Raw genomic sequence first — 136,783 nt, 5'->3', positions numbered from 1 at the left:
CGTGCTCAAGCTGGCAACCTCGGGGTCTTGAACCTGGGTCCTCTGCATCCTAGTCCAACGCACTATCCACTGCGCCACCTCCTGGTCAGGCAGCTTAGCTCAACTCTTTAGTGGCCTCCTCGTTGAAGTGGGTGTCCAAGCTGAGGTTGGGGACCTGGGTCTCTTATTTTTTTATGACTAACATTTTTGAGTCCCTACTTATTTAATTATTTAATTATTTATTTTGTATTTTTCTGAAGCTGGAAACGGGAGGCAGTCAGACAGACTCCCGCATGTGCCCGACCGGGATCCACCCGGCATGCCCACCAGGGGGCAATGCTCTGCCCATCTGGGGCATTGCTCTGCTGCAACCAGAGCCATTTTAGTGCCTGAGGCAGAGGCCATAGAGCCACCCCCAGCGCCTGGGCCATCTTTGCTCCAATGGAGCCTTGGCTGCGGGAGGGGAAGAGAGAGAGAGAGAGGAAGGAGAGGGGGAGGGGTAGAGAAGCAGATGGGCGCCTCTCCTGTGTGCCCTGGCCGGGAATCGAACCCGGGACTCCTGCACGCCAGGCTGACGCTCTACCACTGAGCCAACCGGCCAGGGCCCAGAGGTCTCTTATCTGCCTGTGGGCTCTGCCTCCCACACATAATCAGGAAGCCAGAAGTATCAGATCAAGGTGTTGGCAGGGTCAGTTCCTTCTGAGACTGAGAGGAGACTCCCATGCCTCTCCCCTAGCTTTTTTGGTGGTTGCTGGCAGTCTTTGGAATTTCTTGGCTTGCAGATGCATCACCCCAACTTCTGCCTTCATCTTCAGTGGTCTTCCTGAAAGATTTAGCTGAGATTTTTCCTTTAGCAGGCATCCCCAAACTACAGCCCGCGGGCTGCATGCAGCCCCCTGAGGCCATTTATCTGGCCCCCCGCCACACTTCTGGAAGGGGCACCTCTTTCATTGGTGGTCAGTGAGAGGAGCACTGTATGTGGCGGCCCTCCAATGGTCTGAGGGACAGTGAACTGGCCCCTTGTATAAAAAGTTTGGGGACCCCTGCTTTAGAGTCTGCATTGTCTTCTGTGGGCATGTTCTTTTTCAAATGCAAATTATCCTGCGAGGGGAAAAACTATTAAGGACTCTAGTGTGAATTAGTCACATATTAGTCAAAACTATAACAGCCTGACCAGGCGGTGGCGCAGTGGATAGAGCATCGGACTGGGACACAGAGGACCCAGGTTCGAAACCCCAAGGTCACTGGCTTGAGCGCAGGCTCATCTGGTTTAAACAAGGTTCACCAGCTTGAGCCCCAGGTCGCTGGCTTGAGCAAGGGGTCGCTCGGTCTGCTGTAGCCCCCCGATCAAGGCACATATGAGAAATAAATCAATGAACAACTAAGGAACTGCAACAAAGAATTGATGCTTCTCATCTCTCTCCCTTCCTTTGTCTGTCCCTCTCTCTGTCTCTGTCTCTATCACACACAAGAAAACTATTACAATATTAGTTGTCTTGAAAAAGGGAAATAGTGTGTGTTTTGTGTTCCCCATGGGTGTCAGAGGAAAGGGGGTCTGGAAGCTGGACCACCTCCCAGCGCTGTCTGTGCTGGCCCAGGCTGGCCCAGACTTGCCTTTTGCTCTGCTCCCTGAGCTTTCAGACCTTACCTCATACCATGGCTTATGGCAAATTTGGCTTCTGAGCTGGTAGGTTTGTCCCCAGTCCCTGGAAGAACAAACCTAAGTTTTGTGTTGGTGTATTAGGTTCTTATTATTGCAGAAACTTATTCTCTTACAGTTTTGAAGCTCAAGTTTAAAATGGATGGCCATCAGTGGTAGAGTGTCGGCCTGGCGTGTGAAAGTCTTGGGTTCAATTCCTGGCCAGGGCACACAGGAGAAGCGCCCATCTGCTTCTCCACCTTTCCCCCTCTCCTTCTCTCTCTGTCTCTCTCTTCCCCTCCCACAGCTGGGGCTCCATTGGAGCAAAGTTGGCCCAGGTGCTGGGGATAGCTCCATGGCCTCCACCTCAGGTGCTAGAATGGCTCCAGTTGCAACGGAGCAACAGCCCAGATGGGCAAAGCATCGCCCCCTGGTGGGCTTTCTGGGTGGATCCCAGTTGGGTGCATGTTGGAGTTTGTCTGTCTCCCTGCTTCTCATCTCAGAAAAAAAAAGAAAAGATGAATCACCAGGGCTGTGTTCCATCACCTAGTCTAGATTCTGGAGGCCATCTGCCTTCCTTGGCTCAGGACCCTTTCCTTCACCTCCAAAGCTAACAGCATAGCGTCTTCAAATCTCTGTCTGACTTTTGCTTCTGTTCTCATATCTTCTCTAACTCCTGCCTCCATCTACAGGGCCCTTGTGATTACACTGGGCCCACTCAAATAGCCCAGGATAATCTCCCCATCTCAAGAGGCTTAACTCAAATCACAGCTGCACAGTTTCTTCTGCTATATGAGGTAATATATTGGTAGGTTTGAAGATTATGACATGGACATCTATGAGGGGATGGATGCGTTATTCTGCCAACCACCAAAGGGTAGGGACATAGTCTGGGAACTGTGTCCTTATTTGGCGATAGAACCTTCTAACATTCCCCACCTCCCCAGCACTACTAAGGTGAACACAACCAGGAATTTGCTTTCCCCTAAATAAGCATTTGTCCTGTGGGGCTGAAAACACTTGCTTGGATCAGCACATGATTCTGTAGACTTCACAGTCTTTGGCTCATCTGGCAGAAGTCCCTACAAAAGAAACTGGTTTCCATTTTTACAAATTACCCGAGAGAGAGAAACTGACATCCTTGCTAAAGCAATTACAATGCCTGACCTGTGGTGGCGCAGTGGATAAAGCATCGACCTGGAATGCTGAGGTTGCCGGTTCAATACCCTGCACTTGCCTGGTCTAAGGCACATATGGGAGTTGAAGCTTCCTGCTCCTCCCCCCTTTCTCTCTCTCTCTCACTCTCTCTCTCCTCTCTAAAATGAATAAATTAAAAAAAATTTTTTTTTAAATAAATAAAGCAATTACAGGATTGCAAAACACTGACTTTTAACCAGAGGAAGGGGTGGGAAGCAGGCCAGCCCATCATTTTCAGCTCAGTAAAATTTCCCACTTGGCTTTGCAGGAAGGGCTTTCCACAGGACACAGCACCCCTGGGGACCAAACTGAAGTGTGTGGCCCTTTCAGATCCTGTCATGTGACTTCATCCAGCCTGCCATGGATGAAGTCTGTGGTGAGGCTGGACCAGACCTGCCAATTGGAGCCCTCAGGCTAGTGACATTCCAAAGGGTCCTACTTACATCAGCCTTGGCCTGGTCCCCAAACCCAACCCCACATCTTCAGAGGTGGATTAAGGTTGATTGAGACCCTGGGCACAGAAGAAAATATTGGGACCCTTAAAAAATAAAGAGAGAGAGGGAAAATAAAAATACATGCTAACCATAATATAAAGAAATATTATGTACTATTAATGTTAAAATGCACATATGAAACCAAACTTAGTGTCATTAGAAGAAAGTGTGAAGTTGGGGTTTTGTGGGGCTTTTCAGAAGTCGGGGCCCAGGGCAAGTGCCTGGAGCGCCCGCTGTTAAATCTGCCTCTGCGCAACGTAGATGCTTGTGAGGGGAGAGATAGTCCCCTTCTGAAGCTGCAGCCAGCCCCTTACCCCACCCAACCGTGCTCTGTACTCACTTGCACATTTATACTGGTTCTGAACCTTAGGCAACTAGTAAAAATCCTCATTCAAGGAAAGAGAGTCCCCAGCCATGTGTCTAATCTCGTTGGGCAATCCCAAAAGGAAGACTGGGAATCATGTAGAGCAGGGGTAGTCAACCTTTTTATACCTACCACCCGCTTTTGTATCTCTGTTAGTAGTAAAATTTTCTAACCACTCACTGGTTCCACAGTAATGGTGATTTATAAAGTAGGGAATTAACTTTACTTTATAAAATTTATAAAGCAGAGTTACAGCAAGTTAAAGCATATAATAATAATTATCAAGTACTTTGTCGGATTTTCGCTAAGTGTGGCAGAATAAATCTTTATAAAACAACTTACTGTAGTTAAATCTATCTTTTTATTTATACTTTGGTTGCTCCGCTACCGCCCACCATGAAAGCTGGAACGCCCCCTAGTGGGCGGTAGGGCCCAGGTTGACCAGCACTGATGTAGAGGAAACTGGCTCTTTGGCCATTAGGGAGCAGCAGGCCCAGCTGCTTTCATCTTTCAGCAGCCCACATCCCATGATGGGCGAGAGCCTAGGGGATGGGTTTGTACATAGTTTCCGGGAGTTTTTGTTTTGCAATGTTTTTCACTTTCACATTTCTCTAAAACTGTGTCCTTGGCTTGTACCCAAAGCAAACGGATAGTGAGCTGGACACTACTGCCAGCTGGGCTGGGCCCTGCTTTTGAGCGAATGATCTGGAGCTGTTTGCTCCCACCAGAGTGAACACCCCTCTGTGCCCAAGGGGAGGTGAAGTCCTTTCTCACCCACCCGGGAAGCGCACGCTGCCTCTGGGAACACCACGCGAGGTGCCCTACTGGCCCCTGGTGTCCACTCAGGGATGTGTCACTCTTGTCTTTTACCCAATCTGTGCAGCTACTCGGGATTCCAACACAGAAGCCAATTTGGAGGTGGGTGGAAGAGAGCCACGGCACCCTACTCCACCAAGCGCGGAAGCAACACGGAACTTAAAATGGGACTTGCCTTGCCGGGTGGATCCCGGTCCGGGAGCATGTAGGAGTCTGTCTCTCTGCCTCTCCATTCTCTCACCCTCTTACTTAGTAAAAAAAAAAAAAAAGAAAGAAAGGAAGAAAGGAAGGAAGGAAAGAAAGAAAGAAGGAAGGAAGAAAGGGAGGGAGGGAGGGAGGAAAGAGGGAGAGAGAGAAAGGAAGAAAGAAATGGGGCTTTCCTACTCCTGATGGCTGTTACCCACATCCTGAAAATAGAAATGACCTTTCCTGGAGACTCACCTGTTGAAGGGCAAACCTTTTAGTTCTTTTCCAGACACAAACAACCCTGGTAATTTAAGTAGTTATTATACAGGATGGCTGAACAGCTGGAGCAGAGGAAAGGAGCTAGGGGCAAGGTAGGGACAAGGGACGCCATAACCTAATGCCATACCATGTGCCCCGAAGCCTTAGTGAAGGGAAGGAATGACGCGTGTTGATCCGACAGGAGGGCCATTTCCCAAAGCAGAATCCCTAGTCCTCTCTGGCTCACTGCCCTGGAGTACTGGCCAAGGCAACACGGCTAACTTCTTGAGACTGAGATGAGATGTCATTTCTCCTTCAAGGCATCATCACATCATCCCAACAGCCTTCCTGAAACTCACTGTTTTAAAACAGATTGGGGTAGGGGACCTGTCAAAGCTTACAAACTAATTTGCTAGTGAAATTATTATTATTATTATTATTGCTTTTTAGCGAGAGAGACAGAGAGAGGGACAGATAAGGACAGACAGACAGGAAGGGAGAGAGATGAGAAAAATCAATTCTTCATGCTGCACCTTAGTTCATTGATTGTTTTATCACGTGTGCCTTAACTGGGGAGCTCCAGCAGAGCGAGTGACCCCTTGATCATGCCAGTGACCTTGGGCTCAAGCCAGTGACCATGAGGTCATGTCTATGATTCCACATTCAAGCCAGCAACCCCACGCTCAGGCTGGTGAGCCCGTGCTCAAACCAGATGAGTCTGTGCTCAAACTGGCGACCTCGGGTTTTGAACCTGGGTCCTCTGCATCCCAGTTTGATGCTCTATCCACTGCCACAGCCTGGTCAAGCAAATTTTTTTTAAACAAAAATGGATTGGGACTGGAAAGTGATCCTAAGAAGTGAGGAACTTATAAGTATTGGCTGGAGAACATTTCTCTTTTTGTCTCTTTCCTAGGACCAAAGTCAGCATGTTTCTGTACACAGAAGTCCTCAAGAAATACTATGGGCTGACCTCTCCCAATTGCATCCCTCTGGCAGATGTAGTAGAGCTGAGTGCCCAGGGTAGGGAGCTGCATCTGAGTGCCAGGTGGCCACTGCAGAGAGCCCAAGAAGGGCATCGTCCCACACCCCACCTCCTGGCTCTGAATAACAGACTGATGGGTCCCCAGAGAGAGGAACAGAGGACTTTCTGTTCCTGACTTGGTATGTCCTGGAAAAATCAATAGCATCAGAATTTGGCATTTGCAAACAATCACAAAGATCCTACCATTTTAGGCTGAGTTCCAGTTGCCATGTGACTACTTCATTCTCAGATAGAAATCTCTGAGCAGGGAAGGAGGAAGACACTCAGTAACTGCAAAATTTGATCAGACCTGCTGCCTTCATCTCCTGGCACCAGGTGCAATTCCTAAGGGGAGAAGCATGTTGAGTTCTCAGGGGTAGATCTGTTACCCCAATTTGCAGCCTTTAGCGGTGGCTTATGGTGCCTTACGGGAGCCATGTAGGCAGGGAAAAGGCTGAGTGGCAGCCTGGGAACCATAGCAAACCCCCAGACACCAAGGGCCATGTGAGGTCTCAGGTACTTGTGAAGTGCTGGGGAACTTGAGTGGAACAGTAGGAGCCTAATTCTTTTTTTTTTTTTTTTTTACAGAGACAGAGTCAGAGAGAGGGATAGATAGGGACAGACAGACAGGAACGCAGAGAGATGAGAAGCATCAATCATCAGTTTTTCATTGCAACACCTTAGTTGTTCATTAATTGCTTTCTCATATGTGCCTTGACCATGGGCCTTCAGCAGACCAAGTAACCCCCTGTTCGAGCCAGTGACCTTGGGTCCAAGCTGGTGAGCTTTGCTCAAACCAGATGAACCCATGATCAAATTGGCGACCTCAGGGTCTCGAACCTGTGTCCTCCGCATTCCAGTCTGACGCTCTATCTACTGCGCCACTGCCTGGTCAGGCAGTAGGAGCCTAATTCTAATTCTAAACCAAGACCTGCATGTTGTGAGTACTCAACAAAGACTAGCCTGTCAACCATGAAAAACTGGTCCTAATAGATGTGAAAAAAAAAACTAGGATTACCACCAGCCCTTGAGAAAAGAAAAACTGTCTTAAAAACAGCAACACCTCACAAAATTAAAATGGAGTTACTACGTGGCCCAGGAATTCCACTCCTAGAAATATACCCCAGAGAAATGAAAACATATGTCCACACAAAAACTCATGTGTTTATAGCAGCTCTAGTCACAAAAACCAAAAGGTGGAAACAACTCAGTGTTCATCAATAGATGAATGCCTAAACAAACTCATATTATGGAATAGTTTGGGGGCAGAAATAGGAATGGAATACTACAGTGTGGATGGACCTCCAGTATATTATATGAAAGAAGCCAGATGCAAAAGGCCACATACTGTATTTTAGCATTTATCTGAAATGTCTAGTATAGGTACATCTAGAGAAGCGGTTCTCAACCTGTGGGTCGTGACCCTGGCAGGGGTTGAACGACCAAAACACAGGGGTCGCCTAAAGCCATTGGAAATACATATTTTAAAAATGTATTGTATAGGCCCTGGCCGGTTGGCTCAGCGGTAGAGCGTCGGCCTGGCGTGCGGGGGACCCGGGTTTGATTCCTGGCCAGGGCACATAGGAGAAGCGCCCATTTGCTTCTCCACCCCCCCCTTCCTCTTTGTCTCTCTCTTCCCCTCCTGCAGCCAAGGCTCCATTGGAGCAAAGATGGCCCAGGCGCTGGGGATGGCTCCTTGGCCTCTGCCCCAGGCGCTAGAGTGGCTCTGGTTGCGGCAGAGCGACGCCCAGGATGGGCAGAACATCGCCCCCTGGTGGGCAGAGCGTCGCCCCTGGTGGGCGTGCCGGGTGGATTCCGGTCGGGCGGATGCGGGAGTCTGTCTGACTGTCTCTCCCCGTTTCCAGCTTCAGAAAGAAAAAAAAAACAATGTATAATAATTGAGAACCGCTGATCTATAGAGACAGAAGGCAGATTGGTGGTTGCCAGGGGCTGGGGAAAAGGGCATGAAGAATAACTGCAGAATGGATGTGGGTTTTATTCTGGGATGACAACAGTGTTTTAGAAGGAGATACAGGTGGTTGCACAGAGTTGTGAATGCAGTAAATAGCACTGAGTTGTTCCTTTTATGTTTGGTGCATTTTTCCTCAAAAAAAAATTTTTTTTTAAATAAGGAACTTAAAGGAACAAGCAATGTCCCTTTCAGGATAGTTGTTTTGTGATATACAACATGTCCATGTCCATTTCTAGCCTGACCAGGCAGTGGCGCAGTGGATAGAGCATCGAACTAGGATGCAGAGGACCTAGGTTCAAAACCTTGAGGTCACCAGCTTGAGTGCAGGCTCATCTGGTTTGAGCAAGGCTCACCACCTGGAGCCCAAGGTCGCTAGCTTGAGCAAAAGGTCACACAGTCTGCTGTAGCCCCCTGGCACATATGATAATCAATCAATTAACTAAGGTGCTGCAACAAAGAATTGATGCTTCTCGGCCCTGGCCAGTTGGCTCAGTGGTAGAGCATCGACCCGGCGTGTGGAAGTCTCAGGTTCAATTCCTGGCCAGGGCACACAGGAGAGGTGCCCATCTGCTTCTCTACCCTTCCCCCTTTCCTTTCTCACTCTATCTTCCCCTCCCACAGTGAAGGCTCACTGGAGCAAAGTTAGCCTGGGAGCTAAGGATGGCTCCATGGCCTCTGCCTCAGGTGCTAGAATGACTCCGTTTGCAATGGAGCATTGCCCCAGATGGGCAGAGCATCGCCCCCTAGTGGGCTTTCCAGGTGGATACTGGTTGGGTGCTTTCGGGAGTCTGTCTCTCTGCCTCCTCACTTCTCACTTCAGAAAAATAAATAAATAGCCTGACCTGTGGTGGCGCAGTGGATAAGGGTGTCGACCTGCAATGCTGAGGTCGCCAGTTTGAAACCCTGTGCTTGCCTGGTCAAGGCGCATATGGGGGTTGATGCTCTCTGTTCCTCCCCTTCTCTCTCCTCTCTCTCTGAAAATGAATAAATAAAATATTAAAAAATAAATAAATAAAAAGAATTGATGCTTCTCATCTCTCTCCTTTCCTGTCTGTATGTCCCTATCTGTCCTTCTCTCTGCCTCTGTCACAAAATAAAACAACAAATAAACAAAAACATGTCCATTTCTTTTCTCTTTTTTATTATTATTTACAGAGACAGAGAGAGGAATAGATAGGGACAGACAGACAGGAACGGAGAGAGATGAGAAGCATCAATCATTAGTTTTTCGTTGCGACACCTTAGTTGTTCATTGATTGCTTTCTCATATGTGCCTTGACCGTGGAGCTACAGCAGCGACCTTACTCAAGCCCACGACCTTGGGTCCAAGCTGGTGAGCTCTGCTCAAACCAGATGAGCCTGTGCTCAAGCTGGTGACCTTCGGCGTCTCGAACCTGGGTCCTCCTCATCCCAGTCCAACGCTCTATCCACTGCGCCACTGCCTGGTCAGGCAAAAAATATGTCCATTTCTAAGGTTGAAGTTGAAATTCTGATTTGACTGGTGCTAAAGAAAAAATTATTTAAGACACTTGTTAAAGGAGGCAGGTTTTATTTTATTTTTTATTTTTTTAGATTTTATTCATTTTTATTGGAGAGAGAGAGAGAAGAGAGAGAGAGAACAGGGGGAGGAGCAGGAAGCATCAATTTCCATATGTGCCTTGACCAGGCAAGCCCGGGATCCCAAATCGTCAACTTCAGCATTCCGGGTCAACGCTTCATCCACTGCATCACCACAGGTCAGGCCAGGAGGCAGTTTTTATTCAGAATCATCTTGATAAGTGCAGGGACCACTGCAGTGTTCAGAGAAGTGATTGGTCTAAACTCTGAATGCAAGAAAAAGTAGGAATTTATAGTCAGGGAGCAGGGTGTGGGTCAATGAATTGAAAATTACTAAGAAATATCAGGGGTCAGGGATGGGGGGCCCTGGCTACATTGAGCTAGCAGAACTTGCTAAAGGCTGGCCAGGGTGATCAGCCAATGGCTGGGGGAAGGTAGAGGATGAGAAACCGGAGCAGATCAGACATGGAAGTGATCAGACAAGGGGGATGGGGAAGTCTAGCTAAACTCACTTCAATCCTTACTAGAACTAGACTCTATAAGGAAGGACACAGAAGCCCAGGGTTTGTCGAAAAGAGAGCTCAGATGCATCTGATTAGATCAAGGAGATGGTCCTTGTCACTGGGAAACTATGGCGGTCCCACCTGCTTCTCCAAGCAGTTTCTCCACAACCCTAAAATGTTTGGAGTCCAGTGTTTTAGGCTCAGGTGACTTTCTTCCCTTATAAGGCAGAGAAATGCAGTGGCATTATTAGGAGGGTCTATACTTGGTTTAAAAAATGGTGTCACTGTGGAGGCCTTAGATGCCAACTTGGTTGTCACTGTTTTCTTTTTACTTTTCTGTGACTTCCTCCATAGCTATGTATGCCATATGGTTTTTTTCCCACTGACTTGAGAGAGAGAGGAAGGAGAGAGAGAGAGAGGAATGGGGGAATGGGGTGGGGAAAGAGAGAGAAGCATCAACTCATCAACTCATTGTTCCACTTTATTATTTTTTTTTTTTTTTTTTTTTTTTTTTTTTTTTGTATTTTTCCGAAGTTGGAAACAGGGAGGCAGTCAGACAGACTCCCGCATGTGCCCGACCGGGATCCACCCGGCACGCCCACCAGGGGGCGATGCTCTGCCCATCTGGGCCATCGCTCTGTTGCAACCAGAGCCATTCTAGCGCCTGGGGCAGAGGCCACAGAGCCATCCTCAGCCTCCAGGCCAATTTTGCTCCAATGGAGCCTTGGCTACGGGAGGGGAAGAGAGAGACAGAGAGGAAGGAGAGGGGGAGGGGTGGAGAAGCAGATGGGCGCTTCTCCTGTGTGCCCTGGCCGGGAATCGAACCTGGGACTCCTGCATGCCAGGCTGACGCTCTACCACTGAGCCAACCGGCCAGGGCTCATTGTTCCACTTTAGTTGTTCCTCTTTGTTGTACACTCATTGATTGCTTCTCATATGTGCCCTGACCAGGGATCAAATCCACGACCTTGGTGAGCTGGAACGACACTTTATCCACCGAAGCACCAAGGCAAGACCTGCAATGTGGGTTTTTAATTGAAGTATAAATACATACAGAAAAGCATACCAGTCATCAACTATGAATTTATGAAAAAAAATGACATCCCCACAGACAATTCTATGAGGATTACAAGAGAAAAAGAGTGGTTGGGTGAGGTAAAAAATAAAAAAATTGTGGTAAAATAAACATAACATATTAGCGCAGTGGATAAAGTGTTGACCTGGAATACTGAGGTCGCCTGTTTGAAACCCTGGGCTTGCCTGGTCAAGGCACATGTGGGAGTTGATGCTTCCTGCTCCTCTCCTCTTTTCTTATTCTCTCTCTCTCTCTTTTTCTCTCTCTCTTTCTCTATTCTCTAAAATAAATAAAATATATATGTATACATAACATAATTTACCATTTTTAAGGAAAAAACCCCAGGACATCCTAGAAACCCTTGAGGTCCCCTTACAACCTGTGCCTTCTACATCCCACCCAAGGATAACCACTCATGGAGTATATTTTTATATTTGGGAAAAAATACTTAACATTTAATCAAAGTAAAAATACATTACAGGTGGAAACATTTTTAATCCAGTCTTCTTATTTGTGAAGGACCTACCCAATGGCTCAGACACAGTAAGTGCTAAAAGGGCACTAAGTGGTTTGGCCCTGGGATGTTCCTCAAGGAAAGCAGCTCTCTCAATGGAGGTGACAGGACACAGCCACAGGCTGGCCCGATCTACTGATCTATTCACCAGGTCATTTAAGCACCGTGACTCCCAGACCAGGAAGCACACTGCAACCCTTTGAGGATCTTCAACACTCCAGATGTCTGGGTCCCACCCTCCGAGATGGTGATTGAACTGGGCTAGCGTGTGGCCTGGCTTCAGAATTTTCCAAAGATCCTCAGTGATTCTAAAATGTAGACAAATTTGGGAACCAGTGACTTAGCATAAAAACAGAGGCTGCTCCTGGCCGGTTGGCTCAGCGGTAGAGCGTCGGCCTAGCGTGCGGAGGACCCTGGTTCGATTCCCAGCCAGGGCACACAGGAGAAGCGCCCATTTGCCTCTCCACCCCTCCGCTGCGCTTTCCTCTCTGTCTCTCTCTTCCCCTCCCGCAGCCAAGGCTCCATTGGAGCAAAGATGGCCCGGGCGCTGGGCATGGCTCTGTGGCCTCTGCCTCAGGCGCTAGAGTGGCTCTGGTCACAATATGGCGACGCCCAGGATGGGCAGAGCACCCCCCCGCTGGGGGACAGAGCACCGCCCCTGGTGGGCGTGCCGGGTGGATCCCGGTCGGGCGCATGCGGGAGTCTGTCTGACTGTCTCTCCCTGTTTCCAGCTTCAGAAAAAAGAAAAAAAAGAAGAAAAAAACCCCCCCACAAAAACAGAGGCTGAAGCCCGTTTTCCAAGCTGGCACACAAACTCAAAGGACTTCCAGAGATTTCTATACATGCCACAGAAAATTCCTTCTTGAAGGGCATCATGAATTGTCATGATACTGATGACCATTTTATGTCTGGAAATGAATCAGCCATAGTGCAAAAATGACACATACGATTAGAGGCTCTCTCCACATCCTCCCAGACACCAGCATAGGAATGTGGGAAGGGTGACAGAGCTGGCTGCCACCCAGGTCTAGGAAAAGGGGGAGGTCTCTCCAGTTATTACAGTCTCTCCTGCTAGGTGATGTCAAAGCAGGTGCCTTCATGGCTTCAAAAGCTCAATGAGGCCCTGGCCAGTTGGCTCAGTGGTAGAGCGTCGGCCTGGCGTGCAGAAGTCCCGGGTTCGATTCCCGGCCAGGGCACACAGGAGAAGCGCCCATCTGCTTCTCCACCCCTCTCCCTCTCCTTCCTCTCTGTCTCTCTCTTCCCCTCCTGCAGCGAGACTCCATTGGATGGCGGGCGCTGGGGATGGCTCCTTGGCCTCTGCCCCAGGCGCTAGAGTGGCTCTGGTCGCAACATGGCGACACCCAGGAGGGTCGCAACATGGCGACGCCCAGGATGGGCAGAGCATCGCCCCCTGGTGGGCAGAGCGTCGCCCCTGGTGGGCGTGCCGGGTGGATCCCGGTCGGGCGCATGCGGGAGTCTGTCTGACTGTCTCTCCCTGTTTCCAGCTTCAGGAAAAAATGCAAAAAAAAAAAAAAAAGCTCAATGAACTCCTATTTCCCTGTTGAGTGGTAATAAAATTTTGGAAATGCTTTTTCTTAATTTCTCATTGGTATTCATTAACAGGGGTTCTATTTTCCCTTGTGTGTAAAAGGAAGATAAAGTGACCTTCCCACCATGATGATGAGGACTTGGAGACCTCATCCTGCTGTCTCACCTCTGGTTAGCCTTGAAATTTTCTCTTCCTCCCCCTGGCCACACTGTATTATCCGATGTCAGCCGGATTTCTAAGAACCTGACCGCATTTCTATGGTGGTTGTTTGGAAAGGGCGGTGTGATATTTGTGGAGACATGGGAGTGGAGTGACAGGCAGAAGAGAATGGAAGGAGGGAGAAATGGGTGGCGAGGAAGGGGAGCACAGTGCTGGAATGCTCTTCCATCAGGGCCTTGTGAGTTAGTCCTGTGTGTAAGCTGGACCTTGGGCTTGTTGCATGTGGTGTGCTTCTTTTCTACCAGCCCTGGGAGCCACTTGTGCAAACCCTTCCTGGATAGTCACTAGGAAGACAATTAATTAGAACGTATGTTATTGAAAGTGCTCAACTCCCCAGAGAAGTGCTCCAGTTATGTTTCTGAATAATAAATTATCCTAAAATTTAGTGGCTTGAAGCAATCATTTCTTAGGTCCTTTGCCGGTTGACCAGACTCAGCTGTGTGGTTCTCACTTGGGGGTCCTATGTGTTTGCAGTGTCAATGGGTTGAACACCTGAGGTGGGTCCCTCATGTGGTGACAGTGCAGGCAGCCTGTCAGCTAGGAGTTTAGCTGGGGCTGCCACCTACCTGTGGCCTCTCCATGTGACATGGCAGTATGGGTTCCAAGAAGGAATGTCCTGGAGCACTCATTCTGAGAGATGCAGGCAGAGGCCACTAGGCTGCTCATGTGCTTGCCTCAGATGTCCCTGCATGTCACGTCTACCACATTCTGCTGCTCTGTGATAGGGCCCAGTGGAGGGAATGGTGAGGAGCAGCGGAAAGAGGGGGGACTGAGGAGGGCCATCTGTGGACACGCAGTTGCCGGGGTCCAGCCCCGGGGGGGGGATCCAGGGGTCCCACAGGAAGAGACAGCATCGGCACGAATCAAGTGAGAGAGCCGAATTCTTTTCTTTCTCTTTATTCTCTCATTAGCATTTACTGCCAGGCATCTCCGCCAATGGCTGGTCTAGCTCTCTTTTTATACACACACTAAGTTACAATCACATGGTATTTTGAATACATCATTGTTTTAGTTTCACTATGGTTACATATTTCTAGATAACAGTTAATTCATATCTATAAGCTACAAATCAGGTGGTAAGTCATTCAAAGTACAGTTATACAATAACTTGAATAGTAATAACAATATCGGTACAAACTTCTAAAAGATTAGTACTAATTAATAACTCTATTTTACCGTTGTTGTGAGTCAAGGGCGCAGAGGCCCGCAGTCAAGGCACGTATGAGAAAGCAATCAATGAACAACTAAGGTGTTGCAATGCACAATGGAAAACTAATGATTGATGCTTCTCATCTCTCTCTGTTCCTGTCTGTCTGTCCCTGTCTATCCCTCTCTGACTCACTTCCTGTCTCTTTAAAAAAAAATAAAATTAAATTAAAAAAAAATGTCTCCAGACGTTGTCAATGTCCCCTGGGGGCAAACTTGGTCTGATTGAAAACCAGTACTCTAGAGCAGTGATTTTCAACTCGTGTGTTGCAAGAATTTTTACAACATGCAATACCTGACTGTTTAGTCAAGGGTACTGACCTCTTTTCACTTAGATTGTCAAATTTAAAAATGATAACAGCCAATACAATAGCCTTCCAGTGTGAATGAATCAAAATTACACCTTTTTTTTTTGACAGATCAGCAAAAATTATATTTTTTGTGTGCTGCAGGATTTTAGTCATTAGTTTATGTGTGTCATGAGATGAGAAGGATTGAAAATAGCTGCTCTGGAGACTTGGTGTGGATGAGTGGGGGGCCACAAAGGCTTGCTGCTAAGACTCTGTCAAGGGGCTCCACTGGGTCACATATTCTGGCTGACCCTTAGAGGGGGCCTCATGCCATATTGCTCTGAGAAGGGCCCCCAAACCAGAATCCTAATCCTAGAATCTTTTTTTTTTGGTATTTTTCTGAAGTTGGAAACGGGGAGGCAGTCAGACAGACTCCCGCATGCGCCCGACTGGGATCCACCTGGCACGCCCACCAGGGGGCGATGCTCTGCCCATCTGGGGCTTTGCTCTGCTGCAACCAGAGCCATTCTAGCGCCTGAGGCAGAGGCCACAGAGCCATCCTCAGCACCCGGGCCAACTTTGCTCCAATGGAGCCTTGGCTGTGGGAGGGGAAGAGAGAGACAGAGAAGAAGGAGAGGGGGAGGGGTGGAGAAGCAGATGGGCGCTTCTCCTGTGTGCCCTGGCCAGGAATAGAACCCGGGACTCCTGCACGCCAGGCCAATGCTCTATCACTGAGCCAACCGGCCAGAGCCCCGAATCCTAGAATCTTTAATTCCATGCACACTTTGGACCCAACTCTGGGCCTATGGGGATGGCATCCTTATTTATTTATTTATTTATTTATTTATTTATTTATTTATTTATTTATTTATGATGAGAGGAGGGGAGATAGTGAGGCAGACACCAGTATGTGCTCCAACTGGGATCCACCTGGCAACCCCATCTGGGGGTGATGCTCAAGTACCAAGCTATTTTTAGCACCCAAGGCTAATGCACTCCAATGGAGCTATCCTCAACACCTGAGGCCACACTCAAACCAATGAAGCCACTGGCTGGAAGGGACAACGGAGAGAAGGGGGAGAGGGAGGAGAGGAAAAGCAGATGGTTGCTTTTTCTATGTTCCCTGACCAGGAATTGAACCTGGGACATAAACATTCCAGGCCAATGCTTTATCCCAGGGCCTTTATTTATTTATTTATTTTTAAAAGATTTTATTTATTGATTTTAGAGAGAGGATTGAGAGAAAGAGAAAGGCCAAGGGGAAGGAGTGGGAAGCATCAACTCATACTTGTTTCTCTTATGTGCCTTGACTGGGCAAGCCCAGGTTTTTGAATCAGAAACCACAGCATTCCAGGTCAATGCTTTATCCACTGCACCACCTCAGGTCAGGCTGGCTATTACAGTTTAATGATGGCGAAAGGATAAAAATCTGAACCTGGCACAGGGAGAGACACGAGATCTAGGAGAATCTCAAACTTAAAGCTTCTGGTGTCCTCGGGGACATATTATCCTCCTGGCACATCAGTGTGCGACAATTAGCAGAGTATTGCCAACCAGGGAGGCTTTGGTGTCTAGACTTTTTATTGGGGTTTCACTACGTAGATATAATTGATTAAAATCATTGACCATTAACTGAACTCAACCTCCAGCCTCCCTACCTTCCCCAGAGCCTGAGCTGATATCACGTGGTTTATCATAAACTATCAAGTAGGGTTGGAGAGGCCCACGATGAATAACAGACACTCCTATCAGGAAATTCCAAGGATTTAGAGGTGACTTTTCAGGAACTAGGGACAAGGGCCAGATAATTCTTGATTAAAATCAGGATTTATAAAGTCAATATAATGGCATCTTCCAGGCAGCCTCCCAGCTAATAGTTCTCTAAACTTAGAAAGTGGGATGCATTTTATTCTTTTGTTTATTTGTTTGTTTGTTTGTTTTAGAGAGAGAGTCAGAGAGAGGGATAGACAGGAACAGACAGAGAGGAACGGAGAGATGAGAAGCATCAATCATTAGTTTTTCATTGTGCGTTGCAACACCTTAGTTGTTCATTGATTGCTTTCTCATATGTGCCTTAACCATGGGCCTTCAGCAGACTGAGTAACCACTTGCTTGAGCCAGCAATCTTGGGTCCAAGCTGGTGAGCTTTTGCTCAAACCGGATGAGCCCGCGCTCAAGCTGGAGACCTCGGGGTCTCGAACCTGGGTCCTCTGCATCCCAGTTCGATGCTCTATCCACTGTGCCACCGCCTGGTCAAGCGGGATGCATTTTATTCTTCATTTAGTTCTCACAACCTCTGAGGCACAAATTATTGTGATCATCCTTTCACAAATGAAAAAGGTTCAGGATGAGGGACTTTACCAGGTGACCCACAGAACTAGGACTGAGTCCAGGTCTGTCTGACTCCAGAGCTGTCCCCTCATGGGCCAGGGATCACTGCTCCTGCCCCCCACTCATGTCATCCCACCAGATCCCCATGTGGCCTCCAAACCACCTCTCTTCCTGCTACAAAGCCTTGCCTGCTCTGTCCCTCTGCTACTGGGCTCACCACTTTCAACCCTCCCTCTGCTTCATCTACTCCTTGTCTGGGGCATCTCTGGTCCCTGCTCACAATCTTCTTGGCTCCAAGATGCTCTTCTGAGAACGTGCTGAACCTTGGGATCTGGGAGTTGTACCCCTGCCACAACCACTCTCCAACCTAGAATGATCTGCATCCTGGAGTGACCTCAGATCCCACTTTCTTGGCCCCATCAGTATCCCATGCCACTTCTTTTTTTTTTTTTTAATATTTTATTTATTGATTTTTAGAGAGAGGGGGGAGAGAGAGAGAGAGAGAAAGGGGAGGAGCAGGAAGCATCAACTCCCATATGTGCCTTGACCAGGCAAGCCCAGGGTTTCGAACCGGCAACCTCAGTGTTCCAGGTCGATGCTTTATCCCACTGCGCCACCACAGGTCAGGCCCACGCCACTTCTTGAATGCTGAAGTCTATTATGCCTGTCTGTCCTGTTTTCTCCCTCCTACGTCCACACTCCCATTCAGACCTGTCTTTAAACCTCTGGCGTTGCACACGCATCCTCCTCCTCCTCTAATCCACTGTCAGGAGGCAGTGGGGAGGCAGTGTCTAGCGTCTGGGCCATACCCAGCTTGGTGATGCTGTTGGGACTCAGGCCACCATGTTTCTCCTCTGCTGCCATCAGGGGGCACTAGAGGATCCCTCATGCTGGTCTCTTCAGCATCACTTTGGCAATGGGGACGTGTGGTTCCAAATTCTAGTGTCCTCCACTCCCACAACCAGCCTCCTTGTGGTTCTCAGGGATGCCAGCCCCAGCTGGGCGCTGCATCTTCGGCAGAGATCTGAGTTCCAGCTCCGTGGGACTCCTCCAGGCTTCTAGGGTTCCAAAACCCTACCGCTCTCTCCTCTCGCTCCCCCACGGGGAAGGGTAGCTGCTCCCTGCAGTTATTCTCTCCACATCCCTCACCCCCACCCAGTGCCTGCTTTCTGTTATTTATGTTCTGCAATACCCATTTAACCAATTCTCAATATTAAGTTGTTAAAACAACGAATATGGTTTGTTTTCCTGATTGTCCAGACTAATAAATATGCATGAACATTTCCCATCTCCCCTCATCTAGTAACTCATACATGCCAGACCCTGTTTAACTACATGGCATGTGTTAACTCACTTAAGCCTCACAAAACTCTTCTAGCTAGTAATTATTATCCCCACTGCACAAGAGAGAAAACTGAGGCAAAGGAAGACACAGTGTCTGCCGAAGGTCACATAGCTAAGAGTTGGCTCCTGAGATGACACATATCCATACACCCTGCCGCCCCTAGGAATGTGCCTGAAGCATTAAGTAACTACATAGCATTTTAGTTTTTAGTTTGTGGATGGACCATAGCTATTGTTGGACATTAAATTGTTTGAGGGTTTTGGCTATTATAAAGCCTGAATCCCCTTGAATGTGGCAAATTTGCCACACTTGAGCCAGGAATCTCGTGACTTTCTGAATTATTTGGTCCATGGTTCTGTTATAACCTGTTTCTTTTTTCTTTTTTTTTTTTTTTTTTTTTTTTTTTACAGAGACAGACAGTCAGAGAGGGATGGAAAAGGACAGACAGACAGGAACGGAGAGATGAGAAGAATCAATCATTAGTTTTTCATTGCGCGTTGCAACACCTTGTTGTTCATTGATTGCTTTCTCATATGTGCCTTGACCGCGGGCCTTCAGCAGACCGAGTAACCCCTTGCTCAAGTCAGCGACCTTGGGTTCAAGCTGGTGAGTTTTTTTGCTCAAACCAGATGAGCCCGCGCTCAAGCTGGTGACCTCAGGGTCTCGAATCTGGGTCTTCCGCATCCCAGTTTGACGCTCTATCCACTGTGCCACTGCCTGGTCAGGCATAATCTGTTTCTTTAATGTTCCTCCCGTCCCCTTCTCAGCCTCTCCTGCACCTGGCACTTTCCTGCCTTGCATGTCTTTCTCTTGATCCTTTCTTGCAAGTGCTGCTATAAATCTGGTCATATGAGCAAGGAAATACCTCTCAGTTGTTAGCTGCTTCTGCAGAAGGTCTAGAAGGCACTAGACGGCACTAGATGGCTTCTATTTGAACCAAAGTCTTCAACAATGTATAAGTATTTGTGATACCTTGAGATACCTCTTCCAAGAGTTACCAAAAAACCCATGATAGGTAAGATTCTGTCCTGCGGAAGACTGTACAATGTGATTCCATTTCAGATTTTTCAGCAGCCACAACAGCAGCTGCTCTCTACCACTGTCCTTGCTGAAGTTGGGAAAGGTCACTCCCAGCACGCTTGGCTCTGCCTCTCCAGTATTTCACTCTCTCTTCAGGATAGTTTCTGGTGTCCTATAGAGAGAATCAGCCTAGAGATCCAAGTTGGTATTATTTTTAGAAATAAAGACATTCCATCTCAGCTTGCCGAGGCCTGTTCAGAGAAGGAACACAGAAAAATGACTTGATATTTTTCCAAAGCTCATGTTGTAGTTGTGCAAAGTGGATGCAAAACTCCTGACTCATTGCTTAAAATGTTCTTCTTTGTTGAAAGACTGACCTTGTCTTCCAAAGAACTCAGCTCTCAAGGATAGGGCTGTGCCATTCTGTACACAGCCCTCTGTCTGGTTCTGACTTCTCTCCGACAGCTCTCCACACCCGACTGGAATCTGTGCCACCTCTTGTCTTCTTTAAAACAGTACAGACCATATTTCCACAATTCATGCTGGACCTGCAGCCCAGTGAACAACAGGATTTTCTTATTTTTTACTTGAAAATTGAAATTGGGTTGAATATGGAAAAGTCAGGCAAAGCTGTTTTTGTCCTTGTAGGAAATGGCCCGCAGTCTGGAGTCCCAAGGGTCAGCCTGGTCTATAGAGAAACATTAAAAAAAACATTGGACCTGGTCAAATGAAGTCTCCCTTCAAACTTCAACAGGACATTCTTTACAAAATGAGCAAAGGCCTCTCTCTCTTTTTTAGATTTTATTTCTTGATCTTTGGAAATAGGGGAGAGAGAAAGAGAGAGAGAGAAAGAGAGGGAGAGTGAGAAAGAGAGGGGAGAAGTGGGAAGCATCTACTGATAGTAGTTGTTTCTTGTACGTGCCTCGACCAGGCAAGCCCAGGGCTTCAAACCGGCGACCTCAGCGCTCCAGGCTGACACTTTACCCACTGCGCCACCACAGGCCAGTCAGGCCTCTTTCTCTATACTTCAGACCCTATACTAGCTAACACTTTGGGGAGGAGATAAATAATTACCCAATAAAAGGGGCCAGTTGGGGACAGGCAAACTGTTCAAAAAGAAAGCCTCCAGCACACAGTGCTTTAAATAAGGCAGAAGCTCATCTCCTACCATGTGGATCAGAGCAGAAGAGGGCAGCCCAGGGCTGCAAGGGCATGTCTGCTTCCTGAGGTCAGCTAGTGATCTAGGTGGTAAGTTGACTGCCATCCTCAACATACGGCCTCCATATCTGGGTCCATAGGGATGCTCCAGCAGTTGTCAGTTCCCAGCAATGCTAAAGACCAAGGGAAAAGAGGCCTGGGTGTTGTACACTTCACTTCTATTCTCATTCTATTGGCCAAATGTGGTCACATGGCTATATACTAGCTGCAAGGGAGGCTTAGACATGAAGACATGACACTATCTGGGCTGGTTCTAACACTGAAAGGAAGAAGTCAGAATGGGCACAGGGTCAGAATTGGCAGTTTGTATAAAATATAAATTTGCCTGGCCTATGGTGGTGCAGTGAAAAAACATCAACTTGGAACACTAAGGTTGCTGGTTCAAAGCCCTGGGCTTGCCTGGTCAGGGCACATATGGGAGTTGATGCTTCCTGCTCCTCCCCCCTTCTCTCTCTCCTTCTCTCTCTCTCTCTCTCTCTCTCATTCTCTCTAAAATTAATAAATAAAAAATAAAATAATAAGAAATAATAAAAAATATCTACATATAAATTTTCAAGTGTAACCAGCATATAAAGACAGGATATTGCCAGGAGAGCCAATAACAAGGACCTTTGATATAGTCAGTCAGAGAAGGCTCTCGCCTGACCAGGTGGTGGTGCAATGGATAGAGCATTGGACTGGGACCTGGAAGACCCAGATTCGAGACTCCGAGGTCGCCAGCTTGAGCACGGGTTCATCTGGTTTGAGCAAAGCTCACCAACTTGAGCCCAAGGTCGCTGGTTTGAGGAAGGGGTTATTCAGTCTGCTGTAGCCCCACAGTCAAGGCACATATGAGAAAGCAATCAACGAACAACTGAAGTGCCACAACAAAAAATTATTGATTCTCATCTCTCTCCCTTCCTTTCTGTCTGTCCCTATCTATCCTTCTCTCTGACTCTCTCTCTGTCTCTGTCAAAAAAAAAAAAGAAAAAAAAAAGAAGGCTCTCTATGGATGAAGATAAATAGAATCTGAGTGAAGAGGAGGGGAAGAGCTTCCTGGCAGAAGGGACAGCACATGCAAAATCTCTGTGGTAGCAGGGGTCAAGGCTGGTAGGGCTGCAAGAAAGCCAGTCGGGATGGTGCCAAAGGGAAGAACAAGGAATGAAAGTGAAGACATAGGTAGGAGCCAGACCACAACACTGGTGTTAGGGGGATCTGTCTTTATTCTAAAAGTGATGGGGAGACATTGATGGATTTTTAGGGGAGTCACTGTCAGATCTGTTTATGTAAAGCCTACTTTGGCTTATGTGGAGAATGGATTATTAAGTATTTCCTGAAGATGTTGAACCATAATAATTGAAAGCATGGACTCAGATCCTCCTGGGGATTCGCATGTCAGGTAAGTAAAGGTGATAACTTCACTTATGATGATGATAAAAAGGAGGTCACTGTGGATGGAACCCGGTAGGGAGGACCTGGTGACCCTACTAAAACAACTGCAGGGTGTAGGGACTTGGAGAGGTTCCAGAGGTGTAGGGACTTGGAGAGGTTCCAGAGGTGTAAGGACTTGGAGAGGTTCCAGAGGTGTTTAGAAAGTAGAATAGACGAAACTTGTCTGTTGCCCCACTCTGGTCGCCTTCCTCTTTTTTTTTTAAATTTTCTGTGGTAGCCAGAATAATAGCCCTCCCAAAGATGTTGACATCCTAATCTCCAAAACCTGTGAATATGTCACCTTATACGGTGAACAGTACTTCATCAGTGTGATAAAGTAAAGGTCATTAAGACAGGAGCTGATGCTGGTTTATCCAGGTGTGTCCAATATAATCACAAAGGTTCTTATAAGAGGGAGGCAGGGCCCTGGCTGGTTGGCTCAGTGGTGGAGCGTCGGCCTGGCGTGCAGGAGTTCCGGGTTCGATTCCAGGCCAGGGCACACAGGAGAAGCGCCCATCTGCTTCTCCACCCCTCCCCCTCTCCTTCCTCTCTGTCTCTCTCTTCCCCTCCTTCAGCCGAGGCTCCATTGGAGCAAAGATGGCCGGGGCTCTGGGGATGGCTCCTTGGCCTCTGCCCCAGGCGCTAGAGTGGCTCTGGTCGCAACAGAGCGACGTCCCGGAGGGGCAGAGCATCGCCCCCTCGTGGGCAGAGTGTCGCCCCGGTGGGCGTGCCGGGTGGATCCCAGTTGGGCGCATGCGGAAGTCTGTCTGACTGTCTCTCCCCGTTTCCAGCTTCAGAAAAATACAAGAAAAAAAAAAAAAGAGGGAGGCAGGAGTGTCAGAGTGGGTAAAGATGTGACAATGGAAGTAAAGATTAGAGAAAAAGGAGAGATTTGAAGATGCTAAGTGGCTGGTTTTGAAGATGAACGAGTGGGACTATGAGCCAAGGAATGCAAGTGGCCTCTAGAAATTGGAAAAGGAAAGGAAATAGGTTCTTCCCCAGAGCCTCCCTAGTGAGTCTTGTATCTTGATTTTAGGACTTCTGACCTTCAGAATGGTAAGACTATAAATTTGTGTTAAGTTACTATATTTGTAGGCCCTGGCCGGTTTGCTCAGTGGTAGAGCATCGGCCTGGTGTGCTGGAGTCCCGTGTTCGATTCCCGGCCAGGGCACACAGGAGAAGTGCCCATCTGCTTCTCCACCCCTTCCCCTCTCCTTCCTCTCTGTCTCTCTCTTCCCCTCCCGCAGCCAAGGCTCCATTGGAGCAAAGTTTGCCCAGGTGCTGAGGATTGCTTTATGGCCTCTACCTCAGGCTCTAGAATGGCTGATTGTGGCAGAGCAATGCCCCAAGATGGGCAGAGCATCGCCCCCTGGTGGGCATGCCGGGTGGATCCCAGGCAGGTGCATGCGGGAGTCTGTCTGACTGCCTCCCCGTTTCCAACTTCGGAAAAATATATATATATATATATATAAAAAAAAAAGTTATGGCCCTGGCCGGTTGGCTCAGTGGTAGAGCGACGGCCTGGCGTGCGGGGCACCCGGGTTCGATTCCCGGCCAGGGCACACAGGAGAAGCACCCATTTGCTTCTCCACCCCCACCCCCTCCTTCCTCTCTGTCTCTCTCTTCCCCTCCCGCAGCCAAGGCTCCATTGGAGCAAAGATGGCCCGGGCGCTGGGGATGGCTCCTTGGCCTCTGCCCCAGGCGCTAGAGTGGCTCTGGTCTCGGCAGAGTGACGCCCCGGAGGGACAGAGCATCGCCCCCTGGTGGGCAGAGCGTTGCCCCTGGTGGGCGTGCCGGGTGGATCCCGGTCGGGCGCATGCAGGAGTCTGTCTGACTGTCTCTCCCCATTTCCAGCTTCAGAAAAAAAAAAAAAGTTACTATATTTGTGGTAAGTGTTTTTTGTTTTTATTTTTATTTATTTTTTATTTTTTTAAAAGATCTTATTTATTTGTTATAGAGAGGAGAGAGAGAGAGAGAGAGAGAGAAGGGGGGAGGAGCAGGAAGCATCAACTTCCATATGTGCCTTGACCAGGCAAGCCCAGGGTTTTGAACCGGCAACCTCAGTGTTTCCAGGTTGATGCTTTATCAACTGCGCGACCATAGGTCAGGCTGTTTTTTGTTTTTAAAAAATTTTTTAAAAAGGCCTGACCAGGCGGTGATACAGTGGATAGAGCATCGGACTGGGATGTGGCGGACCCAGGTTCCAGACCCCGAGGTCGCCAGCTTGAGCACAGGCTCCCCTGGTTTGAGCAAAGCTCACCAGCTTGGACCCAAGGTTGCTGGCTCCAGCAAGGGGTTACTCGGTCTGCTGAAGACCCGTGATCAAGGCACATATGAGAAAGCAATCAATGAACAACTAAGGTGTCGCAACGAAAAACTGATGATTGATGTTTCTCGTCTCTCTCCGTTCCTGTCTGTTTATCCCTATATATCCCTCTTTCTGACTCTCTCTCTCTCTGTCCATGTAAAAAAAAAAAAAATCTAAAAACAAATGTTTAAAAAAGATTTTATTTATTCATTTTAGAGAGAGGAAAGAGAGAGAGAGAGAGAGAAGGGGGAGGAACAGGAAGCATCAACTCCCATATGTGCCTTGACCAGGCAAGCCCAGGGTTTCAAACCAGCGACCTCAGCACTGCAGGTTGACACTTTATCCACTGCGCCACCACAGGCCAAGCCCATTTGTTACAGCAGCAATAGGAAACTAATATACCTTCTAATATATTGTGAACTTGTTTGTTTTTTAAGATTTTTATTGCCTGACCTGTGGTGGCGCAGTGGATGGTCAACAGACCTGGAACACTGAGGTTACTGGTTCAAAACCCCAGCTTGCCTGGTCAAAGCACATATGGGAGCTGAGGCTTCCTGGTCCTCCCCCTTCGCTCTCTCACTCTCTCTCTCTCTCTTTTTCCTCTCTCTAAAATGAATAAATAAAAAGTCTAAAAAAGCCCTGGTCAGTTGGGTCAATGACAGAATGTCAGCCCAGCGTGTGGATGTTCCGGGTTCAATTTTGGGCCAGGGCACACAGAAGAAGCAACCAACTGCTTCTCCAACCCTCCCCTTCTTGCTTCTCTCTCTCTCTCTCTCTCTCTCTCTCTCTCTCTCTCTCTCTGTCTTCTCCTCCCCTCCTGAGGAGAGAGCCAGCCTCCCTTCTTCCTTGAGAGGGGATTAACAAGAAGAATACAAGGGAAAGGAGCCAGCAGGGATAACTGAGTCAGCCATTTATAAATTAACTACATCCCATAGTTCTCTAAATGGTTGCTTAGAGCTGCTTGCAACACAAAGCAAGAAAAGCAGGATCTGTATGTAGCCATGGCCAGTGATCCCCCTTGCTGACCCCACCGAAACTCCCCCTCCTCTCTCCTTGAGTCCTGGGAAACCTTAAACAAAGGAATCACGTGCCCATTGCTTGGATACTGTAAAGGTCTATAACCTGTAAGAAAATCTAATTTGGGGAGCTTGTGCTTTGGTGCTACTAGCCCCACGTGATCTGCTGGCTACTAATAAAGTCTCCTTCCTTTATTAATTAAGTTTCTGGGTGTCTTACCCTTTGTTGGGGTCACTCCTGCCTCAGATTTCTGGTACATCGACTGAGAAGCGAGGAGGAACCGCATTTGGCAGACTTTGGGTACCCCACTAGGGAGCCCCCAAACCACCCTGTAGACGTGCCTGCTTAGCGTGCACCAGGGATTTCCCTGTTTGGACACCTCACAGGATGGAAGGGAAAACCCCATCTGCAAGTCCCAGCAAGAATCAGACAATGGAGGAACCAGAAAACAAGAGCATATCAGAGCCATGGTAAGGCATACTGGGCACAGGGTAGTTATGTAGGGTCCTGCCCCACTGGGCAGAAGGGAGGTCTGATCACCCTCCGGAGTAGTGACTGAGCACCCTCCACAGATTAGGAGTGGTGACTAGTCACCCTCTACAGGTGTGGGAAATGGGCCCCACAGGTTAGGAGTGGTGACTTGTCAGTCTCTGCAGGTTGTGGGAGGTTGTATGAAAGAGAGTGGGTGTGGAGTGAATGAGATGGACACCGGGAGAGGGTTCTGACTCTCCCACAGGGTCAAAACAAGTGTTGAGTCCTGAACTGCAGTTCTGTAGGGCACCTCATATGACTAAGAGGCAGAATTGCATGCTGATGGTTTATACCAGCCTGCCATAAACCAAGAGGGTCTGCTATCTCAACAAGGGGAGCAGCTGGTGATGGATGAAGCAAGTGGCATCCCTCCAAGTTTCTCCTACTTTATTCCCAACCCCTTCTTGTGGCATGACGGGTGTTTGTCTGGGAGGCATAGGAGGTTCATAGGGAAAACCTACTCCCCTGGCCAGGATGATCAAGAACTTTAAGAAAGAGTTCTCAGCCTGACCTGTGGTGGCACAGTAAATAAAGCGTCAACCTGGAAACGCTGAGGTTGCCGGTTCGAAACCCTGGGCTTGCCTGGTCAAGACACATATGGGAGTTGATGCTTCCTGCTCCTCCCCCCCCTTCTCTCTCTCTCTCTCCTCTCTATAATAAATAAATAAATAAATAAATAAATAAATAAGAAAGAGTTCTCAGAGTATTTCGAAGTTACTATGTCCCCAGGGAAATTGAGGAACTTGTGTAAACTAGAATGACCCACTTTTAGGGTGGGGTAGAAGGAAGCCTGGACAAATCCCTCATGCAGAAAGTGTGGCAGGTAGTTACTAGAGATCCAGGCCAACCTGACCAGTTTCCCTACATAGACACCTGGCTCATGCTGGTATTGCAACCTCTCCCCTGGCTTAGAGGTCAGGCTTCCACTGTGTTGGTAGCAAAGGCAAGGAAGCATTCCACCGAACCTGGAGAGCTACTGCCACCACCAATGCCAGAAACTTTAACCCCTAGTGAACCAGAAGAAGCAAAAATTTTGGATTCCCCACCTTATATACCTGCAAGGCTTTACCCTTCCATACCTGGCTCCCTGTCCACCCCAGAGACTGTGACTGATTCAGGCCCGTAATCACCAGATCTATCAAGTCCCAGCATAAGCTCGCCTGAGCCAGAGGTGCCTCCCACTGCCCTGCCAGACCAGGTCCAGGCTCTCCTTGCCTAGCTGGGAGGCTGCGCTCTAAGACAGTGCCCGGAGTGCAGATGCCTCTGAGAGAAGTGAGGAACACGGTGATGAATGAACGGGGGCTCATGGTAGAACAGTAGGTGCTGGTGTACCAACCTCCCACCACCACCGACCTCCTCAGTTAGAAGCACCACACTCCCTCTTATACAAAAAAGCCTCAGGCCTTAATAGATCTCATGTAATCCATATTCCAAACCCATAATCCTATGTGGGTGGATTGCCATCAATTGCTCCTCTCTCTGTTCAACATGGAGGAAAGACGCCGAATAATACAGACAGCAACTAAATGGCTAGAGGAAAATACCCCTGAGGAACACCCGAGTCCCCAGGAATATGTGAGGGTCCAGATGCCAGGAGAGGATCCTAAGTGGGACCTGAATGTAGAAGAAGGTCTGAGATGGCTCAGGAGATACACCCTGGATTCACCACAGCCAACTGAAGCCCCTGCAGAGATGCCCTTGTGGACAGCAGAAACACACCCCACCCCACCATGCCGGTGTCCAGCCCCGGGGGGGATCCAGGGGTCCCACAGGAAGAGACGGCGTCGGCGAAATCGAGTGAGAGAGCCGAATTCTTTTCTTTCTCTTTATTCTCTAGTTAGCATTTACTGCCAGGCATCTCTGCCAAATGCTAGAATAGCTTCTTTTTTATACACACACACTAAGTTACAATCACATGGTATTTTGTTTCACTATGGTTACATATTTCCAGATAACAGTTAATTCATATCTATAAGCTACAAATCAGGTGGTAAGTCATTCAAAGTACAGATATACAATAACTTGAATAGCAATAACAATATCAGTACAAACTTCTAAAAGATTAGTACTAATTAATAACTCAACTTTACTGTTGTTGTGAGTCAAGGGCACAGAGAGAGATTAGCAGACAAAATCATTAAGGACTAGCAAAGGACCACTGCTTGCTCAGGCAAATGGCCTTGAGTTCATGCAGTGTCCTAATTTTTCTCACAAGACTTCAAAGTCTTGCTTATTAAGAAATTGGCATAACATCAAGAGTAATTTTTGCTTAAAGATATATAGAGTGCACCTGCAAGATAGCTTAGTAGCAATATAATATCAGAAGGCATTAACTGCTATTGCTGCTGTGGATCCCACCACATTCCTCTCCTTATTCTTGGAAAATACAAAAATCTCATGAGAATGTTTTACTGAGAAAAACCCAGCAACTGCCTTCAGTCACAAAACAAGTCTCTTAACAAAACATTCTTTTTCTTAATTTTTTATTTTTTTTATTCATTTTAGAGAGGAGAGGGAGAGAGAGAGAGAGAGAGAGAGACGAGAGGAGGAGCTGGAAGCATCAACTCCCATATGTGCCTTGACCAGGCAAGCCCAGGGTTTCGAACCGGCAACCTCAGCATTTCCAGGTTGACGCTTTATCCACTGCGCCACCACAGGTCAGGCCAACAAAACATTCTTTACTTTCCGACTGCATTCCCATCCAAGGCCACGCAACGGGCCATTCCATAACACCTTACCTAAGATTCTATTGTCTAGTCAAATTTTATTTATTTACTATATTCACACACTAGTTAAGTTCTAACTATATTCTTCTTAGAGTGTTCCACCATCTGCAGGTCAGGTAAGCAAGAAGAAAGGAAAGTTTCTCTACTCTATCACATGAAAAGGCTAGGGAGGAAAGATGATGAATTAAGTGAAGGGTGAAAGGTGCTCTGTGCACAGCCACTGCCTCCTATCCATTTACAAGTCACAATCTATTCTTTCTAACATGATTAATAAGAAAAAATTCTCCTACAAACTTAACCCTTTATAAGGGATATCATAGCCAGCCTCTTATGTTTATGAGCCCAGTTCAAGGGGCTTACAGGCTTTTCTGTGGAACTCACACCCTCTGTCTCATTTCCAAAGAAATCACTACGAATCTACAGGGAAAGCACGGTCCTATTATCCCTGTGCCACAAATAATAGCACACACCCAGAAAAGGGGGGATATAAGGCCAGATTAATTCAAAAAGTCAAAGGGGGAAGTATCGTTATGCCTTTCCTTTGCGGTGACTTTGTCAACCCGCAGCCATTGGTCTTCACTGCGGTGACTTTGTCAACCAGCAGCCGTTGGTCTTCTCTGCTGTGACTTTGTCAATCAGCAGTTTTTGGTCTTCTTCTGCTGTGACCTTGTCAGCCAGCAGTTGTGGGTCTTCTCCTGCTGTGACCTTGTCAGCCAGCAGTTGTGGGTCTTCTCCTGCTGTGACCTTGTCAGCCAGCAGTTGTGGGTCTTCTCCTGCTGTGACCTTGTCAGCCAGCAGTTGTGGGTCTTCTCCTGCTGTGACCTTGTCAGCCAGCAGTCGTTGATCGGCTCCCGACACCACCAACCCTTGTAAGTTGACCCTAAGAAAGACAACATGCTCTGCTCCAGCCACAAAAATAAATAAATAAAAAAATAGAACTGTGGAGCCAGAAAATGGTGGGCCATTCTGTTTATTCAAGTCTCCTAACAGCAGACCAGCAGACGCTTCCCTTTCTCTCAGGGTTCCCAAACCTGGACTTACCTCTCCGGACTCCCAGGCCCCCACAAGCAAAACAGACTAGCCAGAAATACCCCTTCTTAGGTAAACAATAGCAAACAATCGCCTCTCCCCATGGAGGCAGGCAATCCATTGCCCTGAGGGCAAGCACCAGCAGCCTTTCACAGACCACACACAGTTGGAGCTGCACTGACCAATGCAAAATACAAGTGAACAAACCTAAATACACTTTGTGAACTTGTTTGCCCAACAGTAGGTGTTCAGTAGTAGATGGGTAAATGTAGCAAGGAAGAGGAAGGAAAATAAAGGATGATTCCTGGGATTGACTGGCTGGGAACCTCATGGTTATGTTCACTCACCGAGGGCATAGGCACAGACTAGGAAGTACAGTTTGGGGACAATTGAGAAAATGAAGAATCCCTCCCCAGTCCTAGGACAGTTGATAACTAGTGACTCAAATGGCTCCCTGCTTGTCCCAGTAGAGGCCAAGCTCTACGTCAATCAGGTGTCCCTGATTCGACTTCCCAGTCCAGTGGGACACTCCTGCTTATCAGCAGGGCTGGCAGCCTCTTCGAGACTACTCTTTTTTTTTTTTTTTTTTTGTATTTTTCTGAAGCTGGAAACGGGGAGAGACAGTCAGACAGACTCCCGCATGCGCCCGACCAGGATCCACCCGGCATGCCCACCAGGGGCGACGCTCTGCCCACCAGGGGGCGATGCTCTGCCCCTCCAGGGCATCGCTCTGCCGCGACCAGAGCCACTCTAGCACCTGGGGCAGAGGCCAAGGAGCCATCCCCAGCGCCTGGGCCATCTTTGCTCCAATGGAGCCTCGGCTGCGGGAGGGGAAGAGAGAGACAGAGAGGAAGGAGGGGGGGGTGGAGAAGCAAATGGGCGCTTCTCCTATGTGCTCTGGCCGGGAATCAAACCCGGGTCCCCCACATGCCAGGCCGACGCTCTACCGCTGAGCCAACCGACCAGGGCCTCGAGACTACTCTTGAGGCAGCTATGAGGATGCTACTAATCAGTGCTGACACTAACTGCCACCGGAGGAAAAGCACGAGATCGACACACAGAGTTAGTTGCAAGAATCACAAAGGCAATTTATTACTCACAAATCCTTTTGGTATGCCTGGGTACAGCTTAAGGGGCCCCTAAGCATGCTATCTCGGCTATCTTTGGTCAGAGCTCAGAGCAGCATGGAGACAGTCCATATCAACATTGGAGTCTGGGCAACTACCTCAGTAGGGGGCCCGGCTTTAGTACCTTTTCTGGCCAATGCCTTCTAACAGGTGTCAATCTACAGGATTATCACCTCAAACCTCCTTTTTGGGAGTTCCTGGCAGGGAACTCCTTTTATGTTAATCTACTGAAATGTTACATCAAACCACTTTTTAAGATGATCCGATTGGCTCAGTGGTAGAGCGTCGGCCTGGCGTGAGAAGTCCCAGGTTCGATTCCCAGCCAGGGCACACAGGAGAAGTGCCCATCTGCTTCTACACCCCTCCCCCTTCTTCCTTTCTGTCTCTCTCTTCCCCTCCCGCAGCCGCAGCCGAGGCTCCACTGGAGCAAAAATGGCCCGGGCGCTGGGGATGGCTCCTTGGCCTCTGCCCCAGGCGCTAGAGTGGCTCTGGTCACAACAGAGCGACGCCCTGGAGGGGCAGAGCATCACCCCCTGGTGGGCAGAGCGTCGCCCCCTGGTGGGCATGCTGGGTGGATCCCGGTCGGGCGCATGCGGGAGTCTGTCTGACTGTCTCTCCCCGTTTCCAGCTTCAGAAAAATACAGAAAAAAAAAAAAAAAAAAAGATCCTAGGGAAGCTTCTTATTTATGTTAACTTACAAAGTTATGACATCAAGCCACTTCTTATCACACACACACTAACTGGGCCCTGCTCGAAAGTCAGAGTCTGTTGATCATGTCTGCACACACTATATTAATCTATCTAGACGGCATAACTTTATTTAATTTCCTTAATTAATTTTAATATTATATCTTTTTTAAATTTATATTTTATTTATTTATTTTATTTATTCATTTTTTTAGAGAGGAGAGAGAGAGAGACAGAGAAGGAGAGAGAGGAGAGAGAGACAGAGAGAGAGAGAAGGGGGAAGGAGCTGGAAGCATCAACTCCCATATGTGCCTTGACCAGGCAAGCCCAGGGTTTCGAACCGGCGACTTCAGCATTTCCAGGTTGACGTTTTATCCACTGCGCCACCACAGGTCAGGCCTAATATTATATCTTAATTACTTTTATATATCTTCCCTTTTTTTTTTTTTTTTTTTTTTTACAGAGACAGAGTGAGAGAGAGAGGGATAGATAGGGACGGACAGACAGGAACGGAGAGAGATGAGAAGCATCAATCATCAGTTTTTTGTTGCAACACCTTAGTTGTTCATTGATTGCTTTCTCATACGTGCCTTGACTGCAGGCCTTAAGCAGACCGAGTAACCCCATGCTCGAGCCAGCAACCCTGGATCCAGGCTGGCGAGCTTTGCTCAAACCAGATGAGCTGGCACTCAAGCTGGCAACCTCGGGGTCTCGAATCTGGGTCCTCCACATCCCAGTCTGACGCTCAATCCACTAGTTTTTCGTCGCAACACCTTAGTTGTTCATTGATAGCTTTCTCATATGTGCCTTGACCCTGGGGCTACAGCACCTTGTCCAAGCTGGTGAGTCTTACTCAAGCCAGATGAGCCAACGCTCAAGCTGGCGACCTCGGGGTCTCGGGGCCTCGAACTTGGGTCCTCGGCATTCCAGTCCTGCGCTCTATCCACTGAGCCACCGCCTGGTCAGACCTAATAAACAGTCTTGTCCCTAAGAGGCTTAGATCCTAGTTGGAAAGACATGTTTACAAAAGTAAATAAAAATACAAGCAACTACAAATGGTGCGGTCTAGAGGGCGCGGTGGGGATGGGACGGAGAAGGGCTTACCGGGATGGAGGTAATCTAGAAAAACTTGGAAGAGCAAATGCTTTGTGAGTAGGTCTTTGAGGAACAGAGCATGTGGAAGTGGAAGGGGAGGAAGATAAAAGCAAAGCAAAGCCTGTCAGGAGCGCCTTTCACGCATTCAGAAAACCTTGCCTTACATTGCAGCTACATACAGATTCTGGGGAATAACGATCAGGTTTAGCAGGACCCCAACTATGGGGAATTTCATTATCTTATGTAATTAGTATGAGATAACCCCACCTGGCGCTTTTAAACTCACTCCCAGCAGAACGCATGCGCCTCGCAGGGGTAGCGCTGTGTTATCATAGAGGCTCAGAGCTAGCTCGTCAGCTTCCTCGGAGGCAGGCATTTTGGCTCCTGGCAGAAAAGTTTGAAAGGGCTGAGACGACTACCAAGTCAGGATGTACAGCCCTAGAACGTGAGAGCAAAAGAACTCTTGTGGGACAAAATCAAACGGCGGAGCCAATTCTTGATGTTTCCCTAGGAAGAACAGACTTTTAGATTGTCCACCGCCTTGCCCTCATCTGAGATGGCGGCTGTGCAGCCGCTCTAGCTGGCGCCTCTCGGATCTCCCGGATCCCCAGAGAGGGCGGCGGCCTCGCCACTGGCTTTCAGGAGGGTGCGGTGCGTGTCTCGGCGAAGGCTCGCTCCGCGGAAGCTCGCTGTGGCTTTTGGTACGAGGAAGGTGAGGTTCTCGGACCACTTCGCTCCTGTGCCGGATCCCCCGGGCCTCGCGGCTGCCTCAGTCAAAACCACTCCCAGATGCAACCCCTAGCGGTCCGGCTGTAACCGCGCCTCGGGCCGGACGATGCCCAAGAAACTGTTGCTGCTGCCTCCGCTCTCCGTGTCCTCGGCTTTCCGCGTCCCACGAGTCACCCCCGCTGCACGCCAGGCCATGAACGCCGCCCGCACCGGCTACCGAGTTTTCTCGGCCAACTCCACGGCCGCCTGCACAGAGCTGGCCAAACGCATCACCGAGTAAGGGTGGGGGCGGGGGCTGGTGATGACCCCGGGTACCCCTGCGCGGAGGCTGTCCTTGCTCCTCTTCCTCAGCACGCCCTCCACCAGGCCGAGGGATGATTTGTCCCCATCACCCTGCGCCCATGAGCGGGGGTTGCAGAATCCTGCCGTCTGGGGGCTGGACAAACCCTTGGAGGTGACCGAAGGCGTCCTGCCCTCCCCCCGAATTCTGCTGACTTTTCCTGGTTTAACACTCCCCTTTATCCTCACCCTAGTTGGTTGGACCGCTCACCCTCCTTTCGTCACCTCTCTTTACCTCATTCCCGCTTCCCTAGGCGGTGAGAAGGATTCCAGAACCTCCGGAGGGAGCACCTTGCAGAGAGGAGTTCTGAGTTGGTTCCCTTTCCCACAGTTGAAGTTGACCTAGAAATCTGGTCATCGCCATTCCCAGGCCTCCTCAACGAGACAGGGGCCAGGATGTAGTTATAACACGCGGGACCTGCCGGGGCAGGTGCAGGAGTGGGGTGGCAGGTGGACGTTTCCCTGGGCACAGGTCCAGCAGGAGAGCCAAGGTGGAGGGAAGGGCGGCGAGAACAAGGCGACACAGCCAGCAGAATTGTCTGAGCTGGTGATGGAAATGATGCGGTTCACCGTATTTTGCAAGTCAACTTTAGGTTGGATCAGTCATTTGAAGTAAAGGCCTTTGCCTTTCCGTGTTTTTTGTTTTTTGTGGGGTTTTTTTGAGAGAGGATGGGGTAGAAATGAAAAGCATCAACTTGTAGTTGCGTGACTTCAGTTGTTTATTGATTGCTTTCTCATGTGTCTTGGCGTGTGTGTGTGTGTGTGTCTGCGCGCGCGCGCGCGCGCGCGCGTGCGCGCTCCAGTTCAGCCAATGACCTCTGGCCCAAGCCAATGACTTTGGGCTTCAAGCCAGTGACCTTTGGGCTCAAGCCAGCCACCATGGGGTCATGTCTATGATCCTATGCTCAAGCTGGTAACCTGGAGCTCAAGCTGGTGTGCCTGCTCTCAAACCTGCGACCTTGGGATTTGGAACCTGGGTCCTCAGCATCGTAGGTCCATGCTTTATCCAATGTGCCACCCCTAGATGAAAATGTAGAAGGGGAAACTTTAGTCCTATTTCCTCAGCAATGTTTATTTTCTTTTCAGTTAGAATTTTAAGTGAGAACGAGTATAAAAAACAATCTACTATCTGGTTTCTATTTCTAATCCTCGATTATTTATCTTTGTTTATTGAGGCCAGCTAAAATACTAACTTGAAATATAAAGCTCGTGCTTGTTTGTTTGGGCCAGGTATACCACATTGACCTTGCTGAGACAGAGCAGGAAGGGGGAGGGCACATTTAAAATGGGATTGGTTTTGCTTTTTGTTTTGACACTAGGTTCTTCCCTGCCCTGGTCCAGAAAGGTTTTAAGTTACTGGGACTAATAAGTATTTGTGATTAATTCTCTTATTTGTTTCATATGTTGAATACCTCAGTAAGATTTTATTTGAAAAAAGGGTTTTATCACTAAGCAAAGTTTGAGGATCAAGTTAGATTGACCCCTGAGGGTATGATATATATATATATTATATATATATATATAAAATATATATATATATAATATATATATATATTTTTTTTTTTTTACAGAGGCAGAGATAGACAGGGACAGAGAGAGATGAGAAGCATCAATCATCAGTTTCTCGTTGCGCCTTGCGACTTCTTAGTTGTTCATTGATTGCTTTCTCACACGTGCCCTGACCGCGGGCCTTCAGCAGACCGAGTAACCCCCTGCTGGAGCCAGCGACCTTGGGTCCAAGCTGGCGAGCTCTTTGCTCAAGCCAGATGAGCCCGCGCGCGACCTCTGGGGTCTCGAACCTGGGTACTTCCGCATCCCAGTCCGACGCTGTATCCACTGCGCCACCGCCTGGTCAGGCTAAAATATATATATTTTTTATTTATTCATTTTAGAGAGGAGAGAGAGAGGGAGAGAGAGAGACAGAGAGAGAAGAGAGAGACAGGGGGGAGGAGCTGGAAGTACCAACTCCCATATGTGCCTTGACCAGGGAAGCCCAGAGTTTCGAACCGGCGACCTCAGCATTTCCAGGTCGATGCTTTATCCACTGCTCCACCACAGGTCAGGCTGATATATATTTTTTAATGTTTATTTTATTGACTTTAGAGAGATAGTCTGTTCCTGCATGTGCCATGCCTAGGGATGGAACCGGGAACCTCTGCACTTTGGGACAATGCTTTAACCCAGTGGTCCCCAACCTCCGGGCCGCGGACCGGTACCAGTCTGTGGGCCATTTGGTACCGGACACAGAGAAAGAATGAATAACTTACATTATTTCCGTTTTATTTATATTTAAGTCTGAACGATGTTTTGTTTTTAAAAAATGACCAGATTCCCTCTGTTACATCCGTCTAAGACTCACTCTTGATGCTTGTCTCGGTCATGTCATAGATTTATCCATCCCACCTTAACGGCTGGTCCGTGAAAATATTTTCTGACATTAAACCAGTCCGTGGCCCAAAAAAGGTTGGGGACCACTGCTTTAACCAACTGAGCTATCCAGCCAGGGCTAGGATTATGATAATTTATTTGCATGATTCCTTTCAGATCTAAATGTCAAGCAGGGATTTTCAAGCTTTTATTGATGATGCACTTTAATTAATAAAAAGGTAAGGTGCATTACATTCCCAGGATATATGTAAATTATGTATGTGTTATAATGACCCCCTGTAAAGCCAGTAGCCACGGCCACCATCACAGCCGCCTGGCCCATGCAGGTTCACATTTGATTCGGATAGACGGTAATGAAACAATAGAGCCAAGAACTGGTGGACCATTAGCTTTAATCCTAGCTTGTACCCGGTAGGCAAGTAAAAACATACACTGGGCTCCAAAACCCACTCATTCAGTGCTCACAAAGCGACTGACTTAATTCGAGTTTCCTAGAATCAAAGGTTTCTAGCTCACCAGACTTATTCACCTCTGTTCCCCATCTCCTTCTCTCTGCACAAACTCTGCACAAACTGGCTTCTCCTTCAGCACTCTACCATCTTGGCTACTTCTCCTCTCCTCCACATGGCCTTTCTCTGCTCTCCTCTCTAATGCTAATCTCAGGAACCAAGAGAGAGAGAGCAAGCTCCCGACCTGCCCCACTTTATAGTATAGAAATCAAACCTTTAATCCAACATACAAACAGGGAAGTCTCTGATACAAAGGCACTTATCTGAGGCATAATGGGATTCCTCATGAGAGTGCACCACCCACATCATGCAATCAGTCAAGGATGTGGGGAAAAGCTTAGTCTTAAAACTAAGCCTTAGGCCATAAGGACCCTTCTGCTTACAGCCTGCCCCCCACACTCAATGCAAACTATAAGCGAGCAAACATATATCATATTTATGTAAGAATGAGATGGCACTCGAACACCAGGTGTGCAGGCTTTATTAGAGGAGAAAGACCTGCTGGGGCACTCACTCCAGGAAAAGTGCACCCAAACAGATTCTGAGGCAAAGTTTTTATAGGGTAAAGGGAGAGCTTTGAGCAAGTGTGTGTTGCGTCAGCAGTTCTGGTATGCTCCCTTCTGTAGTTTTACAATACCGGCTTCTTGGAACGCTTCTCCTCAGGGTGGCTGACCAGCTTCCTAGAACTTTTCTGTTTCAGGGATGATAGTCCAGTAAGGGTGGGGTCAGATAGCCAAGCAGAATAGCAAAAGGGCAGTTTGGAAGTTTTGGTAAATTCATGTATCCATCATTTCTCAACTCTGTGGTATGATAAAAGAAAAAGAGGTGAGGGGAAGAAATGAAAAAAAGAAAAATAAGGAGATATGAGGTCCAGGAAGGAGGTTTGTCTCAGATCAGCCATCTTCTGGAGCTACTTCCTGCTGTTATCCCTAGTGGGCCTCCTTCGTGGACCTCTCCCCGGGGCAGTTGGAGTAGGGGTTGCAAAAGCATTTGATTGTAGGCAGTCCTGGAGATTACTCTCTTCCGGGCCTGTAGGAATTTGATAAAGAAAGGGGCAAGTATTTGGAGATCAGGAATGCAGAGAAAAGGAGGGCTGTATAGCGGGGGTGAAAGTTCTTCCATGGTAAAGTTAGAGATATTTTTTCCTGGCAGCCCTGGAGAGAGCAGTTAGCTTGAGCTAAAAGAAATGTTTCATGTCCGTTTGTAGGCTCTTCTTGGGCCAAGAAGACCCAGCGGTCTTGTCCCCTTACTATGTGAAGGATAAAAAGATTAAGAAGCATTAAGAGGTGAATGCTATTCGTTCTCCTAGTTCTTCAGGGATACGGGAGAGCTTTAGGGTTAGGGGACCTGTAGGGGTTGAAAGATAGGATTTAGGAGGTTTGCTGATATAGGGTTTCAGATTTTTCTGTTTCACAGGTTTCAGGGTTGGTGTATAGGTTAGGTCGATTTTTCCAATTTTCTGATTGGCGAAGGTCTGCATGCGGTTCTGTAAGAAACTAGTGAACAAATGTAAAAGGCACGGTTTTAAAGTTAGAAAAATAAATAGGAGAGTGAGTGGATTAATGAAAGGCAATAGTGAAGACACCCAGTTTGTGTGAAACCACTGATTCCATGTTTACAAATTCGCTGGGCTTCAGAGAGAGAGAGAGAGTAGGAATAAGACAGGGAAGTGGCCAGTCCCCCTGCCCCTAGACCTACTTCTTTAGAGATTCCTAAAGCAATAAGAAGAAAGATTACCTGTACAGCTCGTTTGGTCCTTAGATTGACGGGTAGTGTACTAGGAACTGGAAGAGGCTCATGGGTTGGGATTAGGTTGATATTTGGGGTGAGATAGATTAGGGTACAGGTTTCTGTCCAATTAGTAGGGAGATACACATACTTGTGGTCCCACACGAGTAGAAAGCTCCTGATTGGTTGAGGCAGGTTGAGAAGTGAATAGAGAATGGAAGGACAAGGGGTCGGTTTTGTTTCTCTGTTTCTGAGCTCCAAATGGTCAGGGTAGAGGAAAGAGGCCGTCCCAATAAGTGGGGAGAGTAGAGGATTGTTAGCTAGGGTGACTGATTAAACATTCTTTTTTTTTTTTTTTTTTTTGTATTTTTCTGAAGCTGGAAACAGGGAGAGACAGTCAGACAGACTCCCGCACACGCCCAACCGGGATCCACCCGGCACGCCCACCAGGGGCGAAGTTCTGTCCACCAGGGGGCGATGCTCTGCCCCTCCAGGGCATCGCTCTGCCACAACCAGAGCCACTCCAGCGCCTGGGGCAGAGGCCAAGGAGCCATCCCCAGCGCCTGGGCCATCCTTGCTCCAATGGAGCCTTGGCTGCGGGAGGGGAAGAGAGAGACAGAGAGGAAGGGGGGGGGGTGGAGAAGCAAATGGGCGCTTCTCCTATGTGCCCTGGCCGGGAATCGAACCCGGGTCCCCCGCACGCCAGGCCGACGCTCTACCGCTGAGCCAACCGGCCAGGGCTGATTAAACATTCTTTGAAAACCAGTTTTCTGACTGTACAAATTCTTTTTTCTTGGTACAAATCTCCTACCACCTGCACAAACTTTCTACAACTTACTTAAACCTTCAGCTTTCTTATCCAGAAATAACTGGCCTTCATAACAACTTGCTTTTCCTTTTTCTTTCAAAAGTATTTCCATTCCTTGTACCTTCTATTATCAAAACCATACAATTCCTTTCTAGTCAGAACTCTTGATTTAAAAATCTTTAACCTTTAGTGACAATTAAGTTGACTTTCTTTTTATCCTAGTTTTCCTTTTCCCAAAGCCTGATTAAAAGAGTCCTTAATTTTATCATATATTCACCATACATAGACCAATCAGCTTCAGGTTTGTGGTTGGAGTAAGGCATGCCGTTTTTCTATTTTAGCAGCAGTGGAAGTTGTCAGGATCACGGTGTGTGGACCTGTCCATGTGAAAGTCAGTCCTTCGGTGATGTAATGCTGGAAGTGCCTCTTGGACAGTCTTTGATTAGTTTGTTGAGTAACCTGTAAATCCTGCAAGTACTCAGGGAAAGGATGGTTACATTTCTACACTTTGCAGTTAAAGTCCTAGTGACCACTGCTTCTAGCTGGAATTAGCAGCAGGTCCCAGCCTATAATAGGCATGGGGCGTCGAGATAAGAGGAACAAAGGAGATACTATACATTAAATAAAGCAACAAAATCAAACTGTCAATACCCACAGTAGAGATTTCTGAGGGATAAATAAAACTTAAATATTTAAGTGAGGCATAGTAGATGGCCCTTGTGTTTACAAGAAATGAGATTAGTGTATCTGCTATTTGGAAGAAATACCTTAGGCTCGTGAACAATGTCCTTGGGCCTTCAGTGGCAATTCCCAGCATGCTGGGCAAGGTCAGGTCACAGGTAGCTGGAGCAGGGCTAGAAGAGACTGAACCTTCCCTCCATGGAGCAAGGGGGCAGCTTACCTTCTCATGTCCCTCTTTCCACAGCAGAGGTGTGTCACTTGATGGGGCCAGGAAGCTTGGCAGGCTTCAGTTCAATGACCTTTTTTCCCACTCTTGAAGTAGGGCCCTGATGGAATTCTATGAAGCCCTTTAAGGTGCTGGAGCCAAAAGCTGGTGTTTCCTCACTTCTTTTGGGCCTTATTTGCCTTTTCTGTTACTTCCTTGGTCATTATAGACCTTAAAAGCCATGCTCAGAAGATCTCACAGGGGCTTGACTAAGAGAGCAAAATTGGGAATCCAGTGTTTAAAGAAGCCCATTAGACTGAAGAAAGAAAAGATTTGATTTGCAGTGGTAGGTGGTTGGAGACTGTGGAGGGTCTGAGTTAGATCTAGGGTGAGACTTCAGGTGGTGGGGGTTAAGGTGATGCCCAGATAGACTACGGACTAAGAGTGAAATTGAGCCTTGGCGGAGAAGACAGCGATATCCTCCATAGTGAGGAAGTTAAGAAGGATGGTGGTGTGTCTCCTTGAGGCAGGCAGGGAGGTGCTGCAGAGGAGTAGGTTATTTACATATTGTAAGAAAGTACTAGTTTTGAGATTGCATGCTGCTAAATCCTGAGCTAGTGCCTGCCCAAACAGGTGTGGGCTGTTTCTGATCCCCTGGGGTAAGATAGTCCACGTAAGTTGCTGGGCTGCATTAGTGTCAGGTCAGTTTAAATAAAGGTAAACAGAAAGTAAGAGTCAGGAATGGTAAAGAAGGCATTCTTGAGGTCTAGGATTGTGAATGAGTGGTGTTTGAGAAAATGTGTGACAGTAACTTGTAGAGATTAGGGATTACTGGGTGGAGGGGAATTACTGCCTCATTGATTAGGTGTAAGGTTTGTACAAAGCGATAAGCCCCTGAAGGTTTTCGGACAGGAAGCGTGGGGGTATTGCAGGGAGAGTCCGTGGGGATGTGTAAGCCTGGTTTAAGTGGTGGGTAATTTTATTGGTTTAAGGCCTTAGAAATAGACACAGTTACACATTAAACAAAGACTTTACATAAAAGTTATGAATTAAGGAATTTAAATGAGCGTGCTTTACTTGTTCCAATTCAAATTATACTAGAGATATTTTCTAACAGAGACAAAACGGATTACTTAGAAAGCTTAATAGACAATTCTGTTTTTTAAATTTTTCGAGGCCTTGGCCGGTTGGCTCAGTGGTAGAGCGTCGGCCTGGCGTGCAGAAGTCCCGGGTTCGATTCCCGGCCAGGGCACACAGGAAAAGCGCCCATCTGCTTCTCCACCCCTCCCCCTCTCCTTCCTCTCTGTCTCTCTTCCCCTCCCACAGCCAAGGCTCCACTGGAGCAAAGGTGGCCCGGGCGCTGGGGATGGCTCCTTGGCCTCTGCCCCAGGCACTAGAGTGGCTCTGGTCTCAACAGAGTGACGCCCCATATGGGCAGAGCATTGCCCCCTGGTGGGCATGTCTGGTGGATCCCGGTCGGGTACATGTGGGAATCTGTCTGACTGCCTCCCCGTTTCCAGCTTCGGAAAAATACAAAAAAAAAAAAAGTTTTTTGAGATGGCAGGGAGTTGCCAGCAAAGGGGAGGAAGAGAGAAAGCAGATGAATGGACAGTGTGAGCAGCTGGGTGGAAAAGAAGGAGGGTCAGAATCTGCAGGAGGAGGAGGAGGAAGTTAAAGTATTGGTGTGGCACCACATGGTCAGGAGTAAAAAGATTTAGGGCTTTGAGAAGAGGAGAGGGCGAGAAGGAAAGAGGCACAGTCACAGTTTGTAAGGAAGGAGGAGGGGTTGGAGAGGAGACAGACAGAACTGCAGTTTGTAAGGAGGGAAGAGAGGTCAGAGATGAGACAGGCACCACAGCCAGAGCCACAGCTTCTAAGGAGTGGGGAGGGGACGAAGAACACAGTGGAGAAGGGAGAGGGCCCCCGGCCAGCAGGGGAGGAGAAAGAGACTGGTGAATGAGAAACCAGGATTTAGTGAAGGGAGGGGGCTTTCTGGAGGGAAGAGACTCCAGTGAAAAGATTTGGTGAGGGACCAGAGAGGGGTCCCGAGAGAGGGGTGTCCTCAGGGGTCAGGCAGGAGGGAGAGAGTTGGGAATCCGCGGAGAAGGAAAGATTAGGAGCGGAGATTTTTTTTTCTGTTTTTTTTCTTTTGTATTTTTCTGAAGCTGGAAACGGGGAGAGACAGTCAGACTCCCGCATGCGCCCAACCTGCGCCCAACCGGGATCCACCTGGCACGCCCACCAGGGGGCATCGCTCTGTTGCGACCAGAGCCACTCTAGCGCCTGGGGCAGAGACCAAGGAGCTATCCCCAGCGCCCAGGCCATCTTTGCTCCAATGGAGCCGCCGGCTGCGAGAGGGGAAGAGAGAGACAGAGAGGAAGAAGAGGGGGAGGGGTGGAGAAGCAGATGGGCGCTTCTCCTGTGTGCCCTGGCCGGGAATCGAGCCCGGGACTTCTGCACGCCAGGCCGACGCTCTACCACCGAGCCAACTGGCCAGGGCCAGGAGCGGAGGTTTTAGGTAAGGTTTCTTTGGCCAAAAACGGCCTATGTGGAGAACAGAAGGCACAGAAATTAAGGACAGGAGAGAAGGGAGAAGAAAGCCTGCATGTAAGGAATTTCTGATGCCCTCCCCGTCCGGTGGCAGAAATTGTCAAGATCTCTTAGGATGTTGTAATCGAATGTCCCGTTTTCAGGCCAATGGGAGTCATTGTCTAATTTGTACTGAGGCCACGCTGTTACAGAAGAAAATGAGTTGTTTGTTTTTTCTTTTTTTTTTTTATTTTTTTTTTATTTTATTTATTCATTTTTAGAGAGGAGAGACAGAGAGAGACAGAGAGGGAGAGAGAGGAGAGACAGAGAGAAAGAGAGAGAGAGAGAAGGGGGGAGGAGCTGGAGGCATCAACTCCCATATGTGCCTTGACCAGGCAAGCCCAGGGTTTCGAACTGGCGACCTCAGCATTTCCAGGTCGACGCTTTATCCACTGCGCCACCACAGGTCAGGCTGTTTGTTTTTTCAATGACTGCATTATTTTTTTTATTTTGGTAGTATTGTTTTTGTTTGTTTTGTGGCAGAGACAGAGTCAGAGAGAGGGACAGATAGGGACAGACAGGAAGGGAGAGAGATGAGAAGCATCAATTCTTCATTGCGGTTCCTTAGTTGTCCATTGATTGATTTCTCATATGTGCCTTGACCGGGGGACTACAGCAGACAGAGTGATCCCTTGCTCGAACCAAGCGACCTTGGGCTCAAGCTGGTGGGCTTTTGCTCAAACCCGATGAGCCCGCGCTCAAGCTGGCGGCCTCGGGGTCTTGAACCTGGGTCCTCCACGTCCCAGTCCGACGCTCTATCCACTGTGCCACTGCCTGGTCAGGCGAAAATGATTTTTTTTTTTGGCTTAAGGATAGAGAGCCCTAACTTAGTGAGGTTTTTTATGAGACATCCTAGAAAGGTCTGGTCGGAAGGCTTAGACTCTGAAGAGCCCATAGTGGAGACAGGTGAGCAAGAGGGGGCGTCCCCGCCTTTGTCACTGTCCCAAAAGGAGAGAATCTCCGTGTGGGGGAGTCGTCCCTGATAGAGGTTGTCACCACCTGTCAGGGAGCTCCGAGGATGAGAAGTCCTAGAGAGTGGAGAGGTTTGGCTAGGCGCCTAGTCTTCCGTGCAGTCCACTGAGACTGAAAGTCAAACCCCTGAAAACGTGAGGCGTGTCAGAGAAAACCGTCCGACCAGAAAGGGGTGTTTTTAGAGAGAAATTTAGACGCCAACTGGGGAAGGGGAAGGGAGAAACTCCTTACCTTTCTGGTCCAGCAGGGGTTCAGGACAGGGTTAGACTGCCGGCCAATCAACCTACAATTACACGTCCAAACAGAATCAGGGAGTAAGCCCAGGACGAGCTGCTGCTGCCCATTGCTTCCCTGGTTGTAAGTTTGGACGGCAAAGAGGGATCGTCCAGGCAGTTAGTACCCTGTCCCAGGTTTCGGCACCAGATGTAAGAATGAGACGGCACTCGAACACCAGGTGTGCAGGCTTTATTAGAGGAGAAAGACCTGCTGGGGCACTCACTCTTCCAGGAGAAGTGCACCCAAACAGATTCTGAGGCAAAGTTTTTATAGGGTTAAGGGAGAGCTTTGAGCAAGTGTGTGTTGCGTCAGCAGTTCTGGTATGCTCCCTTCTGTAGTTTTACGATACCGGCTTCTTGGAACGCTTCTCCTCAGGGTGGCTGACCAGCTTCCTAGAACTTTTCTGTTTCAGGGGTGATAGTCCAGTAAGGGTGGGGTCAGATAGCCAAGCAGAACAGCAAAAGAGCAGTTTGGAAGTTTTGGTTAATTCATGTATCCATCAATTTACAAACTTATTTGACCAACACCCCCCATCTTTCATCCACCTTCCACACTTTTTTTGTGTGTGTTATAGACCGACAAAGAGAGGGACAGAGAGGAACAGACAGACAAGAAGGGAGAAAGATGAGAAGCATCACTTCTTCATTGGGACACCTTATTTGTTCACTGATTGCTTTCTCACATGTGCCTTGACTGGGGGAGGCACAGCAGAATGAATGTCCCCTTGCTCAAGCCAGCAACCTTGGGCTCATGTGGGGTCATGTCTATGATCCCACACTCAAGCCAGTGACCACGTACTCAAGCCAACAACCTGTGCTCAAGCTGGTGAGCCCACACATAACCCGGTGACCTTGGGGTTTCGAACTTGGGTCTTCTGTGTCTCAGTCCGCCACTCTATCCACTGCATCACTGCCTGGTCAGGCCACACTTCATTAATCTTGTTTTATCTACTTACTCCTCACCTTTTTTTGCTAGAGTATTTAATGGTAAATAATACATACCAAATTTACCATTTTAAAGTTTACAATTTAGTGGCAGTAGGTACATTCACAGTGTTGTGCAACCATTACCACCATCCATCTCTACCATCTCCAGGGCTCATCTTTCCAAACTGAAACTATGTCCTCATGAAATACTTCACTTCCCATTTTCCCCTCTCCCAGCCCCTGGTAACCTCCATTCTACTTTCTGTGTCTTTGAATTTGCCTACTCTAGGTACTGCCTATAAACAGAATCCTGCAGAATTTGTCTCTTTGTGTCTGATTTGTTTTACTTAGAATAGTTTCTTCAAGGTTCATTCATGTTGGTACATGTAATATTTCATACCTTTTTAATGCTAAATAATAATCCATTGTATACCTGGCTGGAGTATTTTTTTTGTTTGTTTTTGTGTTTTTCCGAAGTTAGAAGCAGTCTTGCATGTGCCAGGTGGGATCCACCTGGCATGCCCACCAGGGGGCAATGCCCCGCTGCAGCTTGAGCCATTCTAGCACCCGAGGCAGAGGCCATGGAGCCATCCTCAGCGCCCGGGCCAACTTTGTTCCAATGGAGCCTTGGCTGCAGGAGGGGAAGAGAGAGATAAAGGAGAGGGAAGGGGAAGGGTAGAGAAGCAGATGGGCACTTCTGTGTGCCCTGGCCAGGAATCGAACCTGGGACTTCCACACACCAGGCCAACGCTATACCGCTGAACCAACTGGCCAGGGCAGGAAGAATACTCTTCTTTTAATTTTTTTAAAATTTTATTTACTTATTTATTTTTTACAGAGACAGAGAGTGAGTTAGAGAGAGGGGTAGACAGGGACAGACAGACAGGAACAGAGAGCGATGAGAAGCATCAATCATTAGTTTTTCATTGCTTGCTTTCTCATATGTGCCTTGACCGCGGGCCTTCAGCAGACCGAGTAACTCCTTGCTGGAGCCAGCAACCTTGGGTTCAAACTGTTGGGCTTTTGCTCAAACCAGATGAGCCCACACTCAAGCTGGTGACCTCAGGGTCTCGAACCTGGGTCCTCTGCATCCCAGTTCAACGCTCCTTCCACTGCGCCACCGCCTGGTCAGGCAGGAAGAATACTCTTAATTGCTTTTTATTTTCCCCCTATAGGCGTCTTGGTGCTGAATTGGGGAAGTCTGTGGTATATCAAGAGACCAATGGAGGTAAAATTAAAATTATTTCTCTAAACTATTTTTAATGGACTGGTGTGTATTTAAAAGGCAAATATTATTCATGTTTAACCCAGAAGCATTTTTTCTCTTTAACACTGAGCTATTCCCTTTTAAATCCTGACTTCTTTGTTCTCCTCTTTTAAGTCTCCTTTTTCCAAGATATTGCAAATATCCTGTCATTTCAGAGTGCAAAAAAGGAAGTTTTTTCTTCTATATTGGGTTGTGTTGGTAAATACTCCTTGCCTTTATCTGTCTCGTTTGGTCATCAGATGGCATCAAGAGCAGTCTGGTATAGGTAATGGTGACTTATTTGAAAACTCTGTACTTTCACCTATAAATATTCCCTCAAGTCTCTTGTAGACTCTCACCTGGGCTGGTGACCTGATTTTGCTGCACTGTGGGTTTCCAGGGTGAACTCTAACATTAAATGATGGTGCTTAAAGGCACTTTGCTGATGGCCAGTGTCCTAGGAATGCTGCATTACATATCTTCTGGTGGGACCATCTACTTCTGGTTGTAGTGCCCTTAGTTGTCACAAAGATAAGATAGTATCAAATGACTTAGAATTCTTTTTTCAAAGTTGAAAGCCTGGATCCATGATTCTATGCTTCTTTTTGTCTTCCTGATGTATAGTTATCTATGATATAAGTAGCTTGAGGCAATAAGTTACTAAGACACAATGATGCTTGGGGATCTAAAAAAGCAAAGTATTCAAAAGGAAATGATAGTTTAATGGAAACTCCCAGGATCTATAGAAGCTAGATGTGTGCTATAATTAACCTCCAGGAAGCCTCACCCAACTCCTACCCTTAGTAACTTTTTACTTGGTGACTTTAGGGCAAGTCAGGAGGTGCTAGTATTTAAAAACCTGAAGAGGAAGGCAGATTGGTGGTAACTATTTTAATTGACAGGGATGGCATTTGGGGATCTCATGAAATGAAACACTTGAGGAACAGGTGATTTACTGAAGACCATTTTCTCCGCTTTTCCATCACTGTTCCAGCCCTCCTTATCTCTTCGCTGTTGAAGTAGCTCCCTAACAGGTCTTCCTCCTTCAGTCCTCAGCCTCTCTAGTCCATTCTACTTACTTCCATTAGGATATTTCCAAAATGTAAATAGTTTTGTTTTGTTTTTTAAATTTTATTTATTGATTTTTAGAGAGAGAGAAAGGGGGGGGGGAGAAGCAGGAAGCATCAACTCATAGTAGTTGCTTCCTGTATGTGCCTTGACTAGGCAAGCCCAGGGCCCTGAACCAGCGACCTCAGCATCCCAGGTCGACACTCTATCCACTGCGCCACCACAGATCAGGCCCAAAATGTAAATAGTTTTGATTTATTGCTAAATATTTAAAATCTTTTTTTTTTTTTTTTTTTTTTACAGGGACAGCGAGTCAGAGAGAGGGATAGATAGATAGGGACAGACAGGTACGGAGAGAGATGAGAAGCATCAATCATCAGTTTTTCATTGTGACACCTTAGTTGTTCATTGATTGCTTTCTCATATGTGCCTTGACCACGGGCCTTCAGCAGACCGAGTAACCCCTTGCTCAAGCCAGCAACCTTGGGTCCAAGCTGGTGAGCTTTGCTTAAACCAGATGAGCCTGTGCTCAAGCTGGTGACCTCAGGTTCTTGAACCTGGGTCCTCTGCATCTCAGTCCGACACTCTATCCACTGCGCCACCGCCTGGTCAGGCAATATTTAAAATCTTTTTTTTTTCTTTACAGAGAGAGAGAGAGAGTCAGAGAGAGGGATACACAGGGACAGACAGACAGGAACGGAGAGATGAGAAGCATCAATCATTAGTTTTTCGTTGCACGTTGCAACACCTTAGTTGTTCATTGATTGCTTTCTCATATGTGCCTTGACCGCAGGCCTTCAACAGACCGAGTAACCCCTTGCTTGAGCCAGCGACCTTGGGCTCAAGCTGGTGAGCTTTTGCTCAAACCAGATGAGCCTGTACTCAAGCAGGCGACCTCGGGGTCTCGATCCTGGGTCTTCCGCATCCCAGTTCGACGCTCTATTCACTGCGCCACCACCTGGTCAAGCAATATTTAAAATCTTTTTTTTTTTTTTTTTGCATTTTTCTGAAGCTGGAAACGGGGAGAGACAAACAGACTCCTACATGCACCCGACCGGGATCCACCTGGCACGCCCACCAGGGGGCGACGCTCTGCCCTCTTGGGGCGTCGCTCTGTTGCAATCAGAGCCATTCTAGCGCCTGAGGTAGAGGCCACAAAGCCATCCCCAGCACCCGGGCCATCTTTGTTCCAATGGAGCTTTGGCTGCGGGAGGGGAAGAGAGAGACGGAGAGGAAGGGGGGGGGGGTAGAGAAGCAGATGGGCACTTCTCCTGTGTGCTCTGGCCGGGAATCAAACCCGGGACCTCCGCACACCAGGCCGACACTCTACCACTGAGCCAAACAGCCAGGGCCACAATATTTAAAATCTTATAGGCCAGAGTCCAGTCTCCTCAGCAGTCACTGGGCCCTTGGGATCTGGGTTCCACCCACTTCACCAGCCTTGTCCTCCACTGGTCCACCAGCACATTCGTATGTGCTCTGACTCCAGAATACATATTAAGTCCCATCATCTCTCACTACCTTCACTGCCACTGCTTTGGGCCAGCCTACTGTTCATTGCTTGTCTGAATTCCTTCAGAAACAGCTGGAATGGACTCCCTGCTGCCATTCTTTATCCTGCCAGTTTTCTTCACACCATAGATAGTAATCACGCCCCTGTCGTCCTCATGTTGCAGTGGCTTTCCTGTCACACTTAGAATAAAATCCAACTCGTGCGTGACCAGGCCCTGCTAGCTACCTGACTTCCTCTTTCTCCTTGTCCACTTTGCTTTTGACGTGGACATCTGACTAGCCCTCTGCTTGCCACGCTCTGTCCCCACATCTTTGCATGTTCCCATATTCCCTTCCTCACTAGACATTCCCATCGCCTTTGTTCTCATACCCTTCGTTCTCTCTCCTTTGTCCTGGCTGGTCTTCCTCTGGCACGTAGGCCTGGAGGGTTGGAGTTGGCCAGTGCTTGGCATGGCTTGTCTTTCTGGTCAGTCTTCATCCTCTTGGTTCAGGTCCTCCCCTTTGTAACTCCAGCTCAGGGCCTAACACAGAGGAGGCCTCAACATTTGTTGAAAGAATAGTAAGGATGTTAACCTTTGGCCTTTTTATTTGCTGTAGACTCTCCCCCCTGAGTAGCTTGTCTTTTGGTCATGGACCCAGAGATTTTATGTAGACCTGCTTGTTACTTTTGCCCTCTCATCTATTTTCAGCTGATGTTCCCCTTTGCTTGATTTTTTTTGGTATACTAGTGAAGTGCTGGTTTAGATTCACTTTACTCCCTCCAGATGCTGACTGATTATTGCATCATGGAGTGCTTTTCTTTCTTTTTTTAAAAATTTTTTTATGACAGACAGAGATAGGGACAGACAGACAGGAAGGGACAGAAATGAAAATCATCAATTCTTCGTTGCGGCTCCTTAGTCTTCTTAGTTGTTCATTGATTGCTTTCTCATGTGTGCCTTGACCCTGAGTAGGGGGTTCCAGCAGAGCAAGTGATCTCTTGCTCCAGCCAGCATCTATGATTCCATGCTTAAGCCAATGATCCTGTGCTCAAGCCAGTGAGCCTGCACTCAAGCCGGCAACCTCGGGGTTTTGGACCTGGGTCCTCTGTGTCCCAGTCTGATGCTCTGTCCACTGCACCACTGCCTGGTCAGGCATGAAGTGCTTTTCTTTATACATTTAAATAAAATGTATTGATTGATTTTAGAGAGAGAGGGGGAGAGCGAGAGACAGAGAGAGAAACCTCGACTTGTTGTGCCACCTATCTGTGCACTCATTGGTTGATTCTTGTATGTGCCCTGACTGGGGATTGAGCCCACAATCTTGTCATGTTGGGATGATGCTCTAACCAACTGAACTACCCAGCCAGGGCCATGAAGTGCTTTTCTTTTTTTTTCTTTTCTTTTTTTTTTTATTTTAAAATTTCTGAAGCTGGAAACGGGGAGAGACAGTCAGACAGACTCCCGCATGTGCCCCACCAGGATCCACCCGGCACGCCCACCAGGGGTGACGCTCTGCCCACCAGGGTGTGCTCTGCCATGACCAGAGCCACTCCAGCGCCTGGGGCAGAGGCCAAGGAGCCATCCCCAGCGCCCGGGCCATCCTTGCTCCAATGGAGCCCTGGCTGCGGGAGGGGAAGAGAGAGACAGAGAGGAAGGAGGGGGAGTGGAGAAGCAAATGGGCGCCCCTCCCACGTGCCCTGGCCGGGAATTGAACCCGGGTCCCCCGCACGCCAGGCCGACGCTCTACCGCTGAGCCAACCAGCCAGGGCCATGAAGTGCTTTTCTTAAAGCTACATTTTTATTTTTCAGAAACAAGAGTTGAAATAAAAGAGTCTGTTCGTGGCCAAGATGTTTTCATAATACAGACAATACCCAGGTAAGAATTAGCACTACCTTTATTATCATTTCATATGAATAACAATTCTGGTTTTTTATGTTATAAATGTGTTAGCATGTTAAACAATTTTCTTGAGTTCTGTGAGCCACTCTGACAAATTCATAACCTGAAGAAGGGGTTGTAGGAACCTCTGATTTATAGCAGGTGGGCCACAACCACAGGGGAGCGGAAGGGGCTGAGCCCTTACCTTGTGGAAGCTGATACTATTCTCCAAGTAGAGACTGTCAGAATTGAGTTGAATTTTAGGACACCTAGCTGGTATCCAGAGAGTCCCAGAATTACTTGACATAGGAAAACCCCACACACGTATTTGGGGTAATTGTGATAACATAATTCCCCTACAGTGACAACTGGTAGATACTAAGTACTTATTTGTTTATTTATTTATTGAGAGAGGAAAGAGAAGGGAGAGAGAGAGAGAGAGAGAGAGAGAGAGAGAGAGAAGGGCATCAACTCATTGTTCCACTTAGTTGTGCAGCTGTTGATGGCTTTTCATATGTACCCTGACCCAGGCTTGAACTGGTGACCTTGGGATTGAACTGGTGCCCTCTGGATCAAACTGGCAACCTTGACGCTTTGTCCACTGTGCCATTGTCCAGGGCACCTAAGTATTTTTAATACATTCTTTTCTGATTATAAAAGCAAAGCTCATTAGTAAAAATTCAGGCATTGTAGAAGTATGTATCAGAAAATAAAAATTCCCAGCCCTCATTTACTCCCCAGTGTTCTGAGATAACAACTTTAAATAGTTGTTTATTCCTCTGTATTTTATGTGCACAACGAGTTTAGGCTCTAAACTTCAAGTGATTCTCAAAACCAAAATGCAAGCAACTGGAATTTATCTGTATGGTTCAAAATTCAAAAAAGTATATAAAGACATGTCCCTGTGCCCTTTACCCCCAGCCACCCCCTTTCCCACCCTGAGCAGCAATTATTATTCGTTTCTTAGGTGTTCTTTCTGAGACTATGGATATTCAAGCAATTGCTTATATATTTTTCTCAATTTTTATATAAAAGGGGTCTAGTGTATTTTGTGCTGAACTTTAAAAAAGAAAGCAATATACTATATTCGCACATAAAGAGCTATCTTATCTTTTAAAAGTTATTTTTTATTTTTATTATTATTTTTATTTATAAAGAGAGGAATAGACAGGGACAGACAGATGGGAACGGAGAGAGATGAGAAGCATCAATCATCAGTTATTCGTTGTGACACCTTAGTTGTTCATTGACTGCTTTCTCACATGTGCCCTGACCGCGGGCCTTCAGCAGACCGAGTAACCCCTTGCTCGAGCCAGCGACCGTGGGTCCAAGCTGGTGAGCTCTTTGCTCAAACCAGATGAGCCCACGCTCAAGCTGGCGACCTCGGAGTCTCAAACCTGGGTCCTTCTGCATTATAGTCCGACGCTCTATCCACTGCGCCACCGCCTGCTCAGGTTAAAAGTTCTTATTTTGAGCCTCACCTATGGTGACACAGTGGGTAAAGTGATGACCTGGAGCACTGAGGTTGCAGGTTTGAAACCCGGGGCTTGCTTGGTCAAGGCACATAGGAGAAGCAACTACTAGAAGTTGATGCTTTCTGTTCCCCTTTTCTTTCTTTCTCTTTCTCTCTTTTAATTTTTATTTTGAGGAGGGTGAACATACAGTACAGTGCACAGAGATGTGCTGTAGAATTAGGTACCTGAAACCTGTATAATTGTTAACTAGTGTCACTCCAATAAAATCAATTAAATTTCTTCAAAGAATTCTCTTCAAATTTATTTTACAACATCCCCTAATATGTAAGTAACTATTTTTTTAAAGATTTTATTTATTGATTTTTAGAGAGGAGAGAGAAAAAGAGAAAGAGAAGGAGGAGGAACAGGAACCATCAACTCCCATATGTACCTTGACCAGGCAAGTCCAGGGTTTTAAACGGGTGACCTCAGCATTGCGAGTTGATGCTTTATATATATACTGTGCCACCACAGATTAGGCAAAAAATTTAAAAAAAAATTTTTTTTTGTATTTTTCTGAAGTTGGAAATGGGGAGGCAGTCAGACAGACTCCCGCATGCACCCGACCGGGATCCACCCGGCATACCCACCAGGGGGTGATGCTCTGCCGCAACCAGAGCCATTCTAGCGCCTGGGCAAACCTTGCTCCAATGGAGCCTTGGCTGTGGGAGGGGAGGAGAGAGACAGAGAAAGGGGAGGGGAGAGGGGTGGAGAAGCAGATGGGCGCTTCTCCTGTGTGCCCTGGCCGGGAATCGAACCCGGAACTCCTGCACGCCAGGCCGATGCTCCACCACTGAGCCAACCGGCCAGGGCTAAAAATTTTTTATTTTTTTTTTTCCTTTTATTTTTATTTTTTTTTCATTTTTCTGAAGCTGGAAACAGGGAGAGACAGTCAGACAGACTCCCGCATGCACCCAACTGGGATCCACCCGGCACGCCCACTAGGGGGCGAGGCTCTGCCCACCAGGGGGCGATGCTCTGCCCATCCTGGGCGTCGCCATATTGCGACCAGAGCCACTCTAGCGCCTGAGGCAGAGGCCACAGAGCCATCCCCAGCGCCCGGGCCATCTTTGCTCCAATGGAGCCTTGGCTGTGGGAGGGGAAGAGAGAGACAGAGAGGAAGGAGAGAGGAAGGGGTGGAGAAGCAGATGGGCGCCTCTCCTGTGTGCCCTGGCCAGAATCGAACCCGGGTCCTCCGCACGCTAGGCCGACGCCCTACCACTGAGCCAACCGGCCAGGGCTCCAAAAATTTTTTATTTTTAAACAATCACAAACTTCCAAAAAACTTGCAGGTATGGTGCAACCATTTGAAAATAAATTGACATCCTGAGGCCTACCACCCCCAAATACTTTAATGAATAATTCCTACAGACAGGATTTTCTCTTCAACAAGCACAACATAGCAGTCAAGTGGGAATCCTAACACTTACTTGTGACTGCCATTTAACCTTCAGTCCCCACTCACGTCTAGTCTGTTATCCTGGTAAGCTCTTCAGAGTACAAGGGGCCAGTAGCATGCAGTTGTCATGCTGCTGTCATCTTCTTCCACCTGGAACAGTGACACTGTTGAAGACTTTGACACTTTAGCCAGTTTATTTTGTTGAATATTCCTCAATTTAGGTTTGTCAGATATTTGTTACATTAACCTAAATGTGAGAAAGCCAGGGTGAGAGGCACTAAGCATTTATTTGATATCAGAATGGATAGCTATTTGGGAAGCCCGACATAGGCAGAAACTCAGTGTTTGAATTAGGCAATGAAGGCAAGGAGTATTTATAAAAAAGGGAAAGGGAATAATCACATGAATGGAAGGAATGTTCTATTGGTGTTAACAAGTCAAGGAAGGAATGTCTACAGGTATAAATAAGCTGAGTCGGCAACTTTCAACCTGTGCACCACAATAGGCACACTGGTATACCACAAGAAGCTTTATTTTATTTTTTAATTAATTTTTTTATTTAGTGAGAGGAGGGGAGGCAGAGACACATTCCCACATGTGCCCTGACTAGGATCCACCCTGGATCTACCCAGCAAGCCCACTAGGGGGTGATGTTCTGTACTGGATCCATTTTTTTTTTTTTGGTACCTGAGGCAAGTTAAAGCATATAATAATAATTACTTACCAAGTACTTTATGTCGGATTTTCGCTAAGTGTAGCAGTAAAAACAACTTACTATAGTTAAATTTATCTTTTTATTTATACTTTGGTTGCTCTGCTACTGCCCACCATGAAAGCTGGAATGCCCACTAGTGGGCAGTAGGGACCAGGTTGACTACCACTGCTCTATCCACTGCACTACCACCTGGTCAGGCCCCTGTTACTTTTACAATGAGTTTAGGAAGGAAGGGAGAGACTTAATAATAGTAACAGCCAACTTTTCAGTGGCTCTTATGTGCCAGGCACTGCTCTGCAGGCTTCAGGTGGGTCATCTGCAGTCATCACCACTACCTTCTGAGGCAGGTATCATTTCTATCCCCTTTTGTGTTCTCCAACCATAGATTTTCACATTTGGGTGTGCATGTGTATGCATGTGTTTATACATGAAGGGTGGAGGGAAAACTTGACCCTCAATTTCCTTCTGGTTATAACCCGTCTCTTTCTATATCTTTGTTAGAATATAGGCTCCATGAGGGTAGAGATTTTTTCGTTTACTCCTGTGTCTCCAGCACCAGAACACTTTTGTTAGTGAATAGATTTTGGCCTTCTGTGTCACTCCAAATCCTTGTGGGCTAAATTAATGAATACTAAAGTTTTTGTACATTTCCATCTTCATAAAATAATTATGATCCCCTCTTCTGTTCTTAGACCTCAGTGAGTCCCTAATACTGGATGTAACTTCTTTTCCCACTACATCTCATCTTAAATTAAAAAGTCCTTGTGCCTGACTAGGCAGTGGCACAGTGGATAGAGCATCGGACTGGGATGCGGAGGACCCAGGTTTGAGACCCCGAGGTCACCAGCTTGAGCGCGGGCTCATCTGGTTTGAGCAAAGCTCACCAGCTTGGACCCAAGGTCGCTGGCTTGAGCAAGGGGTTACTTGGTCTGCTGAAGGCCCACGGTCAAGGCACATATGAGAAAGCAATCAATGAACAACTAAGGTGTTACAATGAAAAACTGATGATTGATGCTTCTCATCTTTCTCTGTTCCTGTCTGTCTGTCCCTTTCTATCCCTCTTTCTGTCTCTGTAAAAAAAAAAAAAAAAAGTCAGTTGGGCTTTCTATAGTATATACTTTGAAATTCCTTTCACATGTCGCCTGACCAGGCGGTGGTGCAGTGGATAGAGTGTCAGAATGGGATGCAGAGGACCCAGGTTTGAGACCCCAAGGTAGCCAGCTTGAGCGTGGGCTCATCTGGTTTGAGCAAAAGCTCACCAGCTTCAACCCAAGGTCACTGGCTCCAGCAAGGGGTTACTCGATCTGCTGAAGACCTGCGGTCAAGGCACAAATAAGATAGCAATCAATGAACAACTAAGGTGTTGCAACGTACAATGAAAAACTAATGATTGATGCTTCTCATCTTTCCATTCCTGTCTGTCTGTCCCTGTCTATCTCTCTGTCTCTAAAAAAATTAAAAAATGAATAAAAACATTAAAAAAAAAATTCCTTTCACATGTCCTAAACACTAGTTTGTAATTTGCTAGCATGGCAAAATAACATTCACTGTTAACAGTGCTGTCCTCTTGTGATCTGAAAACACTGTGTTAGTTTCCTTTGCAGTAAGAAGTTGTTCTATATGTATATAATTCTTGGTTTCAATATCCTGGTAACCAAGAATGCTTGATATAAATATTTAATACACAGTCTCAAGTGATACTGGGAGCAGTGTTTCTAGGGAAGGGACAAACCAAGCATGGAAGGATGAGTTGATTAATGACTAACTGGGAAAGGTGCATTTTTGGTTCACTTGTACTTGTAGTATTAGAAAATTTGCTTGAGGCCCTGGCCGGTTGGCTCAGCGGTAGAGCGTTGGCCTGTCGTGTGGGGGACCCGGGTTCGATTCCCGGCCAGGGCACATAGGAGAAGCGCCCATTTGCTTCTCCACTCCCCCCTTCCTCTCTGTCTCTCTCTTCCCCTCCCGCAGCCGAGGCTCCATTGGAGCAAAGATGGCCCGGGCGCTGGGGATGGCTCCTTGGCCTCTGCCCCAGGCGCTAGAGTGGCTCTGGTCGCGGCAGAACGACGCCCCTGAGGGGCAGAGCATCGCCCCCTGGTGGGCAGAGCATCACCCCTGGTGGGCGTGCCGGGTGGATCCCTGTCGGGCACATGAGGGAGTCTGTCTGACTGTCTCTCCCCGTTTCCAGCTTCAGAAAAATACAAAAAAAAAAAAGAAAGAAAATTTGCCTGACTGGTGGTAGTGCAGTGTATAGAGAGTGTTGACCTGGACGATAAGGTCCTAGGTTCAAAACCCTGAGGTCACTGGCTTGAGCACAGGCTCACCAGCTTGAGTATGGAATCATTGACATGATCCCATGGTTGGTGGTTTGAGCCCAAAGGTTTCTGGCTTGAAGCCCAAGGTCACTGGCTTGGCTGGAGATCCCTGGTTAAGACACGTATGAGAAACCATCAATAAATAACTAAAATGCCGCAACTACAAGTTGTTGCTTCTCATCTCTCTCCCTTCTTGTCATTCTCTCTCTGAAAGAAAGAAAGAAGAAAGAAAGAAAGAAAGAAAGAAAGAAAGAAAGAAAGAAAGAAAGAAAGAAAGAAAGAAAGAAAGAAAAAGAAAGAAAGAAAGAAAATTTGACCAAAGGAAGTGGTAAGGAGTAGTCTATGAAGTTGTATCAGAGAGAGTGAATCTTGTGGAATAACTACGACAATTTTTTTTAAGACTTTTTATTTAGAGAGAAAAGAGAGAAAGAGGGAGAAAGAAGGGGGGGGAGGAGCAGGAAGCCTCAACTCCCATAATGTGCCTTGACCGGGCAAGCCCAGGGTTTTGAACCAGCGACCTCAGCATTCCAGGTTGATGCTTTATCCACTGTGCCACCATAGATCAGACAACCACAACAATTTTACTGAAGATGGTATAGTCCCCTTAGGTGTACTAGTTTTGAGATTATTTAAAAGAAGCCATAATTGTCTTTCCAGTGGTTCAGTTTGATAATAGTATGTATGTGTTACATGCAGTTGAGTTAGCTCTGACTCCTGGTGCCCCTGTGAATGAGTGATGTCCTCAATGCCCTGTCCTTAGCAGCCCTGCCTAGCTCCTACGGCTTTATTCATAGAGTCAGTCCATCTCGTATTTTGTCTTTCTCTTTTCCTGCTGCTTCTATTTTCCCCAGCATATTGTCTTTTCCAGAGAACCCTGCCTTCTCATAATGTGCCCAAAATAGGACAATTTCATTTTTGCCTCCAATGGTGTCTTAGGCTTAATTTGTGCTAGGATCTACTTGCTTATCTTTCTGGTGGTACAGGATATCCATAGACCTCTCCTTCAGCTCCATATATTTTTTTCAACTCCCTATCATATTTCCCATGTATAATAAGATGCACCCTTTTTTGAAAAATTTGGGGTCTAAAAACTGGGTGCATCTTATACAGTGGTTGTAGATTTATTTTTTTACTTACATTTCTCGCTTTTTCCGCGCTTGTCTTTGCGCTCATTGTTTCGCACTTGTTACTAGCATATTACAGTAGGTTATGTTTTGCCACATTCTGCCCAAAAATGGCTCAGAAAAGATTTTCATACAGTGCTGAATTCAAATTAAAAGCAATCCAGTTTGCAAAATTGAATGGAGGCCCTGGCCAGCTAGCTCAGCAATATAGAGCATCAGCCTGGCTTGTGAAAGTCCTGGGTTTGATTCCTGGCCAGGGCACACAGGAGAAGTGACCATCTACTTTCCCCCTCTTTCCCCTCTCATTTTCCCCCTTTTCCCTCTTCTTCTCCCCCTTTTCCCCCTCTCCTTTCTCTCTATTTATCTCTTCCCCTCTTGCAGCCAAGACTTCATTGGAGCAAGGTTGGCCCAGGCGCAGAGGACAGCTCCATGGCTTCTGCCTCAGGTGCTACAATGGTTCTCCTTGCAATGGAGCAACGGCCCAGATGGGCAGAGCATCGCTTCCTGGTGGGCATGCGGGTGAATCCTGGTCAGGCTTACATGGGAATCTGTCTCTCTGCCTCCCTGTTTCTCACTTCAGAAATATACAAAAAAAAAGTGAATGGAAATTGTGCTGCTTAATGTAAGTTTGGTCCTCTTCCAAGGTCCTTAGATTGAGGAATCAATCTGAGACTGGCTATGGGAAGAAGAGACCCTACTGAAAACGCCACAGCAGAGGAAGGCCATGAGCGGCAAGTCAGCAAAATGGCCTGATCTAGAGAGGGAATTGAAGATACGGATTGAAGAGCAAAGGGCAATTGGAATTCCTGTGTCCACAAAGATGGTTCAGCATGAGGCAGGAAGGATTGCTGATGAAAACGAAGTTACTAATTTCAAAGGAGGACACAGTTGTTGCTTCAGGTTCGTGAAACAGAATGGACTAAGCATGTGTACAAGCACCAGACTTGCCCAAAAGATGCCTGAAAGCTATGAGCAGAAGGTCCTTGAATTTTATCACTTTGTCTCCAGAGTCGTCTACAACGGCAAGAGGAACAGTAGCCCCCGCTCTCCCCCCAACAGCAGCGAGATCTTCACCCCAGCCCATGAGGAGAATGTGCGCTTCATTTATGAAGCCTTCAAGCCTATTGACCTGAGCGACCTGAAGCGCCGGAACATGCAGGATGCCAAGAAGTCCTAAAGCACCGGCAGGGGCCCTCTCTGGCCTCTGGGAGATCTGGGTGCAGCTGATGTTGGCCTGCTCTCCTGTGGGCCCAGCTCCTGGGAGGGGGAGGGGCTGTGCTCCCATTGGGCCTCACACCCCAGGACCAAGACAGCATGATTGATGCCCATGGCCTGCCCCTCCTCTCCCAGCCCCCTTGGTGGTCTCAGCTGCCAGTCACTGGGAGGTCTGGGCCCTACCATCTGCGGCTCTCTCCTGAGCCTAGCTGCCTAGGTGTCTCTGGAGTCCCCTGGCCCTGCCTGCCCCTAGGGCCTTGACCCTGACTCCCTATCCTTCCATCTTCTCCACTGCCCAGTCCTGACCCCTGGCCACTTCCAGGATCAGGACAGAGATGAGAGGGCCTCTGTTGTCTCCTAGGTCTGGGTCTTAGGCCAGGTTAGTCCCTGAGCTGGCCAGCAGGCAGGACGAGGCCTGGTGTGGATCTCCCACATTGCTGCCTGTCTGGCCTGGACACATGGGGAGTGAATAACCCCCTCGTCCCCCACTGTCCAGCCTGGTCCCTTCCTTCCTGCATTAGTTTAGAATGGCACCAGCTTTCAACCTGGGTACCACTGGCTCCCCTCATAGGGTCCTGGGCAACCAGGCCTGGCTCTTGGTGTCTGTAGCCCTGTGGCCATTTTTTTAAAATAAGGAGAGGTGGGGGCTCACAACTAGACAGTGACTGGCCTGGTGGCACACAACTGTAAGTGTCAGATGCCCGATTGAATGACAGTTGCTATTATATTATGATAAAATGTCAGGATCATGTACTTTATTTATTTATTTTCATTTTTCCGAAGCTGGAAACGGGGAGGCAGTCAGACAGACTCCCACATGTGCCTGACCGGGATCCACCCGGCATGCCCACCAGGGGGCGATGCTCTGCCCATCTGGGCCATTGCTCTGTTGCATCCAGAGCCATCCTAGCGCCTGAGGCAGAGGCCACAGAGCCATCCCCAGTGCCCGGGCCATCTTTGCTCCAATGGAGCCTCGGCTGCGGGAGGGGAAGAGAGAGACAGAGAGGAAGGAGAGAGGAAGGGGTGGAGAAGCAGATGGGCGCCTCTCCTGTGTGCCCTGGCCGGGAATCAAACCCGGGACTCCTGCACGCCAGACCGACGCTCTACCACTGAGCCAACCGGCCAGGGCAGGATCATGTAATTTAGATGCAGACGGACTAGGGTGAGCAACCGCAGGGTAGTTGGCTTGATAGCTGGTCATTAGCAGGGTAGGAGTATGAGGTTGGAGTGTGAGGTTGCCTGGTGGGTCCTGTCTGTGTGGTGGGCTAGAAGGGTCATCGGAGCCCTTTTTTTCCCTTGTAACTGGAGCCTGGGGCCAGAAAATAAAGGCGGGCAGCACTGGAAAAAAAAAAGGAGTGAAAACTGCAACTATGAAAACAAGTGGACATGAAAAGAGCCATTATACAGTTGTTCTAGCTTGTTGTGCTGACAGAACCAAGCTGCCTCCTATGCTGATTTTCAAATGCAAAACAATGCCAAAAGAAGACATTCCTCGAGGAGTGATTGTCCATGTTCATGACAAGGGTTGGATGGATCAGGATGGGGTGAAGATCTGGTTTCAGAAAGTTTGGAGATGAGATCAGGCGGGCTCTTATGCAAACCTGCCCTATTGGTGCTTGATCAGTTCAGGGCACATGTAACAAAAAACAAAGAAAATTGCTGCAGAGCAAAAAATAATACTTGCCGTCATACCTGGAGGCTTAACATCCCAGCTCCAACACTTGATATTAGAATTAATAAACCCTTCAAAGCTGCCATGAGAGATGAATGAAACAAATGGATGAAGTCTTCTGGGAACAATTTGACACCTGCAGGAAGAGTGAAGAAACCAATTATAGGAGAAATTTGTACCTGGGTGAAAAGATCCTGGGATAATATCAAGATTGAGATTGTTGTCAAGTTATTTAAGAAGTGTGGCATTTCAAATGCCATAGATGGAACTGAGGACAAGGCAATATATTAAGACAGTGATTCGTCATCAGACACAGATGAGGACAAGCTAATGGATGGGAGTTTTGACAGTGATGAGTTGTATGAATTTTATGATGAATAAAACTTGAGTTCAATATCTTTATGTAATACATTTATTTTTTCAAATTTTGGGCCCCAAAATTAAGGTGTGTCTTATATATAGGAGTATCTTATACATAGGGAACTATGGTATTTTAAATGAATTTATTTCCCCCCTTCCCCATCAGCCTGTTTACAGGTTTCTCATCTGTACATAGTGTTTGGGAATACAGGGGTATGGATGCTCTTAGCCTGGATCTCTAAAAACACATCTTGGTCTTGATGATCTTTCCTAATTTTCCATTGCTGCCCTTTGGAATCTCAGCCTTCTTTTGATTTCTTGGCTGCAGTCTTCATTTGAATTGATAACTGAGCCAAGGTAAGCAGAATCTTTAACAATTACAATATTCATTTGATAGTTCAGTGTATAGGTATCAGAGCAAAAAATGTCCGCACATGGTAGTTCCTGTATCTTTTAGGACAGAGGGGATGGGAGAGGAAGAGTTTAGAGAAAGGACAAGTGTGTGTGTTGTATGGATGTATATGTATCCCATATAGAAGATCACTGGGTTTGCCACATGTGCTAGTACGTTGATTGTTTGACTGTAGAATACTTTAGTACCAGCTAAAGAATATAGAGAATTTAGTTTTGTGGTAATACCTGCTATAAATTCTGTGGTGAAGGAGGAGGGGATGCTACCTAAAACAGTAAGGCTGATTTTAGACAAACAGACCAAAGCCGAGACATTCAGATGAACTCAGATGCCTTCAGAGCTGACATCTTAAGACACAGCATACAGTCGAGTGCTGCCTAATGACCTGGTACATTCTGAGAAATGCCTCATTAGGCGATTTTGTTGTGTAAACATCACAGAGTGCATGTACACAAACCTGGATGGTGCAGCCTACTGCTGTAATTGTATGTGCTGTCCTTGCACACACCTGGCAACGCACTGGGTTTGTTTACACCAGCAGCACTACACACAGGTGAGTTGTGTGTTGTGCTAGAGCAGGCGTCCCCAAACTACAGCCCGCGGGCCACATGCAGCCCTCTGAGGCCATTTATCTGGCCCTCCGCCACACTCCCAGAAGGGGCACCTCTTTCATTGGTGGTCAGTGAGAGGAGCACTGTATGTGGCGGCCCTCCAACAGTCTGAGGGACAGTGAACTGGTCCCCTGTGGAAAAAGTTTGGGGACCTCTGTTAGGGTGTTAGGATGGCTGGGTAATAGGAATGTTTGGCTCCATTATAATCTTGTGGTGCCACAGTCGTATTTGCGGTCCCTCATTGACAGAAACATCACTATATAAAGCACATGACTGCATGCCTTTCTTTGCTGCTGTTGTTGCTCAGAATAGCTTTGGAACACATCTTCTGGAACCTCTTTCAGAGGTTGCATATTTCTTCTGACTACTCCAACAATAGTAAAATTTTGGTTGTTGAGGATGGATTTAATTTTTGGAAATAGCAAAGAGCCATGCTGAATGAGGTGATTATGTTGAGTAATTGAAATGTGTATCTGTTTCTACACCCACTCCTATGTGTGGGTTGTTTCCCCCACATCTCTGATACAATTCAGCACAGATCTGACACTGTCCACCTGTAGCTAGCCTCAGACTCCACAGGGTAAGGCTCAGTCCTACAAGACTGCCCCCCGCCCCCGCCACTTCAGATGCTATGGGAAGTCCAGGTTGTCACCTTGCTTCTGATCTACCCACCCAGTGACTGACTGATTTGTGCTTAATTAATTTGCTAGAGCGGCTCACAGATCTAACTCAGGAGCAGCCAGTTAGAAGAAATGCACAGGGCAAGGTGTGTAGAAAAGGGTGTGCCGCTTCCATGTCCTCTGAGAGCACCACTCAGTCCACATCTCCATGTGTTCACCAGCCCCGAAGCTCTCCAGACTCCCTCCTTTTGGATTTTATGGAGGCTTCTTTATATAGGCACAGCTGATTAAATCAGTATTTTTCAACCACTAGTCCACGGACCAGTCCACCAGAAATTTTGTGCCAATCTGCAAGAGTTCACCACTGTAATGTTGTATGAAGGTTGCAGACCCAGTGATCTTATCAAATTCACTTATGCTCAGTGTTATTCTGCATTGGCGGTCCCCAAGTATAAAAAGGTTGAGAACCACTGGATGAAATTATTGGCTGTTGGCGATTATTTAGTCAACCTCCAGCCCCTTCCCTCTCCCAGAGGCCAGGTAGGGGGAGGGGGAGAGAGGCTAAAGGTTTCACCGCCAAGCACATGTTCTGTCTTTCCAGCACCCAGGCCTCATGCTTAGGTGCAGTCCAGAAGTCACCTCCTTAACATCAAAACATCTGTCTTTCTCTCATCACTTAGGAAATTTCAGTGGTTTTAGGAGCTCTGTGCCAGAAATAGGGAGGAAGACCAAATATATATTTCTTGTCCTAAATCACAAAATCTCAATGTGGTACTCAAGGAGCTTCTAAGTAAAGTAGATATGAAGCATACAAAGTATTTTCTGAAGGACAATTTTCATGTTTGTGTTACAGGTTCTGGTATGTTGATGGGAGAAGACTTGCTAAAAGAACATTTACCACTTATTTGCTGCAGATTAATTGTTGGAGGTGTGGGGGTGGGATGAATTCTATCCCATTGCCATATCTCCTTACTATCTGTGGTGTTGGTCAGGTTGCAGCCCTGGGACATTTAATTGATGTACATATAGAAACTACATCTCTTTCTTCATTACTTTTTGCCCATGGAAATGAGAGAGCAGTAAGGGCCAAATTTAGTATAGGATGCAATTCTCTTAGGGAAAAGAAAAATGATTAGTTGGTAAACAATTAAGTGTCCTACTTAGATACAAAAGCTATAAGAATTGGCCAGGATATACTTGGAACAGTCTTAGGGAACAGATAAAGCAGAGGCTGACAGCAAATTTTTCTTCACCTTGTTAGCCCACAGAGTGACTGCCTGGTGTCCAGTTTGCTCAATGACCCCCAATGATGGGGAAAGCCAATGTGACAAAGGCCCTTTTGTGGCCTTCCTGACCAAGGAGAAGTGGGGTTTGGAAGGCATCCTTAACCTTGGGCTGGAGGATGTTGCATCCCTTGCCATCCGTCTTTAGGAAGAGGAAAAACAGGAAAATAAAAACCTCATAGGAGAAATTAGTAATTAATAGAACCAAAGCTCCTCCAAAACTGTTCTTTTTATTGCATTAATATCTTGCTAGCTGGGCCTCCCTTGTGGTGTGCCAGTCCAAACATCACTGTGTCATAGGATTGTGTATTATAAATGCAGTCACCAAGCCAGCTAAAAGACCCACTGTCTGGCAGGGAGTCTTTCAGAGTCGATCACATTAACTTCAGTTTTTTGTGGTTTTTTTTGTTTTTTTTTTTGTTTTTTTTTTTGCATTTTTCTGAAGCTGGAAACGGAGAGACAGTCAGACAGACTCCCACATGCGCCCGACCGGGATCCACCCGGCACGCCCACCAGGGGCGACGCTCTGCCCACCAGGGGGCGATGCTCTGCCCATCCTGGGCGTCGCCATGTTGCAACCAGAGCCACTCTAGCGCCTGAGACAGAGGCCACAGAGCCATCCCCAGCGCCCGGGCCATCTTTGCTCCAATGGAGCCTTGGCTGCGGGAGGGGAAGAGAGAGACAGAGAGGAAGGCATGGCGGAGGGGTGGAGAAGCAAATGGGCGCTTCTCCTGTGTGCCCTGGCCGGGAATCGAACCCGGGTCCTCCGCACGCTAGGCCGACGCTCTACCGCTGAGCCAACCGGCCAGGGCAACTTCAGCTCTTAATGTATTGTTGGCTTGGGGATCTGGTAAGAAACCAGGGCCAGTGGAGCTTTTCCAGTGTCGTGTAGTCTCACACAGGTGGAGATTAAGAAAGCTCTAATTTTTTTTTTATAAATAAATTTTTATTTTAATGGGGTGACATCGATAAATCAGGATACATATATTCAAAGAAAACATGTCCAGGTTATCTTGTCATTCAGTTCTGTTGCATACCCATCACCCAAAGAGAGATTGTCCTCCGTCACCTTCTATCTAGTTTTCTTTGTACCTCTCTCCCTCTTTTCCTCCCCCCGCCCCCCGTAACCGCCACACTCTTGTCCATGTCTCTTAGTCTCGTTTTTATGTCCCACCAATGTATGGAATCCTGCAGTTCTTGTTTTTTTCTGATTTACTTATTTCACTCCGTATAATGTTCTCAAGATCCCACCATTCTGCTGTAAGTGATCCGATGTCATCATTTCTTATGGCTGAATAGTATACCATGGTGTATATGTGCCACATCTTCTTTATCTAGTCTTCTATTTTTTTTTACAGTGATTAAAGCCTTTAAGCAAACTCTTGGCCAATACAGCAAGAATCCATCAAAGAGTAGTGTCCTTAACATGTTCACCAAGTCCAAGTTGGCCCCAACACCATGTCAGATCCCTGAAAAATGCAACCCAACCACAGTTCAGTCTGTTAGGAGCTGGCACAAGGAGCAGGAGTCCAGGAAAAGTCCACATCCAGGAAAAGTCCGCATGGCACTGGAATTGTCACAATTCTATACTTTGCAGCTCACGTTCAAGTCCCAATGACCGCTGCTTCTAGCTGGTAATGATTCAGGTAGGCTGGAAAAGCCATCTGCAGCATATGTGGAGATGGAGCTTCTGTTCTCCTCTGCCTGGAGAGATGAGACCAGGTAGCTTTTCCCTGGAGCTCTGTGACTGTGACATGGTAAAGAGAACCTTGTGACACACTAAGCTGGGTGGCAAAGGTAGATTCATAATAGAAGTTGGCAAAAGGGGGAAAGAGAGCTCTAAATTAGGAGTAGGTCCCAGCCTGAAATATGAGTGGGGCATTGAGGTAGGAGGAAAAAAGGAAACACTATATTAAACCAAGCAGCAGAAAATAGGACTATCAACACCCACAACAGAGATCTTTGAGGGAAGAATAAAAAATCTGACTATTCAGGCAAGACATAGTTAAGTGGCCCTTGTGCAAATGAGATCAGTTTACCTGCTTCTTGGAAGAAATACCCTAGGCTCATCCACAGTGTTGTAGATGGGGCTGACGGCCCTGGACCCCTTCAGCCTTCAGTGGCAAACCCCAGCATTCTGGGCAAGGTTAGGTCATAGGTGGCTGGAGCAGGGCTGGAAGAGACTGAACCCTCCCTTAGAGGAGCGAGGGGGAAGCCTACCTTCCAGTGTCCCTGTTTCCTCACAGCAGAGGCATGTAAGTCTGGCAGGCTTTAGCTCAATGACCATCCTTTCCATTATTGAAGCAGGACCTAGATGGCATCCTACGAGACCCCTTTGGGGCGTTGGAGCCTTTAAGGGCGTATTCATCTCTATTGGGCTTTTTCTGCCTCTAGGTATCTTAAAAGCCATGCTCAGAAGATCTCGCTGAGGGGTTTGAGGATCCCCATCCGCCTATATAAATCTTTTCCATATATCTGGAGCTATTTGGAAAAAGACAAAACTGTTATTAGCTGAATCAAATAAAGAAGGTAGTAGTTTGCAGGCGAAAAAGATTTGGCGTCTCCTGTTCATCAGCATTCAAAAGAAATTTAATTATTTTTAAGTAAAAAGCATGATATGGTAGACCCGTAGGAGTTCCAGGATATGACTACCCCCTTTTTTTTTTTTTTAATTTTATTTTATTTATTCATTTTTTAGAGAGGAGAGAGAGGGAGAGAGAGAGACAGAGAGGGAGAGAGAGGAGAGAGAGAGAAGGGGGGAGGAGCTGGAAGCATCAACTCCCATATGTGCCTTGACCAGGCAAACCCAGGGTTTCAAACCGGGGACATCAGCATTTCCAGGTCGATGCTTTATCCACTGCGCTACCACAGGTCAGGCGACTACCCCCTTTTAAAAAAAAATTTTTTGTATTTTTCTGAAGCTGGAAACGGGGAGAGACAGACAGACTCCCTCCCGCATGCGCCCAACCGGGATCCACCCGGCATGCCCACCAGGGGCGAAGCTCTGCCCATCAGTGGGCGATGCTCTGCCCCTCCGGGGTGTCGCTCTGTTGCGACCAGAGCCACTCTAGCGCCTGGGCAGAGGCCAAGGAGCTATCCCCAGCGCCCGGGCCATCTTTGCTCCAATGGAGCCTTGGCTGCGGGAGGGGAAGAGAGAGACAGAGAGGAAGGAGGGGGGGAGGGGTGGAGAAGCAGATGGGCGCTTCTCCTGTGTGCCCTGGCCGGGAATCGAACCCGGGACTTCTGCACGCCAGGCCGATGCTCTACCACTGAGCCAACCGGCCAGGGCCTAAAATTTTTTTAAAAAATTGACCTTAAAATATTTGCTGGGTACACTTTAATAATACCTTAACTTTAAAGATTGTAAGCATGACAAAATACAGTAAATGCTGGAGGACTCACGCACGATTGATACGATACCTCTGGTGAAACCATGACCAGGTGGGCACGAGTTACCACCACATCTAACAAAAGACCCTTGCCTGCAACATCATGGGAGGATATAAAGAAAGGGTCCTTTGAAGAAAAAAGCCAAAACCGATCAAAGACTAAACAACTTGAAGCCACTAGGCTGTCCTTTAAAAATGCACCCAAAGCAAAACACAAAAAAAAAAAAAAGAAAAAGGAGTACTTAAATGAAGATGTGAATGGATTCATGGAATACCTAAGACAGAACTCACAGATGGTTCACAATGGGGAGATAATAGCAGCAGACAATCAGAAAATAAGGGAAGAAATTGCAGTTGCTTTAAAGAAAGATAGTCGCAAGGAAGGAAGATGAGTAAAAAGACAAGCAGCAAAGAAAAATGCAATGGTATGTTTTCACTGTAGAAAACCTGGTCATGGGATTGCAGATTGCCCCGCTGCCCTTGAGAATCAAGATATGTGCACTGGAATATGTTACTGGTGTGGATCTACAGAGCACGAAATAACCAAGTGCAAGGCCAAAGTAGACCCAGCTTTTGGTGAATTTCCTTTTGCAAAATGTTTTGTTTGTGGGGAAATGGGACACTTGTCCAGATCTGGTCCTGATAATCCCAAAGTAGTGTATGCTGATGGTGGTGGTTGTAGACTTTGTGGCTTTGCAGAACATTTTAAGAAAGATTGCCCTCAAAGTCAGAATTCAGATCGAATGATTACAGTTGGTCGCTGGGCAAAAGGAATGAGTGCAGACCATGAAGAAAGTTTGGATGTGCCTGAACCACAGAAACCCAAAACAAAGGTAGCTAAAGTTGTTCATTTTTAATAATGATTAGAACTACTGTAAGTTACCATGTCATCGGTCCATTCTGAACAGGGTCTTCTTCACAAGTCGGAGCTGGGCTCCCTTGGAGAGGCCTATATTGTAGAACCGGTGTGATATTTGTGTGCTCAAATAGTTTCTGAGTTCTGTCGATCAAGAGGTACTTCTGCTTGGAGAAATCACTGAAGAAAAATATAAGATGTTTAAATTGGATTCTTTAAAATAGACCTTTTCTAACAGATAGAACCTAAATATAACTAAATGGTTATATATCTAATTGTAACAATCATTTTTCTTAAAATTATGCCTTCATCTGAACCACCTCTAAACTAAGGGGTAAGTGCTTTGCATTTGGAAATGAATTTTTGATTATAGTTTTCTAGCTCCAGAGTATCAGATTATAAATTGTCACAAAATCTGTATTTTTAAAACTACTTAATAAAAACTTACTATTTTTCTGAATACCTAAAAAAAAAGAAATACAGTAAATGCTTTTGCTCCATATGCAGTAGCCTTTTTAGTTTAGCCAGTTTAGGAAATCTAATAATAGGACAATGCATACAGACAATGATCTATAACATGCTTAGCAGCCTCTCCTGTTCTGACAGAGGTTACTATAAATCCAGAATATGTATCCACTGTAATGCGGACCTAGGACTGTTTGCCAAATGAAGATATATGGATAACATCCATTTGCCAAAGTTGTCCTGGTAGGGGTCCTTGAGGGTTAATTCCAAATGAAGGGGCAGATTGTAGTATAGGACCTCTTGGACAGGATTTCCCAATCTGCCATGCTGCTTCCCAAGAAAGTTGCAACTGTTTACACTGGGCTGCAGCGTTCTGGTGATGAATAGTATGAGACTGAATTGCTTAATCTGTCATGGTTGCTCCAAATAATTTTTTTTTGGGTAGCTTAATCAACAAGGGCACTCCTAGGCCCTGGCCGGTGGCTCAGTGGTAGAGCATCGGCCTGGTGTGCAGGATTCCTGGGTTCGATTCCCGGCCAGAGCACACAGAAGAAGCGCCCATCTGCCTCTCCCCTCCTCCCCCCTTCCTCCTCTCTGTCTCTCTCCTCCCCTCCCACAGCCAAGGCTCCACCGGAGCAAAGCTACCCCGGGCGCTAAGGATAGCCCCGTGGCCTCCCCCACAGGCGCCAGAATGGCTCCGGTTGCAACAGAGCAACACCCCAGATGGGCAGAGCATTCCCCCTGGTAGGCATGCCGGGTGGATCCCGGTCCGGCGCATGCGGGAGCCTGTCTGACTGCCTCCCCATCTTCAACCTCGGAAAAATACAAAGAAAAAAAAAAAAAAGAAAAGAAAAAAAGGGGGGGGGCATTCCCTTGTGCTAAAAAGCTCCAGGGAGCATGGAGTGAGCTCGAGTATGTCCTATGAAACATGGAGCTCTATGTTGACATACAAATCTTTGAAGAAGGAGGAACTGCTGAAATAGTTCATCAGCATTTGTCCCTAAGACAGCAGTCTTTATAGTGGAAACACCATAATTAAATATTTGCTTTCTGTATATAGATTAAAGGAGGAATATGGCAAATGCTGAAAAGCCATGATAATGGCATATAATTCTAGACTTTGAGCTGATATTAAGTTGACAGTTTCAGTATAAAGTTGTCCATTGATTTGCAAGAGCGATTTGCCATTTAGTAGAAGTTTCCCAGAGCCATTGTTGTTGATCCTTTGAAAAAAGCAACAATAATTTTGAGGCTCAAAACCTATAAACTGTAAGGGTCACCTATGCCCCTTGATAATCCAGGAGGCAACAAGATCAAAATATGGAAGTGTATTCCATGGGCTATTAGATGGTTCAATGTGCCCAAGCTGTAGCTGCTCTTGTACCAATTGAGCAGCTGCCCTAAGTTTCTCCTGAGAAAGGGGCCATTGGTCTACCCATACAGGATTATCTGATTTCCAAGTAATTGGGTCTGCACAATGCATTATTGAGGTAGCAGGAGCTAACAAGGCCCTTATGCTAAATTTTGATATCCTAATCCACACCTTCTGGTATTGGGTGCCACTTCTATGGGGGTGAGAATTCCTCGCTGTTCTTTCCCTAGACCCTTGGTGGGCAAAAATCCCCAATCAAGCATCTGAGTACTGACTAAACCATTAGGACTGACAAGCAACTCTCCCATATTTTTCAAAACATCTCTACCTCACAAATTAATTGGCCATCCAGGGAGCGCATAAGGCTTAAAAAGTCCAGAATGATCTTCTTAATCTTCCTAATGTAGAAAACTAGAACTTTGTTGAGGGGATTTACTCCACCCTATACCTTGTAATTCTGTGGCTGCTGCATGAGTGGGCCAGGAAGGAGGCCAGTGTAGCTTAGCAATAAGAGATACATCAGCTCCAGCCCTGGCCGGTTGGCTCAGTGGTAGAGCGTCAGCCTGGCGTGCAGAAGTCCCGGGTTCGATTCCCGGCCAGGGCACACAGGAGAAGCGCCCATCTGCTTCTCCACCCCTCCCCCTTTCCTTCCTCTCTGTCTCTCTCTTCCCCTCCTGCAGCGAGGCTCCATTGGAGCAAAGATGGCCCAGGTGCTGGGGATGGCTCCTTGGCCTCTGCCCCAGGCGCTAGAGTGGCTCTGGTCGCAACAGAGCGACGCCCCAGAGGGGCAGAGCATTGCCCCTGGTGGGCGTGCTGGGTGGATCCAGTCGGGCGCATGCGGGAATCTGTCTGACTGTCTCTCCCCGTTTCCAGCTTCAGAAAAATACAAAAAAAAAAAAAAAAGATACATCAGCTCCAGTATCTAAAAGTCCTTTAAATTTATGCTCATGTATTGTTAGTTCCATTTCAGGGCGTTCCTGACCTATTTTTTTTTTTTTCCAATTGGCAAAACCAGAGGAGCCAAATAAGAAAGCTCTAATTTACTTCTAACATTGACAAGCAGTCTATATATGGAAGAGGACTTGCTATAGTATATGTGATGCCTGGTATTTAGTCCAGATAGGGACTCTGGAGTTACTTATATACTTCCTTCTAAATGCCATGCAGGCCTCTAGCTTAATATTCAGAGCCCGCCACAGGGTATCAGTTTCAGTGACTTGGTGTGGGGAAGGGAGGGAATAAGTGTACACGTGTTTGGAAAGGGGAACATTCTTACATGAGTTAGTTGTGCTCCTTCCTGGGACAATTCGTTTCCACCAGAGTGATCCAGTGCTGTCTCCAGCACTCCCCCAGGGTGTGGTCAGCCTTGTTAATCATTTTATCTCCCTACCTAATACAGTGCCTGACTCAAGTTGCTCAATAAATAATGTGTTCAATGGATGAATGAACTAAAATTGACCAAGTTATTATGAATTCCTAAGTACTTTGAAATTGTTTGATAGGTGTTTTATACCAATTATACCAAAAGATTGTCCTCTCTGACCTTTTTATATATGACTTGGTGTATTATTTTTTAAGAGTATTGTGTATGAACAAGGGTGCTGTAATAAATCAGAAATTCCTAACTGAGCAGGTCATGGTGGGTAGTCCGGTCCCAGACCTATAACTTCTTTTTTTTTTTAAGATTTTATTTATTCATTATAGAAAGGGGAGAGAGAGAGAGAGAGAGAGAGAGAGAAGGGGGAGGAGCAAGAAGCATCAACTCCCATATGTGCCTTGACCAGGCAAGCCCAGGGTTTTGAACCGGCAACCTCAGCATTTCCAGGTCGATGCTTTATCCACTGCGCCACCACAGGTCAGGCTATAACTTCTTTAGAGAAAGGTTTAAGCCAGCCCTGTGTGTTGTCTTGTGCACCTAGGTTACCACACCTTTGAAATGCCATAAGTACCGTATTTTTTACTCTGTAAGACGTACTTCTTTTCCCTCAAAAGTGGAAGGGAAAATGCCTGTGTGTCTTATGAAGTGAAAAATATGGTATTTTATTAAATATTTTAACACAACATTTGGTTCAGATTTTTTTTTTCATATTTTCCTCCTTAAAACCCTAGGCGTGTCTTATGGTCAGGTGCGTTTTATGGAGCAAAAAATACGGTAATACCTCTTAAGACCAAAATCACCCTCACAGTCTAGTTAGTGGCCCTGTAACTAACTAGGTGGGTCCCTGCCTTGCTTTCTCTTAACTCCTTGTAATCTTCCTTCTCTCCTTAATTTCTTTTGTGTGTGTGTGCTACAGAAACAGAGAGGGACAGGTAGAGACAGACAGGAAGGGAGAGAGATGAGGAATATCAATTCTTCGTTGTGGCACCTTAGTTGTTCATTGATTGCTTTCTTATATGTGCCTTGACTGGGAGACTTCAGCAGAATGAGTGACCCCTTGCTCAAGACAGTGACTTTGGGCTCAAGCCAGTGACCATGGGGTCATGTCTATGATCCCAGGCTTAAGCCAGTCACCCCACACCCAAGTTGGTGAGCCTGCGCTCAAGCGGATGAGCCTGTGCTCAAGCCCGCAACCTTGGGTTTGGGAACTTGGGTCCTCTGCATCCCAGTCCAACGCTCTGTCCACTGTGCCACCACATGGTCAGGCTCTCCTTAATTTCAGTGCAATGCATAAAAGAAGCTGCAAAATTATTATCTTCCAGAGCATTTAAGATCTTGCTCCCTGGCTATTGTTGTCAGATTAGCTAAAATAAATTCTTAAAAATTTCTTTACAAGGTTAGATGTTTCTTATATTGAAAGTATAAGGGAGAAAAATGTTCCCATTTATTTCAGAGGAAGGAAGTGGTACCTGGCAAGGGTCTCTGTCTGTGGAAGAGGGGTGAGGAAGATGCAGTCCTGATGTAGAAGAGCAGGTGTCTGTGTTTGGGCAAAACCACCTTAGGCTTGATCAGCCTTGGCAAAGGATAGTAATCTGCCTTCCTTAATGTTAGAGATGGCCTTTTCTTTGAACATCTTTCAGATTCATGTATTCTTCTGTGTTTATCTGGGTAATCTTTGCTAGGAACCTGTATATCTCAAGGAAAGAAGAGATGGGGAGCCATTTGGAAATTAAGTTTCAAGACATCCCCATTGCCTACCCTACCCTTTACCCCCTAGAAGAAGAAAAGATACCAAACCCTTTCTGGTAATCTTCCTGTCTTCCCTCCTTAATTTCAAATGCATGAAAGAAATTGTAAAACTCATTCATTCTGATGAACAGTTAAATAGAAGGGCAGGTGGGTTTCCCTTGGCGTTCACCAGAAAATGCAGTACTGGCCTACTGGCCTTAGTCTACATCCGGGGATGGTGCCAGCAGGTGCTGGTTACCTCTGGTCACCCGCGGTTGATACCTGTTTCATGTGCCACAGCAGTGACTGTGCCACCAACAAAAGGCCCAGGCACAGGCGGGAGTGGATAACTGAACTGTACATTTAAGTAACCATGGATTAAAACTGGAGCTTATGCAGCTAAAAAGAAGAGTTAATACGCATTCCCTGCCCTCATGAAGTGCCATCATAAGGCAGTGTGGTGATAAAATGCCTGTAACATCCATCTCAGCAGCTCATGTTTGATGGCTGTAGTTGAGATCTTTTCTAGGGGCTAATAAATGAAATTGCCTCCCAAAAGACAAACTTTTGACTATTTCAGAGATGTGAATACAGCTGTGATGGAGTTGTTGATCATGGCCTATGCACTGAAGACTGCCTGTGCCCGGAATATTATTGGCGTCATACCTTACTTCCCCTATAGCAAGCAGAGCAAGATGAGGAAGAGGGGATCCATTGTGTGCAAGCTTCTGGCGTCCATGCTGGCCAAAGCGGGTGAGTGCAGATGGCAAGCCTGGGCTCCATGCTGTATTGTAGGGCTCCTTACCTGAGATTAGTCCATATCTCATCCAGTTGGGGACCTCTTTTCTTTAAGTGTTGTTCACTGATGACTTTTTCTTGTTTCCTTTCGCTGGTTAGGGATATGTGAGCTTAGGTAGAAATTCATACCTTTTTCTTTTCTCTTCATCTTACTTTTAGAGTGACATTATCTGCTTCCTTGTTTTCTACTCTTGGCCCCTGTCATTCTATTTACTTCCTTTACATTTCGTCTTACGGTCATTACATTGTAACTGGCAATCTTGGCATTCATATGTGATCTTTTGAGTCTCAGGACTAGATTTACTTATTTGCCTTTGTTGGCTAAATTTTATTTATGTACCTCATATTAAAACTGGGTTTTTCTTTACTACTTCTTCAGCTTATGTACTTTTTTGTTCCCCTCCTGATTGTCATTCTTTATAGCTGCTCATTTTCATTGCTTTTATCCCATATGTTTTTGTGGTGGTGAGATACTTTCTAGCCTATGAATCAAATGTAAAAACACTTTATAGTTACTGGAATTTTATTTGCCTGATTTTTATTAAAAATTCTAACATATTTGAGTCCTCAGAAACATTGAATTCCGTTCTCTCTAAACTATATAATGTCTTTGGAAAGAACAAGTAATACTGGTTCTTTGGTCTGGAACTTATGCTATGACCTTCAACCACTTGCAGTGTATGTATGTATATAGATAGATAGATAGATAGATAGATAGATAGATAGATAGATATGCAAAATATATATATATTTCAATCTTTTTGGTTTAGCTCTATTGAATGAATATATGAGTCTTCTTTATTATTTTTTTCTACAAGACTATTTCTTGACCTGTTCTTTTATGACATATAGAAATTGTTCCAAACTCTTCAGTATCTTATCTTTGTATTTCGTGAATTTCTTTTTTTCTAATATGTACGTAATTTTGCTTTTGCTTTCTTACTCCTTATGCCTTAGCCACAGTCTTAACGTTTCTTCCTAAATTCTTTAATCAAGACCTTACTATTTTTTTACATCAATTCTTGCTTCAGTATTTATAAATTTCATCTTTATACTTTTGCTTCTGCCTGAGTTTTCTTTTCTTGATTTTGAGGCTCACACTAATAACGGTGGCAGAGGGGAGGAGGAGAGCACTTTTCTCAGCTTCAGCTCTTTGTCCGTGTGGAAGGTTATAGGTTACAGGCTCCTTTACAGTAGGCTGAGCACGTTCTTTAGTTCATTAAGTTTTGTTAAGGTAACGAATACAATCTGTAACTGCTGGGCTTGTTAATAGTACCCCGGCTTCAGTCTTTGTTGGGAAACAGGAGTGGGGCGTCTAGTTTGTGTGCCCTGTATCCATTAGCTTGCAGGGCTGAACTTGTAATTGTTTGTTTTAAAATTTCAGGTTTAACTCACATTATCACTATGGATCTTCATCAAAAGGAAATTCAAGGCTTTTTCAGCTTCCCTGTGGACAACCTTAGAGCCTCACCTTTCCTGCTTCAGTATATCCAGGAAGAAGTGAGGAGCCACCAGCAAACCTCCGTGTCCTCACAAGAGACCCTATATAGTGATTCTATGGAATCAGATTTCAGCAGGGAGAGTGCATCTCATGATCCTTCCCTTAGTCTTGATGCTCGAGGCAGCAAGATAGGGTCAGCAGGCCCTGGCTGGATGGCTCAGTGGTAGAGCATCAGCCTTGGCATGCAGGAGTCCTGGGTTCAATTCCCGGCCAGGGCACACAGGAGAAGGGCCCATCTGCTTCTCCACCCCTACCCCCTCCTTCCTCTTTGTCTCTCTCTTCCCCTCCCACAGCCGAGGCTCCATTGGAGCAAAGTTGGCCCGGATGCTGAGGATGGCTCCATGGCCTCTGCCTCAGGCGCTAGAATGGCTCTGGTTGCAACAGAGCAACGCCCCAGAGGGGCAGAACATCGCCTCCTGGTGGGCGGTGCTGGGTGGATCCCGGTCTGTCTGACTGCCTCCCCGTTTCCAACTTCAGAAAAATACAAAAAAAAAAAAAAATAGGGTCAGCATGTAGTCACGGAGGGGCATGGATTTCAGAGACATTAACATGGATCTCCTTCTCAGTATCTAGCAATTTGCTTATGTTTTCTAAAAATTAAGATTTTAAGAACTAATTACCTTTTTTTTTTGATGTAACAGTACTTTTGTAATGACGTTAATTGTTGTGTTAAAATTCTAAAATTTGTGAATGAAATTTTAGCATATATGATTGCTAGTATGGATCATAGCTATTAGAGAAAAAAAAATGTAATACTAGCACCCAGGTATAACTTTTCAGTATTTTCTTATTTTTTCTTCCAAATCTAGATTCCAAATTACAGAAATGCAGTCATTGTAGCTAAGTCTCCTGATGCTGCAAAAAGGTAAATAACCCAGTCACTTGTGGAAACTCCTCATGGGTGCTTTCTCAAGTCAGACTGAGTTGTTCTGATGTCCAGGGTCTATCGTATTGCAGCCCGTGGAAGCTCATCGACCCAGCTGCCCCATGTCCGTGTTGCATCCTACACCACAGCTTTCTCAGTCTGTGGTCTCCAGGCCACGCGTGGGTCTCTGAATGACTCAGTTTTCTTCTGGAGGAAAGGGAGTTCTTCTTTCTAGTTCTCAGGACAAGCAAAGCAGGAGGGCTGCGAGCACTTTGCAGGCAGTGTTTTAAGAGACCTTTTTCAACAAAGGTCTTTCTTCTGGAGACAAGTGTTAGAATGTTGGACAAAGGGTAGAGCCAAAATTGCCTAGACTCAGGTACTAGCTCACATCCCAATTACATGCCTCTTTAGGCATTTGTGTGGTGGCCTGGAATTTATTCTGTTTTGTATAAATAATTCCTTCAAATGTCCCTAAAAGGTTGAATAATATTTTCATTTTATGATTAATAAACTGTTAGAAGAGTGACGCTTGCCCTGGCCGGTTGGCTCAGTGGTAGAGCGTCGGCCTGGCGTGCAGAAGTCCCAGGTTCGATTTCCGGCCAGGGCACACAGGAGAAGCGTCCAGCTGCTTCTCCACCCCTCCCCCTCTCCTTCCTCTCTGTCTCTCTCTTCCCCTCCCGCAGCCGAGGCTCCATTGGAGCAGAGATGGCCCGGGCGCTGGGGATGGCTCCTTGGCCTCTGTCCCAGGCGCTAGAGTGGCTCTGGTCAGAACAGAGTAATGCCCCGGTGGGGCAGAGCATCGCCCCCTGGTGGGCAGAGCATCGCCCATGCCGGGTGGATCCCAGTCGGCGCATGCGGGAGTCTGTCTGACTGTCTCTCCCCGTTTCCAGCTTCAGAAAAATACAAAAAAAAAAAAAAGAAGAGTGACGCTTGGCTCTCCTTCCCTTCGCCTTTCTCTTAGGGCCCAGTCCTATGCTGAGAGACTCCGCCTGGGGCTAGCTGTGATCCACGGAGAGGCTCAGTGTACAGAGCTCGACATGGATGATGGCCGTCACTCTCCCCCAATGGTCAGAAATGCTACTGTCCATCCCGGCCTGGAGTTGCCATGTAAGATTAGCTCTGTTTTTACTTTATTTGTAAATTGAAGCAAGTCTTGAATAATAAGAGTAGCTGGAAGTTAATACTTATGTGGATGTGTGCTTTCTTGGTATTTTTAAAAATTGAATGGTATTGCATTGATTCCCCTTTTGTATGTGTTAAATACATGTGCAAAATATGTAACGACCGTTGTACATACCTGGGTAGCACTTACCATTCAGAGAGTGTGATGTGATTTTAGCTTTAATAAAAAAGTTGTATGTGTGATGTTGTGAAATCTTAAGCTTTTATATTTTGGTACGATCGGTGATCGTCACCATTAATCAAACACCAGGCTTTGCCTGACCAGGCGGTGGTGCAGTGAATAGAGCATCAGTCTGGGATGCAGAGGACCCAGGTTCGAGACCCTAAAGTCGCCAGCTTGAGCGCGGGCTCATCTGGTTTGAGCAAAGCTCACCAGCTTGGACCCAAGGTCGCTGGCTCGAGCAAGGGGTTACTTGGTCGGCTGTAGCCCCACGGTCAAGGCACATATGAGAAAGCAAGCAATGAACAACTAAGGTGTCACAACGAAAAACTAATGATTGATGCTTCTCATCTCTCCGTTCCTGTCTGTCCCTATCTATCCCTCTCTCTGACTCTCTCTCTGTCTCTATAAAAAATAAATAAATAAAAGAAATAAAAGCAATGTGGTCATATTTAAAAAAACAAAACAAAACAAAAAACACCAGGCTTTGGTGATCAGGTAACTTTTAGCCCTGTTAGTAATGTAACCCTTTGGTCTGCTACTTGCCAAACATCTGTTTAATCCAGCAGAGTGCAGGCTACTTATTTCCATAGGCTTTTTTTTTTTTTTTTAATTCATTTTTTAGAGAGGAGAGAGAGAGGGGAGAGAGAGACACAGAGAGAGAAGGGGGGAGGAGCTGGAAGCATCAACTCCCATTTGTGCCTTGACTAGGCAAGCCCAGTCCATAGGCTTTTGAGTGTCAGTAAGTAGCATTCTGTACTGGAAAGTCGATTAGGCTTTTAAGGGGAAAGAGATTATTTCCTTTAGAAATATGTATCTACTTGACCCTGCCTCTGAAACCCAGGGTGGAACAATAGTAGAACAGTTATGCCCCAAACAGGTGATCTCACACGGGCTCCCTCTCTAAGGTGTAAACATTCCAATTATTTATCATTTTCAGACTCAGGAAACTAACATTGTTATAATACCATTGTCTAATCTTCAGACCTTATTCAGATTTTACCAACCAATGTAAAGTAACAGAGGGTACTTGGTCATCATTTTTCTTGTCTCATTCCAGCTGGACTGGCTCCTCTGTTCTTTGTTTCTTCTGACCTGATACTTTGGAAGAATGTAGGCCATTTATTTTGTAGAATAGTCCTTAACTGGGGCATGTTTGTTTAACTGGGGCATGTTTGTTTCCTCGTGATTAGGTTGAATTAGCTATTACTATCATTGTTGTCAAATGATGATTTTTCTAATTCTTTTCTTCCCTCCATTTGTATCAGTATGGATTCATAGAATCTTATTTTATTCAGTGTATTATGAACTGATCCATTGCTAGTATTTTAATGCTCAGTTTGTCTCAGACATGACTGAAGAGCACTCCTTTAAGCTACCTCCCATGTTCTTTTGACATGTCCCTATCATTTTTTGATACTCCTTTATTTATGATATAACAAGATGTTCCCTATGTATCTTGTACTTTCTTAGCCCTGGACTCAGCCCTGACTCCTTTAGTTTAAAGCAGGAGTTAGAACCCAGGATTGGGCTTCAGAGTGTGCTCTTAGTCACCACACTCTGCCACCTGTGACTAACCTTGACTTAGGTTCTTTCATAAGTGACTGAATGTATATATAGGATAAATTCCAAGAGATAAAATGATTGGGTCTGAGGTTATTTTGATAGTCAGTCCTGACTTATCACAGTATTGTGTGTATAAGATTCTCTGTTCTGAGAATGTTGCTGTGTTACTTCTGACTGTCACAGTGTTTCCCTTGCAGTCATCTCCTGTATCCTGGAAACTTGTAAAGGCCCCTGCTCCTTCACACACATGTTGCTGTGCTTACATTACAACTTTTATAGTTGCCACCAGATCCTTGTCTGGGATTTACTCTTACGGATTTAGTAAAGAGCATTCTGAAAACATGTTATTTCTTGTATGTGTAATTGAAACTTCCAAATTAAATTAGCTTTGTATTTATTTACCAGTTACAGTTCAGTAGTTTAATAGTAATGAAGATGAGGCCCTGGCTTGTTGGCTCAGTGCTAGAGCATCAGCCTGGAGTGTAGAAGTCCTGGGTTTGATTCCCGGTCAAGGCACACAGGAGAAGCAACTATCTGCTTCTCTACCCCTCCCCCTTCTCTCTCTCTCTCGCTCTCTCTCTCTCTCTTTCCCCTCTTCCCCCACACCCCCACCCTGTAGCCAATGGCTCATTCGAGCAAGTTGGCCCTGGGCACTGAGGATGGCACCATGGCCTCACCTCAGGCACTAAAATAGCTCTGTTGCCAAGCAACAGAGCATCGCCCCATAGGAGGCTTGCCAGGTGGATCCTGGTCAGGGTGCATGTGGGTGGGGGTCTGTCTCTCTGCCTCCCTGCTACTCACTTAATAATTTAAAAAAAAAAAAAAGAAAAGAAAAAAATAGTAATGAAGATGAAGATACTATATAGAAACTTTTAGGAAAAAGCCAGAGGGAAGCAAAGTTTTACCCTTGGAGTCTTTGCATCTTTTAGGAAGATGAACTGTTTTACCTTTCTGGAGCCCAATCTTTCAGAGCAGCCGTAGTGCTCAAATGAGGGCAACTTTGACCCACAGAGGGTTTTTTGTTTTTGTTTTTTGACAGGGACAGAGAGAGAATCAGAGAGAGGGATAGATAGGGACAGACTGATAGGAAGACAAGAAGGGAGAGAGATGAGAAGGATCAATTTTTCATTGCAGCACCTTAGTTGTTCATTGATTGCTTTTTCATATGTGCCTTGACCGGGGCCCCGGCTTCAGCAGAGCAAGTGACCCCTTGCTCAAGCCAGCGACCTTGGGCTCAAGCTGATGAGCCTTGCTCAAACTAGATGAGCCCATGCTCAAGCTGGCAACTTCAGGGTCTTGAACTTGGGTCCTCCGCGTCCCAGTCTGACGCTCTATCGACTGCACCACCGCCTGGTCAGGCCCACAGAGGGTTTTGACAGTATCTGAGGACATTTCTGGTTGTCTAAACCAGGAGTAGTGGGCTGCTGCTGGTGTCTAGTGGGCATCCAGAGGCCAGAGATGCTGCTGCACCGGCTTCCAATGTGGCAAACAGTCATCTAGTCCAAAATGTTAGTAATGTGAGGTGGAGAACCCCTTTTTTAGAATAATTTATTAAAAGTGAACCATTTCTGTTTTATAAGGTAGAATTGATACCTCTCTAGTGGCAAGGTCAGCTAATGAACTTGGAAGGATTGTGTGTTAGTGATTCCTTTAAACCAGGGGTAGTCAACCTTTTTATACCTACCACCCACTTTTGTATCTCTGTTAGTAGTAAAATTTTCTAACCGCCCACCAGTTCCACAGTAATGGTGATTTATAAAGTAGGGAAGTAACTTTACTTTTTAAATTTATAAAGCAGAGTTACAGCAAGTTAAAGCATATAATACTAATTACTTACCAAGCACTTTATGTCAGATTTTTGCTAAGTTTGGCAGAATAAATCTTTATAAAACAACTTACTGTAGTTAAATCTATTTTTTTATTTATACTTTGGTTGCTCCGCTACCACCCACCATGAAAGCTGGAACACCCACTAGTTGGCAGTAGGGACCAGGTTGACTACCACTGCTCTAAACACTGCTGTTTGCCGCAATGATGAAAATTGTTTGGATCACAGAATGAGAGGAAATCACCTTTTCTGGCTGGGTTTTCCTGGCTTGTTAACACTTTATAAGTGAAGAGTGTTTTTCATCACTGAAATGAAATAGACACTCGTTCTCCTTGAGCATCTGTTAGATGTTTGACTTGTTTGCTTGTAGAATTATGATCTTGAGAATAATTTCAGTTCTAGGTCTACTGGAGACCTGATATTATTTCTCATATCTCTTTTTAATGTTAGTCTGACAGTAAAGTCTAATATTGAACTAGAAATAGACCAAGATTAAAATGGATAAGGAATGAATAATTCTCCATAGTCCATTTTTGCTCTTTATCTTAGGAGAGAAAGTGTTGGTTTATTGACTCTGGGGAAAGAACAAAAAAAAGTATGTGTAAAAAATCTAAGGATGGTTATAAATACAGCATTATTTTACTTGGAAAATGCTCACTCTAAAAGCTAAAGACATTTCTACTTTCATAAGACCATTGGAAACCATTTGTGAAATTGACATTTTTAATGCAGTAAGTTGATATAGTTTTAACAGTGATTTCTGGCCACAAGTAATGGTGCACAAGTCATTTTATTCTTAAATAGATTGGGTTTCTTTTGACAAAATGGAGCCAAGCAGAATCTAAAACATAGGATAGAATGAGCACCCTTTATCCCTGACCTTCTGTACATATATTACTTTTACAGAAAAATTTAAATTTTAGTATTTTATTTTTTGGGTAAGCTATTGGAAGAATTTTGGTATTTTTTTTTACCCTGTCAGGTACTATTGTTTTTTTCCCCCATTGACCTTATAATGAAGTCTGTCTGTTTTTTAGTGGCTGCCAAATTATGTGTTCAGCCAATGAAGAGCAGGGAAGGAGTGGGTGTGGAATAAGCCTTGCTTCTTCCCGCCTCTGTCAGCCTCACTCTTCCGCTCTGCCTGCACTTCTCATTGCAAACGGACAGAAGCTGTCTTGGAGAGGTCGGTGACAGAGAAGTAAACAGGAGTGCTGTGACATGTTTTCTGTATCAAATTAGAGCTGAATTTCTGTTGATCTATGATGAGGGACACTGGCTTTCCCTCTTTTTTTTTTTTTTTTACAGAGAAAAATGGTCAAGAAAAGGGACCACATCTCTTTAAGAAGTGGGTAGGTAGGTCAACAGAACCACCCACTGCCATTGTTTAATGTAAAGACAGAATTTTTTTTTTAATTTATTTTTTACAGAGACAGTGAGTGAGTCAGAGAGAGGGATAGACAGGGACAGACAGACAGGAACGGAGAGAGATAATAAGCATCAATCAGTTTTTCATTGCTCGTTGCAACACCTTAGTTGTTCATTGATTGCTTTCTCATATGTGCCTTGACCGCGGGCCTTCAGCAGACCGAGTAACCCCTTGCTGGAGCCAGCGACCTTGGGTTCAAACTGGTGAGCTCTGCTCAAACCAGATGAGCCTGCGCTCAAGCTGGTGGCCTTGGGGTCTCAAATCTGGGTCTCCCATGTCTCAATCTTACACTCTATCCACTGTGCCACTGCCTGGCCAGGCTGAATGCCAGCTCTTACAGCCTTTCCCTGTTTGATTTTCTCCAGAGTGTCATTCATTTTAGGTTTTCTCATCAGTCTCAGAGGTGAATGTTTCTATGGTGAGTGGCAGGGCAGTACTGGTCTGTGTGTTGGTGAAATCTTCCTCACTGTTCTACTCCATCCTTACACTTGTGCTAGCTAAAGACTGGTGCCTGCTAGTCACGCATGGCTGTTTTGACCTTTTTTTTTTTTTTTTTTTTTTTTTGAGGGAGGTAGAGAGATGAGAAGCATCAACCTGTTGCTACAGCACTTTAGTTGTTCATTGATTGCTTCTCATATGCGCCTTGACCAGGCAGCTCAAGCCGAGCCTGTGACCGCTTGCTCCAGCCAGTGACCTTGGGATTTTGAACCTGGGACCTCAGTGTCCCAGGTCGACAGTTTATCCACCTTGCCACTGCCAGTCAGGCATTGGCTGTTGTGATCTTAAAACATAACTAGTCTCAACTGAGAAGTGCCATGTGTGTAAGATGCACACCAAATACCAAAGACTTTGTATAAAACACATGTAAAACATTTCTAATAAATTTGTATATTGATTACATATTGAAATAATATTTTGGATATGTTTGGTAAAATAAAATCTATTAATTTCACCTGTGTGCTTTTACCACCTAATATGGCTACTAGAAAATATAAAATAGCATCTGTCTCACCCTGTTTCTGTTGGACCACGTGCTCTAAACTTTGTATTTCTTCAAGACACCCCCTGCCCCCTGCTCACTCAAGAAGAATCTGGGTTTTTTTTCTTCACAGTGGTTTGCCACCCCTTCCAGAGGGAGGGGTTATGATCACATTCACTTAGTGCTGTGTGACTGACTAGGTCTTGTCATTTGTTTTGTTTTGCTAGTGATGATGGCCAAAGAGAAGCCACCAATAACTGTAGTCGGAGATGTTGGCGGGAGCATCGCAATCATAGTGGTATGGTTATGGTTATGTCTTCCATCATGTGCAGAGATGACACCTCTGGCTCTTTATCGGTTGTCCACTTTGGGTTGTATTTATAGTAACGATAGATTTAAGTGGCTCTGCCCTTTCTCACCCGTACTCCTTAGGGGCAAGTAGAGATTTTTATATAGATGAACAGGGATTATTATAACCAACAGGTGTAAAAAGAGCACAATAACTCCTATAAGAAAAGTCAACCCTATAAGTAACCTTTGTCTTAAGGGCTGTAGGTAGGGCCTGTCAAAGCAGCTGACTACTCATCCATAAGCTTTAGGGCCCTGAGGTGAACTAAAGAGGAGCTGTCTCATCTTTACTAATGAGAACAGTGTCAGTCTTGGTACTTGAACATGATACATTTGCTCCCAGCTCCGAATGCCTTTGCCGAGCCAGAGGCTCGTCCTCCTCACGGCTTGCTTCATGTCTCTGTACCTGTCGTTTAACTTTCTCTCAGTAACAATAAATGGGACACTGGCTATGTCAGATTATCTTGAAATTTGAAACAGGAAATGAGCCTTGGTGGTTGTAAACTCTGGCTGTGAATGTCACATACGACTGCAAGGCTGTTCTGCTCTTTGTACTGACAGCCATGCAAAGTGCAGTCCATGTAGGTCTGTTGCCATTGCTGGTGTTAGACCCTTTGACCCAGGTAGATAGCTCTGAGTTTTGATTCACTGTCCTCTGAGGCGCAGAGAGGGCAGTGAGTGTGTATTCGTAAGCATGGCAAGGGCCGCTCCCTGACACTTACTCCGATCTCTTCTCAGGATGACATTATTGATGATGTGGAAGGTTTCGTTGCTGCTGCAGAGATCCTGAAGGAGAGGGGCGCTTATAAGATTTATGTCATGGCCACTCACGGCATCCTGTCTGCAGAGGCCCCCCGCCTGATTGAAGAGTCCTCCATTGATGAGGTCTGTGTACTTTTAAGGGGTGTGGAACATTAGCTCAAGTCAAGGTTTTCTGCCCTGTTTTCTGTGAATAGTGAAATGACCCAGTTAGTATTGTTTACCCCTCTCCAGACGACCTATGGTGGCTAGCATTTGTTGGGGCAGTTATATAGTTAGGAATAGATGTCTATTTTTATAAAGATTTGCTTTATGGACTTCAGTATAATTTGTATTTTAATATAATTTCTCTGAAGAGAATTCTTCCCCAACAATACGGAATTTTTGCACAGTGCTTGGACTCAGGCTATCATTTCTGCATATAATGATGATTGCATTCAGAATCTTATGTTTTGAACCATGAAACCCTTCCCTTGTGGAAAATTGGTTAAGCTTAGTTTGTAAAAACCATTCTCTGTAGAGTAAGGTTTTGTAGGTTGAGACCTGGGCTGTGGGTACTAAATGTTAGGTAGACTTTTCTGCGTGGCCATGTTGGGCATATCAGTAACAGTATTTGTTTCCCCTTGCTGCTATGACCAGGTGGTGGTGACCAATACTGTCCCTCACGAGGTACAGAAGCTGCAGTGTCCCAAGATAAAGACTGTGGATATCAGTCTGATTCTTTCTGAAGCAATTCGGAGAATCCACAATGGGGAGTCCATGGCATACCTTTTCCGAAACATCACTGTGGATGACTAGCTTTCATGGTTGCCTTGACCCTGGGCCTCCCAAGGACGACAGTGGCATCAATTATGTACACAATGTTTCCTTTCCAGGAAGTCAGACAGTCCCTCCTGCCAAGTTCGATAGACAGAAGGCATGCAGATAGTCAAGAGGGAGACAAAGCTAATGGATAAATGGCTTTAAATGTGTGCCCTCATCATCCTGTTCCTTAAAAAGAGTATCACACTTTCCTGAAAAGAATCTGAAAATCTTTTGGCATTGTGAAGGAGTTCACGGCAGGTGAAGTTTGACCTCGGCCCTGTTCATTCAGCTGTTTCGACCACAGGGAAATGTGTATTATGTTAAGTGCAGTTAGGGAAGCTGAGCAACTGGCACTGCTTCCATTCCCGTTCTCTCAGCCTCATATAAATCTTTCATAGAGAACCCTATTTTTCTCTGAGAAAATGCCATGCCTACAGCCATTGAGCAAAGGACTGTTTGCAGTGTCCATCCCCTGCAAGGATGCCAGGGAGGCGGGAGCACCTCTCTCGGTGTCTGCGGTGCTCTTCAGTTACAAATAAAAAAATGTTGTCTTGCTGGTCTCTTTGCGCCATTGCACAGACACCCACGGACGTGCTTCCTGGTGACTGACTTTGGTCTAGACTCTGCAGAAGACAAGGGATGTATGATAAAAGGTTGTTGGGGTCCATGGCTTGCCCCAAAGCCTAGACCTAAGCCTCTTTCTGCAGGGCCTATCCTGTCCCTAAGCATTGAAGTGAAATCCTTGTTCAATAATATAGTTAAGATCTACATTTGTAAAAAATAGAATTATACTTTTTCCTGTTACAGGTGACACTTTTGTTTATTGCATTACTTACATTGCACCTGGCCTTCCTACCCAACATTTAAAATTACATAATCAGAACTCATTTTGTACCCAATCTGTCTTCTAGACCCTGTTGCAAATATGGTATAAACTTTCTTTGCCTTTTAGTCCAATTCAAGTCAGAACAGTATAATGGGAGGAGGAGGGGCCACTAGGCAATGATCTGGAATTGCTTACTGGTTCTGTTAGTTTCTAAGAGATAATAAAGGACAATTTGCTTATTTGTACAGTTGCATTTCTCTGCAGAGAAGTTTCCTTGATATTTTACCCCTTTCCTAATGACTAGAAAAGTTCACAACCCACATTCAAGACTTGGAACACATTAGCTTTTTAAGCCATACAAATAAGTTGCCTTCTGTTAGTGGGACAAGTAGGGACATTTTGGCAAAGGACTTCCTTATAAACTGATGATCATGGTGTTAGAGGAAGAGCCATGGACTGTTCCTCAAGACACCTGATTCTTGTCTCAGGTCAGGCAGGTGGCCAGGCCTTCCTGGGCTTCTGTCATCCGTAGTAAAAAGGGAGGTTTGGAATTGAAAGTAAAGATCCTTTCAACTCAAATTTCATTTATACCTCCGGTTAATACTGTATTTCCCCATGTATAAGATGCTCCTTAATTTGGGGGCCCGAAATTAAAAAAAAGACAAGCGCTAAAAAGTGGGAAATGCAAGTAAAAAAAAAATCTATCCACTGTATAAGATGCACCCAGTTTTAGACCCCCAAATTTTTTGGGAAAGGGTACATCTTATACATGGGGAAATACCGTATTTCTCGCCCTATGTCTCTAAATAAAGATTTAAAAAAAATTTTTTTTCCTGAAGTGGGAAGCAGGAAGGCAGAGAGACTCCCACATGCTCCTGGATCCACCCGGCATGTGCACTAGGGCAGTGGTCCCCAACCCCCGGGCTGCGGACCAGTACCGGTCCACAGAGAAAGAATAAATAACTTACATTATTTCTGTTTTATTTATATTTAAGTCTGGCCTGACTAGGCGATGGTGCAGTGGATAGAGCATCAGACGGATGCGGAGGACCCAGGTTCGAAACCCCAGGGTCGCCAGCTTGAGTGCAGGCTCATCTGGTTTGAGCAAAAGCTCACCAGCTTGGACCCAAGGTCGCTGGCTTGATCAAGGGGTTACTTGGTCTGCTGAAGGCCCGTAATCAAGGCACATGTGAGAAAGCAATTAATGAACAACTAAGATGTCGCAACGAAAAACTGATTGATGCTTCTCATCTCTCCGTTCCTGTCTGTCCTTGTCTATCCATCTCTCTGACTCTCTCTCTGTCTCTGAAAAAAAAAAACCTTATATTTAAGTCTGAACAATGTTTTATTTTTTAAAAATGACCAGATTCCCTCTTACATCTGTCTAAGGCTCACTCTTGACGCTTGTTTTGTAAGTTCAACAATTATATTTAAAAATACCACAGATTTTACGCCGGTCACATAATTTTATTTTGTGCATTTATCCGTCCCACCCTAAAGGCCAGTCCGTGAAAATATTTTCTGACATTAAGCCAGTCCGTGGCCCAAAAAAGGTTGGGGACCACTGCACTAGGAGGCGATGCTCTGCCCATCCAGGGCGGTGCTCTGTTGCAACCAGAGCCATTCTAGATCCTGAGATAGAGGCCATGGAGCCATCCTCAGCACCTGGGCCAACTTTGCTCCAATGGAGCCTTGGCGTTGGTAGGGGAAAAGAGAGAGAGAGAAGAAGGAGAGGGGGAGGGGTGGATAAGCAGATAGTCTCTTCTGTGTGTCCTGGCCGGGAATTGAACCCAGGACTTCTACATACTGGGCCAATGCTCTACCACTGAAACAACCAGCCAGGGCCTAAAATGAATTTTTTTATTGAAAGCGTTTAGTAGGATTTATTTCTTGGGATTAGAATGAGAATATATTAGACTATGCCCTTGACATTGATATTTAGAACCCTTATATGTGCCTGGCATGATACCAGGTCTTCAGAGTATGGAAATGAAAACAGGAGGACTCGGAGCTGGGGGAGCTGATGTTCTGGCCATGGCTGGTGTAGTGGCAGTGACGTTCTTGTGGAAAGGCACTGAACACAGAATTGAGAAAGCCCCCTCCCAGCACTGCAGCCCCCCATACAGCTGATGCCCGACCGCAAGGCTTTAACTTTGAGGCTAGCTTTAAGGAAGGTTGGCGCACCAGTGCACAGAAGAGTACAAATAATTTGTTCTTTTGAAGATAACTACCTGAAGGCCTGTGTACCAGGCACTGGGAATAGAATGGTGAGCAAAGTCCTTGGTGTTACCCTTATGGAAGTTCTGGACTTGTGTTGAACTCTAGTCCCAGGGAAACTAAGAATTTGAATTTGAAAGCAGTTAAAATAGTTAAATGCAGATGCATTCACAGGTTTTCTTCAGCTTTTCCTGAATGTATTGTATTACATGTTTTCTGGAAGAACCTGGTATGGGGAGATCAAGCCTCAATTGTTGAGTGCACCAAATTCATCTATCCTGTCTAATCCTGCCCTGGAATACTGCTACAGGATCATTTGAGTGTTTTGAGATAAATTAGGCCAGCACAGCAGAGAAAAGCTCTGTCATCTGGTGACTAATTGGCATCACATGGGTGGTGAGAGATCTCTTCTAAATTACTCTTCCTTCTAATTGGGTAGAATGACATGGGAACTGTCCCCAAGGGACCAAGGTCTCAGGACTGCACCCTTAGGTTTGTGCCACAGGTCTGCATAATAGAACAGCAGGTATACAAAGCATAGTTGCCCTGGTGCCCTCAAATCTCTGTGTTCTGAAATGCCTTGGCACAGTCCCATACCATCTTTCTTTGGAAGAGTTTACTAACAATAAAAATTAGTGGCACTGTAGATTGTGGCCAAGGCTTCCCCAGAGCCCTATAGGAAAGGCTACCCTAGTGAGTCTGGGGAGATTGGGCAAAGCGCTGACTTACTGCCTCGACGCCGGTCACCTCTGGGCGCGAGTTCATCCGCGGAATCCTCAGGGCGCGCGGAGACCACTGCAACGGGGTCGCACACAGCGTGTCCACCCCCCACGCCCGCCCCGTGGCTTAGTTCCAAACGTCCGTCCACCGGCTGAGACCTGGTGCGAGGTAAGGCACCCCTGGGCTCAAACATACAGAAACCTGACGCTGAGGGTCAGCTGTGCATCAGACCCCGCCTGAAAGGCAGGCGCTGGCTCCGGAAGTCAAGAGTGGGAAGCCCGGCAGCCGTGCGCTCTTCTCTGTCCTCTAGGCAGGCTCCAGAAGGTGACTGGTGCCTAGTGCAGCTGGACCTAGGGGGCACAGTGTTCCAGGACCCCACAGGGTCCCTGAAAGGTCACAGAGGCATGGCGATCAGAGAGGGGACCATAGCCACCCATCTGGCCGCAGGTGTTGACCGCTCCTGAGACTGTGCACAATGCCGCCCGTGGCGGCTGCCACCACAGTCTCCCTCCGGGAGTTGGCCGACCTGGCCATCGGCACCCCGGAGGTGGGCGCTGTCAACTTCACGGCCCTTCACACGCTCCTCGTGGCTATGCTCAAGAACCTCCACCTGCAGGACACCCGGGTGGGCTTCCAGTCCTTGTCACCTGAGCAGAGCAGCTCCTTTGAGACCCCACCCCCAAGGGTCTCACTCAGCACCCCACAGATGGCTGTGCCGAAGGAAAGGCGAAGGAGTACTGCGGCTAGGGTGCCGGCCCAAACGCTGGAGAGCCAGGTGAAGAACCTGGATGGGCAAGTCCAGGACCTTGGCCGGCAGGTCAAAGCCATGGACAGTCAGGTGCAGGGCGTCCTAGCCCACTTTCAGTCCTTCACTACTCTGGCTGGGGGGCTGGACTTGGACACCAAGAATTGGCTAGGGGAGCAGGAAAGGGCCACTTCCATGACCCAGATGGTGATGCCTGAGATTGCCACACTGGAGATGGTCACATCAGAGATGGCCACACCCAGGAAGACCACGCCAGAGAAGACTACACTTGAGGAAGCCACGCTGATGCCTAGCATGGCCAAGCTGATACCCAAAATGACCAGGCAGGAGGCTGGGATGGCAATGCCTATGCCTGAGACGGATATACCTATTCCCAAAACAGCCAAGCCTGTGCCAGGCATGACCATGCCAGTGCCTAGGATGGCCACACTGATGCCAGAGAAGGCGCAAATAGGGTTGATGAAAATCTGGAAGGACAGTCCCCAGGTGAGAACAAGCCACCCCCTCTCCAGACTCCTCTCCAGCCCAGGTTGTTGTGAGCCACAAGACCACCCACCAATGGGGGGAGGAGACTGCAGCTGGCAACTGTGGGCATGGTGGCAGTACCAGGCCTTGGTAACAGCTCTGGCCCATGCTGCCCCCACTCTACCTTTCAGGCCATGGAACTGCTCCAGAGCGTCATAGAAGATGTGAAAACCCTGAAGGAAGCCCTGGCAAAAGACCAGGAAAAGGCGCAGGAGTTCCCAGAGTTGAGCCCCATGGTGAGGGTGCCGGGACCTCACATCTTCCTATGCAGCCCCCTTCCTCACCCTGTTTGCACAGAGGCTCACCCCTATTTACCAGACACCCAAGGATCCTGAACCCACCCAGAGGGGAGCTGACAACTTCTCAGCTCAGAGGCTCTGAAGTACCTGATAAAGGCTTGTCCTTGGGAGGCAGACCAGCCCCGTTCTGCAATCAGGCAGTGTTCATTAGTGGTTAGTCTGAAGTGAATTCCAGGACAAGGGTTCCCATCCCAGAATTAGCATGTGCTCCTGGCATATCTGTCCCTATCACCATCCTGTCACACCCCGTGTCCCTTCCTCTTGTTGGCTTACCCACTTTCTGTCTACCCTCTCTCCTCCTCTAAGATCCACGTACCCTTCCTCCTCTTCCCTGTGCCAGTGTGTGTGCAAGGGCCACAGGAGGGCCAGCTTTGACCCTCCACCTCTGAACTCTTCTTCCAGAAACTCCTGCAACGGATTGAAGAAGTAGAGAAGGTAGTCAGAGACCGGGAGGAAATCTTGGTAATGTTTGCCACTTCTGTTGGAAAGGGCCCTGGAAGGGGTGGGAGGAGGATGGGTGACCACAGCCTGGCCCCCTCGCTTGAGCTCCCCCAGACTCCCAACCTGGATGTCTGCATCCCTCCAGGGTAGGATGACATGTGTGCCCTTTGCCCTTCAGGGCACTGCGCCTGGGTTGAAGAGAAATCCTTTCTATCCCTGCCCAGTGCTCCCTTAGGACCTACATGGGACAGGAAGCCAGCTGCCCATGACTCACAGTGACCTCTGTCCTTGAGGGTAGGGCTGTAGAAGGATCCACTAATCCTGTTAGCTCAGTTCTGTTCCTAAAACTTATGGGATTAAACTAGGTATGTGTGTGCACGCACACATATGTTGTCTATTACTGTCAGGGACCCTTCAGGCGGAAGATGACTTCGGTTCCTCATGGAGAAGTCACTATGGTCACCTGGGAGGAGCTGGAACAGGCGATTACCGATGGCTTGAGGTCCTCACAAATGGTGAGCAAATAAGGACAGGGGCTGGGTGGTGGTCTTGGTGGGCTCCCCTGAGCCTCTTCCTTTTTTACTATTGCACAGTATTCCATATGTGGGTGTTCATAATTTATTTCACAGTCCCCTATTATGGATATTTTAAATGTTTTGCCCCGATTTTATGACAAGCATTGCTTCATGCATTACTCCTAGAAATGGAATGTGAGTCTGCAATTTGGCAAGCTTTTGACAAACTGCCTCCTGTGGGTTTGGTTCCAATTTAGACCCCCCACCAGCATAGTAGGAGAGAGATGGATTCTTACTCTCCCTACCAGCACTGCCTATAGGTACCCAGTACTTTGAGCTTGACCAGATGGTTGGATGGAAAATGGTACCTGATCTCCTTTTGTGGTGTTTCAGAGTTCTTTTCTACTCTATCTCCTGAAATGTGCCAAGTCCCTTCACTATTAGTGGACCAAGGTGACCAACCCTGGAAATAAAACCTTGTTATGGAGTCATTTGCTGATGGTGACTTTTACCCTTGGGGAAACTTTCACGAAGGCACCTGTCTGTTCTAGACAGTGCACAGGATAGCCATATCATTTTCAAATCCCCAGCTTTTTTTCATCTGTATAAAATGGGTATTTTTCAAATGACCCTCAAGGTCCAGAATCAGCTGCCCTTTTGATCTTGACATTTCCCTTCCCATGACTTTGTGCATCTGGGTCCCTCGAAGAGGATCTCACTTCCTTGCACACACAAACAGGGGGAAGAGAGTGAACCTTTTGGGCGCCACCAAGTGGCCATCTTGGGTACGACAAATATCTGGGCAGTCCCAAGACTTTCTGAATTCTGGGTCCATCTTCAGAGGAAAGTACCATCAGAAAGTGTTGGAAGAGGAACCTGTAAACAGAAGGAGTGGCCTAGGGAAAGACTGCCTCTGCTTTTGCTGTTTAAAAATTTAAAAAAATTTTTTCAATTACAGTTGACATGCAATATTATATTAACTTCAGATGTACAACATAGTGATTAGACATTTATAATGGCTGTTTTGTCTTTTTTTAAAGCCAAAGCTTTTTACATATACCACTGTCTTGTGTTCTGAGTAAGCACACATTTTCCGGAAGCCTCTGTGAGACCTTTAGATAAGCATCTACCCTGAGACAATCTTACTTTTCCCAAAGCTAAGAAAGTGTCAGTGTTTGGATAGTTGTTCACAATCCTGAACAACTCCAGAAGCAAGTGAGAATAAATATAAAAGCTGCAGAATTTTTAGAAGCAAGAGAACAAGCTCAGGTGATGACAAGTTTGGCCACAGCTGGGAGAATCTCACTGTCTCCAGCTGAGAGACCGCAGAGCACTGGATACCACCTCCCTGCACACTGTCAGTGGTTTCCTTTAACATAAGTGTGAGACTGGGATTTCGAATCTCAGCGTTGGGCCTGACCAGGTGGTGGCGCAGTGGATGGAGCATCGGACTGGGTGCAGAGGACCCAGGTTCAAGATCCCCAGGGTCGCCAGCTTGAGCGTGGGCTCATCTGGTTTGAGCAAAGCTCACCAGCTTGGACCCAAGGTCCCTGGCTTGGGCAAGGGGTTACTCGGTCTGCTGAAGGCCCGCGGCTGGGGCACATGTGAGAGGGCAGTCAATGGGCGGCTGGGGTGTCGCAGCGAGGGACTGATGATGGGTGGTTCTCGTCTCCGTTCCTGTCTGTCTGTCACTCTCTCTGGCTCTCTGGCTCTGTAAAAAAAAAAAAGAGAGAGAGAGAGAGAGAGAAACTCGGCATTGTTACGGTCAATTATGGGTTTTGGCAGATGGTGGTAAGTACCATTCTTTTTCTTTTTCTTCTCTTCCTCCCAGCCACCGTCTCCTCTGCCCTTCTGCCCGCCTCATGTACTTTTTCTAATGGTAAGAAAAAATAAAAGGCTTACCATAACCAGGACAATCCCAACCCTAGCACTCTCGTCAAAATGTGCTTATGGGAGGAAGAGGTTTCGGACTTTCCTGTGACCCAGGCAGTGAGCCTGAGGTGCCAGCTAGATCCATCATGATGGGCATTTCACAATGGAAGCAGTTTTCAGTGGCCGTTTTACTAACTCTCTGGATCTTTTTTTTTTTTTAAGTTTATTTATTGATTTTAGCAAGAAGGGAAGGGGGAGAGAGGTAGAGACAGGAACATCAATCTGTATGTGCCCTGACCTGGGATTGAACTGGCATTCTCTGTGTTTTGGGACAATGCTCTAACCAACCAGTCTATCCTAGCCAGGGCTGGTCTGTGGATCTTGAGTACAGATGTTCTCTTGTAGAAATAGCATACCCAGGGTAGAGGACGTCTTCTGTTGGACGGTGTGTGTCCTGACAGACTAAAGAGGGTAGAAAACAAAAATTAAAGGTCTTGTTTCAGGCCCCCATGGAGAGAGAGGCAGGTGATCACCTGTGAGGTTGAGGTCACCACTGCAATATTTTCCACTGTGGGACCCAAAGATTAGCGGAGCAGTCGAAGAAGATTGAGCCTGACTTCAACCAACTGAGCAAAATGAATGAGTCTGGCCTCGTGGCACGTCCCCCAGGGAAGCAGAAACAAGCATTCTGGAACATCCTGAGGTCATGGAGAGCTGCTGAAGGCAGTTGAATACTGAGAGCCCAAGTCCCAGAGGGAATTCTGGATTCCTCCTGTCTAGCGGGCAGTTCATTGTACATCTTCATTGTTCAGATCATGGGTCACAGGAAAGGAGGAGCTTAAAAGCAATGCATTTGGCTCAAAATAAACCTACTGAGTCCAAGATGCACATTCCCCCACATAGCAGCATCTCTGAAGTTGAGATGTGTCTAAGAGTTGATGGCATTTTTAAAAAATTATTTTTATTTATTTATTCATTTTAGAGGAGAGAGAGAGAGAGAGAGAGAGAGAGAGAGAGAGAAGCAGGAAGCTTCAACTCCCATATGAGCCTTGACTGGGCAAGCCCAGGGTTTTGAACCGCAGCCTCAGCATTCCAGGTCGACGCTTTATCCACTGCGCCACCACACATCAGGCCTTGATGACATTTTATATTAAATTGGCGGCATGTTCCCTTTCCTACAGGTGCATTACATAAGGGAACACCTTAAAATGATACCATCTTAGGCATGCTAAAATACGGAGAGGGATGCATGAGGCACACTTCAATTAGAAAGTCCTCTGATAGGTCTTGGAAGGGTTGGGGAGTTAAATTGTCTTAACATTGAGCAACTGGCATCTCTCTTTTGAAAGTCTGTGGCCTGGGGGTGCAGGGTGGAAGGGACAAAGCCACAAAGGGGTGTTCTCCAGGTTTTCCCAACATGAAAGGGCTGTGTTGTTATGGTTTGCTATTTATTTATTTTTTTTTTAAATTTATTTTTGCATTTTTCTGAAGCTGGAAACGGAAAGACAGTCAGACAGACTCCCGCATGCGCCCGACCGGGATCCACCCGGCACGCCCACCAGGGGCAACGCTCTGCTCACCAGGGGGCGATGCTCTGCCCATCCTGGGCGTCGCCATGTTGCGACCAGAGCCACTCTAGCGCCTGGGGCAGAGGCCACAGAGCCATCCCCAGCGTCCGGGCCATCTTTGCTCCAATGGAGCCTTGGCTGCGGGAGGGGAAGAGAGAGACAGAGAGGAAAGCGCGGCGGAGGGGTGGAGAAGCAAATGTGCGCTTCTCCTGTGTGCCCTGGCCGGGAATCGAACCTGGGTCCTCCGCACGCTAGGCTGACGCTCTACCGCTGAGCCAACCAGCCAGGGCTGGTTTGCTATTTAGACATCTTAGAAGATGAGTCTAAGGCATAGCTCATGTTAGGAAGTCTATGTTGGCACACATTATTTCTAATTCCTATTCTCAGAAATGACGTGGTCTCATCTAATGCCATTAAGGGAAATAACCAACCCTGTTCCAGGTCCCTGCCCCCACTTCTTTAGCTGTTATGTATCCATTTTTCTAGGATTTCAGAGTGTTTGTTCTGTAAAATTGTAACTTTGGTTTAGTCACTATGATAAGCTGAATAATGGCTCACAATGACCAAGTCGTTTTTTTGTTTATTTGTTTGTTTTGTTTTTTTGTGTTTTTTTTTTTTTTTTACAGAGAGAGTCAGAGAGAGGGATAGATAGGGACAGACAGACAGGAACGGAGAGAGATGAGAAGCATCAATCATCAGTTTTTTGTTGTGACACCTTAGTTGTTCATTGATTGCTTTCTCTCTTTCTATTTTATTTTATTTTATTTATTCATTTTTAGAGAGGAGAGAGAGAGAGAGACAGAAAGGGAGAGAGAGGAGAGAGACAGAGAGAGAGAAGGGGGGAGGAGCTGGAAGCATCAACTCCCATATGTGCCTTGACCAGGCAAGCCCAGGGTTTCGAACCGGCGACCTCAGCATTTCCAGGTCAATGCTTTATCCACTGTGCCACCACAGGTCAGGCTGATTGCTTTCTCATATGTGCCTTGACCGCAGGCCTTCAGCAGACCTAGTAACCCCTTGCTCGAGCCAGCGACCTTGGGTCCAAGCTGGTGAGCTTTTGCTCAAACCAGATGAGCCTGCGCTCAAGCTGGCAACCTCGAGGTCTCAAACCTGGGTCCTCCTCATCCCAGTCCTACGCTCTATCCACTGCGCCACCGCATGGTCAGGCATAACCAAGTCTTAATCCCCGGAACCTGGGAGTGTTAATTTATATGATGAAAGGGACTTCACAGGTATGATTAAACTAGGGACATTGAGATGAGAGATTATCCTGTGATATTTTGAGGGGTGGAGGCGAGCTATCACAAAGGTCTTGATGACAGGAAGGCAGAGGGAGATTCCGCTGCAGAAGAGATGGTGATGTGACCACAGAAGCAGAGATTGGAGCCAAGCAGCCACAAAACAAGGAATGTCAGCGGCTGTTAGAAGCTGAAAGAGACAAAGAAACGGATTATCCCCTCAGAGCCTCCAGAAGGAGTCTGCCTGGCCGTCAACTTTGGCTGCAGCCCTAGAGACACTGGATTTGGAGCTCTGAACTGCTGAACTGTAAGATGACAAATGTGTGTCCTTTTAAGCTGCTCAGTTTGCGGGACTTCATCTCAGCAGCCGTGGGAAACTTATTAATACAGTCATCTTTTCCTTCCTGAGGCAGTTCCCTCCTGAGGTTGGCCGCTCTCGTAAGTTTAGCTGAATTTTTGTGCCCTTCTCTGGCATTCTTGTTTCTGAACATTGGGCAGAGTCCACAGCAGTTGCTTCCAGAGTGGTTTCTGATCATGTCAATGTGTTTGTTGGGTGTCGCTTTCAAGGCAGTTGTTTCATCGCAGCGGTTGGTTTTAAGTCCATGAGGCCTAGAGAACCAGTAATGGGCGCACTCTCAGCTGGCTGCCAGGACTGCTGCCCCTGGTGTACACACATCACACAGTCCCTTCCCTTGGTGTGGGCATGATGAGATGTCTCTCCTATCATTAGCTTATTAACAAATTGATTTCAAACTAATCGAAGAGGAGATAATTCCAGGTGGCCCTGACCTAATTAGGTGAAACCTTCTGAAGAAGGTGAAGGACTGACCAGACATGCCCTCCCGCTGGCCGCCGTGTGGCACCTCAGGAGAGGGATCGAGAACGGCCTTTAGGAGCTGAGAGTGACCCTTGGCCAACAGCCAACAAGAAAACGAGGCCTCAGTCCTACCACCAGGAGGGACTGAATTCTGGTAACAAACCAGACGAGCCTGGAGGAGGGCCCTGAGCCTCAGACGAAGCCTGGCTTGGCCTGGACCACAGGCTGTTTGACTCGGATAGAAAATTCGACTAAGGTAGATCTGGACCTATGACGCCTGGAAACTGGCAGATGATCAACGTATTTGTTTTTATTTGTTACACCACAGTAGGAAATGAGTACAGGACACTTAGCCGGTGCTCTTGCTAAATGGTTCTGGGCATCACGGAGCAGGAATCCAGAGCTGGGGTTGTGGGTGAGCCGTTCAGCTTTCAGGGGTGAGACTCAAAGTCATGCACATGACTCACAACTTTTTAAACTTCTGCAAACTTTCCCAGTGTAGAAAGGCTCCTCCAGAATTTTGTGATAGCTGTTTGATCAGTCATATCTCAACCTAAAAAGACAACTCAAACATCAATAGGAAGTTGACCCAAACTCCCCAATTTTGTGATAACATAAACTACAGAATTCTCTTTAGAAAAGTAGGGAGTTATTTTTCAAATTTTAGCTTTGGGATTTTTTTTTTAATCTGTTAAAAAATATGTTGAAAGAGGTGGAGAGAAAGGAGCTTCTAGCTGATGAATTCGACACATCTGAAAATACTTCAGTCATAACGTCAGGGAAGATCTTCAAGAGCGAGGCTATGTTGTGGATGAGTCTCCGGGCGAGATGGACGGATGGGCAGTTTTGCATAAGGCACACTCGAAGGAGAGAGGTGGTCTTAAAGAGTGCTCATTTGGGGTCGTCTCTAAGATAGAGTTGGCTACCTCCAACAATTCATCTTTTACTAAAACTGTCCCAAGTCTCCATGTACTTTTTTTTTTTTTTTTAAGTAAGAGGAAGGGAAATAGTGAGATAGTCTCCTGCATGCACTCCAACCAGGATCCACCTGGTAACCCCCTTCTTGAGCCAATGCTCAAATCAACTGAGCTATTCTCAGGACCTAAGGCAGGTGCTCAAGACCAACCAAGCTAGCCTAAGTGCCTGGGGCTGATGCTCAAACCAACTGAGCTATCCTCAGTGCCCGGGGATGACACTTGAACCAATCAAGCCACTGGCTGTGGGAGGGGAAGAAGGAGAGAAGGGGGAGCAGGAGGGGGAAAGAAACAGATGGTCGCTTCTCATGTGAGCCTTGACTGGGGATCAAACCTGGGATGTTACATGCCAGGCCGATGCATTATCCACTGAACCAACCTGCCTAGGCCTCTCAGCATCCTTTGATGAGAGTTCATAGAGAAAATTTCTACCTATAGAAGTTCCTGTGCACTTACAATCTTTTTTAAGATTTTACTTAATATTTTAGAGAGGAGAGAGAGAGAAAAGAGAGAGAAGTGGGGAGGAGCCACTTCTGGTATCAACTCCCATATGTGCCCTGACCAGGCAAGCCCAGGGTTTCGAACCGATGACCTCAGCATTCCAGGTCAACACCCTATCCACTGTACCACCACAGGCCAGGCACATTTACATTTTAAATATATGGTTTAGTTGCCCTGCGGCATACACTTCTACCATCAGCAATGGGGCAATCAAGAGGTGGCCTGCAGCCCTGGCCGGTTGGCTCAGTGGTAGAGCGTCGGCCTGGTGTGCAGAAGTCCCAGGTTCGATTCCCGGCCAGGGCACACAGGAGAAGCACCCATCTGCTTCTCCACCCCTCCCCCTCTCCTTCCTCTCTGTCTCTCTCTTCCCCTCCTGCAGCGAGGCTCCATTGGAGCAAAGATGGCCCAGGTGCTGGGGATGGCTCCTTGGCCTCTGCCCCAGGCGCTAGAGTGGCTCTGGTCACGACAGAGTGACGCCCCGGAGGGGCAGAGCATCGCCCCCTGGTGGGCAGAGCGTCGCCCCCTGGTGGGTGTGCCGGGTGGATCCCGGTCGGGCGCATGCGGGAGTCTGTCTGACTGTCTCTCCCCGTTTCCAGCTTCAGAAAAATACCAAAAAAAAAAAAAAAAAAAAGAGAGAGAAAGAAAAAAGAAAGAGGTGGCTTGCATATTTTAAACAATAAACTACTTGTATTTTTTACTTGTAGTCATGGTGAGAGTTAGCATGGGTCACTTGTATTCTGCAGTGTTCCTCTGTCTTTTATGAGGGAGGTTATATATTATGATATCATTTGCAAATGTGTAGATGCTCCAAAATCTGGAGGCTTACCCTTTAGGATTAGCCAAGTCTGTCTCTGTGTCCAGCTTAGTTTGGGGGGCCAGAGGCATTTTTCCCCAAGGACATTTAGTTATCTTTCTCAGGCAGCCCAGATTCCCTTCTCTCCAAGTCTTACAGTATTTGTTACTTATAGTGTCTGCTTTTTTTCTTCCTCTTCAACCAGATCTCAGAGTCAACAGTAGGACCTCTTAAACACAAAAAACTGACTTCCCTGTCATCACACGATATCCCAAGTGGAATCTCCACCAAGCGTTCCAGTGTGGACCAGTCTCTGGATTCTGCCAGTGGTTTGGGCTCAGATCAGGCCTTATTAGGAACCAGTGGACCAGGACCCCCCTCTGAAGTGGCTCTTAGCAGGGGACGAGGCAGACATGCTGCTGGGTTTCCTGGAAGAGAACAGCAACTGAGGGTCCATGACGAAGGCAGCCTGGCAAAGACCCCTCACCTTTTTGTGTCCCAATTCAGAATGGAATCTGACCATCACAGACCTAGAGAGGATCCCAGCACAGCACATCTACGAAGAGATGAACAAGAGGCATACGCTGGCCCAGTTCAACAGGGCTTACCCTCAGCCAGAGACAGGCATCATTATGTGCACCCAGAGCTGTATGGGAGGGCAAGCATTAGTCCAGATCAAGTCTCTGCAAGGCCAGATCAGCATGGATTAGAGCCCCCTGGCCTGGATCAGCTTGAATTTCTATATCCTAGCACTTACCCACATGGTGTATTCCCCTTCAGCATGAGTCAGCCTGGTATGATGCCATCCGGAGTGGATGAGCAGGGATTGGCACTACATGGCATGGGTCAGCATGATATGGTGCCACCATGGGTACCGGGCAGAGATCAGAAAGGATTGGAACTACCTAGTGTGGGTCAGCCTGGTATGTTTCCAACTAGCACATATCAGCCTGGTGTGAGACTTCCTGACACAGACCAACGTGGTATGGAGTGGCCTGGCATACACGAGAGTGGTGTGGGACCACTTGGCACAGATCAGCATGGATTTCCAATGTTTGGCTTGGATCAACAAGGACTGGTTCTACCTACTAGAGATCAGTATATTTTGGGATCATCTGGTTTGATGCAAGTTGCTACAGATCAGCAAGGTTTTGTACAGCCCAGTTTGGAAATGCTTAGCTTCACACAACCTGGCATACAGCAGCAGGATGTGACCCAGCCTGGCATAGGTCAGCCTGGTTTCGTCCAACCTGCAGGTCAGCCTGGTTTGGTCCAACCTGGTGCAGGTCAGCCTGGCTTGGTCCAGTCTGGTGCAGGTCAGCCTGGTTTCGTCCAACCTGCAGGTCAGCCTGGCTTGGTCCAACCTGCAGGTCAGCCTGGCTTGGTCCAACCTGCAGGTCAGCCTGGCTTAGTCCAACCTGGTGCAGGTCAACCTGGCTTGGTCCAACCTGCAGGTCAGCCTGGCTTGGTCCAACCTGGTGCAGGTCAACCTGGCTTGGTCCAACCTGCAGGTCAGCCTGGTTTGGTCCAACCTGGTGCAGGTCAGCCTGCTTTAGTCCAACCTGGTGCAGGTCAGCCTGGTTTAGTCCAACCTGGTGCAGGTCAGCCTGGCTTGGTCCAATCTGGTGCAGGTCAGCCTGGCTTGGTCCAACCTGGTGCAGGTCAGCCTGGCTTGGTCCAATCTGGTGCAGGTCAGCCTGGTTTGGTCCAATCTGGTGCAGGTCAGCCTGGTTTGGTCCAACCTGGTGCAGGTCAACCTGGTTTGTTCCAACCTGGTGCAGGTCAGCCTGGCTTGGTCCAGCCTGGTTTGTTCCAACCTGGTGCAGGTCAGCCTGGCTTGGTCCAGCCTGGTTTGGTCCAACCTGGTGCAAGTCAGCCTGGTTTGGTCCAATCTGGTGCAGGTCAGCCTGGCTTGGTCCAATCTGGTGCAGGTCAGCCTGGTTTGGTCCAATCTGGTGCAGGTCAGCCTGGTTTGGTCCAATCTGGTGCAGGTCAGCCTGGCTTGGTCCAACCTGGTGCAGGTCAGCCTGGTTTGGTCCAATCTGGTGCAGGTCAGCCTGGTTTGGTCCAACCTGGTGCAGGTCAGCCTGGCTTGGTCCAATCTGGTGCAGGTCAGCCTGGTTTGGTCCAATCTGGTGCAGGTCAGCCTGGTTTGGTCCAATCTGGTGCAGGTCAGCCTGGTTTGGTCCAACCTGGTGCAGGTCAGCCTGGCTTGGTCCAATCTGGTGCAGGTCAGCCTGGTTTGGTCCAACCTGGTGCAGGTCAGCCTGGTTTGGTCCAACCTGGTGCAGGTCAGCCTGGTTTGGTCCAACCTGGTGCAGGTCAGCCTGGTTTGGTCCAACCTGGTGCAGGTCAGCCTGGCTTAGTCCAACCTGGTGCAGGTCAGCCTGGTTTGGTCCAACCTGGTGCAGGTCAGCCTGGTTTGGTCCAACCTGGTGCAGGTCAGCCTGGCTTAGTCCAACCTGGTGCAGGTCAGCCTGGTTTGGTCCAACCTGCAGGTCAGCCTGGTTTGGTCCAACCTGCAGGTCAGCCTGGCTTGGTCCAACCTGGTGCAGGTCAGCCTGGCTTAGTCCAACCTGGTGCAGGTCAGCCTGGTTTGGTCCAACCTGCAGGTCAGCCTGGTTTGGTCCAACCTGCAGGTCAGCCTGGTTTGGTCCAACCTGATGCAGGTCAGCCTGGCTTGGTCCAACCTGCAGGTCAGCCTGGCTTGGTCCAACCTGGTGCAGGTCAGCCTGGTTTGGTCCAACCTGGTGCAGGTCAGCCTGGCTTGGTCCAACCTGGTGCAGGTCAGCCTGGCTTGGTCCAACCTGGTGCAGGTCAGCCTGGCTTGGTCCAACCTGGTGCAGGTCAGCCTGGCTTGGTCCAACCTGGTGCAGGTCAGCCTGGCTTGGTCCAACCTGGTGCAGGTCAGCCTGGTTTGGTCCAACCTGGTGCAGGTCAGCCTGGCTTGGTCCAACCTGGTGCAGGTCAGCCTGGCTTGGTCCAACCTGGTTCAGATCAGCCTGGCTTGGTCCAACCTGCAGGTCAGCCTGGTTTGGTCCAAACTGCAGGTCAGCCTGGTTTGTTCCAACCTGGTGCAGGTCAGCCTGGTTTGTTCCAACCTGGTGCAGGTCAGCCTGGTTTGGTCCAACCTGGTGCAGGTCAGCCTGGTTTAGTCCAACCTGGTGCAGGTCAGCCTGGTTTGGTCCAACCTGGTGCAGGTCAGCCTGGTTTAGTCCAACCTGGTGCAGGTCAGCCTGGTTTGTTCCAACCTGGTGCAGGTCAGCCTGGTTTGGTCCAACCTGGTGCAGGTCAGCCTGGTTTAGTCCAACCTGGTACAGGTCAGCCTGGTTTAGTCCAACCTGGTGCAGGTCAGCCTGGTTTAGTCCAACCTGGTACAGGTCAGCCTGGTTTAGTCCAACCTGGTGCAGGTCAGCCTGGCTTGGTCCAACCTGGTGCAGGTCAGCCTGGCTTGGTCCAACCTGGTGCAGGTCAGCCTGGCTTAGTCCAACCTGGTGCAGGTCAGCCTGGCTTGGTCCAACCTGGTGCAGGTCAGCCTGGTTTGGTCCAACCTGGTGCAGGTCAGCCTGGTTTGTTCCAACCTGGTGCAGGTCAGCCTGGTTTAGTCCAACCTAAAATGGATCAACCTGGTTTGGTCCAACCTGGAACATATCAACAAGGCTTGGTCCAACCTGATGTAGGCCAACTTGATTTAGTCCAACCTGCAGGTCAACCTGGTGCAGGTCAACCTGGTTTAGTCAAACCTGGTGTAAGTCAGCCTGGTTTAGTCCAACCTGCAGGTCAGCCTGGTTTAGTCCAACCTGCAGGCCAGCCTGGTTTGGTCCAACATGGTGTGGCTCTACCTGGTTTAGTACAACCTGGAATATATCAACAAGGCTTGGTCCAACCTGGTGCAGGTCAGCATGCTTTGGTACAACCTAGAGTGGATCAGCATGGTTTGGTACAGATTGGTGCATATCCAGCTCATTTAGTACAGCCAGGTGCATATCCACATCGTTTGGTTCAACCTGAGGTCTATCCTCATGGTTTAGTCCATCCTGGTGCATTTCGACGTGGTTTTATGCAGCCTGGTACCTATCCGCATGATTTGGTTCAGCCTGGAATAGATCAGCATGGTTTGAGGCAACCTGGTACAGGTCACCGAGGCTTGGCTCCATCAGGCACAGAGCTTCCTGCCTTTCCATTCCACATGGATTCTCCAACTTTTATATCACCACGCCCTTATCAGCATGGTGTGGTTCCTTCTGGCAGAGACCAATATGGACAACTGTCACCACTCCTAGCCAAGCAAGGTTTGACATTGCCAGGTCTAAACCGAGAGGGTTTGGTACCAACAGAAACTTATCAACAAGACTTGAGGCCTACTGGCACAGACCACCATGGTCCATCACTGTTAAGTACAGGCATGGAATCTGCACGCCCAGATCAACAACATTTGGTCTCTGGCGCAGATCAGCGTGGCCAGATAGACCCAAGTGCACACCTGCAGGACCGTGCACATCCTCTCCCAAACTCCAGTGGCCTCCCGCATCCTGGCCCTCATGACCCAAGGTACCCAGGTATGAAACAGTATGTCCAAGTAGATTCAGATCCAAACCAACCTGGGATTTATGTTCAGACTACCCCAAGCCAAGAAGCCACCTTTTCCAGGAGTACAACCTCTCTTGACTATCTCTACCAAGTTGCATCAGAAAGGGGTGATATCCAGAGTGAGAGACGTGATTCATTGGACAAAGTGGCTCCTAGCTTCCCCATAGCAGTGGAAACATTCCGTCTGATGGGAGAGCTCATTGGCCTCTACATGGAGCTAAAGGAGAGCATGAAGGAGCTGAATGAAGATAAAGCTGGTCAAACTGACTTGGAGAAGATCCAGTTCCTGCTCGGACAGATGGGTGGGTACCACTCGCGTGGAGGAGAGACTGTGGTCTTCATTCTAAGTTGATTTCCTCCCCATCCCCCACCCTTGGCCTCAACTCCTTGCAGCCAGTTTTCTTTCTGAGTTCCTAAAAATAAAAAGTCCGTTCTTTGGCATTCTGGGTTCTCCTACTAGGAGTCTTTGGGAGCCAAAGATGGAATTAGAGCAGTGGGAGTGAAGGTGCCTTGAGGGAGGAATGAGGCTGATCCTTCTGTCTTTGTCAGACTCTGAATAGCAGCTGGGGAAAATGCTGGGACAAGGGAAACTGATCACATTGGGTGGGGGCGGGAGGAGAGAATGTTGAAGAATTAAACTTACCCTTTGTCCATTCACAGCTCTAGGGCCAGAGAATAGTTAAAATTTTAGAGTTGGGTGGAAATGGTGGGCCAGTGGTCCCAAAGCCCTGTAGGATATTAAGCCTTAGGTGGATTCCTTTTTTATGGAGTAAGGACACTCCTGTCTCCTTTCTTCACGCCCGCTCCCTCCGGTCCTGTGTTCTCTAGGGTAGCTTCATTGTGGGCACTGGAAATGGGGATTAGAAGCCCACTGCAAGTCTGATCCTTCTGACCTTAAGGCCTCTTTTCCATAGTCCAAAAGACCATACCACCAGACCTGCTGGAAGAGCTGAAGGGTATAAAGACCTTGACCAAAGAAATTCAGAAGGAAAAGGCGAAAGTGAGTCATGGAGTGTTTGCCTGCTATGCCTTGGAGTGCCAGCACACCTACTTGCCATTTGTGCTAATGGCTTACACAGTCCTGTCCCTCACACTGTTACCTCACTGGGTCCATACAGTCCCATTGGGTAGGGAACGCATCTCAGAGGTTATCATGTTCATTTACTAATTGAAAGCTTGATGCTTAAAGCTGTTAACATTTGGCTGAGCCAACAAGAAGGCCTGAGCTCTTTCTATGACATGAGGCCATTTCCAATGAAACCTGGTTACTGGAGCAGCCTTGGAGCCAAGCCTATGGAGCTGTCTGAGGCCAGTGGTCATGGCAAGGGGCTGCTGGCTCTCTAGTTGTCCTCTAAATGCCAACTGTTTACATCCACGGTGTGGATGGACCAATGGGTGTCAGGGAGGGAGGGACTCTGGTGTTTGTCAGAAGGTTGGATTAGGGTTAAGGGATGAGGGAGGGGCTGGCTGCAGCCCTCCAGCCTGCCAGACCCTCCTCTCCACTGGGTTCATAGCTGGACAAGGTGCAAAGGATCCTGGAAGGTGAAGAGGATCAAGGAATGGGCAAGGAGGCGAAAGCTGGCCAGCTGGGCCTGCAGCTGGGCATCCTTAGGTAAGTGCCTGCTCTGGCGTCACCTGTTCTCAGCCAAGATATGAGAACAGGCTTTGGTTCACCCCTACCTTGACCTGACCACTGTCTTTGACCTGGATCATGTCTGCTCTCCAGGTTGCCTATATCTAGTTCAAGTTGCTGGTGGAAGTTTCCCAAGTTCCTAAAACAGCTCAGCATCAGGGCTTAGAAGAGTGCCCCCAACCCCCCCCCCCAAAGCTTCTTAGATTCTGTCCCCAGTTGGAGCTGGCAGTACTTGCTAGAGCCCCTCAGAGCCTTCTCTCTGCAAGGTCAGGTCTCACCTGCTAGAAGTACACTGGGTCACCTCTGGGTCAGACAGAGCCTTGGGCTCCCTAGAAAGAGCTGCTGGAAGTGGTAAAATAGCCCTGGTCCATCCCCCTCCATCCCTGATGGCTGGTGCTCAGCACAGGGGGCCCAGGCCCCTGGGCTAGCAGTGGAGCCAGGCCATCTCTTATTCATGCAGAGTCACTGTGGCCGACATCGAGAAGGAGTTGGCTGAGCTGAGGGACAGCCAAGAACGGGGCAAGGTCAGCATGGAACATTCGGTCTCTGAAGCCTCCCTTTACCTGCAGGACCAGGTGTGGATTCCATACTCCTCAGCACAGGGACCAGGGCTCTTCTCAGAGTTAGTTGCCATGTGGGGCAGCCTCATCAGTCCCCTCAGTTCCTCCTTTGTGTGTGTGTGTGTGGGGGGGGCTGAATATACCTACGATCTAGGGCTCATCTTCTCCTGATCCAGAAGCAGCTCAGAGGCTGCAGGTGCACAGGGGGAATAGCACGCCTTCAAGGCCTGTCTACCTGCTATGAAGTCTTTTTCTCCCTATCCTTAAAAATTAGATAATTTACATACCATAAAACTCACTCTTTTAACGTGAACAAGGTAGTTTTTAGTACATTTACAAAGTTGTGTACTAAAACTCAACTCTACCAGTTGGCTCAGTGGTAGAGCATCAGCCCGGTGTGTGGATGTCCTGGGTTTAATTCCCGGCCAGGGCACACAGGAGAAGTGCCCATCTGCTTCTCCACCCCTCTCCCTCTCACTTTTCTCTCGCTTCTCTCTTCCTCTCCCGCAGCTATGGTTCCATTGGAGTGAGTTGGCCTCAGGCTCTGAGGATGGCTCCATGGCCTCCACCTCAGACCTAAGAAGAGCTTGGTTGCTAAGCAACAGAGCAATACCCTAGATGGGCAGAGCATAGTCCCCTAGTGGGCTTTCTGGGTGGATCCCAGTCAGGGTGCATGTGGGAATCTGTCTCTTCCTCCCCACCTCTCACTGAATAAAAAAAAAAAAAAAAAAAAAAAACAAAGTTATGCAGCCATCACCATGATCAAATTCCAAAACATTTCATCACCTCGGAGAGAGACCCTGTCCCCATTAGCAGTCACTTCACTTCCCTCTCATCCCCCAGTCCCTGGCAGCTACAAGCCGCTCTGTATCTCTGGGATTCACCTGTTCTGGACAGTTCATACAAATGGAATCATACACTATGTAGTCTTCAGATCTGGCTTCTTTCACTTGAGCATGATATTGTCAAGGTTCATTCATATTGTAGCATGAACTTCATTCATCATTATGGCTGAATAGTATTGCATGTTATGACTGTACCACACTTTGTTTATCTATTCATCAGTTGAAGGGCACTTGCGTTGTTTCTACCTTTTAGCTGTCATGAATAATGATGCTATGAACATTCATGTACAAGTTTTTGTGTGGACATAGTTTTTATGTCTCTTGGCTACATGGCTATGAGCGGCATTGCTGGGTTAGATAGAAATTCTACTGTTAACATTTTGAGTGGCTGCCAAACTGTTTCCCAAAATGGCTGTACCATTTTACAGCCACAATCCGAGAGGGTTTCAGTTTCTCCAGGTGCTCATCGACACTTAGTTTCCTTTTATTTATTTATTTTAGTTATAGCTATCCTAATGGGTGTGAAACATTCACCCCAGAATGTGTCCACTGAGGAACATCTGGGCCGGGCCCAGCCCTCCAAGCGCTCCCAGAGGGTCAGCTAGGGAAATGCATGGAGCCCTTTGGTAAGAGAGGCCCTATTCTGGGCCACTCCCAAGTTTGCTGGGGCTGTGATGTGACCACTTTACGATCCCAGAGCTGGTGGTTGTATGCAAGAGTCACCTGTCATTCCGAAGCCCATGAGCTTAGCAAACTCCAGGTCCTTTCAGGGGTGCTTGGGAGCAAGTTTTCTCCTTGCTGGGCCGCAGGGTGCTGCCTTCCACATGCTGGCTCTCCAGCCGCCTGGGCTCCAACCTGTCCTCAGCACTCTGCTGCCCTCTTCCTGGAATTGCCTCTCTGCCCTCCTCAACCCTGAGGGCTGCTACAGACTCTTCCCTACCCCACTAAAATGTCCATACTTTGAGGAGTATCTTCCTGTCTTCCAGAGAGAATTAACCCATACTCTGTATCCCAGGGACCTGACAGGCCCTTCTGGTTGTGAGCAAGAGAATAGCACTGAGCTCAGGCAGGAATTCGGTTGTCAGTTATGTGCATATACAGGGAGTGGGGGGGAGAGGTCTTCCTGGCCAAGGAGCAGCCAGTCCAGGCTACTCCCTGTCTGTCTTTCTGTGTCTGTTGTGAGTGTGTCTGTGCCTCTGCCTATCTGTCCTTATCCACCTCTCTCAAATACCTACATCTCTCTCCTCCATTTTATTCTGGCAGCATTCATCTCTCTCACTCATGGTCCAAAGTGGCTGCCCCAGGCCCTGAAACATCACACATGTCCATTAGAGGGCGCTGAGGCTGGGCCAGCCCCCTTCCCCCCCCCCCCTTTTTTTTTTTTACAAGACAGAGAGAGAGAGTCAGAGAAGAGGGATAGATAGGGAACAGAGAGAGATGAGAAGCATCAATCATCAGTTTTTCATTGTGACACCTTAGTTGTTCATTGATTGCTTTCTCATATGTGCCTTGACTGTGGGCCTTCAGGAGACCGAGTAACCCTTTGCTTGAGCCAGCGACCTTGGGTCCAAGCTGGTGAGCTTTGCTCAAATCAGATGAGCCTGCACTCAAGCTGGTGACCTCAGGGTTTTGAACCTGGGTCCTCCGCATCCCAGTCTGACGCTCTATCCACTGCGCCACCGTCTGGTCAGGCGCTGCCCCCCTTTTAAATCATAAGAGAAGGTTTATTTAGAAAGTCACAGAGGTAGAAAAGGTGAGCCAGCTAGGCTGCATGAGCTCAGGAAATGAGTTACAGAAGCAAAAAAAGGATGCTTGGAGTTTAGGAAAAAGAAAGGCCGTGAGAACATGCCTGGTGGAAAGAGGAGGAAAGGCGTGGGCCTGCTCTAGAGAGACAGCACATGCTCAGCATCTGTCTGAGCCAGGCAACACAGCACAGGGCCTGGTTGCTCTTGAATCGGGTGCCTATCTGGGACCAATTATTTGTCGGGACAATGGGAAACAAGAGGGTAGGAATGTCAGTGGAAGGAGTTTGTTCCAGCCCAGACCATGAGAGAGCCCTGGAGTGGTAGCACTTACCATGTTCTTTTTTTTTTTTTTTAAAATTTTATTTATTTATTTATTCTTTTTTTTAGAGAGGAGAGGGAGAGACAGAGAGAGAGAGAGAGGAAAGACAGAGAGAGAGAAGGGGGGGAGCTGGAAGCATCAACTCCCATATGTGCCTTGACCAGGCAAGCCCAGGGTTTCGAACCGGCGACCTCAGCATTTCCAGGTCGACGCTTTATCCACTGCGCCACCACAGGTCACCATGTTCTTTTATTGTTAGTTATTTACATGCTAGGTGAAGACAGAACGTGTGGGAGGCCGGCCCTTCATATCCCCGGGGCCCGGAGTAGTGCCTGTGTGTCACCAGGCACCTCTAAGTGTCTGTGGACTGACCGACAGATCTCACCAGTCTAGGATTCACACCACCAATGGGCTGGCTGGAGAAAGGCCCAGAAACCTTTCTCCTGTAAGGGCTTTATTCAGCATTAATGCTACCCTTCCTGAGAGCCCTGGTCACTATTTATTGGACGGATGTTGAGCGCCTTCTATGTGCCACACATTCTGTAAGGCATTGAGGGTGCAGCAACTGCCTGGATCAGGGCAGGTGAGGAGAAAGACAGGCCAGCAGTGAGTGTGGATGGACCGTGGCTGTACCTCACTGCCCTGCATATGCCTTCTCACACCCAGTTAGACAAGCTCAGGACGATCATCGAGAACATGCTGGCCTCATCGTCCACGCTGCTGTCCATGAGCATGGTCCCTCAGAGGACCCCAGCCACCTTGGCACCTGGTGAGATCGACCCTGAGGCCACCTGCCCAGCCTGCAGCTTGGACCTGAGCCATCAGGTCAGCACACTGGTGCAGCGCTATGAGAAGCTCCAAATGATGGTCAGCAACCTGGCTGCCTCCCGGCCTTCCAAGAAAGCCAAGCTCCAGAGCCAGGTGATTGCTGCTGGCCTCCTCCCTGGTGCGGCGCACGTGGCCCCCAGGGGAAGCCCACAGTTTTCCACGGTGGAGCCCCTTAGTGGCCCCACAGAAGTCCCTGGTTCTTCCATAGGGTTCAGTGAGTAGCTCTGGGGATGGGGCTGTGGGCTGGGAAAGCACAGCCAGCTGACGGTGGAGTGATGCATCCCATGCTTTGGGGACGCTGAGATAGCTTTAGGAATCACTGACCACCCCTTCATGCCAGTCTTCCAGGCCCCTCAAAGGGCAGGCTTGCTGGTGGGATGGGGACAGCACCACAGCCCTGAGTCCTGCCTTTTGAATTCTGGAATTTTGATTCAGCCCAGGGCAGGTGCCGACTCTCTGTAGCCCACATGCCGACTCTCAGGGATCCACAGGGTAGCTCACCAGTCCTGAGCCGTGATTACCTCTACTGATCACTCCCACTGGCCAGCCAGCTCCCTTGAGGCTGGTCTGTGGGGAGGCAGGAGACTGAAGCTCGTGTCCCCTTGGGTGGACACTGTTGGCAGGAAATTGTGGAGGCAACCAAGAGGAACTAGAGCAGTCTGAAGTTGGTTTGTCTGCTGGGTGATGTTTTAAGGGTTGACTTATGGTGGCCCAGCAGCCTCAGGGAGCCTGCCTCTGTCTCTCCCACTGCAGGATGAGGAGCTGCTGGGCCACGTCCAGAGAGCCATCCTGCAGGTGCAGGGCGACTGTGAGAAGCTCAACACCACCACCAGCAGCCTCCTCGAGGACCATCGGCAGAAGCAGAAGGACATTGATGTGAGCAGCAGAAAGGGTGGCTGGGGTTGGGGCACAGTGTGAGCCTGACCACCCCTGCCCTTCAGTTCCTTGCTCCTTATTCTCTACTTCCTCGGCCTCTCAGGTGTTGTACCAGGGTCTAGAGAAGCTAGAAAAGGAAAAGGCCAACAGGGAACACCTGGAGATTGAGATTGACGTGGTAAGGGCCAGGCTGGGAGGGGCCACCATGCATCCCCAGGAGACCTCGCTGGCCATTCTTTGAAAGGCTAGGAGTGGATGGGAGCCCACGAGAGAATGTGGGCTGTGTCAGGGTTGAGACCTCAGGGGACCCTCTGTGTCTCTCTCCCATGAGGGTGGGCCTTCTCCTCTCTCTCCAAGCAGAAAGCTGACAAGAGTGCCTTGGCTGCCAAAGTGAGTCGTGTCCAGTTTGATGCCACCACAGAGCAGCTGAATCACATGATGCAGCAGCTGGTGGCCAAGATGAGTGGGCAGGAGCAGGACTGGCAAAAGATGCTGGACAAGCTCTTGATAGAGATGGACAGCAAGGTGAGGGGAGGCTCCAGAACCCCCAGGTAGGAGCCACACCACCTTCCTCAGTTCCTGCAACCCCTGTACCTGCTTTCTCAATGCTCACCTGGTTCCCCCTCCCACCTGCAGCTGGACCGCCTAGAGCTGGACCCTGTGAAACAGCTGCTGGAGGATAGGTGGAAATCCTTGCGACAGCAGCTCAAAGAGCGCTCCCCACTCTACCAGGCAGACGAGGCTGCCTGCATGCGGAGGTGAGGCCCTAATGACAGTGTGGGGGGTGATGTTCTGCAGGGTCTGGCTGTGTGAAGAGCAGGGGTGTCCCTCCGTGAACGGCTCCCACAGTACACAGCATACTTCGGGGAATGGATGATCCTGCCACGGATTGTCCCAAAGTAGGACTTACAGATTCCAGAGCTCAGTCACTTCACATTCTAGTCGGAAAAGGAAAGGGAGGGAGGGTGAGGCTCTTCAGGCACAGAAGGGAGTCCTTAGTCCTCAGAGCTGAGAGCTCGCCATGGCAGCCTGAATCGCAGGATTTCCATTACTGGCCACCAGAGGGCCCCCAAGGTCTACACATAGCATCCTTAAGGGACAGTTGGGTTAGGACAAATGGGTACTGGATCTGCACCCAATAGTGGGTATGTCTGGGAGCTGGTGAGTTCCGGGGAGCAGGGACAGGATCGGCCTCCAGTGGCCTGGGGCCTGGCTCCTGAGAGCTGAGCTTCCAGCCTACCTGGAGATGGGTTCGCCATCTCTCCCACTCTGGACTCAGCCTCCGTATGTCCCATTCCTCACAGGCAGCTCTTGGCACATTTCCACTGTCTGTCATGTGACCGTCCCTTGGAGACACCTGTGACTGGACAGTGAGTACCCACACCTAGACGACCCTAGCTGGGTGGCCATAATGGGGCAGGCACAGCTGGGCTTCATTTCCTCCGGTTCCTACCTGCCTCTGACTCGTGTCCTCTCCTCTCCTCTCTTCCATCATGGGTCCACTCCTGTCTGTTTGGACTGCCACCCACCCCTGAGTCCTTCACCCCAGCCCCCGGGCATGAAGGCTCCTCAGGCAGGAGGCATGTGGGGAGTGGGTGGTGGATGTGGACGATGGGATTTCTCACACTCCAACCCTCCCCTTCTCTCTGTCCCTGCCCAGAATCATCCCTGTGACTCCTGTGGCGCTGAGCCTGCCAGGACATCGCTCTACCCGACCCTACACTGTCTTTGAACTGGAGCAAGTCCGGCAGCAGAGCCGCAAGTACGCATGGCAAGTCCTGCACGGGGCTTTGTGGGAAGGCAGGACAGGCAATGTGGGGGCTCCTCCTCATGGCTGGGACGGGGGTCACTGAAGCTACTTCCCAGGGCATGAGCATTGGAGGAGGAAGAGGTAAGATTTGCAGTCACCTGCCTTCAGTCCATGGGGAGTCCTGGTAGGATGTTGCCAAGGATACTAGCCACCTTGCCGCCTGGGGCGGGAGGTCCAGGATCACTCGGGGAGAGGGTCGCTCAGCAAATGTGAGGGTTTGAGTACAGACAGGGTTGGGGTTCTGGATCACACCCCTTCTGGCACCTACTTGCCTCCCCGGGGCCTTTCTGCCTCCTGAGGGTGAGGGCTCACACTGTGCTCTGGAGCCCAGGGTTTGCAAGTGTGCAGGGTGAGGTGAGCAGGGACAGAGAGCAGCCTGTGCTACCACCCTCAGCTTAGCTGGAGGGGCTGGACTTCTCTCCATGTGGCTCTTTGGCACTGTTCCACTTCAGGAACCCTTCCCTGGCAAGCCTGGACAATGTCCCTTGGGGACTATGCAGAAGGGCCCACCCTGGGTCCAGTGTATATAAGGGGGTGGCATGGGCCGGGGTTCTGCCTAGGCATGGGCTATGGCTGGTGTGGCCGCCTCACCCTCCTTTCTGTCCATGCCCGCAGCCTGAAGCTGGGGGGCACCGCCTTCCCGCGGGCTGAGCTGGCACCATTGGAGCAGAGCGTGGGGCGTCTGCGCAGCATGCACTCCAAGATGCTGATGGACATCGAGAAGGTGCAGATCTACTTTGGGGGCTCAGTCAAGGCCAGCAGCCAGATGATCCGCGAGCTGCTGCAGGCCCAGTGCCTCAGCTCCCCCTGCTACAAACGGTAGGACTAGGACAGCAGGACTAGGACATAGGCTGAGCCTGGGCCAGGAGCGCCTCACCTCATGGCTGGGGAGAGCTCTGACAGAGGGAGGGAGGGAGGGAGGGAGGGAGGGAGTGTGTGTGTGTGTGTGTGTGTGTGTGTGTGTGTGTGTGAGAGAGAGAGAGAGAGAGAGAGAGAGAGAGAGAGGGTGGGGGGGTCTTCAGGATGGCCTGCCAGAAGGGTGCTCTGCTCACTCACCTGCCTGTTTTGTCCCGCCTTAGCTCCCAGAGACCCCTGAAGGTGGCTGCCCCACCTCTGTCTTGGTGGCCTCACCATAGGTGTGCCAGGTCACACTTGTTCTTAGTAACTCCGCTGTCTTCATCACAGGATGCCTGATACGGCCGACTACACCTACTCCACGGCACCACGGCACTGCGGGGGCGGCCACACCCGCACTTACCCCTCCCGCCGCAGCCGCCTGCAGCACCTGCCGCAGAGCCTGTACGCTGAGGAGATCCAGATCGCCATGAAGGTTGGGGTGCTGCCTGGGGGCGACAGGGAGGTGGGCTCTGACATGACACCAGGTTCTTAAACCGTCTGGGAAAACCACCAGAGGTCACCTCACCCCACCCTCTGTCTTGAGGCAGTTTCTTAACCAGACCCAGTTGAAGCCTCAAGTTCTTACCCTTTGCTGGGAAGAAAATGCTGCCCTGGCTACCCACCCAGCTGGCGTGACACCTCCACCATAGGCCCTGAAAACAGGGGCAGCTCCGCCTCCTTTACACCCTGTCTCTCTGCCCTGGAAGGGCGCTGAGTACAGTGTGCTATACTCAGGAGAGGGTAACCCCTGCACCCCAGGCCTGTGTAGATAAGACCAGAAGGACAGTTCTGGGTGCCCCGTAGTAATGGATACTCTCCCACCTCCACAGCACAACGAGGTGGATATCTTGGGCCTGGATGGACATATTTACAAGGGACGGATGGATACAAGGCTGCCAGGCATCCCAAGCAAAGAAGGTGAGTGTCCAGATGGCCCTGCTGCCCCTTAGGCTCCTTGGTTGGGTCCTACAGGATCTGCCCAGCTCCTGGAAGGCAGGTGCTTTTTGGGGCCACTGGACCCTAGCTGCCTCCTTCTCTACCTCTCTAACTCCAAACATTCAGGACACTGTTTGCAGGTGGCAGACAGCTGTTCAGTCTCTGCCAATTAGCCAGGTATTGTGGTCCAGTTCTCTCTCGAGGCTGGCTGCAGCCCTCTCCCCATCCTCATGTGTCCCCACAGAGCTCTGTTGGTGTCTCAGAATGCACCCTTTCCTCCACTGTCCCCATCAGGCTCAGGGATTACCAAGCAGAAGACCAAGGCTTCCCGGTTCCGTGTGCACCAGCAGCCATCCGTCAGCGATAGTGGCCAGCTGCCCTCCCGGCCTCAGAGTGCCCAAATGCTGGCTGGCAGCACTGCAGGTAGCTTACCTCTGGATGGGGTATCCTTCCAGTGGCCTCAGCACGGCCCCTGGGCTTCTCTTCCCTGCCCCGTCAGCTCCCTTTCCTGCAGATGGCTGGTATATGCCTTCATTTCCCTGGGAGCGGAGGGGTGGTCAGGAGGAAAAGAAAGCCCAGCACTGGGGAGTGAGGTATGTATCCCAGGTCTGTGGGGCACACGCTGTTATGAAGTGTCCCTACTCCACAGAAGAGGAAATAGGAGCAGGGTCACAGCCCAGGACTCTGGCTCCAGGCCCAAGTCCATCCCCTGCCCCTGCACTCACAGGCTTTGTGTGGTAGCTGCTGGGCACAGGGCCATGACATGGCCCGAGAAGCCCACCATCTGCCTGTCTGTGGAGGAGCTCCTCCTAGCCCCCCAGTCTGGAAGGTCCCTAGAATCTCTGTTGTCCCCTGAGGGGCTAAGTCCTGCCAACAGTGAGAGGGCTGAGGGCCTCCCAAGGTTAGGCTCCACATGGGGCCAGAAGGGGACACTTGCCTACAGCCAGGAGAGCAGGTCACTTAGAAGTAACTCCAAGCAAGTCTCCTTCCACTTCAGGCCTGCTTCTTCCTCTTTCAGTAAACAGGGTGCTGGGTCAGTGCTGCTTAGATTCAGGGCCCCAAGACAATCTAAGGAAAGGACCTTGTTCCTGTAAGAAGTTACAGATGGACCCCCAGCACCTGGCAGAGGCTTGCAGGAGGCTCCAGGGCCGCCCCATGCCCTTCACCACGTTCTCCATTCCAGCCCTCAGGGTGCCCGGAACAGGTGGAGACAGCATGTGACAGTGGTGGTCACAGCACCTGGCTCTTATTGAGGGCCCCTCACTGGCCAGCCCTATTGAGAAGTTCTATATATAGGAACCATTTTAGTTCTTGTGCTAACATTAGGAGGTAGGACCCTTGTCAGCCAGGCACAGAATGGTTAAGGTACTTGCCCAAGGTCACACAGCTAGGAACCAGCAGTGCTGGAATTCAAAACCAAGCCATCTGGCCCCAGATAAGAGGCTGAGAGAGCAGTCAGTGATGGACAAGAACAGGTCTGTGGCCAGGGCCAAAGAACGATTTTCTTGGGGGTACTGCTCTCTCTTCTCACTGGCACCCCACTGTCTACTCCAGGGGCATTTGAAATATCATGGGAGCAGGAAAGGGAGGTAGGGAGGTTAGCCTTAGGGAAAATTCCTGCACTTATCTATGATTATTGCCTACATAGTCCCTGTATTAATAGAGGAAACATGACCAAAAGGACAGGCTCTTGTCCTGATGGAGGCCTTCAGTATTTTTCACTCCATGATTGTAAAGCTTTGCGTATGAACCTCAGCCACACGGCAGGTCCCTTCTCCGGCACCATGTCCCCTGCCCAGCCTGGCAAACAGGGCTGCTTCAGACTTCCCTGGGCTTTCGGGAGGCTAGCATGCTGGTGGGCATGGGGGCAAGGCACAGCCATCTCAGCCCCTTCTGTCTTGCAGCTCCTTCTCGTCAACGGACAGACAGACCAGTCTCCTCGGAGGGGCGTTTCTCCCAGTTGAATCTGGCCCATTCGCCCACCCCCAGAGAGATGGCAGCGGGGCTGGAGATGCACATGGACATGCCTCCAGGGGAGGGGCTGGATGAGCCCACCCGGGGGCCGCGGTCCTCCACTGCTCACTAAGCAGAACTATAAATAAATGTTTAGGAAGAAGCTCAGGTGGTGAGGCTTCTCTGGTCCTGGCTCAGGAAGAGGGAATGAGTGGGAGGGGCCCCTGGGGGCAGACGTCCTCTTGGAGAGGGGGTTGGCTTGTAGCATAAGAATGGGACAACAGCCCCCCAAACTGATCCAGCCGTTCTCTGAGGGGGCTGCAGCTTCAGGTGCATGGTGCACCCAAGAGCAAGGTCTGGGAACTGGTGGGCCTGTGTAGGGCCTGCGCTCACTTCTACTAGCTCTTCCCTGACCTCAGCTAGACCTGGGCTGCTGCCTTCCCTGGCCACAGCCCTGCCTTCCTGTCTTAGAACACGCGGTGTCCATGGCAAGCTGCACCTTGGAGGGAAGGTGAGGGCGGCAGCTACCCGCTGCTGACTCAGGGCAGTACCCAGCTTCTGGCACAGAGCCCAGGGAGCACTGCCATTAGCCACCTGGGGAGGTTTCGGTCTGAGGTCCTCTGCAGCTTACCCTGAAGAGTCAGGACGGCTCAGACACAGGGGCTGCCTGGGCTGGGCAGCCCCTGTTCCCTTCTCCTTCCAATCTTGCAAAAGATAGGAAAGTTTGCGTCCTGGAAGCCTGGCCTTGTCCTGCTCCAGCCCATGCAGTTCCAACTGCTTTTCTCCACTGATCCTAACAGGACTCACTGCTGAGTCCTCTGTGCTAAAGGTCTTGGCAGGTTGGAGGGGACAGAGGGACAGGAGTATGGTTGGGTTCAGGCAGGTGCAGCAACTGTTAAGGGACAAGACCTCATCCCCAATCAAAGCCCCAGGGACAAGGCCGAACTGCCCCCACACTGAGGCCTCTAAAGTCACTGAAACAGTTTTGTGCCTTCAGGTCTGTTCTCATTGGCTCCCTCCTCAAAGGTGGGTATCCCCCAACCCCAGTCCCTATCTCCCAGCCCCCATGGGAAAGCAATGTCTGGGGCAAGAGACCTACTCTAGGGTGTGAGAGGCAAGGTGACAGAATCATATAGGAAAGGGTGGCAGGAAGCAGCCCAGAAAAGGGTTTCTCCCCAGTCCCTTCCGTGTGGGTGGAGGGCAGAGTAGCCAGGGTGTGTAGGTAAGGCAAGTGCTCCCTGCAGGGGACTTGCCCCTTCTTTCCCCAACTTCCAAGCTCCCATTCATCTTTAAGTAATGACAGAGCACTCAGGCCAGATGGCAGGGGCAGTCTGCATTCTGGGTCCCAGTGGGTACTCCCATCCTGGTGCTTCCACCTCTGCAAGCAGGAGGCATAGCCAGGGCCGCCCCTCCTGTTCCTGCCTGGGCTCCTATTTCTCTCACCCTCCCTGAGTAATGTCAGGTCCCAGGCCTAGAATCCAAATGCACCAGCTTGGCAGTGAGAAGCCGCAGGGACAGGTCAGCCCTCTGTACCCAGACTTCCCTCATACCCACAGGACAAGGAGAGACAGGATAACAAACTCTGCACCTGGGCCCGATGCCCTAACCATGGGAGTGGATGCAGCCTATGTCCTAGCACGACCACCCACACACCAAGGGGCTGTCCCTTCCAGCCTGGGAAAGCACAGGTGGGCAGGGTCAGGGATGAGGGTGGGAGGAGCCTTAGGGGTTTCCAACCAGGAAACAAAACTGAAAGGGCAAACCCAGCACCCAAGGACACATGCAGAGGGACTGGGGGGCAGCTGTGCCACCCTCACCCCTGCAGTGGGGCTCCACTGCAAGCTTGAGACAGAAGCCCCAGGGGAGTATGGTTTGGCATGCTAGGTAGGGCCCTTCTCAAGTGTCACTTTACTTTGGGCCAGAGGCTCATGGAAGAATCCCATCCCTGGGGCCAGCCCCATGGCCAGTGAGTAGGTTCCTCACCCACCTACACCCTGCCCCTGAGAAGCTGAGAAAGGACCCTGCTGGGCCAGGAGCTGCTCCCTGCCTCAGCTCCAAGGGCTGCAGGCTGTGGGGGAAGGTGAGAACAGAATCCCTGTGAAGCCCACTCTATCTTCTGGGGCTCCCTGACAGCCTTGGTTGATCTTTGGGGTCATGGCCACGGGACATGCACATGACAGGCTACCCCAGAGGAAGGAGGCCAAGGGCAGGAACAGCAGAGCAGAGATGGCCCTAGTTGGAAGAGGCCTGGGGAACCTGGCAAAGGGTGGAGCTGCCCTCAGGCCACCAGGTGGAAAGGGTGCTCCCCCCAACATAGATGAAGGCCACGGCTGCAGGGCTGAGCCCAACCTGTAATGGGCAACAAAAGCAAGGTCAAGGAGAGGGTCACAGTAAACAAATCAGGCCCCATCCTTCCTTTTCCCTCCCCTCCCCTCCCCTCCCCTCCCCAACTGAACCAACCTGTCCTATCACCCCCTTGGTCCTGTCCCCACCCCCAACTGCCCCTCTGCCCAAGGAGCTTTCTGTACCAAGACAAATAAAGGCACCGCAGACCAGGGAAGTTAGAAAAGTCTCTTTTTAAGTTTTTAAATTAAAATTTCACCCTTGTGAAATGATTGATTTGGGAACAAAATCCAAAGGCAAGCCCTCCACTCCACCATCTGCTCAGCCAGGACACAGTGGGAGAGGCAGGCCAGAGTGAGGCAGAGCCCAGGCCTCTCCCCCTTGCTGGCTCTTCAGTCCCAACTGCTAAATGGGGTAGGGGCTGTCTTGTGATGGCAAAGAGGCCCCCACACCTTTGGCCACCAGCAGCTCTGGGAGGCCCTCCTGCAGCCACTACTTGCAGTGGTCCTCTTCTCCCCATTCCAGAAGGCACGACCTTTGAAATGAGGCAGGAGCAGACACCTTGTGCCTGCACTTTCATGCCACCTGGCTTTGCAGCACCTACCCCAGGCCTGGGGCGGAGGAAGGGATGCTGAGTATAGGGGAGGATAGGATCTTCCCCCAATACCCCAGCCAGCCAGCTCCATTTATATACATTAGTTATATTTATATATTTATATATTATAGTTATATATTAAAAACAGAAAAAACTTGCCTGAAGACAAACTCCTGAAAGTCCCAAGTGGCTCCAGAAGTTTACCATCCCCCCACCCCCAAAATTCCTTTATAAAATTTTCCAGTGCGAACTTCAAGAAACCCCTGCCTACCCCAGTCCCCTTAACCCCAGCCCTCTCGTGTCCCCACGACCCCAGACGGCCCCCAGCCCCAGCCCAGCCTGTGCGGCGTCCAGTCTCATCTCTGGCCATCCACCGCAGCCATGGCTTTCTGCTGGGTGCCCCCCTGCTGCGCTCCAGGGGGCCATGTGGACTGTGGGTGGTGGAGGTGGTGGAAGCTGTGGGCCGTTGGGGAGGAGGGTGGGATCCAGGTGGCCTGGTGGCTGGGTGGGGATGAAGCCCAGAAGGGGCTGAAGTTTGCAGGGGGGGAGCAGGCCATGGCCGTCATGGTGCTGTTGCTACTCTGCAGGCTCTCGGAGGTACGAAGCTTGGAGAACATGGCCAGGGCATCGGGGAAGTTGGGTGGCGTGGCTGGTGTGTTGCTGGGGGTGCACATCTGCTCAGAGAGAATACAGGTGTCAGGAAGACTGTCTGCCCAGGCCCCCTGACTCTGAGCCACACTCCGTGGCCCCAGGGAGCCTCCATGGGGCTCACCCAGGCTGACTCCTCCTTTATTCCCATTTGCCAGTTCACCAAGCAGTTTCAACATGACAAAAGCACCCCTCTCGCCCTGAGCCAATAGGAACAAAAAATAAGGATAAACCTGACAATTTTAATCAAAACCAAAGAGTGATGCATGGTGCTCAGTAATGAACCCTGAGGAGAGCCAGAATGGTTAATTCCAGCCAGAAGCTGGGGTGTCAGATTAAAGCTAGGACAAGAGAGCAGCCCATGACACCACTGCTTAGCCTTACCCTGGGTAAGAAACCAGCTGGCCCCCTCAATAATCTGGCCTTCGATGTTTCGAGGCTGTTAGTCAAGGGAGGCAGCCAGATCCAGGTCTGTCTCCCAGGCCAGCCTTGGAGAAGCCGTCCTTTCTCAGTGCTGGCTTCATTCCGCCTTAGCAACCAGCCAGCAATAGCTCACTTCTTACAATGTTGCTAGGTCATTTCCATTATTTTCTTTTTTTTTTTTTACAGAGAAAGAGAGAGAATCAGAGAGAGGGATACATAGGGACAGACAGAAGGAACGAAACGGAGAGAAATGAGAAGCATCAATCATTAGTTTTTTGTCACGACACCTTAGTTGTTCATTGATTGCTTTCTCATATGTGCCTTGACCGGGGGGCTACAGCAGACCGAGTAACCCCTTGTTCAAGCCAGCGACCTTGAGTCCAAGCTGGTGAGCTTTGTTCAAACCAGATGAGCCCGTGCTCAAGCTGGTGACCTCGGGGTCTCGAACCTGGGTCCTCTGCGTCCCAGTCCAACGCTCTATCCACTGCACCACTGCCTGGTCAGGCTCCATTATTTTCTATAGATGAGGAAACTGAGGCCCGGACCTCAAGTCACTTGACCAAAAACCCACCCACTGCGGGCTCTTAATTGAGAAGTTGATCCATAGGCCCAAGCTTGTAACCTCTGCTCAGCCCCACTCATCATATGCAGAGTCAGGTGCAACTTCATGCTTGGACTCTACAAGGACTAAAACCAGAGATTTTGGTTACCTGTGTCCCCGGCATCTCCCTCCTTGCTACTCTTGGCCAGAGTCTGGCAGAACAGCTGCTCAGCCTCTCTCAGCCCTCTTCCTGGGGGTTATCCCATCATCTGCTGTCTTCTGCCACTACCCTGGGAGCCCCAAACTCCTCACTATTCCATGTTATTTCTGATTTGAGACAAGGACAGAGGCTAGAGTGGGGGGCTGGAACTGGTCCTCTCCTTATGAACATTAGGGACTGCAGGGTCCCCAACCCTGCAGTAGAGGGGGATGAAGGTACCATCCACCCTCATCAGGGACATCTCACCAGGGATATGGGGAAGAGACAGCAGAGAGGGCCTACACAAAGTTAGTTGGTTCTACCTCATCAAAGCTTCTGCCTTTGCCAGGAAGCCACGGGAGGCCATCTTTGAATTTCTCCTAATTTTAACAACATCAGCCCCTCCTCCAGGCAGGAGTTGGGGGAGCAAGATTTCAGGACTCTTCACCTGGCAGAGAGGGAGCTTTTTCACAGCTCTGCAGTTAAACCCCAGTCAGAAACAGAAAGCAAGGAGCACCCCACCAAGTTAACTGGGCCGGTCTGGTTGGGTCCAGTGCGTATCAGCAGCTAGGAAGCTCCAACCATTGTCTTCATCCAGGGCAGCCACCCATTTCCCTCCTCCCTTCACTATTCCCCACCCCCACCCACCACCCCAGGCCTGACTTCTCTGCAGCAGGAAACAATGAATGGGGTGTGGGGGCAGAAGCCAACTGCATCACAGCATCGTGACCAACTTCCCCAGTTCACGTGTGTGTGCACGTGTGCGTGTGTGTGGACTGGCTCCTGAAACAGCCACTCCATGCCCGCCTGTCTGAGTGAATTTGGCCAAGTTCCTTAACACTCTGCACCTGTAAGATCAGGGGTCCAGACCAGATGCTCTACAGGTCCCTCCAGCTCTGTGCTTCTAACAACTTGGATGGAGCTTTCTAGCTCCCAAGCACACCATGTCCACAGCACCCTGCCCAGGTCCTACAGCTTCCAGTCTAGGGGCCTTTCTCCCCTTTCTGCCCCTCCCAATTCAATGCAGGAGTCCTCCTTTCTGAGAAGGTACCTCCAACCACATGAATGTACAGTAACCTACCGGACAACCACTTCTCAATTACTCGTGCCTGGATCACTTTGGATAATGCTATACGCTATCACTTTTTACTTTTATTTAACTTTTTCCTTTAATTTATTGTCTTTAAAAATGACTGACTCTTTGCAGGCAGGGTGTTCTCTACTGGGCTGATCAGGTAGTCAATACTTGGTGCACTGATGGATAGATACACTGATTGTAAGGTCTGTTACACAACCCAAAACCTGCCTCAAGGGAAGGAAGCTTCAAAAGGATTACAATACTTTGGAATTTGCAAATAAGGAGCAACAGGACCTAAAGGGACCTGCAGTTCCAACTCTCACCGAGGCTCCCTGTCCCAGCATCACAGAGCCCTTTTGAGAGGAGGGGGAGGCAGGGTGCTCCCAGGCTCCCACTGCAAGGTGAGAGCCAGAGCTTTCCCATGGTCAGGTGCAGGGGAGTGTCTACCAGAGACAACCCTTCTTGAGTTATGAAGAGCCTGGCCTTAGCAGCCACAGCCCTGTAAGCAGCATAGTTCTTTCATCATATTCCAATGTGATTTTGTTTTTGATTTACGTATTGCATGTGCTATTCCAAGAAAAAGCTGGTTAAAAGGTTAAGACAGACCCATCTCTATTTGTCCTTTGCAACTAGATGAAAACAAGGCAACAAGAACAAGACACAGCAGAGGAACTATCTGGTAAGGTGGCAGCTCTGAAAAGGGAGTCATGGGCAAGGACACCAAGTGTCAAAAATGCACTCCAGAAGCCATAACAGATCTCCCAGGAATAATGTTTTACAATCCCTAGGTCTGGGGACAGTCACTCCTCCCTCCTCCCCCAGCAGGGATAGAGGGGTAACTAGGGGGGTAGGGAAGACAAGGCATTCAAATCTCTGAAGTGGAAAGGTCTCTACCTTTCACTTCTCCCTCTCCTTCCCCCCAGGTGAGTTACCTCTGCCCTTCTCTTTCCTAAGTTCCCAGGGCCCTTCTACTACCTCAGTAACTTTCTAAATAAACTTTCCATTATAATTTGGAACAAAAAAGAACAGGCCCTGGCTGGTTGGCTCAGCAGTAGAGCATCGGCCTGGCGTGTGGCAGTCCTGGGTTTGATTCCTGGTCAGGGCACATAGAAGAAGCGCCCATCTGCTTCTCCATCTCCCCTTTCTCTCTGTCTCTCTCTTCCTCTCCCGCAGCCAGGGCTCCATTGGAGCAAAGTTGGCCCGGGCGCTGAGGATGGCTCTATGGCCTCTACCTCAGGCACTAGAATGGCTCCAACCCTAACAGAGCGATGCCCCAGATGGGCATAGCATCGCCCCCTGGTGGGCGTGCCGGGTGGACCCCGGTCCGGTGCATGTGGGAGTCTGTCTGACTGCCTCCCCATTTCTAACTTTGGATAAATACAAAAATACAAAAAAGAAAAAAAAAAAAAAAGAAGGAATAAAGTGGAAAGGATGTCCTAAGTCCGTGGGAAGCAGTTACCTCACGTTCAGGAAGGCAAAGGCAAAGGCTCAGGCCTGGGGGGCCAGCTGGGAAAGCTGAAAGCAAGTCCAGCCCTGAATCACCTCTGTCTCTGCACTTACCCAAGTTCACATACTGAGATTTAAAGCAAATTCTTAGCATTTTCTTGTCAAAAGCTGTATGTCCTCCATGCTCAGGGTATATCCTTTTTCCATAAACAGGAAAGAGAGAACATACCTCCCCGGGTCGGGTCAGGCACAGTCCCCAGCCAGGGTAGATTTATCCCTTTCCTGTTCCCTGTAGAGCTGAGTTGTTTGGATGAGGGGCTGCCAGCCCAACAGCAAGAAGGGGCTCCCCATAAACTGACGCCCCAGCTCGCAGCCCCTCGGGGTCCTCCCTTCACTGGGCTCCCAGCCCCCTCCCCCCGACGTCTAGTCCTTATCCGAGCCGCCTCCCCATTCCCTGCCACCTGGAGACTCCTCAGGCCAACCTCGCCTCCCTCCTACCCCCTCGCCCCGGGGAGGGCCCCGGGCACATGGCTTTAGGTCGAGACACACAGGACGCCGGACCACAAAGTTGGGCGAGCCAGCTGGCCGGGAGCCGCTCTTTCCTGGAAGACATTTTGGCTCTTTGTTTACATCGCGGCGCGGCGCTCCCCGGCAACATGGCTGTCACCGCCCGCGGCTGACAGCGGCCCCCGGCCCGCGCCTTAGGCGCGGGGACTGCGGTCCCAGGCGAGTCCCGCCCTCCTGCCAGTCCCGGCCACACTTACCATCTGGTGGTGGTGATGGCTATTGGGAATGTTGGTTTCTTGGAAAAACGTGCTCAGGGCGGTCTGCGACAAACAAAGCGACAGGGAGGCAGTTAACCAAACCAGGCAGGAAGCCTACCGGCCGGCCGGCCTCTTAAGGTCCACACCTCTGCGCTCAAGCCGCCGGCTCGACCCTTCCGCCGGCCGGCTGGCCGCATCTCTCAAGAGGCATGCCTGGGCCGCGCGCAGGGGTACCCGTGGCAGAGCCCCGCGTCCCACCTCGCTGCCCCGGATCGCCTTACGGGAGATATAAATAGAGCTCCCCCCGCCATCGCGGTGCGCGGCTGGGCATCCCGGCCTGCGCCTGCGCCCCCACCCCGGGGGCCGGAGCCGGCCGGGCGCTTTCGTTCTGGCCCGTACGCACCTCGAACTGCCAGTGGGCCGCCTGCAGCAGCTGCTTCGCCTGGTCGGCCGCACAGCCCGCGGCCAGCACGAACTGGTTGATCATAACCTGGTGTCGCAGCTCATCCATGTTCACCGACATGGCTCCGGTCGGCAAGCAATCGGGCTCGGTGGCCGCGGGAGGCTGGCCGCCCTCGGCTCGCGCTCACCGCCGCCCGCGGCCTCCAGTCCCTCGCCGCCCCGCCGTCCGACGGGCCAGTGTTGTGGTCCGGCTCCCGAGGGCGCCGACACACAAACAACAGCGCGGGGCGGGGCTGTGTCCCAACGTTCGGGGGCCGCGAGCCGCCGCCGCTGATTGGCCCGCGCCGCTCGGCCAGCTCCCGGCTCCGAGCAGACGTTCGGTTCGAATCCTACGGCCTGTGGACTCGCACTGTTTCTGTTTTTGCCCTGCCGCGCCCATTGGCGGAGGACGGCGGCCGTGGAGCGTCCCGGCATTGGCCGGCCGCTGTGTTTTGGCTCGTCCGGGCTCATGGTTGGTCACGGTCAGGAGTTTGGGGCGGAGCCGCGCGCGCTGATTGGTCTTCCTTGGGCCTGTTTGAACTCAACTTGAAAACCTTGACTGCCTGCTGATTGGCCCAGGCCCCTCTGTTTAGTGTTGTAGACTTGGGGGTGGTGCGTACAAGTTCATTCATTACTTCATTGAAACTGAACATGCTCATCTGGAAAAGCAAGACAGAATGGCTTTGACTCATTTCCTCTGATAGATGTGGTCATCTCGAGAAACAGAATGATCAAAATAGAAAACAGAGACTTTGCAGCTGCTCAAGTCTCAAGATTATTTTTTAAAATCTTTCAAGCAACTCAATTTTTTAAGCCTTTTAGTGAAATATAACGTACCCCTTTTTTAAAAATTATTTTTATTTATTTATTCATTTTAGAGGGGGGAGAGAGAGAGAGAGAGAGAGAGAAGAAGGGGAGGAGCAGGAAGCTTCAACTCCCATATGTGCCTTGACCGGGCAAGCCCAGGGATTTGAACCGGCGACCCCAGTATTCCGGGTCAACGCTTTTATCCACTGTGCCACCACAGGTCAGGCAACGTACCCCTTTTAAGGTGACCAATGGTCCTCCTTTAGGGAGGACAGTTCTTTTGTAAGTTCGTCCTCCCTTGAAAGGTATCCTCCTATATGTCCTCCTTTTTGATATTGGAAGACTAATCTGTAAATGTCTGTATTCAATCAATGCAGAGTCGAACCATTGCGTGTGATGTGACATATTTGTATTTAAATGAGTACTTTTTTCTTACAATTATTAAAAATTAATATAGGCATGTAAGCATAATTATAATATAAAATATTACAAATGTTTTTATTATGCATTTATCATATAGTGTATTGTTGCAATGAATAAAATGTTTCTTTTATTTACAATATTTTCTTCAGTTTATTTTTGTCCTTTTCATTGTAAAAAAGGGTCATCTTACTTTCATGCTTCCTATTAGTCACTACCCACTCCAAAAGCCAAGTAGTATTTTTTTTTACATTTTTAGACCAAAATTTTACTCTCTGAAAGTGTAAGCCAATGTTAATAAACACTAAATATAATTACAAGGAAAAAAATATTTTCTCAGTCACTATATCCTAAACCCAGGATTTATTTTTTCTTAAATTAATTGACTTAACCAAATATTTAATTTCTACCATCTTTTAAAATAGAAAGTGTTACACAGGTACTGGCTTTCAATCTAGTCATTTAAAAACAAAGCTTGTTCATAGCGTTCTGGATTGGGATTTGACCTTCAGGGCTGCATTTGAGAATTATGGGGGTGGATGAAGAACTGGGAGTTTAAGCAGACTGAGGAAGGGGCAGAGAATTTAGGAAGGTAATATTGCTAGGGATTCACTGTTAGAATGTCTGTTTCGCCCTGGCCGGTTTGCTCCGTGGTAGAGCGTCAGCCTGGCGTGCAGAAGTCCCGGGTTTGATTCCCGGCCAGGGCACACAGGAGAAGCGCCCATCTGCTTCTCCACCCCTCCCCCTCTCCTTCCTCTCTGTCTCTCTCTTCCCCTCCCGCAGCCGAGGCTCCATTGGAGCAAAGATGGCCCAGGCGCTGGGGATGGCTCCTTGGCCTCTGCCCCAGGCGCTAGAGTGGCTCTGGTCGTGGCAGAGCGATGCCTTGGTGGGCAGAGCTTCGCCTCTGGTGGGCGTGCTGGGTTGATCCCGGTAGGGCGCATGCGGGAGTCTGTCTGACTGTCTCTCCCCTTTTCTAGCTTCGGAAAAATACAAAAGAAAAAAAAAAAAAGAATATCTGTTTCTGGCCTGAGCTGTGGTGGCGCAGTGGATAAAGCGTCGACCTGGAAATGCTGAGGTCGGCGGTTCGAAACCCTGGGCTTGCCGGGTCAAGGCATATATGGGAGTTGATGCTTCCAGCTCCTCCTCCCGTCTCTCTCTCTCCTCTCTCTCTCTCTGCCTCTCTCTCTCTCTCCTCTCTAAAATGAATAAATAAAAATAAAAAATAAAAAAAAGAATGTCTGTTTCTGAAAAACTTACTATGTTTTGGATCTGAAATAACAATTCCAGAATATATTTTAAGGCTAAGAAGGAAGCAAGCCATAGTTCCATTCTGAGTTTGCCTAAAGTAGATTTAATTCTTCATCAAAAAATAACTTGACCAGCCTGACCAGGCGGTGGCGCAGTGGATAGAGCATCGGACTGAGATGCAGAAGACCCAGGTTCGAGACCCCGAGGTCGCCAGCTTGAGTGCGGGCTCATCTGATTTGAGCAAAAGCCCACCAGCTTGAACCCAAGGTCGCTGGCTCCAGCAAGGGGTTACTCAGTCTGCTGAAGGCCCACGGTCAAGGCACGTATGAGAAAGCAATCAATGAACAACTAGGTGTTGCAACGCGCAATGAAAAACTAATGACTGATGCTTCTCATCTCTCTCCATTCCTGTCTGTCTGTCCCTGTCTATCCCTCTCTCTGATTCACTCTGTCTCTGTAAAAAATAAATAAATAAATAAAATTAAAAAAAAAATAACTTGACCATATAAAAAATTACACCTGATATTTATTACTGATGAAAAATAGTCTTGGCACTATAATGAGTTTATCCCATGTAGTTAGTCTTTTGTTTGTTTTGAAGGGTTATGAGTCAGCTTTTTACCTGCTGACACCCAGTTCTCTTACTGTAATTACACTTGGTCACCCCAACGTGTGCACAGGCTGCAGCCTGGAGTGTGGCTAGAGAGTCAAGTACAGCTTGCAGCTCTTCCCTTCCAGTAATTGCAAGGTGAAAACAAAAGTGATCAGCCAACAGCTTATATCGCCAGGGAGTTCATAAGCAGCCCTAGAACAAGGAAGTACTGTCATTCTGGGGCTCCAGTTTTCACAAGTACGTGCAGGTGTCCAACATGCCAGGTCCATGAGGAGTAGGACCTACCTGGACAGAGGCATTTCAGAGTGCGGGAGCCCTTAGGTCTTAAGTAAAAAATTCTCAAGGAAGACTAAGGTCCTGAAAATGCCCAAATTGCCAAACCTATTGTCTCCTCGATACCCAGGCAGTCTATTCTGAAGGTTTATTTTATGTTTACCACTTGTGCCCTGGCCAGGAAGGTCAGTGGTTAGAGCATGGTCCCAATATGCCAGGGTTGCAGGTTTGATCCTGGTTCACCGGCATGTAGCAACTAATCAATGCATAAATAAGTGAAACAACAAATTTATGTTTCTTTCTCTCTCTCTAAAATAAAAAATTTTTTTTAAATGTTTATAATTTGTAGGGAACAGCTATGGGCACCTGGAGGAGGCATGAAACACAAGACCCCCCAAGCCAGAGAGACTCAGGTTATAGTTATCTTCTCTGGGCATAGGTCACGCTAGGTTTAGTGATTTGTAGCTGTGAGGCAGAAATGCTTAATCAAAAATGTGGCTTCCTGGGCCCTGGATGGTTGGCTCAGTGGTAGAGCGTCGGCCTGGCGTGCAGGAGTCCTGGGTTCGATTCCCGGCCAGGGCACACGGGAGAAGTGCCCATCTGCTTCTCCACCCCTCCCCCTCTCTTTCCTCTATGTTTCTCTCTTCCCCCCCCCGCAGCCAAGGCTCCATTGGAGCAAAGTTGGCCCGGGCGCTGAGGATGGCTCTGTGGCCTCTGCCTCAGGCGCTAGAATGACTTTGATTGTGGCAGAGCAACGCCCCAAGATGGACAGAGCATCGCCCTCTGGTGGGCATGCCAAGTGGATCCCAGTTGAGCGCATGCGGGAGTCTGACTGCCTCCCCGTTTCCAGCTTTGGAAAAATACACACACACACACACACACTAATAATAAAAAAAATTTGGCTTCCGGGAATCTGGTTGGGTTTCCCTTTCTTGGGGTAGTTAAGGTAGACGTCCCCCCCTCTTGGAAGTGCAGGGAGAATGAATGAGGTCATGTTTGTAGAGGGATTTGAGATGTTGGGATGAAAGCAACTCCCCAAGTGCAAGGTATTATTAACTAAAGGTGTTATTATTTTGATCTGTGACAACGATGTGCAGCGGGTAAGACAGAGCAATAAAAATATGCCCATTAACAACAAATAAAACACAAGAGTGGCCTCAGAAGGAACAGAATTCTCATTACATCAGTGGTCTACTACATAATGAGCTATGATGCAACAACTGAAACAAGAAATAGTCTTAGCCAGCATTTCATCGGTATCCAGAGACAAGGATGTTTTAAATGGAAGTCACTGAGTTGGTGCCGAGACCAGCAATAGTACCCAGACTCTAACAAACAGCTGCCATTTATCAAGCACTTTCTGTAAGCCATGCACATAAGAGTTTAAAGTCAATCAACTCATTTCAGTCCTCACAGCAAAGCAGAACTCTAGCTCACAAGTGAAACAGTTAAGGCACAGAAGATAGGAGGTGCTTACCCAAGGTCACAATGAAAAACTGGTGGAGTCAGGCATTGGTTCAATCTAATTCCAGAAATGTGTGGTTAACCATTACACCATACTACCTTCCTTAATGTTGTAATTGTTGCCTCAGTGGGGCTTACAGAAGGGCCCTTTCCAAACAAAATTATCAAGGACACTGGGATGATTTCTACTGGAAATGCTTGAAAATGAGTGAGCCTGCATGGGGGAAAGAGGTCAGTAGTTGTCTTAAGCAATCATGGGGGAGGGGTGGAGAACCGATAATCCCAACCTCCATCTCTGCAGTGCATTCTATTTCTATTCCTTTTTCCCTCCTTTCTCTCTGTTACTCCCCTAACCCTAATGGATCCTAATGGAGCTCTCAGGTATGGAAAGCCCACAAAGTGCAGGCTCTTTGTGAAACTTTGTATACCTTTGCATAGCACCTCTGACTTGAAATGCTCAATTGGCCAGAAGCCCAGAGAGGGCAAGGAACCTATGCAAAGTCACACAGCCCCTGCCTGATTTATGGTAGCAATAGAATTCAATGGATTGGATCAGGTTTGATTGATCCAAGAGTTCCTTTCCTTTCTCCCCCTCCTTCCCTTCCTTTCCTTCCTCTTTCTTCTAACTTTTTTTTTTTGTGTGTGTGTGTGTGTGTGTGTGTGTGTGAGAGAGAGTGAGACAGACAGACAGGAAGGGAGAGGGATGATGAGAAGCATCAACTTGTAGTTGCAGCACTTTAGTTGTTCATTGGCTGCTTTCTCATACATGCCTTGGCCAGGAGGCTCAAGCCAATCCAGTGACCACTGTTCAAGCCAGCAATCTTGAGCTCAAGCCAGTGACCTTGGGCTTCAAGCCAACAGCCTTTGGGCTCAAACCAGTGACCGTGGGATCATGTTGATGATCCTACACTCAAGCTGGAGACCCTGTGCTCAAGCTGGTGACCCCATACTCAAACTGGTAAGCCTGTGCTCAAACTGGCTACCTCAGGTTTCTAATCTGGGTCCTCAGGGTCCCAGGTCAATGCTCTAGCCACTGTGCCACCACTGTCAGTCAAGTCTTCTTTGAATTCTTATTTTTAGTTTCCCTGTTACTTCAAGATGACAAGACAAAGGGACAATATGGTTAGGAGAAGCAGAAAGATATTAAGAGAATGAGAAAAGATGGAAAATGAAGCAAGTGCCAAGATAAGAGGATAAAATGGAGAGAAGCAACACCCAGGCCCCTAGGCAGCACTCCCTGAAGGTCAGCCCAGGGAGTGGTGACTTGGGTACTGACAGGTAGGATAGTTCCCGCGTGCTATGAACGTCTAATGCTATTGCTAGCTTTGTTTGCTTAATGCAACATAATTTTGTTACTACTTTTCATTTCAAATTTATGCCATTTCTACTATATTGTGGGTTAGGTAGACCTTGCCACTGTTTTTCAAAAGAATTTATTGATTGATTTTAGAAAGAGAGCAAGAGAGAGAGAGAGAGAAAATATCAATTTGTTTTCCAGCTGAGCTACCCTTGCCACTTTTGAAGCATTAATTTTTTTCTAGTCTTTTTCCTTAAAGCAAATAGGGGCTTAATGCAGGAGTGCTGCTTCTACTCCAGGCAAATGCTAATCCTACTCTGTGATAGCTGTGATTCGTGTCTATTGAGAACATGCTATGAACCCAGCTCTGCTAAGTTCTTTTTTGATTACCTTAATTAATGCAACAACCCAGTGATATGAGGACTGTGCATGTCCTTAATTAACAAATGAGAAATGTGGAGTCAGAAAGGTTGAGTGACTTACTCAAAGTCACTCAGCTAGCTCAGGGTAGAGCTGAGATGTGCACCCAGGTATTTGTGGTGGCTCCCAGAGCTGGTGCTCTTAAATATCACATTCTATTTTTAGCCTTATTTATCCCCTGAATCCACCTTTACTTCTTCCTCAGTGGTACTGAAAAGATATAAAAGCTTGACTGGCCCTGGCCAGATAGCTCAGTTGGTTGGAGCTTTGTCCCAATATGCAGAGGTTGCCGGTTCTATCTCTGGTTGAGTCACATGCAGACAGATCAACGTTTCTGTCTGTCTCTCTAAAATCAATAAATAAAAATTAAAATTAAAAAATAGCAAGAAGATCAAAGCTGGTCACCGGCCAGATAAGTTCATGCTGGTTTATACCAGATTATGTTTTCATCAAATGTCATAGGTCTTACAAGGGACAAAGGCCACATCACTCCCAGCATAGTTAATACCATTTTCCAAAAGCAGCACTGGTGACTTGTACTCTCTGTCCTGTACCTGCCAGCCCAATGATAAGGTGGCTGCGCCTCCAGTTGCCAAGTGTGTCTCATGATAGGTGAGTCTCTGGCAATGCTTTTGAAGAGACACCAGAGGTTGGGTCTTTGCCAAGGGGAAGAGACAGGTAGGAGAGAGGCAGCTTTCTAAGGAGGGTCCTTAGAGACCCTCCTTCTTAAGAGTCCTTGATTATTGGCTTATACTTGGGTTTTTAGCCAATTCCTCTCAATGGGACAGGAATTGATCAGCATAGAGCTGGGCCTCTATAGCCCTACCCTTGTGTCTAGAACACAGGAAGCTTGTTGCTGTGGTAGCTGCTAAATTCAAGGTTTGAGGCAACCTTCCCACCTGACCACCCTTTCCTTTATTTTTTTTATTTTTGGCAGAGACAGAAAGAGGGACAGATAGGGACAGACAGACAGGAAGGGAGAGAGATGAGAAGCATCAATTCTTCGTCGCAGTTCCTTAGTTGTTCATTGATTGATTTCTCGTATGTGCCTTGACCACCGGGGTTATAGCAGATGAGTGACCCCTTGCTAGAGCCAGCGACCTTGGGCTCAAGCTGGTGAGCCTTGCTCAAACCAGATGAGCCCGCACTCAAACTGGTGACCTCGGGGTCTCGAACCTGGGTCCTTCCGCATCCCAGTTCGATGATCTATCCACTGCACCACTGCCTGGTCAGGCCCACCCTTTCCTTTATTAGAAATATATCATACATAAGCATTTGTGCATAACCTATGCACAGTTTGAAGAGTAATGAAAAGCCACCTGTTGGTCAAATAAGTTTTTTGTTTTTTTGTTTTGTTTTTTCTTTTTACAGAGACAGAGAGAGATTCAGAGAGAGGGATAGATAGGGACAGACAGGAACGAAGAGAGATGAGAAGCATCAATCATCAGGTTTTCGTTGTGACACCTTAGTTGTTCATTGATTGCTTTTTCATATGTGCCTTGACTGTGGGCCTTCAGCAGACTAAGTAACCCCTTGCTCAAGCCAGCAATCTTGGGTCCGAGCTGGTGAGCTTTGTTCAAACCAGATGATTCAAGCTGGCGACCTCAGGGTCTCAAACCTAGGTCCTCCACATTCCAGTCCGACGTTCTGTCCACTGTGCCACTGCCTGGTCAGGCTCAAATAAATTTTTAAATATAATATATGTTTGCTCACTTATAGTTTGCATTGGGTGTGTGGGAAAGTGTGTAAGTAGGCAGAGTGGTTATAGCCTGAGGCTTAGTTTTAAGACTAAGCTTTTCCTCACACCCTTAACTGATTGCATGATGTGGGGTGGTGCACTCTCATGAGGAATCCCATTTATGCCTCAGAGAAGTGACTTTGTATCAGAGACTTCCTTATTTGTATATTGGATTAAAGGTTTTGATTTCTACACTATAAAATAGAGGCAGACCGGGAGCTTGCTCTCTCTCGGTTCCTGAGATTAGCATTAGAGGGGAGAGCAGAGAGAGGCCACGGGGAGGAGAAGCAACCAAGATGGGGGAGTGCTGAGGGAGAAGGCAGTTTGTGCAGAGTTTGTGCAGGGAGAAGGAAGGAGATGGGAAACAGAGGTGAATAAATCTGGCGAGCTAGAAACCTTTGATTCTAGGAAACTCGGATAAGTCAGTGGCTTTAGGATCCCTGAATGAAAAGGGAGGTGTTTTCCCACTGTGTGTATTTCTTACCTGCCGGATGCAAGCTAGGATTAAAGATAATGGCCCACCAGTTCTTGGCTTCATTGTTTCATTACCATCTGTCCGAATCCAATGTGAACCTGCATGGGCCAGGTGACTGTGATGGTGACTGTGGCTACTGGCTTTATACCACCATATACCCAACATAGAACTTAAGAAGCCCAGGTGAGAAATGAGCCCTGGCCAGGTTGTTTCATTGGTTAGAACAGTGGTCCCCAACCTTTTTTGGGCCACGGACCGGTTTAATGTCAGAAAATATTTTCACGGACTGGCCTTTAGGGTGGGACGGATAAATGTATCACGTGACCGAGACAAGTGTCAAGAGTGAGTCTTAGACGGATATAACAGGGAATCTGGTCATTTTTTAAAAATAAAACATCGTTCAGACTTAAATATAAATAAAATGGAAATAATGTAAGTTATTTATTCTTTCTCTGTGAGCGGTACCAAATGGCCCACGGACCGGTACCGGTCCGTGGCCCCGGGGGTTGGGGACCACTAGGTTAGAACATTCAATCCCCTGTCAGGGCACATACACAAAAAAGAAGTCCAAGACTAGTACCTTTGAAAACCCTCGTTTGCCTGGCCTTTGGTGGCACAGTGGAGAGAGTGTCAACCTGGAACTTTGAGGTTGCTGGTTCAAAACCCTGGGCTTGCCTGGTCAAGGCACATACGACAAGCAATCAGTGAAAAGCTAAAGTGGCCAGTTGGCTCAGTGGTAGAGCATTGGCTAGGAGTGTGGAAGTTCTGGGTTTGATTTCCGGTCAGAACAAGCAGGAGAAGTGAGCATCTATCTACTTCACCGTCCCTTCCCCTTCTCTCTCTTTCTCTCTCTCTCCCTTTTCCACAGCCATGTCTCAAGTGGTTTGAGCGAGTTGGCTCTGGACACTGAGGATGGCTCCATGGCCTCGCCTCAGGCACTAAAAAATGGCTCAGTTGCGACCAACAGAGCAATGCCCCAAATGGGCAGAGCATCACCACCTAATGGGTTTGCTGGGTGGATCCAGGTTGGGGCACATGTGAGAGTCTGTCTCTCTGCCTTCCCTTCTCTACTAAAAAATAAAAAATAAATAAAATAAGAAAAGAAAAGCTAAAGTGAAGCAACTATGAGCTGATACTTCTTGTTCCTCCCCATCCCCTCTGTAAAATCAATAAATAAAATCTTTAAAAGAAAAGAAAAAACCCTCACATGACCCTCCCCCAAATACATATTCTTTCCTCCTCGGAAAGACTCGTGATACTTAAATTTGCATTAATCATTTCCTCCATTTTCTTTGTCACATAATCCTATATGTGAGTATCTCAAAACAATGCGTGTGGGTGTGATAGATTGATTCCATTGAATAAGTGACTCACCTTTCTGCCGGGCTTAGCTCCTCTCTTCACTAACTCTGCGGGATGAGCTCAGTAGAGCCCCTGACCAATAGGGATCACTTGCTATGAGGGCTGCTCCCTTCTTTTCTATGACCTCAGACAGCAACTCTGGTCCAAGCTAGCAATCATAGTTCATAAGGAAGTAGTCCCAGAAGGCTCCTGAAGCTGGGAAGGGATAGGGTAGATAGAAAGAAAAAGGAAGAGAATATTTGGAAGAAAAAACTGTGGAAACCAAAGCACAGAGCTACTTGGAAAGAAAGTTCACAGCAAGGCTCATTTGGGGCATGTGTTGAGAGATAGTGCTAAGCTTGGACAGCCAAGAGTTTGTGTCAACCTGCTCTGGGCAGTGGGAAGGAGAGTGGTTAGTATCATTTCCTTTATCTACAAAAAAATGGCCCATGATTTCTCAAGATGGTGAAGACTCCTCAAATCAACCAGGTTAGGGTAAGCTATGTTGAGGTAACATGCAGTCCTAAAGTCTCACTTTTAACCCATACAAAGTTTGCTACAATCTGGTGACTCTCAAGAAAAACTGCCCTCGAGGCACTGACATAATGATCTACTTCCCTGGTCTTGTAGCTCTGAGTTGGCAAAATGCAGCCCTTGGGCTGCTGCCTGTTTTTGTAAATATAAAGTTTTATTGGGACATAGCTACACTTACTTGTTTATGTATTATCTGTGACTGCTTTTGGGCCACAGTAGAGCTGGGTGGTTGCAAAACGGATCACAAAGCCTAAAAGATTTCCTAGCTGGCCGTTGGCACCACCTGAAACATGGGAGCAGGCAATTAAATGCTTTAGCCTGGAGGTAGTACACTCTGTTTACAGTTTATTGTCCGGAAGAATCAAGGGGCCGCTCCTAACTTCTAGGTGGCAGCAAGGCCAATCCTCTGCACATCCAAAAATCATTGCTAAACATTAGCAGCATCTAAATGTCGGCCACGCTGCTCTCCTACAGGGCAGTCGGATGAACCTATCTTCACTTGTTTATCTTTAATTTGCTTATCTCTAAATCTCAGAGTCATATAGAGAATTAAAATTAACTGGAGTTCAGAAAAAAGAGGAGATGTTAAAGAAGTCTGGTGCTTCTGATGAGATGCTTCTTGAGGTTTTAGAAATCATCATGCTTTGGGCCAAGCTTAGGTGCTGTTAATAAACACGGGGCAGTGTTTCCCATAAAGAGGAAGGAAGTATTTACTGAGAATGAGAGAACTGGTTGTACACAACAGAGTCGGGAAACCACCAGAATGTGCTTTGTCACCAGCAACATCTGTGCCTACATGCCCTCGGTCTTGGACTCTTTAGAGCAAATCCAGTGGATCTGAGCTTCCAGTGTTGAGCTGCCCCACTGAACAGATTGTGGATGGAGCCCAGTGGTCAGAAGGGATTGCGCAAGGAGGCGGGGTGTCTGTCCAGGCCTGGAGGCAGTTACAAAGCACAGCGCTCACTGAAGTGTCTATGGGAAGGCAGACTATTCATCTGCCAGAGCTCTCAGAAAGAAGTTTAAGGCCCAACAGGACTTCCAGAGACAAAAGGAGATGGAGAGTCAAGGGCTTGTTGAATAATAGTCTGGCCTGGCACCAGGACAGGCTCTCCCTGTGAAGGCTGGTAGGTCGGGCAATCTGGGTAAGACCTGGGACTTTGAACTCAGATGAACTCAGGCAAGCTCTTGCTGCCTGCACTCGACTGAGTGAGCTTCAGGTTTTCCATCTAGAAAATGAGAACAATGATAGCATTTATCTCTTAGGGTTGCTGTGAAGATTAAATGAGATGATGCATTCAAAAGTGCTTGGATGGAGTTATTGCTCAAAAATGATTATTCTTCATACTATTTAAACTGTCCTGTCATTTATTTACTGAGCAATTACCATAAGGGGAATGCTAGCTTTTCTGGGGAATTTGAAGCCCAGGGTGGGCCCATACCCTGGCCCTAGG

General features: G+C 48.2%; 3 protein-coding genes, 1 non-coding gene and 1 pseudogene across 10 annotated transcripts; 4 read left to right on the top strand and 1 right to left on the bottom strand.

The window, feature by feature from the left end:
• Window positions 1-33,059: 33,059 nt before the first annotated feature.
• Window positions 33,060-86,225, top strand: PRPSAP1 (phosphoribosyl pyrophosphate synthetase associated protein 1). 7 transcript variants are annotated; one of them, XM_066236630.1, is made up of 11 exons: window positions 33,060-33,688; window positions 46,009-46,061; window positions 50,450-50,516; window positions 52,362-52,433; window positions 73,525-73,697; window positions 75,127-75,242; window positions 76,053-76,108; window positions 77,070-77,215; window positions 83,477-83,547; window positions 84,336-84,482; window positions 84,996-86,225. In XM_066236630.1, the coding sequence occupies exons 1-11, from the start codon at window positions 33,519-33,521 to the stop codon at window positions 85,152-85,154; spliced, it is 1,230 nt and encodes a 409-aa protein (XP_066092727.1). In that variant the 5' UTR covers window positions 33,060-33,518; the 3' UTR covers window positions 85,155-86,225. The 7 variants fall into 7 exon arrangements, with proteins under 7 accessions (XP_066092727.1, XP_066092728.1, XP_066092729.1 ...); XM_066236635.1 differs by having other exon boundaries at window positions 33,290-33,395; XM_066236631.1 differs by lacking the exon at window positions 52,362-52,433.
• TRNAD-GUC (transfer RNA aspartic acid (anticodon GUC)) lies at window positions 55,971-56,046 on the top strand. The gene has a single exon. It is a non-coding gene; the product is annotated as a tRNA-Asp (tRNA).
• On the top strand, window positions 67,012-68,391 carry LOC136308062 (zinc finger CCHC domain-containing protein 9 pseudogene; annotated as a pseudogene).
• A 3,159-nt stretch (window positions 86,226-89,384) lies between the features above and the next one.
• On the top strand, window positions 89,385-116,382 carry QRICH2 (glutamine rich 2). Its single transcript, XM_066236624.1, is given in 24 exon segments — window positions 89,385-90,364; window positions 90,367-90,450; window positions 90,916-90,975; window positions 91,362-91,469; window positions 99,438-100,442; window positions 101,349-101,703; window positions 101,929-102,198; window positions 102,343-102,786; window positions 103,213-104,124; window positions 104,737-104,822; window positions 105,337-105,434; window positions 105,916-106,030; window positions 109,591-109,845; window positions 110,506-110,628; window positions 110,732-110,806; window positions 110,989-111,153; window positions 111,265-111,386; window positions 111,933-111,998; window positions 112,289-112,390; window positions 113,054-113,257; window positions 113,624-113,768; window positions 114,166-114,253; window positions 114,566-114,694; window positions 116,176-116,382. Coding segments are annotated over 24 exon segments (6,159 nt in total). The 5' UTR covers window positions 89,385-89,398; the 3' UTR covers window positions 116,358-116,382.
• A 2,399-nt stretch (window positions 116,383-118,781) lies between these two features.
• On the bottom strand, window positions 118,782-125,082 carry UBALD2 (UBA like domain containing 2). Its single transcript, XM_066236373.1, has 3 exons — window positions 124,665-125,082; window positions 124,262-124,324; window positions 118,782-119,836 (listed from the first exon to the last, which is right to left on the bottom strand). The coding sequence occupies exons 1-3, from the start codon at window positions 124,782-124,784 to the stop codon at window positions 119,519-119,521; spliced, it is 501 nt and encodes a 166-aa protein (XP_066092470.1). The 5' UTR covers window positions 124,785-125,082; the 3' UTR covers window positions 118,782-119,518.
• Window positions 125,083-136,783: the final 11,701 nt, after the last annotated feature.

Source organism: Saccopteryx bilineata, chromosome 6, assembly GCF_036850765.1.
Source record: "Saccopteryx bilineata isolate mSacBil1 chromosome 6, mSacBil1_pri_phased_curated, whole genome shotgun sequence".
In the NCBI taxonomy this organism is placed as follows: domain Eukaryota; kingdom Metazoa; phylum Chordata; class Mammalia; order Chiroptera; family Emballonuridae; genus Saccopteryx; species Saccopteryx bilineata.
Note: the sequence above shows the minus strand (reverse complement) of the source record. Positions and strands in the feature narration are given on the sequence as shown.

Coding starts and splice junctions, on each gene's coding strand:
- PRPSAP1 (XM_066236630.1), top strand. CDS start 33,519: ATGCCCAAGAAACTGTTGCTGCTGCCTCCGCTCTCCGTGTCCTCGGCT. Junction 52,434..73,524: donor CCCATATGTACCTTGACCAG/GCAAGTCCAGGG, acceptor TGACTATTTCAG/AGATGTGAATACAGCTGTGA. Junction 73,698..75,126: donor GTCCATGCTGGCCAAAGCGG/GTGAGTGCAGAT, acceptor TTAAAATTTCAG/GTTTAACTCACATTATCACT.
- UBALD2 (XM_066236373.1), bottom strand. CDS start 124,784: ATGTCGGTGAACATGGATGAGCTGCGACACCAGGTTATGATCAACCAG. Junction 124,325..124,664: donor CGGCCCACTGGCAGTTCGAG/GTGCGTACGGGC, acceptor TGTTTGTCGCAG/ACCGCCCTGAGCACGTTTTT. Junction 119,837..124,261: donor GCCATCACCACCACCAGATG/GTAAGTGTGGCC, acceptor CTCTCTGAGCAG/ATGTGCACCCCCAGCAACAC.